Source organism: Globicephala melas, chromosome 1 (assembly GCF_963455315.2).
Source record: "Globicephala melas chromosome 1, mGloMel1.2, whole genome shotgun sequence".
NCBI classification, from domain to species: domain Eukaryota; kingdom Metazoa; phylum Chordata; class Mammalia; order Artiodactyla; family Delphinidae; genus Globicephala; species Globicephala melas.
This window is the reverse complement of record NC_083314.1, coordinates 109,840,501-109,962,396: the sequence shown is the minus strand read 5'-3', so window position 1 is coordinate 109,962,396 and position 121,896 is coordinate 109,840,501. Positions and strand designations below refer to the sequence as shown.

The following is a 121,896-nucleotide window of genomic DNA, read 5'->3' as shown; positions in this document are numbered from 1 at the left end:
CATGCTGTTTTAATTACTATAGCTGTGTAGTACTGTTTGAGATGAGGACATGTGAATGCCTTTGGTTTTGTTGTTCTTTCTCAGGTTTGCTTTGGCTATTCGAGGTCTTTTGTGGCTCCAAACAAATTTTTAGGATTTTTTTTTCCTGTGGAAAATGTCATTTGAATTTTGATAGGGATTGCATTGAATTTATAGATGGCTTTGGGTAATACAGATGTTGTGTATAGAAACACAACTGATTTCTATATGTTGATTTCACATCCTGCAACTTTACTGAACTTGTTCATTAGTTCTAATAGTTTTTTTGGTTCAGTCTTTAGGGTTTTCTTTAGATCGTATAATCTTCGAACAACAATTTTACTTCCTCCTTTCCAATTTGGATGCCTTTTTATTTCTTGCTTGACATTTTTCTCATTCCAATTTTGATTGCTTGCTGATTTTGCTGTAGCTTTATTTTCCTTTACATTGGAGACAGAAATACTGTCTTTATGTCAAAGGAATAAGTTTGTCCTCTAGCATCAAAACACATTGCTATTCTTAAATTGAGAATAGGTGTAAATGATGGGCTAACATCTAGGAACTATGTTGTAAGAGATGGAGTAGAATGAGAGACAAGACTGGTTACAAAATTTATTTTTCTTTCTTTCTTGTGTGTGTGTGCATGCCAAGTAGGTATTTGTATAAATTAAATACCTATTTAATCTGTAAAATACCCCTCCTCCCTTCAGATAATCAGCACTGTATATCTCCTAGGCATGAACACACATAAACAGAAAGCCAGAAATCCAAGATATCAAGATCACCATCTTGGCACTGGACTTTCTAGGGCAGTTTAACTGTTCCTATTTTCACTGACTTTTAGACCTTGCCTTTTTTTTCCCCCTTTCTACTCAGATCTACTTTATTCACTTGCTTGTCATCCTGTATTAATCAGTTCTCTGACTTGAAACCATTAAGTGCTTGTGACATTAGTATTACCATCTTTTTCCGTTTTTAGAAGTAAAATAGTGTATTTTAAAACTTTAGTCTCCCATATATGATCTCATTTAATCCCCAAGACTACCCTATGAAGTTGGTGGAGTGAAGTAAGTTGCCCCAGCTCACACAGCTGCTAAGTGGCAGAGCCAGAACTATGACCCTTTCCTTGCCCAGTACCTTTTCTGTTACACTACAAACTTTTTGTTTAAGTTGGTTTTAAATTAGACCAGTCAATAGTTAACTCCCCCTGAAAGTAAGATGAAGACAGAATAAAGTTAAAACTCCCCTCTCCCTTCCCCCAGGAATACTAACTACATCAGTGGTATTACATCTTACTGCATCACATCGGGAGATAGTAATCTCAAATTTTTCCACTAAGTTTGATCACTTGGTTGAGGTGGTGATCATCAGATCTCTCTTTCTGAAGATACCGTTTTACCCTTATAACTAATAGACAATCCGAGGTAATACTTGAGGATCATTTGATTTCCAAAAACCTTCCTCCCAATACTCATCTGAGTAAATTATTACACTAGAAGTTGCAAAATAATTTCCCAACTCTAGTATTTCATCTACATGCATTAGCTGCCATTCTTGTTTTTGTTTTTTTTAAGCTTTTCCTTTTTCCTCATAACCTCACTTTTTTTTTTTAAATTTGAGTATCACTATAGATGCAAGGACTTTTTAAAATCATTGTGTTATAATCCATTACTATTACTGCTTTCTTCTTGGATGCTTAAATTGTTCCCAGATTTGAGCCCATTTGTCTTTGAGTACCTCCTTGCTTTCTTGCACTATAAGATGTTCCAGGCCCACTTTTTGTGTTCCCTGCAAACCTGGAATTAGCCTTTTTTTTTTTTTTTTTTTTTTTTTTTTGCGGTACGCGGGCCTCTCACTGTTGTGGCCTCTCCCGTTGCGGAGCACAGGCTCCGGACGCGCAGGCTCAGCTGCCACGGCTCACGGGCCCAGCCACTCCACGCCATGTGGGATCTTCCCGGACCGGGGCACGAACCCGTGTCCCCTGCATCGGCAGGCGGACTCTCAACCACTGCGCCACCAGGAAAGCCCCCTTTTTTTTTTTCTTTTTGAGAAAGAATATTTAGGAACTAAAATCTGATTGCTATTGTGAAGTCATGATATCTAGACCCTTTCAGTTGATAGACGAAGAAAATAAACCTCTTTGAAAATCAGGAGTTCATGCTAATTTAAATGGAGCCTCACAGGATTCTTTTTCAATTTAACCTCATTTCATATTTTCATCTCTCTTCTGCCATTATAGACCCTCATTTTTAAGAGTCTATATGGTGATTCAATTTCATACTAGAAAGCATTATTTTTACTTGTTTTAGAAAAATTTGTTCAGTTTACCAAAGAGATCAGTATACTTTATTTGAAAATTAATAGGAGGGACTTCCCTGGCAGTCCAGTGGTTAAGACTCCGCACTTCCATTGCAGGGGGCACAGGTTCGATCCCTGTTCGGGGAACTAAGATCCCCCGCATGCTGTGCGGCTCGGCCAAAAATATATATATAATTAATATGAAAGTTTAAAAACCTCATGTCTCTACTTTCAACGCCTCAGTAGGAAATAGGCAAGCAGTGGTCCTAAAAAAAAATCGTTTTCAGGTGATTGTTGTTATAGTTCCTAATTTCTATTTTCTTTTTAGCTGTTTATACAAAGTCATCACAGTCACACATTTACTTCTCCAAGCGTACAGATTCACATTTTAGATTCTCAATGGAATCCAGTTCAGTATTTTTGACATTTACAGCAGTATGCTGAATTGTAGCATTTGCTTCTTCATGCTTTTATATTTCAGTGAGCTACTTTTGAGTTGTTGGTTTACTTCTTGAAATATGGACGTAATGCAATACAATAAAAATAATGAAAAATGCGTACTAACCGAAACTAAACAATATGCAAAAGACAAATACCTTATTGCCTTATCTGATAAACGCAGTCTGTGTAGTATGCATGAAATATTTAAGAGTGTAAGTATTAACAAAAGAGTTAGGTTTCTATGGAAATAGTAACTGCTTTTATCTTTTACAAATTTGAAATTGTGTGAAAAAACCTTAATCCCAGTAATTTTATCTCTGACCCCCAAACTGCATGTAAACCACTTAGTAGACGTCCAGGGATTTCTAGCATCTAAACACTGTAAAAAAGAGTTGTAGCTTTTTCTAATCCACCATCCTGGACTCATCAAAGTCCAGGATCTTTTGGATAAAGTAAATAAATTGCAATTCGATTTCTAAAGAACCCCTGATGCCTCCTTGGTACCTGCTTTATCTTTACACACTGATACTACTGCTTTACTCCTCCCTCAAGTTGTTTGTGTTATAGTCTAGTTAGAATAGGTAGAAAATAAATGCCAAAATGGCCTTTAAATGTTGTCATTTGAAGCTAACACTCCAAATTGGAGACCTTTGAAATGAGACCTTTGAAGAAAAGAGCAGTCTGAATTGAAGTGTGCATAACTGTTTTGAACTGGAAATTACCTCTAGTTTAGTGAATAAAACCTATATAAATTAAATAAAACAAGGCATATATATTTCTTTTTTCTGTATTATGTCTTATACTTATCCATATAGAGATGTCCAAGCATAGGATTCAGGAAGAGGACTGGGCTGGAGATATGGGGGTCGTTGGATGGTAACTGAAGTCACAGGGGTAGATGAGGTCACTTAGGGTTGAGTGTGGAGAGCAACAAGATAGAAGGGTCAACCAAGGACAAAATTCTAAGGGATGAGTAGAAGAGGAAGACTCAACAGAGACCTAAAAGCAGTAACCAGAGGTAGGAAGGAAATAAGGAGAGAATTAGTATTATGAAAGCCTAGGGAAAGAGAGTTTCAAAGAGGATTGAAAATGGACAACAATGTGAAGTGTTAATTGGTGAAGATGAGGTCTGAGATGTTCCACCTGCTTTAGCAACATGGATATTTTTGAGACCATGATGAGAGTAGTTTTACTGGTGTGCCCAGGGCTGAAACTAGCCTGCAATGCTTTACAGTGGGAATGAGGGGGAATCTTTCAAGAAGTTTGGCTATGAAGAGCAAGAAAGTGCCAGGGATCAAGGAGTTTAGGACACAGAAGACATTGGAATGTGTTTACATGTTGATGGGAGGGAGCAAGCCAGCCACACTGCTTGTAATCCCCACAGAACCATGCAGTATGAGGCCTCCTTGTTTAATTCATGGTGATCATCTTCACTCTTCCCAGAGATGGGGCTAAACCCAGTGAACTTAAGTGCCAATCATCTTCCAGATTCTGCTAAAGTAAAACAGTCTTTCTCTGACCATTCTCTCCCAACATAGAATTAATCAAATCCTCTTGTGTCCCCACCATAACCTGCAAAATACTCTCCATGCTTTATTGCATTTATTTGTTTACATGTCTCTTTTCTCCATAAGTTGTGTTTTATTCATCTTAGATGCCAAGTGCACAGCTCTGTCGCTGATACACTGTAGTGTTCAATAAATAGTAATAGCCTTTTATAAAGCAATAACCTTCATTTAAAAAAATCAGGTATTTTGTGTTACCGTATTGGATCTTCACAACAACTCTGTGAAAAAAGCACTGTAATATTCTCATTTTATAAATAAGAAACTTGAGACTTAAGAGAGCTAAGTAACTTGTGCAAAGTCACATAGTAAGTGGAAGAGACAGGACTCAAACCCAGTCTGTTAGCAAGATTCATGCTCTTAAGCTCACTATAGTCAATGCAAGATTGAATAAATGAATGAATGGATGGGTATCAAGGAATTCAGAAGGACAAAATTCCCACAAATGAACTACCACACCATTTGTTAAACATAACACATACTGAGAGTGTCCAGTTAGTTGCTCAATAAATGCTTTCTGTTGGGAAAAAAAAAATGGAACAGTTGCAAAACTGACATGTAAACTTCCAGACTGTTAACCACTGGAGCCTTCTTTCTTATTCTTCCTTTCTAGAAGACAAAAAGGATTAACATCCATGCTCTCTTTGTTCATCTGTGTACACCTTGCTCCAAGAGCTTAATGATACAGATGAAAGAACATGGCACTTTTGAGGAAATGAAACTTCACAGTAGCTGGAGTATATGTAAAAACTGCAATGGAGTAGGTGAGTAAAGACTAGGAAATGCAGGCATTGTGGGCTGTGTTCAGAAAGGTGGGTTTTTTTGCTCGTTTGTTTTTAATTTTTATTTTATATTGGCGTATAGTTGATTTACAATGTTGTATTTCAGGTGTAGAGCAAAGGGATTCAGTTATACATATACATATAGCTATTCTTTCTCAGATTCTTTTCCCACATAGGTTATTAGAGAATATTGAGTAGAGGCCCCTGTGCTATATAGTAGGTCCTGTTGGGTGTCTATTTTACAAATAGCAGCGTGTATATGTTAATCCCAAACTCCTAATTTAGCCCTCTCCCAACCTTTCCCCTTTGGTATCCATAAGTTTGTTTTCGAAGTCTGTGAGTCTGTTTCTGTTCTGTAAATGAGTTCCTTTGTACCATTATTTTTAGAATCCACATATAAGTGATATCATATGATATTCATCTTTCTCAGACTTTATTTAGCATGATAATTTCTAGGTCTATCCATGTTGCTGCAAATGGCATTATTTCATTCTTTTTTATGGCTGAGCAATATTCCATTGTATATATGTACCACATCTTCTTTATCCATTCATCTGTTGATGGACACTTAGGTTGCTTCCATGTCTTGGCTATATTGTAGATAGTGCTGCTATGAACATTGGGGTGCATGTGTCTTTTCAAATTATGGTTTTCTTCAGATATATGCCCAGGAGTGGGATTGCTGGATCATATGGTAGTTCTATTTTTAGTTTTTTAAGGACCCTCCATACTGTTCTCCATAGTAGCTGTACCAATTTACATTCCCACCAACAGTGTAGGAGGGTTCCCATTTCTCCACATCAGAAAGGGTTATTTGTCATAGGGGCAGATCTAAATTTTGCGGGGCCAAAAGTATATACAATTTGGGGGGCCATCTTTAAGAAATCCATGATTTTGTATTTATAGCTACAGAATTAAGTTCAGAGCCTTGGAAGGGGTCTGTGCAAGTGCACCTTAAGTTTCATTAGCTTTCTGATAAATCACCTATGCCTCAGAGCCACTGAAGCATCTTCAGCTGGGAGAAATGTGGTTAGATTTGCATGGGGAGAATGGATCAGAGGGTTCAAGTCTGAAGCCTGGAGCAGTAGCTTGGAGCCACCTCAGCAACTGTGGGAGATGATAAAGGCCTAAACTAGGGTAAGGCAGTCAGGAGAGAGAAAAGTGGGTGAATAAAGCCTCTTCAGGTGGTAGAAACAAAGGACTAGGACTGACTACAGGTAGCCCATAGGGGCCATATACCAACCACATCACAGAAATGTCTCCCCAAGCAATGTGATTTCCACTTATCCTTTAAGGGCCTTTTCCAGTTAAGAAGTACTTTTTTCCTCTTTGTGCCCTGCTCTTTCCACACAGGTACAATGAATGTCTCCTTCTCTCTGACTCCCTTGGGCTTTGTACACACCTCCATCTTATACTCGCTCATAGCGTCAGGACAGGGCATGCCTTATTCACCTCTTGTATCTTGTATCTCCAGAGTCTTCATAGTGGAGGATGAAGGAATGGCCTGCTTTGCTCTATACAAAGACATTTAGAATAATATAAAATATTAGGAAGTTTCTATGAGTGATTGAGATTCAACCTACGATTAGTTGTTGATATGAATTGTAGTTGGGCTCCAACATAATAAAAGTGTCCCTCTGACAACCACCACAAGAGTCATCCCTTATTTAAGTTTAGTTCTTCCTAATCTGTAGAGAAGTTCCACATATAAGCTGTCACTTAAAACTTATAGCGGGCTTCCCTGGTGGCGCAGTGGTTGAGAGTCCGCCTGCCGATGCAGGGGACACGGGTTCGTGCCCCGGTCCGGGAAGATCCCACATGCCGCGGAGCGGCTGGGCCTGTGAGCCATGGCCGCTGAGCCTGCGTGTCTGGAGCCTGTGCTCCGCAACAGGAGAGGCCACAACAGTGACCTCTCCTTTTTGTGGCCCATGTACCACAAAAAAAAAAAAAAAAAACTTATAGCCACTTGGAAAATCATCACATGGAGGTAGCAAAGAGACCTAGGACTAGCCCTTATTTTGCTACTATTAGTGTGACCTTGGACAAGTGATTTCACCTTACTAGTGATATGTGAACATTTCACCCTAATGTTCTCATCTGTAAAATGACGAAGTTATAGTAGGTCATTGATTTTTAACCTTCGTTTTCAAACAAAATCTTCAGCATTACTCCAGCACATAACAAAGTCAGAGCAGAAGCAGGCTGGGGGCCCAGTTTGTCACTCACTGGAACTAATTCTGAGGTCTTCCGTCAAAGCCCCTGGCCTACAGTTTGATGTCCATGCTACTAGAAGACCCTTAATTAAATGCCTTAGAGCTGTCATTGACCATCTCCAATATGATGGTCGACTCAAAGTCACTGAGCTGAACTGTGGTATAAGGGCCAAAATCCAAGCCCCTCTTTTGTACTGAAGAGCAAGACCTCTGCTCACAATGACAAATTAGGACAGTGAAAGAGGAGTTGTTCAAATACCAGATAATATTTGTTGGGCCACAGCAATGCAGGAGGATGTTGAAAGTTCTGAGTCCATCATTAAGTTTTCTGGTGTCTCATAGCTGTAGAGCTAGAAGGAACCACAGAGGCAGTAAGGTCTTTCCAGAGAAATCTCTTACAGATCAGCTAAGTCTCTGCTTAAATACCTTCAGTGAAGTCTTCAACCTGACCATATGGTCGTCTGGGAGCTCCATGCAACTTTTGCATCCTAGACCTGTCTTTCAGAACAGTATAGAACAAAGTAGCCTTTCCAACGTCTATAAGAGCAATAAACCCAATTCTTTTGTGGTTTTAACTTTCTCAACTATGTCAATTTAAAACAAAATATCTTTTGACAGAATCTTAAATTCAACATAATATCACTCTTTGCTTGTTTTTATTACTCTTGTTAAGTACTTTACATACCAATGATCTTCTTTCCCAGATGTCTCAAAACATTTATTTCAAATAATGGCTGTCTTTTTCCCATTGTATATTCTTGCCTCTTTTGTCAAAGATTAATTGACCGTAGGTGTGTGGGTTTATTTCTGGGCTCTCTATTCTGTTCCATTGATCCATGTGTCTGTTTTTGTGCCAATACCATGCTGTTTTGATTAATTACTGTAGCTTTGTGGTATTGTCTGAAGTCTGGGAGAGTTATGCCTCCTGCTTTGTTCTTTTCCTTCAGGGTTGCTTTGGCAATTCTGGATCTTTCATGGTTCCTATAAATTTTAGGATTATTTGTTCTAGTTCTGTGAAAATTTTCATGGGTAATTTGATAGGAATCACATTAAATTTGTAGATTGCTTTGGGTAGTATGGCCATTTTAACAATATTAATTCTTCCAAGCCAAGAGCATAGGATATCTTTCCATTTCTTTGAATCATCTTCTGTTTCCTTTATTAATGTTTTATAGTTCTCAGAGTATAAGTATTTCACCTCCTTGGTCAGGTTTATTCCCAAGTATGCAACTGATTTCTGCATGTTAACCTTGTATCCTGCTACCTTGCTGAATTTATCAGTTCTAGTAGTTTTTGTGTGAAGTCTTTAGGGTTTTCTATATATAGTATCATGTCATCTGCATATAATGGCAGTTTTACCTCTTCCCTTCCAAGTTGGATACCTTTTATTCCTTTTTCTTGTCTGATTGCTGTGGCTAGGACTTCCAAAACTATGTTGAATATAAGAAGTGAGTGGGCATCCTTGTCTTGTTCCAGATTTTAGCAGGAACGCTTCAGCTTTTCACCAGTGAGCAGTATATTGGCTGTGGGTTTGTCATAAATATCTTTTATTATGTTGAGATATGTTCCCTCTATACCCACTTTGGTAAGAGTTTTTATCATGAATGGGTGTCAAATTTTGTCAAATGCTTTTTCTGTGTCTATTGAGATGATCATGTGTTTTTTGTTTATGTGGTGTATCACATTGATTGATTTGTGTATATTGAATCATCCTTGTGAACTTGGGGTGAATCCCACTTTGTTGTGGCATATGATCTTTTTTATATGTTGCTGGATTTGGTTTGCTAATATTTTGTTGAGAATTTTTGCATCTGTATTCATCAAAGATATTGGCCTGTAATTTTTTGTGGTGGTGTCTTTGTCTGGCTTTGGTATCAGGGTGATGGTAGCTTCATAGAATGTCTTTGGGAGTATTCCCTCCTCTTCAATATCTGGAATAGTTTGAGAAGGATTGGTATAAGTTCTTTGTATGTTTGGTAGAATTTGCCTGTGAAGCCATCTGGTTTTGGACTTTTGTTTGGAGGGGACTTTTGCTTTGTAGGGAGTTTTTACAGATTCTATTTCACTTCTAGTGATCAGTCTGTTCAAATTATCTATTTCTTCTTGATTCAATTTTGGTTGGCTGTGTTTCTAGAAACTTGTGCATTTCTCCTAGGTTGTCCAATTTGTTGGCCTAATTGTTCATACTATTCCCTTATGGTTTTTTGTATTTCTGCAGTGTCGGTTGTTATGTCTTCAGCAACTGGTGTTGGGAAAGCTGGACAGCCACATGTAAATCAATGAAGTTAGAACACTCTCACCATACAAAAAAATAAACTCAAAATGGCTTAGGCTTAAACATAAGACATGACACCATAAAACTCCTAGAAGGGATCATAGGCAAAACATTCTTTGACATAAATTGTACCAATGTTTTCTTAGGCCAGTCTCCCAAGGCAATAGAATAAAAAACAAAAATAAACAAATGGGACCTAATCAAACTTACAAGCTTTTGCAGAGCAGCAAAGGAAACCATCAACAAAATGAAAAGACAACCTACAGAATGGGAGAAAATATTTGCAAATGATGCAAATGACAAGGGCTTTATTTCCAAAATATACAAACAGCTCATACAACTCAACAAGAAAACAAAAAACCCAGTCAAAAAGTGGGCAGAAGACCTAAACAGACATTTCTCCAAAGAAGACATATGGATGGTCAAAAAGCACATGAAAAGATGCTCAACATCACTAATTATTAGAGAAATGCAAATCAAAACTACAACGAGGTACCACCTCACACTGGTCAGAATGGCCATTGCTAAAAACTCTACAAATAACAAATTCTGGAGAGGATATGGAGAAAAGGGAACCCTCCTACACTGTTGGTGGGAATGTAAGTTGGTATAGTCACTATGGAAAAACAGTATGGAGGTTCCTCAGAAAACTAAGAATAGAACTACCATATGATCCAGCAATCCCATTCCTGGGCATATATCCAGACAAAACTAATTCAAAGAGATACATGCACCCCTGTGTTCATAGCAGCACTATTCACAATAGCCAAGACATGGAAGCAACCTAAATGTCCACTGACAGATGAATGGATATACAATGGAATACTATTCAGCCATAAAAAAGAATGAAATAATTTAATTCGCAGCAACATGGATGCCACTAGAGATTATTATACTCAGTGAAGTTAGAAAGAGAAATACCATATAATATCACTTATATGTGGAATCTAAAATATGGCACAAATGATCCTATCTACGAAACAGAAACAGACTCATGGACAGAGAGAGCAGACTTGTGCTTGCCAAGGAGGCGGGGGCTGGTGGAGAAATGGAGTGGGAGGTTGGGGTTAGCAGCTATTATATATAGAATGAATGGATAAACAACAAGGTCCTACTGTACACCAAAGATTCAGTATCCTATGATAAACCATAATGGAAAAGAATCTTAAAGTATATATAATGGAATCACTTTGCTGTACAGCAGAAATTAACGCATTGTAAATCAACTTCACTTAAAAAAAGAGGAATGATGACCTAAAAAAACCCCAAAACGGCTATAGCAGCCATAGGCTGTTGCAGATCAGAGAAAAACCATGAGGTTGTGATACTCTGCAGAAGTTTCATGGTCACCTTTTCCCTGCTCCTCTTTCACCAAGTATAAGCTTGAGCGTCCTAGAATGGCAGTTGAAAGTCCCGCCAGCCAGAGAAATGCCAGTAAGGATTATGAATGGAAGTTTGTGCTTTTGAGAGATGCTGGCATCCCTGCGGCCTAGAGATCAGCCAAATAGTGGTTCTGCATGACACCTTAGGACCTTGAGATCCTGATGTAAGAAGTATGTATGTGTAATACCTGGGAGGGAGAGAGTGAGGTGTTCAGGGGGCCAAAAATCTCTCAGTAGCTCCATAATTTGCAAATGAGATTAAAACTCCAGCAACAGGAAAAGTCAGGGCCACTGACAATTGGAAATATTGGCATGGGGCAGAGAGGCCTCTTGGCTGGATTAGGACCAGATGGGTAATAGGCTGACCCCTCCCAGCTGTTCATCTTGATAATCAAAGTAAATCTTGCACCTGTGATACAAAATTAGCTCAGAAACCAAAGACAACCCTGGGTAAAGTACATTTGTTGCTTTGAACAGAGGCTTACTATCAAGACATATTTAGTTTAAGAAGCATTTCATTCGGAGGAAGAGCTAAAAGAACAATTTCTAGCTATTAACTCCTTGTCTCCTGAGCGGATTTAAAAATAATTCAAAAACTCACTCTGAAGAGCTTTCCCCAAAGAGCCAGATACAAGTATTGCACTGAATAATTCTGTTCATTTATAAATTGAAAAGAAGTCTATTTGAAAGCTACAACTTAAGTCAGGCCTGAAGCAGCTTCCTGTGAAGTAAGCTTCAACAGCATGGTTCAGTGGAAAGGAGCAGTGGATTGAGTGATCAAGAGACCTGAGTGAGTCCCATCTCTGCTAAGTGAACTTGGACAAAGCTTTTGGTTTCTCTAGGCTTCTCTGAACTACAAAATGGGGAGATCAGACGGGAGCAAACTCAGATTCCATGAAACTTACCAAATCCTTGAGCTAGAGTAATAGAAATTGTTCATAAAAGTGGCTTCCAGCAAGTCTTTGTTTTAAATACCCGAATGGAAGGGGCCACAGTAACCAACTTTTCAACTCTTTGTTTAAAGATGCTAGCATGAACAGGATGGATCTACTTTATCTTCATAGAAATGGCCTTGCATAGCTCACTAATATTCCTAACCTGCTAAAAATGCAGGCCCCAAACAGAAACAGGCTTCACATTCTACGTATGATCAGCTCCCAGTGAGGTGGTTGCCCACCTATGTATGGGGAGTTTTTCCACACCTGGAGGTAAGGCTGTAAGCTCCACTCTCTAAAACAGCAAATACGCCCCTCTGCCCACAGATTACTCTTTAAAATCAGTTTTATTGATCCATGTTTTTAAAATGTATTCTAAAAATAGACCAAAATGTTGACATAGTTGAGTGGCAGGAGTAGGTCCCTCCCTTCCCTTTATGCTTAGCTGCATTTTTCTAGTTATCTAATACATTTTCGTAGCCAGGAAAATGAAAAAACTAAACAAATCACATTATTATACCTGAACTGCACCTATGTTTTAAAAATAAAGCACAGCAAACAGCTGGAAAGAAAAAAAATGCCAAAACGCTGGTGGCTATTTTTGGGTGGCTCATGGATGTTTTCATTATGCATTTCCCAAATGTTCTATAATGTGCATGCACTAACCTTCGATAACTGCAAAAATAACTATTTTAAGATTTACTTAACTGGTTGCAGCTTGCAAAGTCAGGCATTACTGAATGGGACTTTTGTGGTCAATCACTAGAAACTGGGGAGCATTAGAGGAGGGAGGCTACTGCTCTCAGTTCATACTTGGAAAGATGGAGATGTGTGGTGCTGGGGACCAAAACATTAACCTAGGATTTCTTTCCTTCTTCGGTCTCACTCCGGGTAAGATGGGTTCTACGTGCCTGGCGTATACATTTCATCACTATCCTTGCAATCCTGTATTTGGGTTATATTGTTCTTGTGTTGGTTTGTCTGGTGTTCTTCCACAGCTTTAAGTAGTAGTGTTTGAGTGTCCTACATTTTGTGTAAGGGAGAAATACCATTTGTCTTCGTGGTCCAATACCTATCCCCCTCCCATGGTCAACAGAAATGACAGTGGAAGTCTGATCTTACAGAGGGGAAAGTTCCTCTCTGGACCAGAGTTGCAATCTGCCCACCAAGGCCACAATAGGAGATTGTCCTTTTAATCTAGTGCTAACCTTTTTACAAATGTGTAAGAACCATGACACCTGTTTTATAGCAGTGGGTATGTTTGTTTAGCATGGATTCAAGTCCCCTGTACAAACTACCTAGCTGGCAAAAGGGCAAAATGTTGTTGGTCTTCGCTTACATTGCCTAGCAGTCAAGAGACCTTAAATCAGTGTTCCTCGGAGTGAGATGCAAAACATGTACACATCACAATCACCTAGGGGGAAGGTGCTGGTTAAACAAATTCCTGGACATCCTCAGGCCCAATAATCTCCATTTTAAATATTCTTTAGACTATGAGTATCCCAATTAGTAGAAATAACAAAGAACTGTAGATACACAGATTCTATACAGTGAAATGTAAACATTTGGAAATTGAAATCTGTCTCTGTTACTAATTATTTACTAGCATCATCTTCTGCTCAATAAGCTCACTGAGAAAAAAACACATAAACATTCTTATATCTCTAAAGCCAGTGCCTTTCAAGGCCCTGTTCCATCACTTCTTGCTTTTTAATATACATATATTAAGAAATCACACACACACCTCCTTTTACACTGCAAACTAAATATGTTCAACAGTGGTTCCTCAAAAGCCTGTTATTTCCATAACTTTATTAAAATAAGAAAATTAAATATATATGAAAAAATAATGGAAAACAAGGACCTCTATCAGCTTCATTAGCTACAATATGCATTATTTGTAATTATAAATTATATAAATTATAAATTACATGTAACATAACTGTAACAAAACCTTTAGTTTTGAAAAATGTTTTATTCAAGAATTATGTAATTTCAAATATCTTCCAAAATACAGTTTCCTAGATTGCTACAAAACGAAGCAAATTGAATAAGAAATGTCATTAAATATGTTTCACTAGTATATACATATGAATGCCAAGCAATTAATATTTAGCCCTGGAATGCGTACCATGTCTTTCATTTTTCCTTATTAAAGGCTCAATCCAGCACTTTGTATAGGCTATGTACAACAGGCAAAAGTTCAGTGTTCATAGGAGTTTCACATTAGCTGCCTCAATTTATAGCTGTGGTAGTTTGTCCACAGGGGTGTCAAATTTGAAGTCTGTAGGAAACAGATCTGGGGCCCGAGGATAGATTAGCCTGTAGGACTGTCTGATTGTAACATCAGCAACACCAGCAATATCTCCAATTTCTAAAAGACAAAAATCAAAATATTAAGTTTAACTTCCATCCTACCTCCCCTTCTACTACCTGCAATATTAAGTTTAACTTCCATCCTACCTCCCCTTCTACTACCTGCGTTTGTGAGACATGGTACTATAAAACGTCTTAAGTGAAAAAGAAAACAAAAATATTTTCAAAAACTAAAAAGTAGAAAGCAGGGCTACAGTAACAACAACAATAATGGTATTAGTACTTTTCGCAAAGCATTGTCGAATTAGTTTAAAAGGTTTACTATACGGAAAACATTTAAACAGTGTTCAAGGCATAGCACTATGTGTGATAGCTATTATATTGCTCATTGTATTTAGAACTGACTTCTTCACAATAAATTTTTTTGAGGATCACAGAATCTATGAATACATTCCTGTAAAGAAATTCACTTTATTAGTTCTGTGTTTAAAAGTTCCCCTGCAACGTCTCCCCTAGCTAAACCTCTATTAAGAGGTTCTTGTTAGGTTAAAACCAAAATGGGATCATGTTGGTATTTTTCTTTTTTAAAAAAATATTTATTTATTTGGCTGCTCTGGGTCTTAGTTGCAGCACGTGGGATCTTCGTTGCCACGTGCAGGATCTTTAGTTGCGACATGTATGATGATCTAGTTCCCTGACTAGGGATCGAACCCAGGCCCCCTACATTGGGAGCTTGGAGTCTTAACCACTGGACCACCAGGGATGTCCCTATAAGTATTTTTTTACAGCCTCTTTTTTCTACTTAACATATCTGAGGTCAAACAGCTGTATATTATAGCATGATATAGATGTTTTTCACTATTATAAACACATACTTGAGCATATATATTGAGCTCACATGAGTTATTTCTACAGTCTATTACAGAATCCAAGGATCCACTTTTACCATTCAAAGTCAGTGTCATATTTTCCTTCCATTTTTTAAACCAAGTCCCAAAGGACTGCCACTTGACAATTATTTGGTTAGTTATACTTAATCAAAATAGATTTTTTAAACACACCCTTTAATACAAACTCATTTTACCATCTTTTCAGAGCCAGTTCAAATCAGTGAGATTTTACAGCTTTTCAGTGTGGATGCTGCCATCAGTGCACAATTAGCTAATTTTAAATTTCCTTATCGTATGTTGCATTATATTTTTCTAGACATAAATACCAATCAATGTCAACTATGTGAATGTCAACTGGGTGCTGGGCAGCAAGTAATTTCACTACCTCACTTTTAAATTTAGAATTGACTGCTCCCTTTTCTTTATAAATCTTTTTGAGGATCATGGAACTAATTAAGGAATGCATGCTTGTAAAGAAATTCACTTAATACTTCTGCTTGAAAGTTCTACAACAGTAAATGCAAGAATAGCTGCAGAAGGTTTAACTGCTTATGTTAGCATTTTCACGAAGAAATTGTGAATAGCATACAAAAGAAGAAAGAGAACAGGTTTCACAGAAAGTTAAAACTTGATGGTCAACACATATTTATAGTGTGCCTCTCTGTAGGGTACCAGGCCAGCCAATGAGAAACAAAGCATGGCCACCTCCTCTCAAGATTTAAAAAGTTAAGTTTTGAGGGGAAAAACAGACTATTCAAAATAACCAGGAGAATTTAGGGCGAACAAATAAAAACTTCTAAAAATGAAAAATGTACAAACTAAAATTAATTACTTAATTCAAATGAAAAAAAAGTTAAGTCTGTACACAGGGTTATGCCTCCAAATATTTTTATTTATGAGACACTTAAAATGCTGTATTTTCTTAAGTTTTGATGCTAAGGAACTACCTCTTAAACAAGGGCTCTAGATATTTAGTGGCATCCCTCAGACATATTGCAGGTTCAGTTCCAGACCACTGAAATAAAGCCAATACTGCAGTAAAGCAAATCACAGGAATTTCTGGGATTCCCAATACATATAAAATTTATATTTACACTATACTGTAGTCTATTAAATGTGCAGAAGAATTATGTCTAAAAAGACAATGCATATACCTCAACTAAAAAATACTTTATTACTAAAAAAATGCTAACCATCATCTGACAATTCAGAATTGCCATAAACCTTCCATTTGTTAAAAAAAAAAAAAAAATGCAGTATCTGCAAAGTGCAACAGAACCAGGTAGGCCTGTACCTGCTTCGTACTTAAAATGGAAATACAATCACATACTACAGCCTTTATTAATTTCATCACTACCCTTCCTGATGAACAATCCTACCTTTTTGGGTCCTTTTCTCAGCTGATGCCTGTGAGGCCATGTAAATGGCGGCTGCTGCCACAGATATTGGGCTCCTTCCAGGAACCAAGTCCAACTCCACAGCTTTACGGGCTATATGTGTAGCTGCCATCTGTACTTGTTTAGGAAGACAAAGGTTGGAACAAAACCTGGACATGAAGTCCCCAGTTGTAATCAGATCCACACTGGTTTCTAAAGCTTTCAAAATAAGTTTAAAACATCGACCGATTTCTTTCTTAGAAATTCGTGATACGGCACATATTTCTAAAAAGAGAAAAAAAATAAATAAATAAATCCACATAGGCCATGTAGTTCACTGTAAAATCTATCATTTCTGATTATAAAAGTAATATATTCTAATTGCAAAATTCAATCATGCCTTAAAGATCAATCTCTAATCCTCTCAGTGATACTTCTCATAGAGCTAATTTAAAATTTCTGTTAATTTAAATGTTTATTACACTTAAAAGAAGTTTTTAAAAAGTTAAATGTAGGTTTTAATATTTCAAAATATTAACTTCTCTTAAGTTTCAATTCATGCAAGTTTCTTCAACCAATCAAAAACTTCTTTGATATTTATGTATTAATCTGTTGTAAGGAGTATGTCAAGAAGATGAAAGAAAATACTCAAACTAAAGAAGGCTTCTCAAGTTACACAATGTCATACGTACATGCAATCCCTGAGATTACAGGCTATAGAAAAATGAGATCAAATATTTGACCCTGTTATTCTAAAAATTCAACTACCACTTTCAGAATAAATTTAACAAAAGCCTTAGTTTTAGCTGTAATAACCCAAAAGATGGTAATGATAATGGTCACTGCCTCTTCACTCTGACACAAGAAAACGTAAAAAATATTCATGGATGAATGAAGGGTAATTATAGTCTTAAGCTAAAATGTGTAAGTATCACAGCAACACTGTGAATAAGCTGTAATGTTTTCATGGGTAAACTACAAATTAGATGAAAAACACTGGTTCTTGCAAAGCCTCCAACCGAAGTGTGAAAATATAAACTGTCTAACTCAAGAGAAAAAGTTTCATTCATGCTTTCTAAGGCTTGACTCCCTCACCTGTAGAGACCTGTGCTGGGAGCGGAAACTTTTCTGTGCATCCAGTGTACAGACTTACTACAAAGGCTTCTGATGCCAGGCCTCAAAACGCACAAGATATAGTCAGAAGATCCTACTAGCAAAGAACAGAGGGCATACATGGACTAACATGACTTTACATGGGCAATAGCCTGAAAAGAACATGATCAGTATGATCACAGAATTTTTGTCAAGGAATAAAATAAGGTGGTGTTTAGAAAGGTACTTAGGTGGATTACTGTATGTAACCAGGAAGACATGACTTATCTACCTACTGTCAAAGCTGCTTGACTTTGGTCTGTCACTTTAATATGAAATAGATAACACTTATATCTAAGCAACTAAAAACTTACCTTTAAATGTCCTAGGAACTCCTTCCTGTCTGCAGGCAATATAGAGACAAGCAGAAGCTATGGCATCATTAGCCCTTCCCTTCAGGCTCTTTTGTTCATACACTTGCTTGAACAGATTATTTGTTCGATCCTTCAAAGCAGAGAAACTAAGTTTAATTAATTCTAGGCCATTTAATTAGCCACAATAGCAAAATTTCATGTTTTCACTAAATTATGCTAAGTCAAAGCCAGCATGGCTTAAAGACAAGAACTTACAACTATATTTCGAGGGAGGTTGATTCTGTCTGCCATGGTAGTGATTTCTTTGAATGCATTCATCATTGCCCGATCAGAACTACTCATGGTTCTCCTATTCTGGTACTTAGAATTACCGAATTCATCAAAACTTGCAGCTCCTGTACCCTATAAAACAAAGTTTTATAACTTTACGCAAAAAACTTTGAAAACCTGAATGAACAATTTCTAAGAAAACTTAACTTATACAATCTGACTCCATATTACCCAAGAAATCTACCCTGAGCAACCTCTCTATTCCTAAAAAGAAAAGGTACCAGGTTAAGATGGTTTTAAAGAGGTTTTCTAGCAAATACTTTAAATGTAAACATATTATTAGAAAATCTAATAATATAAACCATCATATTAATAGACCTAGGAGAAAAGTCACATGATAATCTCCAAAGGTGCTTAAAAAAGTTAAGCAAACAAAACTCCCAAGTCCAAAGCCAGCACAATGATTAATGAAGAAACATTAGCAGCATTACCACTGAAGTCAGAAGACAAAAACACCTCCTACCGCTACCATTTTCTAACACTGTACTAGAAAAACTAACCAACATGATGTAATTTTAATTATATAATGTTATTATATAACAATTATATTAATTACATTAGTATAATTATATTAAAACTCAGCAAGAGAAAGATTAGAAGTACAAATTTGAGACAGAAGTGATAAACTATTTGCAGATACTACCTTTGTATTTACCTAGAATACTCAAGAAAATCACTCAAACTGCTATAAATAATAAGAGAATTCATTAGAGGGGCAAGTTCAAAATTAACAAATAGAAATCAATAGCCTACATATGTGTAATCAACCAGTTAGAAGATGAAAGAAAAAGCTGCAATTACAACAGCAACAAAAAAGATAAAATATCTAGGGATCAACTTAAGAAACATGCAAGACCTTGATGAAGAAAACTTTAAAACATCCACTGAAGGACACATATGACCTAAGGAAATGGAAATGCATACTATATTTCTGGATAACAAGATTTTTTTCCTTAAGAAGTCAATTTTCCCTAAGGCAATTTGCAAATCTAACAAAACTCAGTTGAAATAATACCCAAGTTTTGTTTTTTGTTTTTAAACTAAACAAAGTTATCCTAACTTTAAATGGAAAAGACAAGTGAAGAAAATGCTGGAAAAGGACAATAAAGCCAGATATCAGAACAGTGTGGGGTGGCACTGGACTAACTAGACCAGGTTAGAGAAAGCATGCAAAGTCCAGAAATATCCCCAAATACATTCAGAAATTTAACATATGACAGATGTACCATCTTAAAAAATTTCTTTGCCATATAGGCATAAACAACTTTCAAAAGAAACAGGAGAACCTAATAGTGGTTACCTGTTCTGACAGGGAAAGGGGGCTGCAACAGAAACAGAGTTTAGGGGTCAAGGGTGAGGAAAAACCACTGTGGTTTTTTTTACATTTTTGTTTTTGAATCATGTATTTCCTATTGAAAAAAATTAAACATTAAAAAAGTCACAGCATTAATTAGTTGCAATCTTAAACATTTAAAACTGTCCTTAGTATACTTTTTTCCAGCCTGTAAAGCTAAAGCAAACACAGAAACCTCCTACTTTAAAATATTTCTGAATATTATAAACTTTTTAAATTAGCCTACACCATTTTTCAAACTTAATATGTAATTTATAGACCATGAAAAAATAATGACCTACTTTTGAATACTTTCTTAAAAATAGACTATGCAGTAATACAGATTCAGTCCTAAAATAGCATACACTTCCTTGATGAGTCCTTTGGAATAATGCCACTACTACTTCCAATTCAGATAACAGAGCAAAAAACAGCCAGGCTGCCAGGAAGATTATGCTCCTGCTTTATATAATAGCAGCAGGTACCATCTATTGAACACATTCTACACACTACATGTGTTATAGATACTTTACATACATTCCCATGTAACCCTCAATATCTCTATAAAGTAGTAGTATTCTCACTTTACTGATGAGGAAAGTAAATTCACCAATATTAGAAAGTAGTCTATACTGAGATCCAATTTATCTTAGGTGGTATCGAGGGAAAAGAGAAAACATTCATATTCAAGGAACATGTCAATATGAACTCAACATACTACACTCAATTTTTTGTGCAAAACTGCTTCATGAAAACAAGGGCCTGTAACTTCAATCTATTGGTCTCCCATTTAAGATGGAAGAAATGCATAAGGCAACCATCATTCACAATAGTAGTACTGGCAAATCTTATTCTCAGATCAAGATTACTCACTGGGGCAGACTGATACTTTTGCGAAGTTCCCAAACAGGTCTTTAGTCAGTCTGCACCTGGTACTTCCTGCCAAATGGATTTATTACCTTGCCAATCATAGTAGACAAATCTCCATCACTCAGAAGAGGATTCTGAGAATCTCCAACTCGAGATGGATCTTTTGTTGCTTTATCATTGCTGAAAGTTCTCCACTCAGATCCTACATCGATAACCCGGTCACCTGAGAATATAAGTGCAAGTCTAAATTGTTTTGTCAAGATGGGATTTATTTAATGCTGCTTAATGCCCAACTCGGCCCTATTATTCCCAGAAAATCTCAACACAAACATCAGGTTTCAGCTTAAGTATCTTGTTTCAGGCATTTGTCCTATAGCATTCCTATTGTGCCAGTCCAATAATAACCCTCTTTAAACATTATGCTATGATTAATCATATTCTAACTCCTGGAACAAAGAATTAGTCAAAATAAGGACAAATAGCAAAATAAAGCTATTCATATGTGATGCAAAGATAAAGTAATATAACCATGAAGAACCAAAATGTGCAACAGGCATGGAAAAAAACAGAAAACACTATTCACAATCGTATTAATACACATAGTTTAACATTTAAAAAATTACAAAGTTTTCATGGGCAATGCTCTGCAAAGATCTAAGCCTAAGGGTATGTTTTAGTAACTATTTGATGAAAAAATATTTTGGGCCAAATAATTCATACAGAATAAACTTTAAGCCTAGAAATCAGTAAGCAAGAAGCCAGACATGGGTAGATCTGATGTAGATTACTGCTTTGGGGGGAATGCTCAATGGCTGGTAACACCTCCAACCACAGACAAGAGTTAACATGAACACATGCATATGCTAGTGATTGTGCCCTTTGTAAATGTTCTCTTTCAATACTGAAAGCCTTATAAAAGGTAGGTACCACTTTTATTGCTACACTAGAAATAAAACTAATTTGCCAAAGATCACACAGCTAAAACTGAAACGTGAATGGGATTCCAAAATCTGTTCTATACTGCATTCGTAAAACATGAGCTTTTCCACCAGCTGTGATAAAACTGAAAGCAGGAACCAGATCATTTTCATCTGTGCCTATACACAACAAACAAAGGAGAAAGGAATGGCAGAAGTAAGTTACCTCAGTAGTTAAAAGTCTGGTATTCGTAGAGAACAAAAGTAGGGATACCAAGGGAGGCGGGTGAATTCGGAGACTGGGATTGATTTATATACACTACTATGTATAAAACAGATAAATGATGAGAACCTACTATATAGCACAGGGAAATCTACTTGGAGCTCTGTGATGACCTAAATGGGAAGGAAATCCAAAAAAGAGGGCATATATGTATACACATGGCTGATTCACTTTGCTGTACAGCAGAAACTGACACAGCAGTGTAAAGCAACTATACTCCAATAAAAAAATAAATAAGGAAGGAATTAAAAAAAAATAAGTCTGGTATTGACAGTCAATTAATATAATGGTTAACAGTGTGGACTCTTGCTGCTTAGCTTTGGACAAATTTCCTCATTTCTGTGCCTTCACTTCCTCAGCTTTACATTTCCCCAATAACCTCATTTTAAAGATTTAAACATTAAATAAGCTCATACAGGTTCAGTACACATGAAGTGCTTAAAAACCAGTTCAAAGTAAGTTGTTTGATATTAGCTATTTATTGCTATAAAAATAATAAGATAATATTCTGACATTTTGACATTCATTCTAAGAAGAGCACCAGTTGTAAAATATTAATCTCCATATTAGACTTTTACAGGATCAATATCAGAGTGCTTTGCTGCAGTACTTGATCAGTAGGATCAGTAGGACAGCAAAGGAGGCAGGGAGAGAACAGAAGGAAGGAACTACATGTAGATTGTGCTAAATCTTCTAAACGTTTTTATATATGGTACGTTAACTAAAATGCTTATAAATAGAGTACAGTGATCTGATCTTAGTGTTATATTTAAGAAAACAGGTAAATACACAACAGAATCATTCATTCCTGATGGTTTGGGGAAAATCTGTTTTTCTCTGAACGCTCAGGTCACTTGGGAATAACCAGATCTCACTTGGACTATCGTGTGTCCCTGTCACTAGGGAACTGGGATAGAGCTAGGATCCCCATTTGTCATACCTTATGCAATAAGAATGACCAAGGAAAGCAGAAGCAGGGAGATCAGTTTAGGCAACTTCTGTGGATCAGAGATTGGGCAGGTGGCCCAAAATAAGGAGAAAAAGTTAAATTGATGGGATGGTCATGATGGATTTCACTGCTTCCTCCTCATAAAAGCAAACATCACTAAACTTGGGAAGCAATTCTAATTACATAAATTAATAATGATTTTTAAAACTTACCTGAAAGAAACATAAAATCTGTAACTGTGCACTGAACTTTACTATAATACTAATAAGCAAGGCCCATGTCTCCAAGAGACCACTCTAAAGAGACTTGACTGTTCTTCCTTTTTACAGAATAGCTGCTTACAAAAAATAGTTACATAAGCAAAACAAAATTACCTGTATTACCAACATCCAAAGACAGCCACTGTAAATATTCTGGCATATATTCTTTCTTTTAATTCATGTGTATATATATATTTTTTGTAAGATTAAAATTATATCATATTGTGCCTATTCCACTACAAGCTCTTTTCACTAAATTTCTATCAAAACACCAAAACAAGATTTTTATTTTTTATTTATTTATTTTTTTTTGCGGTACGCAGGCCTCTCACTGTTGCGGCCTCTCCCATTGCAGAGCACAGGCTCTGGATGCGCAGGCCCAGCGGCTATGGCTCACGGGCCCAGCCGCTCCGCGGCATGTGGGATCTTCCCGGACCGGGGCACGAACCCGTGTCCTCTGCATCGGCAGGCGGACTCTCAACCACTGCGCCACCAGGGAAGGCCCGATTTTTATTTTTTGAAAATATTTATTTTTATTATTTATTTATTTGGCTGTGTCGTGTCTTAGTTGTGGCATGCGGGATCTCAGTTTCGGCATGCGGGATCTAGTTCCCCAACCAGGGATCGAACCTGGGCCCCCTGCATTAGGAGTCCACAGTCTTAACCACTGGACCACCAGGGAAGTCCCCCAAAACAAGATTTTTAGACAAAGTTTAGTCTGTTTAATAGCATCCACTGATCAAAGTGATACCACAGTGTCTCCATGCTTCATGTTTTCAAAGGGAGAAAAGTGAATCCAACTTTCCTAGTCAGTGAAATGAAAACACAAATGTACACAAAACAAAAAACTACTGTGGCCTTCAAATCTACAGTTACTTGAAAAATTTAAGTTAAAAAAAATCAAATGTCATCATTAACTTTTAATATCTTAATTAACACAATGGCTGTATTAAGAGAATATTTTAGGGACTTCCCTGGTGGTGCAGTGGTTAACAATCCTGCTGCCAAAGCAGGGGACACAGGTTTGAGCCCTGCTCTGGGAAGATCTCACATGCCGCGGAGCAACTAAGCCTGTGCGCCACAACTACTGAGCCTGCGCTCTAGAGACCACTAAGCCACAACTACTGAAGCCCGCGCACCTAGAGCCCATGCTACGCAACAAAGAGAAGCAACCTCAATGAGAATCCCGTGCACCACAAGGAAGAGCAGCCCCCCACTCACTGCAACTAGAGAAAGCCCGCACGCAGCAACAAAAACCCAACGCAGCCAAGCAGAAACTTAACACACCATTGCAAAGAAATTATACGCCAATAAAGATGTTAAAAATTTTTTTTAATTAATTTTAAAAAAAGAGAATACTTCATCTTTACTAACTCACATCTTTTAAGTCCTTCTGGGACTCTAAATATGATAAAATATTAGTTAGCCAACATGCTTCACTTCACAGCATTTCCTTTTGGCCCAAAAGTAACTTACCATGAGTTTTTTTTAGTGCTTGCTTTGTACTGCCTCAAAAAAGACAAGCTGGATTAGGGAGAAAATAAATTTTAAAAAAAGCTGGCCTAGGACAGTATAAATAGAAAGACCAGAACTGGGTAGTGATGTAATTTTTCCACATACGTGGGAATGATCTACATGACTCATTCAACAATCTGTGGTTTGTGCTAAGAGCCATTCCCTCTTTTTATATGTTACTGCTCAAAACATAGCATTTGTAAAAAATAAAATTTCCAAAATAACTCAAAAAGCACATCATGAAACTACAACTAGACCACCAGATTAAGTGCATGAGTAACAAGAAATAGGGCAGATCATTCAGAAAAAAAGTCAGAATATATAAAGGATTTTCTTGGAAAACATCTAAATGGTCGCACTTTTAAAAGCTGCTCTGGAAGCAAACTGCATTACAGAATTTTTCAAGGAGTAAGTGTACAAGGCAGCCATACTGTTTGGGCATAATCAACCTTTGACAAGAAGCTGCCTGCCAATTAGCACATGTGCGCATAACACACAACCTCACAAAGCCTTCCACGTTCTAGAAACAGAGAAACACGCCAACTTTCACCAGTTCCTTTCTTAACCACACACTGATTTTTGTAAAATTAACACCAGATAGAAAGTCTATATATAAAGGTTTTTAATAGCCAAAATCATAGCAGGACTGTTATGTACATAATAGCACTACTCCTCCCTCCATCTATAGAGTATGATCTCTAACACTCTGATCAAGTTCCTCATCCAAAAAGGTAAACAGATTCAATATGTACATCTAGGTATTACACACATGCACAGTTCTCAATCCACGTATCAGTGGTGTCTAAAGAGTATTAACTAAGATATTATACTATATTCTACAACGAGTTTCATCTATTTTTTAAAGAAGAAATTGAGAATAATTGCCAAAATCATTCACACCAGTTTAAAACCGTTCAACTACTTTGGCACCTACCCACCTTACGATCTGGCAATTCCACTCCTAAGTATTTGCCTACAAAAATCTCACACAAGAATATGGGACTTCCCTGCTGGTCCAGGGGTTAAGAATCTGCCTTCCAATGCAGGGGACACAGGTTCAATCCCTGGTTGGGCAACTAAGCCCATGAACCTCAACTACTGAGCCTGAGCACCACAACTAGAGAGCCCACGCGCTCTGGAGCCCGAGCACCACAACGAGAGAGAAGCCCACGCGCCACAACGAAGAGCCCGCACGCAGCAACCAAGACCTGACACAGCCAAATAAAATAAATAACTAAATATTTTTTAGAAAGTCTCATACAGGGCTTCCCTGGTGGCGCAGTGGTTAAGAATCCACCTGCCAATGCAGGGGACACGAGTTTGATCCCTGGTCCAGGAAGATCCCACGTGCCGTGGAGCAACTAAGCCCGTGCACCACAACTACTGAGCCTGCACTCTACAGCCCGTGAGCCACAACTACTGAGCCTGCGCTCTAGAGCCCATGAGCCACAACTACTGAAGCCCATGCGCCTAGAGCCCGTGCTCCGCAACAAGAGAAGCCACCACAATGAGAAGCCCCCGCACACCGCAACGAAGACCCAACACAGCCAAAAACAATAAATAAAATGAAATAAAATAAATTTATTAAAATAAAGTCTCATACAAGAATGTGCACAGCAGCATTATTCATATTAGCTAAAAACTGGAAACCCAAATGTCCATCAATGGGAAAACGTAAACAATGGAAAACTCAGCAAGTAAACTACTAATAATGCAGTAACAAGTGCATTTCGAAAACACTATTTTGAGTAAAAAAAAAGTCAGTCACACATAAGAAAAACCAATCATATTATATGATTTTACTTGTAGGAAGTTCAAAAACAGGCAAAACAATTTCTGAGGATAGAAATCAGTACAGGGATTGCTGGGTTGGGTTGGGTTGGAGGTGGGGGGCGAGGTAGAGGTGACTGACTAGAAAAAGGCATAAGGGAACTGCTGAGATGAGGGAAATGGTCTAATCATGTTTTGTTTGTCTGTTTGGTTTTTTTTTTTTTGGCTGCATCGTGAGGCTTGCAGGATCTTAGTTCCCTGACCAGGGATAGAACCCATGCCCCCTGCAGTGGAAGCCCAGAGTCTTAATCACTGGACTGCCAGGAAGTCCCTAAATATCTTGATTAGTGTGTTGGTTACACCAGTATATGCAATGACAAAATTTAAGACCATACATTTGGGATCTTTGAATTTTATTGTCTGCAATTATACCTTAATAAACTAAAAATTAAAATTCACCCCCACCAAAATACTGTTGAATTTGAATTAAACTGTATCAAACCTATACACTTTGGGGGGAGTGACAGAACAATTTTTATCTATCTTCTTGGACAAGGGAGTATACTCTTTCTCAAGGTCTTCTTTCAGATTACATGTATGTCACATTTAGACCTTTTTGTTGTTAAGAATCTCATTTTCTAACTAGTAATTGCTATAGTATTTTATATGCTTATATTCAACCACTTTTAACCAGTGGTTTTAATTCAACCACTTTTATATGCTTATATTCAACCACTGTTATAGTCTATTAATTTTAAACAATTCCCTGGTGGCACAGTGGTTAAGAATCTACCTGCCAATGCAGGGGACACGCGTTCAAGCCCTGGTCCGCAGCAACTAAGCCCATGTGCCACAACTACTGAGCCTGCGCTCTAGAGCCCGCGAGCCACAATTACTGAGCCCAAGTGCCACAACTACTGAAGCCCAGGTGCCTAGAGCCCGTGCTCTGCAACAAGAGAAGCCACCGCAACGAGAAGCCCGTGCACTGCAACGAAAGCCCAACACAACCAAAAATAAATTTTTTTTTAAAAAAGAGAATACTTTATCTTTACTAACTCACATTTTTTAAGTCTCTCTAGAACTCTAAAGATAAAGTATTAGTTAGCCAACATGCTTCATTTCATAACATTTTCCTTTTGGCCCCAAAGTAACTTAGCATGAGTTTCTTTTAGTGTTTGCTTTGTACTGCCTCAAAAAAGACAAGTTGGATTAGGGAGGAAAAAAAAAAAAAAGCTGGCCGAGGATGGTATGAATAGAAAGCCCAGGACTGCTTTCTATGCAGTCCTTATTCAAGTTGATGGAATTCCTACCACTTGAGACATGCCAGTCACCATGCTAGGGAAATAGGTTTCTAATAGTAACATTTCTACTCACATACCATTGGCCAAAGCCAGTCAAGTGGTGATGTTTAACTTCAAACCGAGTGGGGAAATACAATTGCACCATGTGGCCCAAAAGAGAAGAACCAGAAATATCAGGGAATAGTCATCAGTACTGTTCCACATGACAATTAGCAAATAAAACTCAGCTTTGTATTTTTGTGGATTTATGTATAAATTTATTTTAAAAAGATTGTTCTATGACCTCCTTTCTGTGTCACAAGACAAACAGGAATCAGACTTAACTTCATTGTATTCCATCAATAAAATTTTAGGTCCCTTCAAAGTAATGTTTTTACTGGTTGGTTGCTTGCAAATTTTTATTAATAAAACTTTTTAAATGTTAAAAGGATACATTCCCCAGTGGTGCGTGGGAATCTTGATGTGCAACCCTAAGGGTCTTCTGTGAGGAATGTCAAGTTTTCTTCTATTGCACCTTTAATATTTTATCATATTCAGCTGGATCTTCAAGTAGTACCATAGTGGCTATCTTGTCTTTACCACTTTCCAAAATTCACTCTTTATATTCTCAGGTTTGTTTTCTGCTTTACTGATTCGATTTTCTAGAATGTTAAGTCAGCTCATTGCTATCGAAACAGTTTTACTGTGTTTGTCTCCTTGTACTATCTTCTTTATTTCTGACCACTTTTAATAGAAACATTAAGGAAGCTTTATTTCACTGATCACAAAAAGCAGTTATTTTCTATAACTTTTTTCTAGTAAACTGTATCAGAATCAGAATTTTCTGTTAAGTCCATAGGACCACTGTTCGTCTTTACTGTAGTTTGTATTCAAAAGCCTCAGGCTGATGTTTATGCTTATTCATCCTGAAATAAAGAATTATCAATCCAAGTCCAGTGGTGGCAGTGATGTTGGAAAACCTTCCAATCCACCACTGTTAAGTACTCCCAGCCTCTCTGGGTACTCACAAATCCCTGGCAGACAACAGAGAATCCAAACAAAAATAAACTCCCAATATGATTCCAAAAATGTATTAGGAAGGATACAGGTAGGTCTGTAATCAAAGCAAAAACAACAGCAACTTCAACGAGATAGAACTTTCTCAGGTTACCATAGTAAATTGTTTTGGATTAGTGTGACTCCCAGGCTCCTCCTATCTTTTTTGATAAGCCATCTTCATCATGACTTGCATTTTGTAGTGTATGATGGCTGCTGGTAGTTCCCTCCATCATGTCTGCATTCTAGCCAATGGGAAGGAGAAAAAGGGAGAGCACATCCCTTAGGGCAGGATCTAGAATTGCACAAATCTCTTCTACTTTACAGTGCACTCTTAGAACTTAATCAGGTGGCCATAACCAACTGGAAGGGAAGCTGGGAAATAAATACAGTCTAGCTGAGCAGCCACAGGCCCAGTGGATTCTTATTATTAAAGAAAGAGTTGGGTAATAGATACTGGGAAACAACCAACATCTTCTGCTACAAGGAATAATGCCGGAGCAGGGGAGAGAGATAAGAAAGGATGTCCTGTAGAAACAAGGTACTTTGCTTGATAGTATAAAGGAAACAGTACACAAAGACAAATTAAACAGACATTTAACCTTCTTACCAGGCAAGCTATAAATGGTAAATACAACCAAAGATATTCTGTAGTACAGTATTAAAATCATAATGGCTTAAGGTAGCAATTTTAACAAAGGGGAAAACTGCAACATATCAAAAGCAGCCAGTAAGCCAATACTGAAGATAATCTGACTTTCCAACCTGACCTAGACTCAGGATATTTTTGTTTTCTGTTTATTATTGTAAATTAATAAAGAAATTTTTTAAAAAATATTTATTTATTTATTTGGTTGCGTGGGGTCTTAGTTGCAGCAGGCAGGCTCCTTAGTTGTGGCATTTGAACTCTTAGTTGTGACATGCATGTGGGATCTAGTTCCCTGACCAGGGATTGAACCCAGGCCCCCTGCATTGGGAGCGTGGAGTCTTATCCACCATGCCACCAGGGAAGTCCCAATAAAGGAATTTTTAAAAAGGGAATATTAAGAGGAACTGCCCAGAATTTCAGTTCTTTCTGCCATCTTGTAAGCATTTTGGCATACCACCTTTGGTAGAGAATTCAGAAGTCTTAGAACAATATCCCCCAAGCTACTTGTTTTCATAGGCTAGATTTATCTAAAACCATTTAGTTTAAAACTGCAAAAGTTTTCAAAATGTGCTAAGTCAAAAACTTCAATAATCAAAATGTATTATTATTCAAGATGGATAAATCCAAAGCACTGAATTTTTTAATTAAAAAAAATCAAGGTGCTCTGGGAAACTGTTTAAGCCAACACACTGTATTTGTTAAATCTAATGCTAAAAATGAAATGCATCATTAGTTTCCATACCTTCCTCAGTCACCTAACCCTTCCTACCATTCCTTCTCACATTTCAAAGAATCCTGATTTTTAGTCTAGGGTTACTACACATTCTTATCAGAAATCTTGCATTAAAGATAATTTTGAAGGGAACTTTGATCAAGAGATATTTTATAAAGAAATACTATTAATAATATAGTCAGTCTCTAAATCAGTTTATGTTCCCACAATGTAAACTGGGTACCAACCCAAAATGAATTATCCACTAGAAACAAACCATATCATGGTTAATTTCCCAGACCAGCCCATAAAATCCTATTTTATCCATGTTTAGACCATTAAAAAACAATAAAAACAAAAAAAACCCTGTACAAGTCAACAGTGTAACTACCATTAGGAAAACAGTTTGTAAAGGAAAATACATTATAAGTTCCATCCTTGAATATGTGAACAGACCTTGCTTTTCCTGAAATACGGGCAGGTCTGCAGCAAGCAGCAGCAGCAGCAGCAGCAGCATCTAAGCTAAGGAGCCCTGGCTCTGGTAGAAGATGCATCTTAACTTAGTCACAATACATTTAGTCCTTCACATACTAATATTGATACTTTCAGGCCTCCATCTTATGGCACATGTTTCTTTTCCCCTCTACCTGGAATGACTTTCCCTCCATAAACCCTTACTCATTCTAATGATCATGTTTTCAATGTAAATTCAACAGTAATTTCCCTAGGAAGTCACCACTTCCTTCCTACGTGTTCTCACCAAACTTGGAAGATCTGTAATAGAACTTTTACCACTCTTTGTTGTTTTAATTTACCTTCCTCCTTTCCACACAGTAGACAAAGAATTGGTCCAGAGCTTGGTTATAGCATCTCATCTTTCTATCACTCTCCTTGACCAGCACAGTGTTTAATGGAAACATGCAGTACAAAGACCAAAGGCTTTTCAAGTCCAATAAATCTGGATTTAAGTGGCTGTGTCACTAGGTGTAGAATCTTGAGCTAATTACCCAAACACTACAAGCCTCAGTTTCCCTTTCTTTAAAATCAAAAAACTACCTCAGAGTGGTTGTGTTACCCAAGTAAAATTAGTGGTTCTCTGATGCTTAAGAGAAAGTAGCATCTAAATTAAAGATTTCTGAATTAGGTAAAAAAGGCTGTGTCTGAGGGCTTACAAGAGACGACAAAGCAAGAATTTGAAAGTGAATACAAATATTCCTTAATTTTAAAATATAACTTGGCTATAGTAAACTAAAGCTGAATATTTTCCTTTAGGAAACACTGCTAATGCAAATTTAAAGATGGTAATCCGATAATGTTTAAAATACTACAATTGCAGCATTAAATATGCCAGACCCATAACAATCACTAAAACACATTTTGCAATTGACTTGCTAGGAAGAATGGCATCTCAGATTTGGAATCACCCTTTTTTTCTACAAGGTTAAGAAAAAAGGAGTACTTATATCCCTAAAATACGTTTCACTGAAATCTCATACTAAAATTATACTAGGTATTTTATACATTATCTCATTTTATTCTTAACAATTCCTAACAAATCTGAGATGTATGGTACATGTCCTTTGGGGGGGGGTACTTATTTTACACATAAAGAAAGTTAAGCTTGGAGAAATTATGTAACTTAACCTTAGTTACATAACTTATTAAGTAGTAGAGTCAAGTCTAGACTCCAGAGCCATTGACTCCTAGTTACCCTAGGAACTATGGACACACATAGATATCTGTCTTATAGGAATTTGCAGTCTAGGTCTGGAGACATGGGAAATATGAAAGCAAAGATGAGAAGCCTAACTGTACAGAGATCACAAAGAATATGCCAAATTATAAAGTTTACAGGATAGATCTGTGTTTCTTAACATGTTACCAATGTATGACCTGAGCTAGGGTTTCTGGAAGTGGGGCCTGGAATCTTTTAAAACATTTCTCAGCTGATTCTTAATGTACATTCACGTTCATGTCTCAGATTCACTAGTATAAACAATATCCAGAATGAACTTAGGAGGGGAAGGTCAAATCGACTCATTTTTCTCTTTCAAATTCATCTAAACTATTTTCCGGTATTTTCCTTATATTACTTTTTTTTTTTCCTTGCGGTACGCGGGCCTCTCACTGTTGTGGCCTCTCCCGTTGCGGAGCACAGGCTCTGGACGCGCAGGCCCAGTGGCCATGGCTCACGGGCCCAGCTGCTCTGCGGGATGTAGGATCTTCCTGGACCGAGGCACGAACCCGTGTCCCCTGCATCGGCAGGCGGACTCTCAACCACTGCGCCACCAGGGAAGCCCTCCTTATATTACTTTTAAAATCAATGGAAGAATTCCATTTTAAATGCTACACAAAAAGTGGCTTTAAGTAGAAATGATACCACTAGTTCTAAACAACACCTCATTGTGAAATCCTAATTTATAAAAGTCTCGATAACCAATTTCATGTTTTAATAGCTGTTACGACAGCTTACTAACCTTACACTTTGCAGCCTATAAATCATGCCCAAACAATATACAAGGTCAAACTTATGAACAAAGTGATAATCTAAATATGATTATACTGCCACCTAGTGCTCAACTTTTAAAGTGTCATTATCACACAGGATTTGGGGGAAAAAACCCACACAGTGCTGTTACAGCCAACATGGTAGAAATGACAAAGCTTTGCTTTAAAAATTGGCCCTATTTTAGAGATCACTACCAATATCTTAAGGGTCACTGATGAGATATCCAATGACAAATCATAATACTTCATATGTCTAAAATAACAATCTTATAATTCAAATACAAGAGGAAAGTCAATTAAACTATTACATGTTATAAGTAGTACTACAAACAGCTACAAAAAATTGGAAACAACCTAAATTACCTGAGAGACTAAATACTACACAACCATTTAAATACTGGGGAAAAATTAAACAGGACATCAAACATGTAACAAATTGTATTTTCCAAAGATGGCAGCAATAATATTTCCCATCCACATGTTCTTCTGCAACATGACCTTGTCACCCTCACATTGAGGTGGGGCTATTTCTCCTCCCCTTCCAATCTAGGTGGGTCCTAGGGCTGCTTTGACTAATAGAATGCAGAAGTGACCCTGTTCCAAGGCATAGCCCTTAACTACTTGAGTCCAGCTTCCGTTCTCGCTGAAAACACTTGCTCCTGGGATATTTCTCGTAGAAACCAACCACCATGTATGAAATATGACTACTCTAACACAACTATGGAGAAGCTTTAGAGGATGACAAACCTCTGTGGGGAGGTCAAGGAACAGAAAGGCATCAAAATGCAGATGAAGATGCCGTTATGGAAGTGGATCCTCCAGGTCTAGCCAGTGCCAAAACAATGGCCCAGATGAATCCTTCCCAAATTAATGACCAATAAAATTATGAGCAAAATGAAATGGTTGTTATAAGCCACTGAATTTTGAGGTGATCTGTCATGTTACTGAATCAGAAATTGGTTCCTGAAAGTACAATGTTGCTTTCAGAAAGTCCTAAAACACATGGCACTGGTTTTAAGACTGAGTGGTGGGCCTCAAGGAGTCTACCAATGAAGGTTTGAAGGACAGTGAGAAAGGTGTTATTAGAGACTAGAAAAAAGGTATATTATATAAAACATTTTTTGTATTAATTTCATTTAAAAAGATAATAGTAATGGGCTCTCCTACTTGATAACTCAGTTGAGAGGGATAATATATGGCTCTGAAGGTAACAGTTGAGCAGTATCTAGTCTTGGGTTTAAAATTAAGGGGAGTTAGTGACAACAGGCTGCTTTAAGTTTCAAGAACATATTAAATATTAAGTAAGTACAGAGTGGTCCAAAAACAATTCTAAAAGAGTTTGTTTCTAAGGTTGTCTGGTGATTATTTAAATAGAAAGCTATTCAAAATGCTTATTCAATAAATATAATATAAAAACTTTCAGACAATGTAAAATTTCATGGCAAGTACAATCAAACTATGTACACCAAGATTATTTATTAGGAAACACATGATGATGTTGTCTAGATATAAATCTCCATGAACATCAATATCTCAAACATGAAAGAAGCCACAAATTTTATGCCCTCAATGGACTGCAGAATATTTGTCCAGCTTAATTTCTTCCCCATTTCCACAGTATTAGAGATAAAGGTTGAATTGAGCTGGCAACAAAGCATATGCCTTTAAACCAGCAAGATGATGCAAATCTAAATTTATTATTGATATATGACAATGATATACATTTGTGTGTGTATGTACGTATGTATATGTTATTTTTAAAATTCAGACCCATGGAATGTCATGATCAATTAAACTATTCTCAACATAATTTGACTGATGATATCCCTAGCAAAACAGAACTTTTTTAGCAGACTCTTGCCTGCCTCCCCTTGTCTAGTCATGGAATAGATTCTTCACTTGCAGGACATCATATTACACATTTAACCACAATATCTGTGAATAAGGCTACTGTATATTTTAAATCAAGTGTTTGTTATATTTTACATCAAAAGAAACAGTATCATAAACAGGTATTTCTATATATAGAGAAGTTTAATCAGATTATATTTTTAAGTTTTCAGGTCTTAAAATTTAGCCTAGTAGGTTTAGTTAGATTGAAAAATAGTAGTTTTGATGCTGTTCAAGACTAATAATAAAGCAAAACTAAAAGAAAATTAACTTCCCTTGGTTTGATAGAAAAATGCAACTAAAAATTAAGGATTCCAAGCACAAAAAAGCAGGTAAGCCTTGAGAATTATATCTTCCTTCTCCAGTTGCTTAATTTTATTTACCCAACTATCTTGCTAGTCAAAGTGGAAGTGAAGCTGATGGAAAGACTGGAAATATAATGCAATATTTTTGCACTACTTCTTTTTAAGTGACTACAGAAGTTAGGAGAGCCAAGAATGTGAAATTATCTTCAGTCTTCTGTCTCTGTCTCACTCTTACATATTATCAGTTCAATCTTAATACTTTGGAAGAGACAGAATGCTCTCATTTAACTTAGGGGTCAGCAAACCTTTTCTTTAAAGGGCCAAAGTGAATATTTTAGGCTTTCCAGGTCAAGAGGCCAAACTGACTTATTTTTATTCTTTTATTTTTGTGAAGAAATTCTGCTGTGATGAGATATTCCACTATATATTTTCTAAATTTTCTGACCATTGTTTTCCTGAGTTAGTAGTATTGTGATAAGTGCTTAGTCTGGTAATGTCAACGTCTGTTGTATTCTTCTGGCACATCTACAGTATCACTGCATAATGAACACAATGCTTTGCCACCTAATTCAGTAACAAATAACCTACGCTCCACTGTGCCTTAAAAGCATGACATTCAGAGTTCAGCTTTTTTTCTCATTTTGACATGATGGGTATGCAATGGTAACAAAATAAATAAATAAAATGTTTCAGTATGGAGATATGCCTGGCACTCAAAAATGCTGTGGGTTTATAACTGCTTCACTGGGATTTGTAGTGCCCTAAGCAGCAGTGTGATGTGATGAGAGCACCACATGTGGTTTCTGTTGCAACCACTAGATTCCGCTACTGTAACATGAAAGCAGCCATAGACAATATATAAACAAATGAGTGTGGCTATGTTCCAATAAAACTTTATTTATGTGTACTGAAGTTTGAATTTGATAATATTTTCATGTGTTCCCAAAATTATTCTCATTTTTTTCAAAATTAAAAAACATAAAAATCATTCTCAGCACACACACCATATAACAACAGGTGATAGGTCACAGTTTGCCAATCTCAGATTGAACTCATTTTATTACAAAAGACAACGGCAGGATAGAAATTTGGCTCCCATGCAGGCAGTGGAGCTAGACTGCCAGACTACTTAAACTCCCGTTTCTGCACCTCTAAAATGAAGACACCTCACAAGTGTCTCCAAGGATAAACTGAGTGAATATGTAAGTCACTTAGAACAGTGCCTAGCATATAAGTATATTAACTGTTAATACTGCTTACTGAGCAGAATATAATTGCAAATGGATTCCGATTCCTATTAACAACTCTGTATGACTTAAAACTCCCACTGGAGGTCTGAGGCAAGCAGTCTATTTGCATGAATATTACAGATGTCCTCCAAGCAAGACACTTCCACAGTATATCCCCACCCATGTTTCTGTTATACTTCCCACAATCCTACTAGCAGTTTCAACCTTGAGTATTTCAAACTTCAAGTAGGACTCCTTTTCTCAGGTGCTGGCGGCAACCCCACGATAAGAAAATTTTTGAACAGACTATCTCTATCCTAAAGTTATGCTACATATCTAGATTAGTGAGAAAGTAGAAATAAAAGTGATATTTTAAGAAGTATTATTTTGACACTAACAATTTCACACTAGAAATTCATAAACAAATCATTCTGTATGAGCAAATGAAAATTAAATCATTTTTGACGACTAAAAGGCCTTGGATGACACTCAGTACCTTTATAAAGATACACCTTTATTACTCCAAAATAAATCATGCTTATCTACCTTTATTACTCTAAAATAAACCATATTTAAATATACAAAAGTCGCAAAAGTTAGATTACATTTATTCATTATTTCATATGCACAAGAGTGCAAATGTTTAAGACTACGGATACAGGAGACAAAGGACTAAGGCCCTTTTCTTCTGGATCAGCTATCTCAATTTTAGATGTTCCCTCCTACCCCACATTATGAAATATATGCGTTTGTACAGACAATAAAATATGGTGTCTCTGATTTCACTCTTATTTCCTTTTTTCTAATTATTTTTGTTTTACAATAAATATGAATTACCTGTAGGGGGAAAAAGTCAGAATGTATTCATTAAAAGAGAGTTTGGAAAATACACAAAAACAAAATGCCCCAAATAGTGATTTCATTTAAAACCATAGTAACTGCTCACCTACAACCAGGCCACACTCAGGACAGATCATATCACCAGCTCTGTAGTCCTCCACTAAGATCGCATCTGGATGATTTGGACATGTGACTCTTGGAAGAGCATCCAAACTAAATGAAAAAAAATTTTTTTTAAATATCCTCCTAACCAACATGCAACAAAGTACTAATCTTTTGGGGGGAAAAAGAGGAGGATTTTGAACATTTTTCCAATAAATTTATAATACATTTACATTTATAATACATTTAAGCTAAATTCTCAAAGTAAAAATCCTAGGTTAGGTTACTTTAAATCCTAGCTAGTATTAACAGATACAATTGGAATTGTTTTTTGTAAGAACAGTTATTGGTTTGCAGAATGGAAGGCTTTAAAAACTTAAATGGAAAACAAGTGTTTTTTTTCTTTTAACATGTAGGCTACTAAAATGTTTATAAACCTTGATTAACATAGAAATGACTAGCTACCATAATAACGGTGCAACATTTACACATAACCATCTGGGTTTGTGACCCTTGCCACTTATTTCTATGGTCAGATAATGAATTTCAAGTCTTTGTTTTCTACGTGCTGCATACCTTAGTAATACACTTAGAATAGTACACTGAACCTAAAAGGTATACAAATGAGGGTGGTAGAGGTGGCTAGGACCTGATGATTTCATTTAGACCAGAACTAAGTTTGTGAGCCCTCAAGAAATTGTTTCAAGATCTACTTTTTAATCTATCTGTGATATTAACAATTTGTTTGATTAATTTATTTTGAAAATAAGGCAGTCTGGGGAAGACACATCAGCCTTAAATGACCTAACAGAATCAGTTCTAAAAAGCATCAAAGATATTTAACATAGATTTAGTAATTATTTCTGTGGGTGTGGCCTTACAATCACAAATGTCTGGTATCACTGAAAATAAGCCCTTTTTAAAAGTTCACCTGAAGTTAATACAGAACAAGGTTATGTTATGACCACCACAAATATACACATAAAAGACAACATCAAGCATTCTTAAAGTATGTAAATAGGTATCTGTGGTTTTGGATAAAGTTTCTCAAAGTAGCAAACAGTTCAGAATGTTAACTTTCAACATAGGTGATACCCACAGAAAAAATGATAAAGTAATCCATATTCCCAAAATTTATATATTCAGATTAACCAGAACACATCTTGGATCTTTTCACTATGGAAAGAGGGAATGGAGATTTGTTTTATATTCACATTTATTCCATAAATTTCTACTAGAAAAATATTTTAATAAATTATGACAAATAAAACATTAAGAAATTAGTATAAATTATTAAAGAAAACCATGTAAAAATAAAGGAAAATGTTAGTAAAGTAACAGTAATTACAAATGCATAAAATGGGCAGCCATGCGGCACACAGCATACCAAGGACTGATATATTTCATACTATTAATAAGTAGACATACCATTGTGTGCGTGTATATGTATATAAAAATGATATGGAAACATCTCAAAGATATCCTAAGTGAAAAGAGTAAGGTGGGGATTTTACAGAAAACTGAAAAAAAGTATGAACTACAGTTATATGCAGTAACATGAATAAATCTCAAAATGCTGATAAAAGAAACCAGACACAGAGAAATACATATACATTTATATATAAAGTTTAAATCAGGCAAAACAAACCTATGGTGTTAGAAGTCAGGATGTGGTTACGTTTGGGAAGGGGTAATGACTGAGGGCATAAAGGAGGCTTCCAGGGTGCTAGTGGTATTTGATTTCTAGACCTGGGTGGTAGCTATGTGTATGTGCTCACTTTGTAATTGAACTGTACACTTGTGTGTGCTAATTTCACAAAAAAGGTAAAAAGCAAGGTAGCACACAGTGTTTATATTAGACTACTTTTTCGAAGAAGAGAGGTTAGGACTATATGCATATGTTTGTGAAACCACAGAATCACTATGAAAACACCAAGAAACTGGTTATAATGACTGCTTTGGAGAATTAGATGGCTAGGAGCTAGGGAAAGAAGGAACTGCTTTTCACTTTTCTTCTTGCTTTTCTATGATTTGCCTGTGTTACCTATCCAAAATAAAATGAAACTGTGCTCAAGCAGTCAATTTTAATGAAATTACCCACAAGGGTAATACAAAAGAAGCAGCACAAGAGTGGGGTGGTGGGGAAGTAAGGGAGAGAAACAAGAGGGAAGGAATGGAGTAAACCACCACCACTGAGATTAAAATAACTCAGGCTGCCTAAGAAGCCACATAATGCCAAACTTCACTTTATAGCTATCATGTATTAGGTGCCTACTATGTGTCTAGTACTATATATATATTATTAATCTTCATTAGCAATTCTGAAAATTAAGCATTACCTCCATTTTAAAGATTATGCTCAGAAAACGATTTTCCTAAAATCACAGAACTAGTAAGTGGTGGAGTTTAGATTTTAAGTCACAACATTTGTGTTCTTCTCTGTGAAAACACCAAGCAGTTTCATAGCCTAGTCACTGTACATCTTCCTCAGGGGGAAAAAAGCTAAGGACAGAAATACTAACATTTACCTTTGTTCTCACTGGTAGAAAAACTCAACAGATGGACAGCAATGACATACATTTAAGAGCTGGACATGCCTAGAAAAAATTTACTTCAAAGAAATATTTCAAAGATTTTTTTAATGAAGAGAATAAAGGCACACAAAGGAAATGTATTCTTTTGGTAAAGAATCTATCAAGTGAATTTACTATATTTAACTATTACAACATTTCTTACAAATACCATTTCCTGTTCTATTATATACAAAAGCTTAGCCCAAATATGACCACGTTTACCTTTCAGATCTACTGCCATGAGAGAATACAAGTCATAGATAAGTGGTTTGGGAAGCTATTTCTCCATTTACCTACAAGGAAGCCTTACCTGGCAGAGCCACACCCAGTTAGAATGACTGAGCATTCAAACACTGAATTAGCAAACAAGTGTTTACTAATTCAGTAACAAGTGAACAAGTGTCCCTGGCTTTAAGAGCTGTGTCCAACTAGTTTTAGCTAAGGCTGCCTCCTCCCCCAACCTTTTAAAAATACAGTAACATAAAGCAGTAAGCCTTGGTAGTTTACCAGAAAGGGCCTGGATTTCTCCAGCTTACTATTTTGTGATAACGGCTTTCATCGCGAATTCAATTCCAGAGATGATAACAAGCTCAAAAAAATTATGCCAGAGCTACCTTGCCTTCCAGAAGCTACAGAAGTTAATTTGATACTTTTAATACATGAGTTAACTAGAGGCCAAGTGTGACAACAGGAAATAGATATGAGACTCTACACTCTGTTCTAACACTAACCTTGGATAAGTCAACATTGGCATGACTCAGTTTACACTTACGCAAAAATCCTAACATATACCTCATGGTGGTCATGAGAGATATAATTAGGGTCTGCAAACATTTTTCATGTCACAGGATTAAAGGCTGTCTCTAACGGCACTGTATGCACTTCCTGTAGATATGGGTACATCACATTTTTAAAATATAATATTAAAGAGTGACTACCCAGCATACATAATTTTCTGCAGGCAAGATCTTCTTCAAGAGTATGCAGACGACATCTGTAATGAAATCTCTTAGAAGAGAACTTATCAACTCTTCAGAAATGCCCTAGCTTCCACTTCAAAAGGCCTCGGGGATGGCAATCAGTTTCTCTCAGCCTTACCAATGCTGACGTCCCTAACTTTCTGGCTTGTCAGATCAATAGGGGCCTAAAATTAACCCTTTCCCTTTAGAGAGGAGGATTCACGGACCCTCGGGCTTGTTGAGCCACAGATGGAAAACCAAGCGTAGAAAAAATTAACAAGAAAAAAAGGACGGGTGAAATATCCGTAAAAGACGCGAGGCCAGGGGCTGGGGGTACATGAGCCTTCACACGGTGGTGCCTGGGTGAGAAAACGGCCTAGGACGCTGGCGGAGAAATGCCGGCGGTTCGGTACCCCCTGCGACACCCCTGTCAGCCCTGCCTCTGGGAGTGCCTTTGTCCGGGGCGGCCGGCCGGTCCTGCCGCCTCTCCCCGCATCTCCGCGGCATTTCGCCCGGCGCTGAAGTGCCGGCGGCCACCTTGCAAGCCCCCGCACTCGCCGCCCGCCCCTCAGCTGCCCAAGCTCGGCTGGACGTACTTACCGGCTGGTAGACGCCATCTTCACGGCCACTGCAATTCCAGCCACCAAGGACGACGGACGAACCGCAAACAGGAAGCGATTGTGACGGAGAAACGCTGCGAGACTGGCTTTTATAGGCGAGTCGCCCACGCAGTCGTAATAGGGCGCGGCTACGGGTCGGGAAAAAGGCCAAGAAAAGTGAGCTACGCCACGTTCTTTGCGTTTTCTTATTTTCCTATTCAGTTTCGGTCATTTACTGTGGTGCCTGAGCCAATCGAGGAAACTACCTAGGAAAATTCACAAGGGCACCCTGCAAACGAGCTACACCAGAGGTACCCTCAACTTGACTGAGTTAAAACACAAAGATAACCCGGGCATCGTGGAGAGGGCAAAGCCTGCATTCCCGATGGCTAACCACCCTTCCCCCCGCCCGGAGTCAGCTACTCGAGTTTGAGCGCAGTTCTTACTTGTCCAGAGGGGTGATTCCACCAAGGTACTTGGAATAAAGAGAAATTCACTTGGGTCAGCCCGAACAGGTGTCAATTCAGGCTCTGTCATCAGCTAGCAAGCTGTGTCTTCTTAGGCACGTCCCTTTGCGTTTTGGTGCAAGGGGTAATAGTATCTGCCTTGCAAACCCTTTTAGAATTGGCAGGAGATGAAACAAAACCATGTAAGAGCACTACACCGTGAGGCAGGGAGATGTGGGCCCTAACCTGACTGCTGTTTTCATGGTCTTTGCAAATTTGGCATAGCTGAAATATAGAGAACTTAGCAAAAATGGTTAGATACTGCAAAAGCTCCCGAGATTTATTAATTAGCCAAACTAATGTCAGAATAGTACTAAAAATAACAGCAACACTATCACTACTTGGCTGAAAACAAACCACCCTTGGCCCTGTGGGAATCGGAGGAAAAAGGGTTTCTTTGGGGATGAGAACTTAGGATATAGTGGCTGCTTTATTCTTTTGGGCATGGGACTTAAATGCCACTGAGCCCCCATTGTTTTCTTGAAAGGTGGGAAAGACTCGCTTCCTTAGAAAGAACAAGAGGCAGAAGTTTAGGAACTGAAATCCAGATGGGGATGGGAGAGCTTTTTTTTTTTTTTGGTCTTCCGTGCTGTAATTTAAAAACTTGACTGTACTTTTGTACTTTTATGGGGGGTTTTCTCCCTCAATATCTGGTAAAGTTTCAAAATGCCAATTTATTTCAGCTGTGCCAAATGCAACCACGAAAGAGCTTGGGGGTGCTGCACCCCAATCCAGCAGGAAGTTTTCATAGTAGAGCATCTTGGCTTGGAAGAAGAGGGAGAGGAGGAGGAAGGGAACTGGGCACCTCTTGAGAATCAAGATAAGGACCTACCACCTGATGGTTTATGGTAGGCATTCAATAATGTTTGTGGAAGGAAGAAACCATCAGACAAATTGAAACCCCAGAGGATGGAAGCTGGGCAACTGGTTAATTACTCCTGCCCGCCCCCGCCCCAGAATGTCTGTCATAACCTAGTTAAGATTTCTTTTATATTAAAATAGAAGCAGCTTAGGTAGGCCATTCCTCTTTTTGTTGTTAGTACAGCATTGGCAATTTATAAAGCATTTTCATCAACATAATCCCACTGAATCTTTGTATCTGATCCTGAGATTGAAACACACACACAGAGGTGGGGTTGTGTCACCTAGGAATCAATAACCCAGACTATCATTTACCAAAACTTCCGGCTTGTTAATATCATCATTTTTATTTAACTTAACTATATGAATTAAATAAAATTATTTATTTAAATCAATTATTTAAGCGAACTCATCTTTTTTAAACTTTTAAAATAAAATTTTAAGTTTATGTCACTGCTGTAAAATCACAACTTGATAGGTTATAATTCTTCCCAAGTATAAAATGCTTTACATACCTAGTAAATGATTTTTTAAAGTTTGTGACCCAACTAGATATATATTTTTTAAATTTATTGAGGTATAATTACATACCATAGAATTTACCTGTTTAGAAGTCAGTGATTTTTATTAATTTTACCTAGTTGTGCAACCATCCCCATAACCCAGTTTTAGCACATTTCCATCATCTCAATAAGATCACTCATGCCCATGTACAGTTAATGCCCATTCCACTTCCAGCCCCAAGAATCACTCATCTACTTTCTGTCTCTATAGATTTGCCTTTTCTGGACTTTTCATGTAAATAGAATCATATGATATGTTGTCTTTTACATCTGGCTTCTTCCTCTTGGCGTAATGTTATGGAGGTTCCTTAGATTTACCTGTGGCCTTGCTTGTGGAAACACTGATATATAAAAGTATGCTATAAAAGTGTCTGTATGGTGATATTGCAGAAGATGACAATTTCCTAACTTAAGCAAGGTTTGACAAATACTTGATTGGAAATTATAGAATATTTGAAATATGTCATATGACATATTCTGCTGGACTAGGAAGAATAGAGGATTCACTGAAATGTATGACCAGCTCTGACTGGGACTCTTGGAAATGAGATGAATTGTCTAGAATATTAGACAAACCTCATTTACTGGTGGCTGAGGGGCCATATGTATTACTTCTAGAAATGTGAGGGGTTTGTATTTTAATTTTTCAAATGTTTTTTTATGTATGAAGATTTTCAAACACTAAAAATTAGAGACAATAATATTATGATCCTCATATACCTATCATCCTGATTAAACAATTATCATGATTTTGCCAAATTTGTTTGTGTATACTTTTCTTTCCTTTTTTCTCCCTTTACTAAAGTATTTTAAAAATAAATCCCATATATCACTTTGACCCATACATACTTTAGTCTACATTTCTAAAAAACATGGACTTTTAAACCTTTTTTATAAAGCATTATAATACTTCCTAAATTACCAAAGATATTTTTACTCACTAAGTTTTCAGTTGGTGATTGTCCTGGGCCTGCTTCTTGCTGGTTTGGCTTCACTGGGCAGAAAGGTAAAACCCTGCTGAAGGTGGCAGAGAGCCAGAGAGGGAAAGGGAGGGCCCCGCATGGAGCTGCAAGAACTAGGTGAGTTCTTGAAAGTAGGCCTGAGGTCCTTTTGCATGAGGCCATTTGTCAGGCACCTCACATTCATTATCTTATCTAGTTCTTCGTTATCTTGTCAGGCAAGTATTATTATTCTCCTTTTAAAGTCTTAGAGAGGTTGAATAGATAAATTGCCCAGTGTTACACATAAGTTAGTGGTGGTGATAGAATTCAAAGCCAGGAATGACTGACTCTAAAACTGTCCCACTTCTATGCATGCCTACTATGTAACTGTTATTGCAAGACTATATTTTTAAGCCCAAATTTCTGTGCCCTGGGAAATACAGATTATATTTGTAGAAGCATTCATTATTCTTTTAGTCTTTAATAAAGGCATAAAGCTTTATTTGAATACAGGTAGAAGTAGTAATAAACAATAATCATGATATTAATAGTATCAGTAAACACTCATATAGTGCTTACTATGTGCCAGGTACTATTTTAAGGCTTTGCATATATTAACTCATTTAATCTTCCCAACAACTCTATGAGTTGGATACTATTATTGTCCCCACTTTATGGATGGAGAAATTGAGGCCCAGAATGGTTAAGTAACTAGCCTGAAATCACACAGCTAGTAAATGGTAGAACTGGGATTTAGACCCTGGCAATTTGGCTCCAGAGTCCAGGCAGTATGCCTCCTATTAGAAACTCAACATACAGAAACTCACCTTATAGACCTTAAGATCAGGAAATGGATTCAACAAGCAGTGCACCTGCAGCTATCATGTGGGCTGATTTTGTGGGGCAGCTGTACTCTAAAATATTCTGGCCAGCTGTCTGCCTAAGGACACTTGTGTTTGTCAGTTCATGTGCTACCTAAACTGAAATGTGCCTGGCTCATATCCCACTGCTAAATGTACTTGCATATGTGATCCTGAATTGAACTTTTCAACTTGTTTGTTGATTTATTTGAAATCTTTGATTCTCCAGTACTGGCAGCTTGTTGTCCATTTGAGAATAAATCTACTTGTTCACTGAGAAGAGAAAGTAGAATATAGGCTTAAAACATTAATAAGCTATAAATAGAAAACTAGAAATTAACTCACTTTTTAATTCAATGTTCAGTGGGCAATAGTTTTCTTTTAAACTTCTAAATTACTCTGCTAAAAACAAAACAAAACAAAATAACTCTAAAGGGTTCACGCTAGTAGCTTGTGACTTTTAAAATCAGTATTTTTTCCAAAAAGATATCGTTTGCCATTAAGTATGACTTCAAAAGTTATGCTATGCTATTTAGTGTTGTTTTATTAAATGTTTTGAAGCTAATATTTTTTCCCAAAATAACAACGTTCTCATTTTATAATAAAAAACATGGGGAGATTGAATGATATATGAGAGTATAATTTCCTAAAAATGTTTTTTAAGTATATTTATTTTAGTGTAAATGAAATTTGTCTTTAAAGTCCTATTAATGGTTTTCAAGTAATGAACTGTTGGGGGAAAATGAGAACATGAAACATTCATGTGACCCGTTACTTGACACTTTCTTAAAGAGAGAATTTTAACATTACTGTTTCCATGAAAATCACGTGCTAAAAATCTTATTGTGTAAAATAACTACCTATTTTCAAGAAATCTCATATTATTTGTGTATTAAATTAAAACTCCATATTAATTATAAAGTATGACCATGTGATGAGAATGTAAAATTGTTCTCATTACTGTCTCTCATGATGGCCACATATTGCTCACAGTATTATAAATTGATACAACCCTTTTAGAAAGCAATTCAGCAATACTCCAGAATGATTTAGATGTGAAAACCTCTTGAGCCAGTAATCCCACTTCTGAGAACTGGAGTAAGGAAATAACCTAAAATATGGGATACTATATTCATGAAGATGTCCATTGCAATGTTTTTTACAATAACATTGGAAGCAAGATAAATGCTAAAAATAGGAAAATTGTAATTTTGGTTATAACGTTATGAAACAGAGGCAACATTTACCTTTGAAATAGGAAAATGATATATACACAGTCCCTAAGGTCTTAGTGCAATTTAGGTGGTAAAAACCAATTCATGTACCAAGACCCTTTTCTAAGCAATGCTTTACCATGCTTGATTCTACTACTACAGGTGCTTGAAAATAAATGGTGGTGAGCTCACTGAGGGCTGAAGCATCCAAATTTTTCCTTTGGACCTCTGTGACTAATCTTTTGCATAGAGAAGACATCCAATAACTGTGGTTTGTGTGAGTTATTGATTGATTGAATGAAATAATGTATTTTAAAATATCATTATTCTGACTGTTCTTCAGAGTAATTAAACCAAATTAGTGAGGTTTATGAAGAGGGTTTTTCCATTAAGGCTAGCTTTTCCTTTCTTTTTACCCTAGTGTCTTCTCTCCTCTACAAAATTGTCCATTATACCTGCTCAATCTCACTATTTTCTGACCTTTCCTACCTAGGATTTTGCTCTTTCACATTAACGAGATGAAAGGACCCGCCCCACACTTGTGAAATAAAGCATTTGCCACCCACTGTTCTGCCACTGATCTTAGCCAAAATGGGTAATCTCTACTCAGTGTCTCATGTTCAGACATCACAAGAGTCCACGTTATCACCACTAGTATTATTTTCTGAGTATTAACAACATGCCCACTCTTGAGTGTTTTAAATGGCAGTAAGATAAGCAGTTCCCATATATAGCTTAATAGAGGTGGTATTCAGTACACCATCAGTTACTTAGAATACTTTTATTGGGATGGGTTTTTTCAAGTTAAAAAAGAAATGAAAGTTAACTTGAATGTAGTTTTTCTATTAAAACCACAAAACCCACAACGGTTTAGCAATCTTCCACTGTTGAATGACTTTATGGCATTTGCAACCAAATGCAGTATAAAAGCTGCATAGGAAGCCCGTGCCACTCTTTGCATTCATCTGTTCCCACCCAATGTTTGGACCTTTCAAGCTAATTTTGTAGCATTCTCATCAAAATGCACACTCCTAATATGTCTTTGGACTATCATCTTTACTTTTTCAGTTAGGTTAAACTCTGGCTGTAGTCTGACATGATTGTCTGTTTTGCAAATGAGGGATTGGTATATCTTTCTGCTTTCTTTTCTGGTATGTGGAAGTTAATGTTAAAAAAAAAATCCCCACAAACCTAAGGTCAGTAGTTTGATTTTACAATAGAGATCCTAAGAATTTCCCACTAAACTAAATGGTCGCAACTTTCTACATTTAAAATAACTAAACTTGCTTGAGTCTTTCAAATTTTCAAAAAATTGTTCCAGAGTAAAATGATATGAGCTACACTTTAAGTTAATGAGAATTTATTTATGGCTTGCTTTCAAACAACTACATACTCTGTGATAGATCATTCCTTTTATTTGAGTACTTTTATTTGGAACTCAAAAGTATTTGTATGTATTAATATGGAAATACACTTCCATTTAATTGATTATGAAATAAAGAGAAAGACTATGTGACTTCTTAAGATAATTTTTTGAGTGCTGTAGACAGCTACTCCCATTTCCTGAACAAAAGGCTATGCATGAGGGTGTCACACCACACTGGCAGTCATTCAGTTCCTCTGACTTTCCAAGCTCCTTCAACCTCAGCATTTTAGCCAAAAGATGGCACTGTTTACAGCTCAGGTGACACTGCCATATTGCAATTGTATAAGCAAGAGGCCTGCCAGTCTTGAAGTTATGTACTTTTTCAAACAAATTTTTTATTTGAGGAAATGAAAATTATTTAAAATTCTGAGCATAAGATTGTATTAATATTTTGATGTGGTCTAACACCTAATTTGCATAATTCAAATTCATGTAAGATACATCCATATCGTGCCCAGGGATAATCATCTATTAATGTATTTTTGTTTTGTTTGCACAAGCAGATCACGTTCAAGAGTCTATTCATTTTTTTTCAAGTAACAGAGATGAACTGCATTCTTTGACTAGATACCATAATTTATTGAACTATTACGCCAATAATGGAGGAATTGATTGTTTCCAGTTTTGTGATATTATAAACAACACTGTTATGAACATTCTTGTTCACATTTGTGGGTGAAGGTTTGCATGTTCAAAGTGTAAATACCTAACAACAGAATCGGGGCATCAAAAGACATGCTCATACAACATTTTGATAGATATTGTGAAATGGCCCTCCAGAGATGTTGCACCAATTCAAGTGTCCATTTCCCCAGGTTTGGAAGTCAGGGGCTGAGATAGCGTTATCAGCATCATTTCAGACTGAGAACCAGGCCCTCATTAGAAATATTTATTTGCCAGGCAAAAAGGAGATAGATGTAATTCCAAGCTTGTGTGTGTGTGTGTGTGTGTGTGTGTGTGTGTGTGTACATGTGTGTACGTATGCATGTGAACATATGCACTCCCTGGCTTAAAAATGCTTGCATACCACTACTCTATTAAATCTAATTGTCTTGGAGCCAGGAGCCAAGTGCAACTTTGAGTGCTGTATCCTGGGATTGGGTTTCCAGAGGTCAGATAGAGTCCCACATTATTGATTAGCTGAAGCTTTCAGCACAGGTGATTCAGAAGCCTGGCTAACCATATCTGCAGTTTTAGGAACAATATTTGGCACTTCAGGAAACTATTAATAAGTGAAAGACATGGGCCAAACAGAGACCCAAGGTTAAAAACAAAACATCAAAAAACCAGTGGTGTTCTGAGGGCCAAATTCCATTTGCAGAAATTCATTTATTCAGTGCTACCTTATGCCAGACTCTGCTTTAGGTGTTGTGGATACAGCCATGAACAAAACAATAAAAATCCTTGGTCTCATGGTACGTATGTTAGGAGGGGATAAAAATGATAAATAGAATGAGAGAAACATTTTAAGTTCAACGGTAGTAAGTGCTAAGGAGAAAAATAAGGCAGGGAAAGGGGATGAGGAGAGCCAGGATTTACAATTTTAAATGGGAGGTCAGATAAGTTCACCTGAGATGACATTTGAATAAAGATTGGAGGTAGCCAGGTGGACACTGGGTGGAAAGTATCTAGGCAGAGGGAACCTCAGGTACAGCGGACCTAATCTGTAACAGCCCTGGTGATCAGCAAGCAGTGCATGGAGGGAAGGGCGGAGTAGTAGATGAGGTTAGGGAAGAGCAGGGTCAGGTCATGCAGGGCTCCAAGGTCAGAGAGACAATTTTGGCTTTTACTCTGAGACTGAGTGGCATTGAAGGGCTTTCACCAGCGAAGTGTCATGCACAGATTTTCCTTCAAAAGTGGTCAGTTCCCAGGGTAGAGCAGGCAGACTAGTGTTTACCAGGGCATTCCAGAGAGAGAAAAATCTTTAGAAAACTGAATGGTTTTCATGAGTTTTGTACCCTTTTGTACATATATTGGTCAGCAGAATGCTTCAAGAATAATTATAGGGACTTCCCTGGAGGTCCAGTGGTAAAGAATCTGCCTTACAATGCTGGGGATGCGGCTTCGATCCCTGGTCAGGGAACTAAGATCCCACATGCTGTGGGGTAACTAAGCCTCCGTGCCCCAACTGCTGAGCTCGTGTACCTCAACTAGAGAGCCCGCGTGCCGCAAACTATAGAGCCCACGCATCCTGGAGCCCATGTGCCACAACTAGAGAAGAGAAAACCCGCATGCCACGACTAGAGAGAAGCCTGTGTGCTGCAACGAAAGGTCCCACGTGCCTCAAGGAAGGTCCCGCATGCCGCAACTAAGACCCGATGCAGCCAAAAAATAAATAAAATTTAAAAATAAATAAATAATTTAAAAATAAATAAAATAAATTTTAAAAAAATTAAAAATAATAATTATAAAAGTGGTGTTATAATAAGTCATCTGGGGGAATTCCCTGGCAGTCCAGTAGTTAGGACTTGGCACTTTCACTGCTGAGGGTGTGGGTTCAATCCCTGGTCAGGGAACTAAGATCCCGCAAGCCATGCAGTGTGGCAAAAAAAAAAAAAAAAAAAGTTGTCTCAGTAATTTACACAGAAAATGAGGTTATGGTATTAGAAGCTATAGCTCTAAGGTTTCAACTAAAATACGATGTTTATACTTTCAATGGATAATTAATGAGAGGGGTAAAGATTTTAAAGTAATAGTTCAGGATAACCACTCTCATTGACAAAAGGACAAAATTATTATTCATCTTTTTTACTATGAGATTTTGCTACAAATGACAAGTTTTACATAATATAAGAAAAAAGATGCCGTATTAAATGTCAAAGAAAGTAGCAGCTGTATAATATGATGAAGTTAATATTGATTAGAAAATCTAATTATTTCTACAATTTATTTTGATCTATCCCAATACAGCTGTTTGTCAGCAGGTGAAGTTACTATTTAATTGGTATGACTGAGTAATTAGATGTATTCTCAGAGCAGTAATAAAATGAAATTCTCATGTCTCATGAATGTGGTTGAGGTTTTTGTTTCATTTTATTTTATCCTTGGGTTTAACCACCTGAGACCAAGAAGACTTCTTGTTTTATCTGGAGACAATTTTTGATTTAAAATATTTGGTAACTGTGTAGTTATATAATCGTTTTTATCATAAAAATGATGGGAAAAATGTATGAGTTTGACAAATATTTGTGATGATTTACCTTTCTCTCATACTAAATCCTTCAGGACCTCACCATCTCCTTCCTGGGCTCCTGCAGGAGCCTTCTGATTGGTCTCTCTCACTACCTCCAGGCCCAGGTCAGTTTATCTTCTAGAAGAAAAATTTGATCTGCGTACCATATCTTCTGTATCAGGTAGTAATTCATTCATCTGTAAATAATAAAAAAACTCTATTCTGGTGGCTTAAAAAACAGGGGTTTATTTGTCTCACGCATTACAAATTCTGGGGTTACAGTAGCTCCAAATTGCTTCCAGGGTCTGTCTCTTCTTTCTGCTCTGCCATCCTTATTATGTAGGCTTTCACTCTGATGCCAGTTGCTGCCTGAATGCAAGATGGCTGCTGCACCTCCAACCCTTACTTCTATAATACATTCCAGGTAGGAATAAAGTAGAAGGATGAAGAGGACAAAAAGACGAAGAAGTCTCAGGATAACTTTGCCTCATCTTTTTCCATGAAGGGAAGCTCTTCTCAGGCACTTTTGACTAGTTGCAAGGGAAGCTGAGAAATTGGATATTTTGGCTTTTAGCCTCCATAGTAGAAGTAGTCAAAGGAGAAGGTGGATTATTATTGGCTTTTGGATAGGCAAACCTATGTTCCAAAAAAAAATCTTTAAAAATTCATTATTATGTGAAGTCCATATCTCATTATTATAATATAGTATAATGTCATAAAATGAGTTCTTACATAACTTTGGGAATTTGTAGACAGCTTATGGTCATTTTTGCTAATCTACTTGTATTAGAATTCTTCAGAGAAACAGAACCAATAAGGGGTGTGTGTGTGTGTGTATGTATATATATATATATAGAAAGAGATTCATTTTAAGAAACTGACTTACATGATTATGGAGGCTGGCAAGTCCAAAATCTGCAGGGTGGGCCTGCAGGCTGTAGACCCAGGAAGAGACCATACTGCAGTTCAAGTCTGAAGGCCCTCTGCTAGAAGGATTTCCTCTTGCCCCAGGGGCGGGGGGTGGTAAGGTTGGGGAGGGGAGGTGGGGGAGGTGTGTCAGTCTTTTGTTCTGTTAAGGCCTTCAACTGATTGGATGAGGCCCACCCACATTATGGAGAGCAATTTGCTTTACTCAAAGTCTACTGATTTAAATGTTAATCTCTCCCCAAAACACCCTTACAGAAACATCCAGAATAATGTTTGACCACATATCTGGGCACCATGGTGCAGCTAAGTTGACACATAAAATTAAGCATCACCAATATACCACCTACATTAACCATGCCTGAATGTCAGGAAATAACATCCGCTAAAAGGTAGAGAGCATAGGGCTCATTTAGAAATTGAAATGAGTTCAGTAAGACTAGAAATTTGAGTAGGAAAAGATGGGAAAGATGGACTGGAGGATTAAGAGGGAGACCATATCATACGGGGCACTGTAAGCCTGATGAGGAGAGTCTAAGTGACTGAGGAGAAATGACCTTCAGGGGTGATTCCCTTACCTGACTAAGTAATGAACTCATTCTTTCCTCAATCAAGAAGGGTTTGTGGCAGGGAGATCAGCTCGGTGCTTTGTGACCACCTAAAGGGGTGGGATAGGGAGGTTGGGAGGGAGGGAGACGCAAGAGGGAAGAGATATGGGGATATATATATAACTGATTCACTTTGTTATAAAGCAGAAACTAACACACCATTGTAAAGCAATTATACTCCAATAATGATGTTAAAAAAAAAAGGTTTGCGGGACTTCCCTGGTGGCGCAGTGGTTAAGAATCTGCCTGCCAATGCAGGGGACACGGGTTCAAGCCCTGGTCTGGGAAGATCCCACGTGACGCAGAGCAACTAAGCCCGTGCTCCACAACTTCTGAAGCCCACGTGCCTAGAGCCCGTGCTCCACAACAAGAGAAGCCACCACAATAAGAAGCCCTCGCACTACAACAAAGAGTAGACCCCGCTCGACACAACTAGAGAAAGCCTGCGCGCAGCAACAAAGACCCAATGCAGCCATCCATAAATAAATAAACAAACAAACAAATAAATAAATAAATGGTTTGCATCAGAGAATGATCGTCTAAAAACCCCAACACCAAAATAACCCAAAACAACAGCAACAAAACTCATTTATGTTAAGAGCAATGGAGAGTAAAAGATTTTAAGTCACTTAAGACATTTTCTCATCCATTTCCTCCCTTCGTCATTCTGTCCCTTCTTTCAACCAATGTAGTCCATGTGAAGTTGACCTTGGATTGGCCTAAGTTAGTTAGCATGTCCAATCCCCTTGGCCTCAGCGGTTAGCTCAGGAATGAGCCAATATGACACAATATATCATTTGCTGGAGCTTCGGAGAAAGTGTCCTCTTTTGCTGGATTTGCTGGATTTGTCACGATATGATGCTCAGAAACTGCTGTAGCCGTGTTTCTATCCAGGAGGTACAACGTGGAGATAAACCTGACACAGAGAAGACAGAACTACGAAATGGAGCTTGGTGATATATAACAATATGAGTCTTAGATCAAGCTGTAACTGAAACTAGACTACTCCTAAAATGTTGAGGCAGACAATTCCTTTTTATTTGATTTAAACCCATACAGGTTAGGCTTTCTGTCACTTGCAACAGGAATAATCTTAACTAATCTATGTAACATGATCACATTTGCATTTTATAAAGCTTGTTTGGGCCACAGGGATAAGTTACAAGGAGCAAGACAGGGAGAACTGTTAAGAGTTGACTAGTAATTTAGTTGAGAAATGACATTGGTTGGTGCCAGAGTGGGGGCAATTGGAGCAGAGAGAAGTGATGGATTGAAGAGAGGCAGGGTACTATACAGAGGATTTGGATGTGGGGAGAAAAGTTAAAAATGACTTGTAGGTTTTCTGACTTGAGCAACTGGATTGGTGGCACCATTCACTGAGATAAGGAACCCAGATTGAACAGGGTTTGCCTATAAAATGTCTATGTGAGATGACGAATGGGATACTGGATGTGAAATTCAACAGATAGAACTAGGCTGTTACAGATTTAGGAGTCACTAGCATATACAGAGTAAATGAAGTTATCTAGTGAGAAAGACAAAATACCAATATCTAAGAAACAGGCAAAGGAGATGAAGGAAGAAGGGCAGAGTACAAAAGGCAACTGATGAACATGCAGCACCACAGGATCTAAAAAAAAAAAAAAAAATTAGGGTTTAGGAAGGCCCAAGCGGCCTGCAGTGGTAAATACTGCAGGTATATTACTAGAGGTAAAGCCAGATGGAACTGAGACGTTTCCTTTAAACCTAAGAACATGGAGGTCATTAGAGAACTTAGAACAATAATGGGTATGGAATCCAGACTATAGCGGGTTGAGGGTAAGTGAGGAGTGTGTGTTTGTGTGCGAGAAAGTGAAATCATCAAATGAGGAAAACGTTTTCAAGTTATTCCATTTCGCAGTAAAATTTCTCAAAAATCTAGAGGGAGGTCATCAGTCCCCTTTAGTTGCTAATACTGACATATTTGGCGCTCGTACCCAGTCTCATGTCTTTTTGGTTGTTCCTAGTTTGGAGGAATTATAAACCATGCTGCAATAAACATTATTTTACATAACAAAAAAAAAAAAAAGGTACGGATAGGTTAGCACGAAACCATTATCCTTACTCCAGTCCTTGAGGTCCTATGTTACTTCTCTGGCCTAATACCTGCTACTCCATCCCTTGGTTATTCCATCCAGCCACAGCAGACCTTTGGTATTCATCAAATATAAGACACCCTCCAGTTATAGAGCCTTTGCACTGGCTATTCCTTGTGCCTGGGATGTTCCTCCCTAAGATCGTCACAAGGCTCTCTCCCTCTCTTCTTCTAAGTCTGCTTCTATGTCCCCTCCATGAGACCCACCTGACCACACTGTTTAAAATTCCAATTTGCTTCCCTGAAACTCTCATTCCAACCTCTACCCTGCCTTACTTCTTTTCTTCATACAATTGCCATGTATAAGTTTTACAATATATTTCATTATGTTTATGATTTAGTTATTGTCTCTCCCCTATCTAGGGGAGCCCTAGAAGGCAGGGATCTTTGGTTCATTTGTTCACTGATATATCCTAAGTGCCTGAATATCTTAGGACAGTGCCTGGCACATATTAGGAGTTCAATGAATATTTGTTAAAGGAAAAAATGAAGCATGGAGGGAGGTCAGGAGGGAGAGAGAAAAAAATGGAAGGAAGGAATTTTGCCCTGAAGAAGAAGAGATAATAGGGTTGTAGATAGAATCAGGGAAAGGATTTTCTAAGATGGGAGAGATTTGAAAGTATCTTACTGTTGAGAAAGGGATCCAGTAGAGGCTGAAGATATAAGAGAATAGGCTAAACCAAGTCCCTGAGAATGTGAGAAGACATGGGATCCAGAGTACAGGTGGTGGGATTAGCACTGGACAAGTCCAAGGCTGCAAAGAGTGGATTTAAACCCTGGTGAAAATTTTATCAAGTCCCCCACACGAGTGGACAGGCACAATTTTCACGTGGAATTTGTTTTGCTAGGCAATAGTTGGCTCTTGAGGTCCTGGCCTCCTTCTGGATCTGCTTAACCACCAATCCTCCCCACTGTCCCCAGGCCCTGGGGGCAATAAAGAAAGGATGGATGCTGATGTAGATGTCATAGACTCACTTATTGGTAGAATCCCAGCTGGGAGTGCTGGTCTGGTGGTTCCTACTTTTTCATTTTTTAAAATTTTGCTTTTCACAGAAGCAGGAGATTAGGTCATTTAATAGTACTGGCAGTGGTGGGCTTTGAGGTGTTAGGAGAATGGAGAAGGCTGGATATTTTTATTATGGAGAATGGAAGAATATTAGGAATTGCTGTCGTGGTAAAATGTAGAGAAAGCTCACTAGGGGAACACAGAAGAATTAAGTCAAGTTAAGGTCAGTGACGTGCATTCATGGGTGTTAGAACCTGCCCAATTATGCATTTTGCTACAGCAGCGCTCAGCAGCCCAGCTGCAAGCATGGAGCTTCAACCCCAGGGATGAGTTGTTGTTTATTTATTTAGTTATTTATTTATTTTGACCAGGTAGGTGAGATAGAACAATGAGTACGTTATTCAAGGCAGCCAAAGTATCTTGGCTGAAGTTACGGATGATGAAATCTAACCTGGATATGGAAGGGAGTGAAGATACAAAGAGACTGAGAGAAGGTTCTACAGACTACACCAATGATTTTCAAACTCTAGTGGGAATAAGAATCACCTGGAAAGGGCCAGATTCTGAAATTATTATTCAGTAAGTCTGGGGTGAAGACCAAAATCTATTTTCAACAAAGATCCTAGTTGATTCTGATGTAAGAGGGCCATGGACCAATTTTTGAGAAATAGTGGATAGAGAATAATTTGAAATGATAGTTTAAAGTAATATTTTGAGAGGAGCTGAGTGAGAGAGAGAGAGAGACAGAGAGAGAGAGAGATGGAGAGAGAGGGAAATATTGGCCAAGGGGAAACTTAGTGTAAGAATAGGTGGTTACAGTGTGAAATGACTAACTTATTATCTCAAAGATGGAACAGGCTGAAATGATGAAAGGTTTAGGGTATGCCCAAGGGAGTGGGTGGCTGAAGTGGAGAGTGGAGTGGAGGTGAGTATCACCAGAGGTGAGGAGGTCAAAGTACCAAAAGCCTAGGTAATCCATGGGGACCTTGGAGCCACCCCAGATGATGGCAGTACTTGCAACAGAGAGGCAAAACTATGAGCAAAGTTCAAAGCCGTTAGTAAGTGAAGGGGAGAGAACTACAGGTGGGTAGAGACAAAGCAAAGATACAGAGTTGAGGGGGATGTAACTGGTTAAGGGTTTTCACGCAATGGCAGAGAAGTGAAACTGGCCAAGAGTAGCTGAGTGCTTATTGTTTGCCAGGCTTTACATACATCAGACCATTTCATCCTCACAAACAACAACTCACAAACTTCATATAAAGTAGGTGCTATTTTTATTCCCCTTTTATGAGGAAACTGAAGCGCAGAGAGGTTAAGCATCAACCAGCATCTCACAGTTCTTACCACTGCACTATACTGACTCATAAAATTGTCTAAAAGGTGTTTTAATACATTTCAGCTGAAAAAAAAATCAGATCTCCTGAATATTGTCAGGAGTGGGATTAACAATGGAAATAGTCCTTTAAATTTCATTTGTACTGAAATTTTTTTTTCAACACCCAGCAAGTAGCAATACTAAATAATTCCATACTAGGTCATTTAATAGAAACAATGCAGTTTGCATGTATCAAAACTTCTGTCTACTCCATGCCTTGATGATTTCTTCAGCAGCATCCAGCGTACTGTCTTTCTGTAAATTAATGAAATAATCATCATTACATATCAAAATAAATTCAAGATGAAATAAAGATTTAAGTATAAAAAATATACCAAAATCCGTCCATCCATAACAGTCATGTAGTGATTTGGGAACCTAGTGCTTCTCAACCCCTGATAACTTGAGCTGGGCCCAGATGGGCTCCAGCCAGTCCTTGGCCTCTGCAGCTAAGACAGAGCCCAAGAGCATTCATGGGGTGGGGGTAGGGGCGGGGGACACCTTGAGTTGTGTCACTGGAAGCTCTGCCCCATATTAAGCCACTTAATCTCAGCAGGAACACAGAGCAGGAACACACAGCAACATCCCTTGCCTTGGTGGCCAAATACACAAGTCCCGAGCTCTTTAAGGAGCCCAGTAGCAAATCAAACAAACCAATTATTTATAATTCTATATCCCATTGCTGTCAGGCTAGAAAAGTGAATGAACCTCACAAGAATTCAATGTTAGGGGAGCTAGAGAAGCATCACAGCAATCACTACATCATGCTGTTTTGTGATGCTGGCTGCCAGTTCAGGGCACTTTATTACTACTTTCCTGACACCAAAGAAATCTACAAATTAACCAGTATAGGGCCAAAGAGCATCACCAAAAAAAAAAAAAAAGATTGACAAACTGTATATACAGCTCAGACTGAAAACAGTTTAACCTGATCCCAGCCAAAACCATGTCCGTCAGTGTGAACACCCTCACTTATAACCACTTGTGGCAGCCCAAGTGGCCTGCAGCACCAAAGACCCAGACTCCTAAATAACACCGATGCAGGAGGAGAGTCTGAAGGATGTGCTGATGGGATCCATATTCACTGTTTCGTCCATTTGGGTAGGAAGTATACAAAATCACAGACCTCTTTCAAAGAGGCTTCTAGACAACAGAAGAAAATCCCTCCCTTAGCTCCCAACACACAGAGGATGCCAGGCGGAGCAAGAATGGAGGAATAAATTAATACACAATTACAGAAAAAAGTCAAAGAGTACAGAAGAGTTTACATTGAAAAATAATCATCTGCTTCTTCCCTCCCCACCCCTTCCTACTACTCCCACCATCCCCCAACACAACAATTTATGGCAATTTCTGGTTTTAGTTCTAGTGGTTGTCAATAAAATCTAAATAATGTGTGTTTCTAATTTTTTATTTATCAACTTCAGACAATGTTCACCATTCTCTGCTCTGAATGAGGAAAAATTGGTTCATTCACACTATTCTGCCCCCTCCCATCTAAGTCTCACAGTTATAAGCCCCTAGCTCCCACACTGTTTGAGGGTCAACTGTATTGATAAAATTCATTTGTTTTTTGAATAGGTAATATCTACACATGGTAAAACATTAAATTGATGGATAAACTTCCTCTTCTGCTTTCTCTACTTCTCCTTTTCCTTTCTGTTCCATCTCTGCAGAGTGGTTTAGTCCAAAAGCCATTACGTGGGGCTGAGTGAAATAGGAGATCATGTATGGGGGCAGGGGGAGCCTTGGCAGCCTGGTGCAGGGTGCTGCAGCCACAGTGGAGTGAGTAGACTTTCCAATGTTGGTGGCATGATGTGGTGGTGATGGCAGTGGTGGCACTGACCAGGAACAGGGTGTCAGAGTCGAGGGGGGTAAGTAAGCAAGGCCTCTGTATGGCAGGGAGGTTCCAAGCAGCTTGGAGCCTGGAGGGGATGAGGCAGGTATCTGCCAACGCAGACAGGCATGGAGTGTCACAGCCCGTAAGGGAAGAGGAGGGCTTCTATGCAGTGGGTGACAGTGGTGGCCTTGGAGACTTAGAGGAGGGTATCTCTACAGGAGAGTGACAGCAGCAGGTCAGCACAGGGTGCTGAAGCTCAGGTGAGGTGAGGATGGTGGCCATACAGGGGACAGGGGCAGCAGCCTGGTAGAGGTGTCAAAGCCTGAGTAGGGTAAAAGCTGCCTGTCAGGGGTGCTGGGTGGAGGGGCAGTGGCACTGACAGGAGACTGGTCACATACAGAAGTACTGATTAAAGAAGCGGTTACATGATGAGCCAGGTGTTTTACTATCAAAGAAGGGAGGGACAAATATGGATAGGGAGAAAGCTAGAATAAACTCTGTGGTGGCTTCAATATATTTAGATAGACATTGAAATAAGTAGAATAGACACAGACATAGAATGTATGTATATACATTTACATATTCCCTACGTCTGTCCCCTGGGAGGGCCTGGGAATACTAATACCCCAACAGCAATGAGCACTCCTAATGCCCAGATCTTGGTTTCTTAATACCATTCTCCACTAAAAGGTGATTCCAAGTTGGGCTAGATAATGATAAAATGAACCTGGTGCATCCTGCTATGCCAGAAAGTAAGGAAATGCTCAAAAAATGATGGGGACATGTCAAAGGAAACAGAGGCCAGCTTAAAGGGGCTGCTAATGGCCAAATCTGGGGAAATTTGAGCATCAAAATAAGGAATAATAATGATAACTTATAACCCACTGAATGAAACAGGAATCCATGAGTCCTTACATATATGAATGAATAGATAAATAAATTGCTTGATGAGAGATGGAATATTTTCATAGTTTCAAAGTACCTCACCACAAAACATTCATTATTTATCAAGGGAAAAAGTGAAACTTTACAGTAGAGAAGGCTGGCAGACACCACCTCAATAAAGTAATTAAATTTAACATTACAAGCAGTAGGAAAAACTAAAATCATGTGCTGATAGGATGCAAGACAGTGAATAAAGCATCACTTCCACGGTTTCCCGCCAAAGGTGCATAATCTGAGTCTATTCACAAGTAAATGTCAAACAAATGTTGAGGGACCTTCTTCAAAATAATTGGTCAACAATTTTCAGAAGTATCAAGGTCATGAAAGTCAAGGAAAACTGAGGAATCATTCTAGCTTGAAGGAGACATGACAGCTAAATACAATGCACAATTCTGGCCTGGATTGACTGACTGATGTCTGTCTGACTGACATGATTATGGCCTGGATTTATTTATTTACTTGGTTGTTTGTTATAAAAAGGACATTATTGGGGCAATTAGTGAAACCTGAACTGGATCTGAGATTAGATAGAATGATATAGCAATGTTAAGTTCATGATTTTGATGGTTATACTGTAGAAGAATGTTGTATAATGGGGAATACATAATAAGGTATTTGGGAGTGATAGAGGCATCAATAATTAAGTTAGGAACTTACATAAAATTCTTTGGAAAAACAGTTCTTCAAACTTATTTATTAAGAATATTTCAAAATATATTTCTAAGTAACCCAGCCTCCCACCCATCTCCCTCAACCACTCAGTTCTCCCCAGAGGCAACGCTGGGATTTTATTACGTCTCCTCCCAGGGACAGTCTAGGCACTTAAAAGCTTCTATCTCCCTCCCTCCCTTTTTCTTTTTATATAGATGATAGTATTCCTCACAAACTGGTCTGCTCCTTGCTTTTAGCTTATGCTCTACCACTCCATGGAGCTGCTTCACACTTTTATGGATGTGAATGTAACATAATTTATTCAAACAGCCTTCATTGGTGAATATTTTGTTTATAATCCTTTGATATTATAAACAGTGTTTCACTGACAATCCTCGAACACAAGACATTCAATGTACTAGTAAATCCACAGGAAAAAATCCTATAAGCAGAACTGCTGGGTCAGAAGATATGTGCATTTATATTTGGATGATACATTTTCATACTAACCACTGCAGAGATTTTACACATTATACTCGTACTCTCAATCAATGCATGAGAGTATCTTATGAAACTTTTCAGTTGTTTTGGTTGTTTCCAAATTATCAGAAAAAATAAAATTTCACTGCAGTTTTATTTTCTTTTCTCTTATTATGAGTGAGGTATAGCATCCTTTCATATATTTGACAACCACTGAGGACTTTAGCCATAATCATTGTAAAGTGCTGCTGCTTTTGGTTTGTTTTGCTCTAAATTCAACATGCTTTCTTTCAATTTCCACTTTCTTGGCACGTTTTACCACCCTTTTATTTTTCGCTTTTCCAAGAGGTTGGATGAGGTGTGTCAGCTTTCCCTATAGGGACTTCTTGGTGTTGCCCCACTATCTTCCAATATTGAATGCTGATGCAAAGGAGGTGAGTCCACGCTGATCCTCCTCTCCTGTCTCCATGGAGGCCTTGATCATCTTGTCTAGATGCCAACGGATCATTTATAAAGTCCAATAGATTAAAACAAGGCATATCTCAGTGTTATTCTGTGACAATGTTCCCTGAGACAAGCCATTCCCTTCCCATTTTTAGATTTATTTGTTTGTTTTCAATGGAAAGCATTCTCAAACTAAAGCTATACAATTCTTTCCCAGTTCCATTGGTCTGGCTCCCCTCACCACTCCCTCCAGGAACTCTAGGTATTTCATTTGTCTTCCACGTCTGTAATTTTTCTAACATTTTAAAATTCTTTGTTCCTGGGAGTTCCCTGGTGGTCCAGTGGTTAAGACTCTGCGCTTTCACTGCCATGGCCCGGATTCAATCCCTGGTTGGGGAATTAAGATCCCACAAGCCACATGGTGCGGCCAAAAAAAAATTCTTTGTTCCTTTCTACTTCTTTTTGCTCACTCTTCTCAATCCTCAGTGTGCTTACAGAAGTATTTAGTGTTCTCTGTGCTGTTTCCAATGTCACTACAATTACCAATAGCTTTATTTTTTCCCTTCAATTTCTTACCTGAGCTCTGACAGCTGCCATTTCATCTTCTTACATTATCTTACTCTATCTTCCCTGAACTTTTAAAAATCTCTGCTGTAATTCGTTTTACATGTTTTGAATTTGAAATATCACACTTTTGGTTTGCTCTATGTAAACGTTTTTTCTTTTTTTGGTTGAATATTCTCTGCCTGATATTGTTTTTCACTGTACCTTTCTCCTTTTCCCCTTACAGTATCTTTTTAGATTCATAGCTGGTTCCTTTTAATTACTCATCTTTGATTGAATTCTCTTTGTAAGCTCCCACTGCCAGCACACCTACGTATGGCTCCTATTGTTCTGGGTAATGAGTAAGCTACCTGCTGGCTCTGTCTATGATCTGAAGACGTATTTGCAGGTTTGTATAAAGGAAGATCCAGGGAACCACTAGAAGGGAGTAGAAATTATCTCTGGCTCACAAGGTTAAATATGATTAATGTAGAGTTCAGAGAGAGGGAGTTCTTTTAGACTTTATTTCTTTCCAACTAATTTAATTGGCTCCCTCCAATTTAACGTATCCACACTGCCTCAACACAGCTTTAGCAAAACTGACAGAGGTGAAGAGCAAATCTATACAGCCCTTTCTTTCCACCTGGTTTGCACAGGTGCTAGAGGACATGACTGTATGTTTCTACTCTGCCTCTTCCATGGGGCCAAATGGGTCTGGAGAAGTTCCCACTACCAGTGCATTTACTGTTCCTGCTGTTCTGGATAATGAGTAGCTACCTGTTGGCTCTGTCTATAATCTGAAGATGTAGAAGCAGAAGCCTTTCTTCGTGTCTTCCCTCTACCATTACCTTCACTGATTTGGCAACTCTTTCTCACTTCCTGGGGGATTTGTGAATTTGTTTTCCACTCTCCTAGTTGTTTCCTTAATAATTTCCAAGAAGAGAATGGGGAAGGGCCGTGTTTACCATTCTAAAACTGGAAGTCTTATGCTACTTTTTTCTTCTGTTAGTTCTGTTTATAACTTCAAATAATATACCTCTGTTTCTAGATCCACTATAAGATGCGAGTGTTAATGGCCTTACCCTTCCTTCTACATTTCGGACAATTAAATGTTGACATTGTTATGCTGGTAAGATTTATATTCTATTCTGGATAAGTCTCCCATAGTTTGTCTATAGGATGGCTCTAAAAGTTGAAAACAGTGTTTACATCATTCTGTCTAGACTTATACATGAGTGTGCAGGTATAGAGAGTGCCTTAAGCTTCATAAGATTGTTTTCAGTAGTGATAACATCTTATCACTAAATTGTTAAAAACAGCAATAATACATTCAGATTATTTTTAGCACAGATCTGATGGTACTGAATTCTCTTAGCTTTCATTTACTAGGGATGTATACTGTTTTCAGTTTTAAAGGATATTTTCCTGGATACAGAATTCTAGGCTGACATATTTTTTATTTCAGCACTTTAAAGGTGTCATTTCATTGTAATCTGGTCTCCGCTGTTTCTGATAAGAAGTTAGTTAACATTTGTACCTTTGCTCCCATGCATGTGAGGTATAGTTTTTCTCCAGCTGCTTTCAAGATCTTATCATTATCTTTGGTTTTCAGCAGTTTGATTATGATGTGTCAAGATGTGATTTTTATTTGTATCCTGTGTGGCTCACTGAATTTTTAGATCTCTAAGTGGCTTTTCACTAAATATGGGGAAAATTTGGCCATTATTTCTTAAAATATTTTTTCTGCCACATTCTCTCTCTCTTTTTTTGATACTCCAGTTACATGTATATTATTACTTGACACTGACTCACAGATCTGAGACTCCCCTTATTTTTCAAAAATAATTTTTCCCTCTTTTTTCTGATTGGATGATTTCTGTGGATCTGTATTCAGGTGGACCCATTTTTTTCCCACAACCTCGATCCTCTGTGTTTAGCCCCATATATTTTTCATATCAGATATTACTTTTTTTTTAAGATGTTGGGGGTAGGAGTTTATTAATTAATTTATTTATTTTTGCTGTGTTGGGTCTTCGTTTCTGTGTGAGGGCTTTCCCCAGTTGCGGCAAGCGGGGGCCACTCTTCATCGCAGTGCGCAGGCCTCCCACTATCGTGGCCTCTCCCGCTGTGGAGCACAGGCTCCAGACGCTCAGTAGTTGTGGCTCACGGGCCCAGCTAATCCGCGGCACGTGGGATCCTCCCAGACCAGGGCTCGAACCCGTGTCCCCTGCATTAGCAGGCAGACTCTCAACCGCTGCGCCACCAGGGAAGCCCCAGATATTACTTTTTAAAATTCTTAAAGTTCCATTTGGTTCTTTTTTAAGAATTTAAAATTAATTAATCTAGCCACTCATTATGACCATATTTTCCTTTAATTTCTTGAACACATTTATAATATCTGCTTTAAAGTCCTTGCCTGATAATTCCTACATCTGGGTCACCTTAAGATCTATTTCTATTGACTGCATAGAAGTCACATTTCTTTTCATTAAGGGTCACATTTTCTTGTGTCTTCACATGTGTATTAATGTTTGGTTGCATGCTGGACATTGTAATGTTACAGGTAAGGAGTCTGATTACATTGTAATCCAGTAAGCTCAACTTCAAAAAGTGCTGAGTTTTGTTCTGGTAGATTAATTTTATGGCAGCAAGCCAAAAATTAAAAACTGCATATGAGTACATCATGTCTAGCAACAGAAAAAAAATGGTGATTTATAAATCAGAAGGAAGGACATTATAAATGTGTTTTTGAGTAGAATAGGGAACTTACTTTAATGAAGCAAAATCGCACAAATTTCTCAAACTGTAATTTGGTCTCTGCATTACAGAATGCTGAAACTGGGATGGCTGACAATTTCTGAAAAACAAATAGGAATATAAAATAGGAAAAACAGGAAAACTACTTACACTTTAAATATTAATTTTTGGAGCATAAACATTAAAAACAAATAGATATTTCTAAATATTCACAATAATTTCCAAAAGAAAAATGTTTTAAAAATCCTCCAAAATGTTTAAAAAATCCTCCTATATAAAATAGGAAAAACAGGAAAACTACTTACACTTTAAATATTAATTTTTGGAGCATAAACATTAAAAACAAATAGATATTTCTAAATATTCACAATAATTTCCAAAAGAAAAATGTTTTAAAAATCCTCCAGGGAATTCCCTAGTGGTCCAGTGGTTAGGACTCCACACTTTCACCGCCGAGCGCCCAGGTTCAATCCCTAGTTAGGTAACTAAGATCCCGTAAGCCATGCAGCGCAGCCAAAAATAAAATAAAATAAAATAAAATCTTCCAAATAGCTATGAATATCATGTAACAAAACTACAGTTAACAGTTTTCAAAGCATGTCAGCAGGTTTCCTTCATAAATTATAACATTTAGCACAATATTGCAAAGGCCAATAAACATTACCTTATTTTTAGTCATCCATTTTACAAATTTATAGTCATAAGGTTCATTGCTGTTCTTCATATCAGAAAGGTCTGTATCTAAAACAACAATAAAAATTGGATGGCCTATGTATTACATCTGAGGCAATGTGTATTTCATCTGTCTATCAAGATTCAAAATTTTCTCTCAAAATGTTCTCATGCTGGATTCATACTGCATGGTGTGGTGGGAAGTAAGGAATTCACAGAGAAGCTTTACTGATACTCTAAGGCAGTACTCACATATACATCTGATTGATCATGCTTGTGTATATAGCTTTTAGCATTGGAAGAGAGTAGGAAAAGGGAAGGACAAAGAAGAGTGTTGCCTTTCCGTTTAAAAATAATATAAGCTTCTATGATCATTATTAAGGAAATAACACCTAAATTTAGAGTACTCATCTGTAATAATTATGTCTCCAAATGGTAATTCATTATTAAATTGTAAGCTCCATGGGGGTATTGCAATCTATCACTATCCCCATCTCCTAGGTCAGAGTCTAGCATATAAGTAATGAAAAGCATATTTGTAGAATAAATAAGTTAATATTATTCATTATTTATGAAGGGAAAATGCCTATGTAGTTCTCCCAAGTGATATCTTTATTGTTTCCTCTTCCAAACATTATGCTTAAAAAAATTTTCTTTTAAATTTGATGAAAAACTTCAAATATGTATTCTTATACTTATCTCTTGTTCCAATCTTGCTTTAAGGTCTGGGCAAGATATTTCTCTGGCATTCAGATTCAGCAATCTGTATTTCATATTGTTTCGATTTTATTGACTTGTACTCAAGATCTTTTTGAATGCCCCAAAGCAACAAACATTGATGGCTACTGTAATCAATGAAATTTTACAATTTATTACTCAAAATAAATTGAGGCAGTTACCTTTACCTTTTTTCTTTTATTCACTAAATACTCCTGGGTCCCTTCAAATTAACAGTGTAAAAACCTTGACATTGAAGAAAGTTTCACCTGTATTTTTTTTAAATGACTTAATATGGTTTTCCTTAATGATTGTATTTCAGTTTTCTCCTGTGCTTTAAGAATGTAAAATTTCCATATAATAATGCTAATAATACTCTACCATTTATTACTATTTGTTAAGCATGTTACATGATTCTCTCATTTATTTGTCCTACAATTCTGATAGAAGCAACAATCCTCATTTTACAAATGAAGAAGTTAAATTACTATTTCAAGTCATAAGTATGTATGTGTGTCTAATTCAGATTTGGCTCTAACAAAATGACAACTTAAAATAGAGTCTAACTGTAAATTATGTGAAAACTCCAAGTGACAAGTACACAATAGTAGCATACTCAAAGGTAACCTGGAGAAAGGAGTGATTACAGCAGTAGAAGAAAGAACAGGAGGGTACTTACTAACTGTAATTGACACAGGCTGTACTACTCATTTATTCTTTTTTTAAAAAAATTTTTATTGGGGTATAGTTGATTTACAATGTTGTATTACTTTCTGCTGTATAGCAAAGTGAATCAGTTATATGTATACATATATCCACTCTTTTTTAGGTTCTTTTCCCATATAGGTCATTATGGAATATTGAGAAGAGTTCCCTGTGCTATACAACAGGTCCTTATTAGTTATCTATTTTATATATAGTAGTGTGTATATGTCAATCCCAATTCTTCCAACTTATCCCCCCCCACCTCCACGTCTGCTTTCCCCCTTGGTAACCGTACGTTTGTTTTCTACATCTGTGACTCTATTTCTCTTTGTAAATAAGTTCATTTGTACCATTCTTTAGAATCCACATATGAGCGATATCATATATTTGTCTTTCTCTGTCTGACTTACTTCACTCAGTATGACAACTACTCATTCTTGTAATGCTTAGAAAAGAGAAATTTATTGCCATGGTGCTCAAAGAAAAATAAGGGAATAAATACAATTCTAAAGACTATAGTTAGGAGAAAGTTGGAATCTACTTCTTTTGAATGCTTGAGTCAGAGATTCTCAAAAAAACTAAACAAAATATTTCTTTATTGAAGGTAGGAATTTGAACCATATTATAATAGCACTAGCTTATTTAAGTAACCTATGAGAATCAAAATAGGTTGTTGCATTCACACTATCTCCTCCCTAATTTTGGACCTTATCTCACTAGAACTACTGTAATAATCTTGTTATTTGTAATCTTGTCTTCTAATCAAATGTTTCCCTTTTTAGTTCTAGGATGATGCTCACCTATCAGGAAAGTTGCCTAGTATAGCAGAAAAAAGATAAGTTCACTGGTTAGGACATGCATCTCTGGATTCAGAGCCCAGCTCTGCTACTTATTAGTTGATTAACTTCAGTAAATTTCTTGATTTTCTATCTCGTCTTTCTCAACTATCAATGGGGATATAATAGCACCAATCTCATAGGGCTTTTGTGAGAATTGTGATATTTGTAAAGCTCTTAGCATAATACCTACTAGATCATAAATGCTCAAAAAATATTAACCAGTTAGCCATTGCTATAGTTTTAAAGAGAATTACTATGTCCATGAATTTTATGGCTCATTTTTATTTTTAAGCTACCATCAAGTGAAAGTGTTGTTTCTTGCTTCTGTCTTTAGCAAATCGTGGGACCAACCTCTAGTATATGGAAGAATTTCTACACTCAAATCAATCTGAGAAGATGAAAGAGTAAAATAAAATGAACTTCATCTTCATATGTAGAAGGGTCCTATAGATACTAACATTTTTCTCACACAGGTGAAGGAGGACCATAAATAACACACATCTTTTTTCCCCATCATCATTAAAGGTTTTCTAGCCCAAATCCTTTCTGCTCCTATTACAACCACACTAGTTCAAGATCTAGGACCTAAATCAGTATTACATGCAGGCTGGATCAACTAAGGATAGAATGAGAAACTGTTTAAGAGCTTAATGCAAGCAAAGGTTGCATTACTGTCCTTTTGATGTTTAATGTCAAAATGTGCTAAGTGCCTTTTAGTTTGGTTCTAGAAAAGACTTATTCTTATCTAAAAAGCTGTTAAGTTTACTTTTATCCAAGAATTATGTAACTAATTCCATTTTTCTATTTGCCTTTGCTGCCATGAAGTTTGGACTCAAGTTAATGCTAATTACAATACAGCTGACCCTTGAACAACACAGGTTTGAACTGCATAAATCCACTTATACACAGATTTTTTTTTCAATAGTAAATATCATGGTACTATACAATCCAGAGTTGGTTCTACACTTATGTAGAACCTTGGATAAGGAGGGACTGCATGTACAGAGGGCCCTCAGATACGGAAGACCAACTATAAGTTATACACGGATTTTCAACTGTACAGAGAGTTGGCACCACTAACCCTGCATTATTCTAGGGTCAACTACCATATGAACCTAGGTGACTAAACTATTTGCTTCTCCCACTCCATGTTACATTGATATATGAATATTTCTACTTACATATTATTGCATAGAAGACTTTAAATATGAATTAATTCAAATTCTTGTTGGAAGCAGATAAAATAATTTTCTCCTAAACAGACGAAAACTGCTATTTCTTTTTATCATTGCATGAAATAAGCTGCACGTTTAGGCCCAGTACAGGGAAGGTGATTTCCAAATCTTAGAATATAGAACATTATAAAGGGTTTTATATAAGAATGGAGCTTGGGAGCCTGACAAATATAGCTCTCCGGCAACAGCAGAACAAGAACCTCTGGTCACCATGGCCTCTGCTTCTCTCACGACAAATGAGGAAATAACAATCACTGTTTTGTTATAAAGTTGAAAGTTTCTAGCTTTATAAAATTTGGTATATTTAAAAGACTTTTCAAGTTTGGTGGCATATCACTTCATTATAATAAAACCTTAAAATATTTAAAACTGTTAAGAATGGCTGTAATTTATATAATTTCTGTCAAAATAAATTATGCTCTTAAATTTACTATGACTAACACTAGAATTTGGGGGAAGAAAGATGTTATACATAAAACATTATCATGCTTCTAACTTTAGATTTGTGTGGCATGTCAGAATTACATATAACAGCTTCAGGTAATATAAAGGCCATTGCTTTTTGGAGACAGAACTATTTGGAATCTAGCTGTCTGACTTCAGGCAAGTTATTTAATATTTTCTAAGTCTTCATGACCTTAAAAATGGAGCAAACAATGCTTTTTTCCAAAAGAGTGTCTGAAAGTGCTTGGCATGTAGTAGACCTTCAATAAATGTTACGTTCCTTCTTAACTTCATTTCAGTATACTCTAAAATGACAAGTATTCCTCAATAGCATCAATATTCCAGAAATCATATTTTTTTAAGTAAAAAGGAAACTAAAATTTTACTAAAAGGAACACAAGGAACATATATTATTTCATGTACCTGTGTTTTAAATTACATACCAGAACAAGATGACAGCAAATTCTATGCTTAATAGAATATCTAGAACAAACGACTCCAAACCATGTAACAACAGTCATATTTAAGGTTAAGAACCTAATCATCAAGATGACTGTAGATGACTGACACTGTGGAAATCCATTTTTCCATAAATGAAATGCTGATATGGCTTTGACACCAATCTTTTCTTCATAATTCTGATATAATTTCACTCTTAAGTTTCTGTATGTTTGAAATAATAAAAACCTTTACAAACCTAGCAAAGACACATCAGCAATGATGAAGTATCCCCCATCAGGAACTATGGGTTTTAGGCCAACACTTTCAAGTAAATGTACCATGCGATTTCTTTTCACTTCTAACTCTTTTGGCAAAGAATTAAAGTAGCATTCTGGGTCATCCATGCGCTTGATGTCAATCCAAAGAGCTTGAGCCAAAGCTTCCTGTATATTAAGATTGAAAAATGTGGAAAGGAAATATGGTAATGTTATTTACTGCAGAATTTATTGGTATAATAAATAAAGATTGTTGGCAAAAAGTCATTCAGGGAATTACAGTTGAATTCCTGTGAACCTATGTGAATTTCTACAGATTAATGGAGGAATCAGTTACATGGAAATGATTAAATCTAATGTGAAGAGCTGAGAATGAACCATGAATATCCAAACTGAAACAGAGGTACAGTTGTCCCTTCGTATTCACGGGGGATTGGTTCCAGGATTCCTGCAGATACCAAAATCCATGGATGCTCAAGTATCCATAATACACTCAGCTCTCTGTATCCCCGGGTTCTGCATCTGTGAATTTCAACCAACTGTGGATCCACAGTCTTTGGTTGAATCCATGGATATAGAACCCATGGATAGGGAGGGCTGACTGTAGTGTATAAAGATGGCTTACTTGGCAATGAAAAGACATCGTTGTTTTCTATTGAGGTTAGCTTTAGCGTTACTTGCTAGATCTAAGTCTGAAAGATGACCAGAGAAATGATGAACCAGCCAGCATTTCCCCATCACCTTGCAGGACGAGGTAGCGTAAATGAAAGTTGACCCACTGTGTCATTCCTCGTAAGTGTGCACATCCCTGCTCTAATCATTCACATCCCAGGAAGGAGGTCTAAGTCCCACAGGGGTTAGAAATGAGTTTCTGGGGCATGTGGAGTTACTTCTCTACCATTCTTCAGGAAAGTCAGAAGAGAAAGGCCAAACAAAAAAGCCTGTGTTGTTTAGATCAGGCAGGTGTCTTAGAAGGCAACAGGTCAGGAACAGATAAAGAAGTCCAAATCAGGGCATGCATAGAAAACAAGGATGTATACAAGAAGGAGGGCAGAAATTTGGTAGGTGAACTTAGAAATACTGGTTCTCAGAGCAAACAAGGAGATCCAAACAAATAATCAAGAACCCGGGACAGTTAAGAGACAGAGGGGCAGAACAAAATTGCCAAATTTTAAGGAAATTGATCAGAACCAAGAGACAGCAAGAACTAAAGGATAAATTCATTTACTCAGTCAATATATGTTGAGTATCTATGTTAAACTTGGCATTGTGATAAATACTGGGAATATAATGATAAACAAGATAAACATGGTCCTTGCCTTTATGGAGATTCCAATTAGTGTGTATTGGCAGGGACATGTGAGAGGAATGAGAAAGAAAACAAACAGATAAAAAGATCAGGATATTATTTGTTCTGCTGGAAGAACTGAGAAGTCTGGTGTGGTTGAAGGGTAGCAAGAGAGATAGCATGGCAAGAGAAGACACTGAGATGGAGAAGGGCAAAATCACAGAGAAGACTGCATGTCAACAACATTCAACCGGAAAAGAGCAATAATAATAACTCCCCAGAACTAAAAAAAAAATCTTAGATAAATAAGGATCAGTTGCTTCAGCCTCAGAATCTGTGGTTCACCATTGGAATCTATGTTTCCAGTTTCCAAACATGGTTGTCTGAGGGCATGGGAAAAAAACAAGCACTTAGCTGAAATGGAGAATAAGATAGTTCAGAAAAACATGTTCTAGGTTCTTAGATGAATCTTTCTTTTCCTCAGTAACTTATTATTCCCTATAGTAAGAGACATTGCCTAGAAAATTCAAAGCCCAGGAGACATAAACATCTGTCCTCACCGTAAAATTATACTGAACTCCTCTCGTCTCACACCCCACATGTGATCCACTGGCCAATACTGTCAGCTCCACCTTCAAAGTATATGCAGAACCCAACCACTACCTACCACTCCTACCATCCCCATATGGGTTCAGTCCATTGCTGTCTCTCTCCTGGATCATTTCAATAGTCTGCTAACTCAACAAAGCGGCTAGAGTCCCTTTGATAACACAAGTTAGATCATGTCACTCCTGTGCTCAAAACTCTCCAGTGGCTTCCTATCTCACCCAGGATTTACGGTGACAAACATATCCCTACTCTATCTGGCTCCCAGCTACCTCTCTGATTTATTCCCTCCTATTCTTCTCCCTTGATCATCCCGTCCCAGCCTTTGTGCTTTTCACTGGTAGAAACTGCCGGCCCTAGGGCCTTGTACTGGTTTTCTCAGTCTGTAAGGCTCTTCTCTAGTTAATCATGTGACTACTTAACCTCCTTCAGTTCTCAGCTCAGATGTCACCTTCTCAGTGAGGCTTTCAAAGACTACTCCTTTTAACATTGTGTATTTTCCCCATTAGCATTTTATATTCTTCTTCATCTGTATTTTATTTTTCTCCATTTCTTCTACCAACATCTGACATATTATGTTATTAGGACATTTACTTGTTTTTGATCTGCACTCCCCCACAAGGCTGTCAGCTCCAGAAGGGCAGGAATTTTTGACTGCTGTATCTCTAATGCTCAGTAAATATTTACTGAATAGGTGAATGGATCTATTTTGAGAGGATGAAATATGTTTAAAATATAATAAAACCAATGTCCGACTAGGCTTTATCATCATATATCACTTCAGAGAGTCACTGGAAAAAGAATTTTAAATTAGGATTTTTTTTCTCCTTTAGTAGGTATTTTTGACGGGAGGAATAAAGTTTATTGTAGCCAAGATATTTTACTGTTTTGACCTTTTAACTGCCTTCCAAAAAAATAAATTTTTTCTCAGTGTTCTGATTATTCACAAAGTAATAGTACACAGATCCCTGTTTTACAGATATTAAAAAAATAGAAAATATAAAAAGTCTTGCAACCCACCCCTGACCCTATCTACTAATTTCATCTATTCCCCCCTTACCCCTACAAATAGCCACGTTTACTAGTTTCTTACGGATTCTTCCAGAGATCCTTTAAGAAAATAGAAGCAAATCGTTTCCCCCCTTTCTTATACAGAATATAGCATAAATATATACTGCTCTGTATCTTGCTTTTTTTACTTTATAATATATCCTGGAAATCTTTCCATGTCAGTAATTATAGAGCTTCCTCATTCGTTTTTTTTTTCTTTCTTTCTTTCCCTTTCCTTTCTTTTCTTTTCACTTTTAAACAGCCATGGTGATACAGTAATGGTCCCCAAAGATGTCCATGTCTTAAAATCCAGAATCTGTAAATATGTCACCTTGCATGGTAAAATTAACTTTGCAAATGTGATTTAAGTTAAGATCTTGAGATGGAGAGGTTATCTTGGATTATCTGTGGGCCTAATGTAATCACAAGCACCCTTATAAGGGAAAGAAGGTGGCAAGAGAGTTAGTGTCACAGAGGGACTTGTATTGACAGAGGCAGAGGTTGCAGTGATGTAGCCACAAGCCAAGGAATGTGAGCAGCCCCAAGAAGCTGCAAAAGACAAGGAGCAGATTCTCCCTTAAAGCCTCTAGAGGGAATGCAGCAAGGCCAACACCTTGCTTTTAGCCCCATAAGACCCTTTTGGACTTCTGACCTCCAGAACTGTAAAATAAAAAATTTGTGTTGTTTTAAGCCACTAAGTTTGTGGTAATTCGGCACCAAGAAATAGGAAACTAATAACAGTCATATAACATTTAAACGTTTAGACAGACGATAGTTTATTTAAGCAATTGTCTATAGATGGACTATCCCCTATCTTCCTCAATGAATGGTCATATACATAGAGCTTAAGTGTGCAGATAATAGCTAAAAGGTAAATTCCCAGAGGATACATTGCTGCTTCACAGAGCACATATATCTCTAATTTTGCTTGGGGCTGTCACTGTCCTCCAGAGAGTTTGCAGTACTTTGTAATCCCACCAGCAATGTATGAGTGTTTAAAGTTAAAACATCATGTATTAAAAACAAAACTATTCTTGATAGCAATGAGTTTGTGTTTGCTCCTAAATTTCCAAAGTATACTAGAAGCCCTGCTCAAAAAGGACATGAAGGGAGGAATGAAGCCAATTCAAGTACACAACATAAAACTAACACCTCCACCCAAAGACCATGCATCAGCCCCAAATTACTATAAGGCCTACCTGTAAAGGAGTCGCACAAGTATAAACGGTATTTTGTTGAACTGTCTGTAAATGTTTTATCAAATGTTTAGGACCAATGGACCAGCCAAGCTGGAAAAGAAAATTAGGTTTGAAAAATGAATCTAATTGTAAGTACCAAATTTGATAGAATAGGTAAGCTTAATGTAATTATTAGATATATGCATTTCTAGAATGCTCATACTATGAAAGTAGTGTAGTCTTAGTAGTTAGAAACATTTCAACCCTGATCATTTTGTGGAATAGTTTCCAACTGGAGTCACTAAATTCTGCCTTCAGAAGGTAAACAGTGCCTGCAATCATTATTATCTTCCCCCCTCTTTGATTTGCTACTTCTAATATTCTGGAGGTCTAATAACCAGTAAAAAGCTTGTTTGACTTTGGGCTTCCCTGGTGGCGCAGTGGTTGAGGGTCCGCCTGCCGATGCAGGGGACGCGGGTTCGTGCCCCGGTCCGGGAAGATCCCACATGCCACAGAACGGCTGGGCCCGTGAGCCATGGCCACTGGGCCTGCGCGTCCGGAGCCTGTGCTCCGCAATGGGAGAGGCCACAACAGTGAGAGGCCCACATACCACAAAAAAAAAACAAAACTTGTTTGACTTCAATATAGGTAAAAGTAACTCTGAATGAGGGCCGTAAGGGAGTCTTCCATAATTTGGTTCTCCAGCCCTCATTTTTGATACTGTCTGCTTCTTAGCCAAGTTTAGAAAAGGTGAAGTTGGAAGATAACCAAGTTTCAATTGGATCAATTGTGATTGTACTACATAGTGCAGTGGTTAAATGTGTGGATTCTGAACCTAGACTTCCTGTCCTGGCTTGAATTCGAATTCATTAGCAAGGTAACCTTAGGCAAGTTACTTAGCTTCTCTGTACTTTAGTTTTATTGTCTGTAAATGGGAATAATAAATTATACCCACCTCATAATGTGGTTATGAGAATGAAAGGAATCAGTATGTGGAAAGCTCTTAGAACCTGACACATACTAAGTGCCAAAATGTTATCTATTACTTTTTCTCGTTTTATATTAATATACAGTAATCTGAACATTCTTTGCAAAGAAAAGAGTACCATTAGTTGGTTACTTATAAAATTTAAAAATTACCTAATTTTTCTTACTTTTAAAGGAATGATTCAGTCTCAAAAAGGATAAAGGCCAATATGAAAACTGAATGAGTAAATAAGCAGATCAGTAAGTATAAAACCCTGGGTAAACTGAATATCTATGCATTTAAAACACAAAAAACTCTACAAGAAGTAAAATACAGGCCTGTTTTCAAACAGTTAAATTCTTCTTCATCTTACCTTCCAGCCAGTGACACTGAAAGTCTTTCCAGCACTTCCTATCGTTATTGTTCTCTCCCACATACCTGGAAAAGTGGCTGAACAGAAAAAAGAAAAAAAAAAAAGGTTAGATAATTGCTTTATAGTCAGTCTACACTCAGTATAATCTAAAAACATAAATGCCTTATAGTCAGTATAGTTATTTCAATAGGTTTTTTTAGAGATAATTTAACTTTAACCCAAACACAGTTGAAAATGTTACCATGCTTGAAAACATTTAAGTGGCAAAATTATCTCCCAGGGCAGGAATGGCAGAGGTGCCAGCAGGCAGCACTCCAGGCCGGTTCAGTGCTGTGGTCACAGGAGCAACAGCACTCAGTGCTCAGCGTTAGTAGTAACTGGGTGCCCAGCATAATCATTCTGTGGCACAGTTTTGCTTGTGGTTCTGGCTAGTGTTTAGCTCACCTCTACTCTGCCCATTTTCTGAGTCTATTTCTACAGGATTCCTAGGGCAATGGTTCTTAAAATACAGTCCCCACACAGCAATAGCAGTATCACCGGGGAACTTGTAAGAAAAGCAAATTCTTGGATCCTCAGAAACTCTGGGGAAGGGCCAACAATCTGCATGCATGTGTGTGAGTGTGTGTATGTGTTTTATAAATAACTTACTGAGATATAAATCCCATGACATATAGTTCACTCATTTAAATGTACCATATCCACAAAGTTAAGCAACAATTACTACAATCAATTTTAGAACATTTTTTTTCACCCCAAAAGAAGCCCTATACCTATTAGGTATCAACCACTAATATTCCCATGGTCAGTAATTTTAGCACTTATGCCTGAATGGAGCTTGTCTAACACATGTATTTTCTCTGTAATGCACAACACAGCTTTCCTGCTCTTAGAAGCATTAGACAGCACTTCAGCACTATATTTGGGGGCCATTTAAAATAGCAAAATCACTGTGAAAAGAACACTTGCTTATAGAACAAGCTGTAATAAGAAGGCAGAGTGTTGCCTTGTTGACCTTAACTGGAAACATCCATGTCAGGCAACTCAAATTTTTCACCCCTCTGGACATGTCTGCAGATGAAGCACTCTAGTGATTTGGGGGTTACAAATGTATTTTAGTGAGTAGATGAATTCACAAATACAGATTCCATGAAAATGGCAAATGACTATATAAAAATTTTCAAGTTGATTGATACCTTTAGTAAAATCATTCATTCACTTATTCACACACTCATCAAACATTTATTAGCAATGATCAGGTGCCAGGTACTAAGCTAGGTCTAGAGGAAACAATGACAAGAAAGATGCAGTTCCTATCTTCAAGGAGCTTAATGTCTAGTGGGGGTTGGAGACAAGAAGAACAATTGTATTACAGTGTGATAAGTGCTATAATAGCAACAGGCATGGAATATTCTGCAAGGATAGGAGATGGTGTTAGGGGTAGTTCTCTGCAGTCAGTAATGCTTGAGGTGAGACTTGGATGACCACATAGGGCTCTGCTGGGTAGAGAAGGGGAAAAAAAGGTGTTTTGGACAAAGGGGATGCAGGTATCAAAGTCATGGAGGTATAAAATACAAGAGTTGGTGAATTCCGTTGGACATCAGTAAATTATTCCTCTGTTAATCTGAGAATGCTACCTACAAAACTGTTTTTTGGATTCCTCAAGTAATTTAGTTGTGAAATTCTTCACGTGCAATTCCACAAGTTTTTCACCTTTTTTTTTTAGAGGTACAATAGATGCTCTTACATTGTTCTAAGAGTGTTGGTATGCACAAAGGGAAAATAAATACCCATTTCTGGGAGGCTAAGTTACTGTCTTCTTGAAGTAATCTTCTCATAAGCAAGTTAAGTGCCTACTAAAATGTAAGATAGCTAAAGAAAGTTCCAAAATGGATACATATGCAATTTTAGCCTATCACGAAATACCTGTCAACATTTGTAAAGGCAGGAAAACAATATAAATCAGAGAAGTTACCACTGTATTCTCTGTGAAGTATAAGAAAACCCAAAAAGACAAATGAAGAAAATATTTAGAGGGTCCATTCGAAGAAGGAATATTCTAACATTTGATGTAAATAACCATATCCTTTCAAGTTTTGAGACATTTCTAGTCTTCTATTTAGTCTTCTAAAATATTCCAAAGGACACGACAGATGTCGCACTTTCCTACTTGATCACAGAAAAATCCAAACTATGTATAATGCAGATTATCACTTCTTTTAAAATAATAATATATATCCAAAATCAGGAAGGCCTATTAGTAAAAACAATATTTAGAAATAAATTCTTTGAAAATAAAAATTACCCAAACTAATATAATACTAATATGTTTTAACAATAAGTTATACATGAAGGAAATAAAAACTATGCACACATCAAATGTAGGTTTCATTCACAAAATATCAAATCTGACTATAGCATAAATTTAAAAGGAGAGCTAAGTAATTTCTTGATGGCTATTTTGACCATATAAAAGAGGATGTCTTTTTTCAAGGAGTAAGCTGATCAGCTAAATAATTTACAAGGAATTTTATACTAATTTTCCAAATATCAATAGATTAGTATATAAATATCAGTGTATTAGTATAATCTCTTCCAGAAGAGAGGTTTCATTTGTCGACTGTAATGTCATTTTACTGAAACCTGCAGAAATCATTTGAGTCAAGAATCTGATTCAGTAAGAACAAGTTCTACTATTTCAATAAAAAGGGCCCTAAGTAATTTAAAACATCTGAATGTCCATGTCCTCTCCATCTCAGAGATCTGGGGAGCTACAGAAGTTAATGTAAACACATAAGCAGAGCAGATGACCACAGCACTGCATGTGAATATAGTAACCTAAAGAAATAAAAAAAATCTTTGCAGGTCTGATGATTTTAAGAAAACGTATCCAGTTCCAGTATTGGTAAGTTTAGCTTGCAGTTATACCTGAAAGGCAGCTGGTCTTTGTACTTCTCATTTATGATCCTTAAATCAGCCACAGCAGCTATAACAGTTATTCACAGGTGACTTAGGCTTCATTAGAAGTCAGATAAAGATGAGAGATATGATGAAGAGTGAAAACTACACCAGGAAAACTGCCTCTGTGACAACATGAAGATGATGCTAATTTCATGATGTATGGCCAGCAAGCCTTACTGTATTATATTAAAGAGCTACTATTGCACTCTGTAAATTGATGGAAGAGCCATTTAGCATCTTTCATGTAACAAAGGCCACTGTATTTAATAGAATAAGTTTTCACACATTTGTACTCTCTAAATAATGAAATAGTGAATTCATTTTTTTCTTGTTTTAACTTTATGAGTTGTTAAAACAACTAAAAAATCTGAGTTGAAAATATATATCTTTAGGAAATAACATCATCATTTACACTTTTACCATGAAGGGCTTATAATATAAGGTTTAAACAATAAATTTCAAGATCATTTACAGTAATATTTTGGAAAGAATATTGCTAAACTGAGTTAACTAAATTTTTTAAAGCTTTGAGTCATTGCATAGGCATGAACATTTGTAAAACATGTAAAATGTTAAGTATAAAATTGTATTTATTCATTAGATAGATACCTCTTCCTCTCTCTGCTTAATCTAAAAAAATTACCCAAACATTAATTGTCCATGTTGGTCTGATTTTCAACTGGAAGAAGTTAGTGACCTGAGACAGAGATCATCAACAAGATGTGAGAAGGTGAGCTGTGATGCAATTTTGACAAATAACAAAAGTCTGCTGCGCTAAGGCACCATATCTTGCAAATCTCTGACCCTCTTCTCTGTTTATACATTCTTCCTTAGAAGATTCATTCTCTTCCATGGGTTCCACTATCAACAACATTTTGATGACTGCCAAAAATAAATCCCTTCACAATTTGATCCTGACGATCAGGCCTATAATTCTACTTGTTTCTAGACATCTCCTCCTCTATGTCTCAAAGACACTGAAACTTAGCAAGACTAGAGTATGAGAAGCAGGAATTTCCTTTGCTCAGCTCTTCCCCATAGATCTGTTCCTCCTCCCACATCTCCGTCCCTGGGTAAGGGCCTCATCACTGCCTAGTGGTCCAGGCTAGAGATCTCAGAATCACACTTGCTTGCTTTCCCACCTTCAAAGGCTATATTCTGTGCCCTATAGTTTTTACTTCTAAGCAGCCCTCATGTATCATCTCCACCGCCAGGGCATCTGACTTAAGATCCTCACCTGTAGCTGGTTCTTACCTTTATAAAACAAATCCAATATGGAACTAATTACCCTGCCTCGTCACTACCTGTTGCAGTAGTTCTCAAAGTATGCTCACTGGTACCCTGATGATCAAATTAATTATTGACTTTTTAAATAGAACTTAAAAAAATCAATATTAAGTTTTCCACAAAATTTTCTTAAGCCACAAAATTTTAAGCACTTAAGGTAAGTGCTACCACTTATCTGATAGTGAATGCTACCAACAGTGAAACAAATGAGCATTAGAAAATGAACATTAATGGCAAAAATCAGAAAAACTCAGATGTATTTGTTTCAATAGCACTTTGTTACAGGTAAATACACACAGACTTGTAGTTTTTACACTGACTTCTAATTACTGAATTTCTGTTAAGAAAATTGCCTCTAGTTTCATGATGAAATAAGTATGTATTGTCACTATTTCATGATGTGAACATCATGACTTTAAGATGCTCTATCACTAAAGTAAGTTTCAGAACCACTGACCCCCTCAATGAAGTTTAAACTCTTTATCCTCATATATAAAGTCCTTCAGAATCACCCTACTTTTCCACTCTCATCTGTGCCAGTTACTGCAACACACCCTTCTACCACTTAAGTATATCTTGATCTTTCATGCCTCCTTGCCTCAGTGCATAAAACTTTATCTGATAGGAATTTGCTTTCTATTTCTCTGCCTAACTAGTCCCGTCTTTTGCCCACTCCTTTGTTGATCACCTGAAGCAGATGCTTTCTCCTCTGTGTCTCTACAACAATTTGTAATTTGCCGCGGATAATTATGATATGTGCAAAAACTATTTATATATAAGTGCACTAATTTTAAAATTTACTGGTTCCTGCCAGTGATTTTAGTTATCCTTCCCTCACCCTTTTCATACTTCCTATTCATTTTATTCAACAATTACTTTCTGACTGTCTACCATGCACAAGACACTTTCCGGGAACTAAGGAGTCAGAAGAGACCAAAACATTTAAAAATTCCTACCTTCTTGCAGGTTCGAAGTAAAATATATAGATGCTGATATTTGTTATAGAGGAAAAAACAAAAACAGAATGGAAAAAGGACAAAGAAAATGCTGGAAGGAGAGGTGTAACTATCTTAAATGTTGTGGTCATCAAATTTGACATCTGGGGCTTCCCTGGTGGTGCAGTGGTTGAGAGTCCACCTGCCGATGCAGGGGACACAGGTTCGTGCCCCGGTCCAGGAAGATCCCACGTGCCGCAGAGCGGCTGGGCCCGTGAGCCATGGCCGCTGAGCCTGCGTGTTGGAGCCTGTACTCCGCAACAGGAGAGGCTACAACAGTGAGAGGCCCGCGTACCGCAAAAAAAAAAAAAAAAAAAAATTTGACATCTGAACAAAGACCCCAGAGAGGTGACAGACTGAGCCATGTGGATATCTGGCAAAAAGTGTTTCCAGGTATAGGTAGGGCAAGTGCAAAGACCCAAAGGTTGCAGCCCAGTTTATAACCCTATAGTTGATATAAGTTTGGATTACCTCAGAAGACACTGTGGCTTTTGTGAGATGGCCCAGTAGTAATGGTGAAATTCCAGGCAAGGGCCACGCAGCAATACCTTACTGTCATGACAATTTTTTCCTGTTGACCTGGCATTTTGGCAACCTGCTCAGCAGGGACAGACCAGTTCAGGAACAATTAAGTTCCCTATGTCTTATATGCCAAGTAATAGCTAGATTCTTGAAAAAAACTAAAAATAAAGGCAAAAGTACTACTTCTCTGGTTTCATAGTTTTATAGTGTGATCCAAAATCTCGTCTCCTAAGTTTGTACTGCTTGTCCTTCAATCTGCTCCTAAATTCACTCAAGCATCATTCATTCAAGGCCCATTTTTAAGCACTCACAGACATTTACCCATTACAAAGACTATTTTAAAGCTCTTCTGGGATCCTTTCCAATCAGATGTTCCACACGTGCCCAAACACATTTAGATTTGTGATTCTATGTAATAATTGGTACCTATTTTAAAATGCTTGTTTCCAGTATACACAAGCCATTCATAAACCTCATCACTGATGCAGAGTGTGTCATATTTGATGCAAAGGTCAGCAATTACTTGGAGTTCCTCTTTGGTATACACCTACACATATGAAAGGAAACAAAGGAGCAGAGCCAATTATTCAACATGTGAGAAAATGATGGACCAGAAGACAGTATAAAGATATCAAAGACTCACCTTGCCAAGGGGGTTATGCGGAGTATTTAGTATTATAGCTTTGGTTTTGGAATTAAATTTGCTTGCCAGTTCTTGAGGATCTAATGTCCAGTCAGAACTAGACCATTTTTTCCCATCAACAAGTTTCTAAGCATGAAGAATGAAGATGTGATTTAATTCAGTTAATTTATGTTTGCTGTCCTACAAAAATGTAACCTAACAAGGAAAAAAAGCAGAGAAAGGCATGGCAAAGGTAACTGAATAGATGACAAACAAAGAAAAGAAATAGAAATAACTAAGCTTTACTCTGCCTTAAGAGCCCAACACGATGTGAGTTCCATGCTCATACCTGTTAATTGGAAACATGAACTCTGTCAACATTAACGGCTGTGAAAGTGCCTATATTCCTTCAAAGGAGCCAGCTCTAACTATGGTTAACACATCTGATACTATAAGACTAATAGAAGATTCTGTAATTCACCTTGTATCACTTACTTTGATGAAAATTTTAAAAAGACAATGGATCTATACTGTATTCCTAAAGATAAAAGCAGAATTAAAAAAAATTACTTCATTCAGAATTCAATAAGCGTTTATTGAGCACCCAGCATATACCCTACACTGTTAGTCACTGGGGACCAGAGCTATAAAAGTGACTCAGAAATGGTTTCTGACCTGGTGGTGCTCAGTCAGTAGGGGAGACACATAACCACAAAAAATAGTATTACACACAATGTAGACGCTGATACAACAGACAGACGTGCAAACACAAGATAAAGTAATAAAAGATCCCCCTTTAAAGTTGTTACCTTCAGTCATAGTAGAGATATATAGTAAATCCCAAAATGTAATCAAAGTAGGAACTTTACTGGCAACAAAGTCATGGTATTTACAAAACTTCTTAAAACATGTGAATCATAGGGGCAAACTTACAGATCTCAGGGGAATAAAAACAGGTATTGCTCCAGCCATTCTCACCATGGGCTCATAGCAGTCATAGAAAGGCACTATCACTATGACCTGGAATAAAACCAAATAACACAACATATTAATCATTAATCCATTTAACAAATATTGTGTACATACTATGTGCAAGGCACTATACTACATGCTGAGATGCAGCAGTGTAGAAAGCAGGCTTTGTCTTCTCATATCTGAGTGAAAAAGACCTTGGGGATAAACTTGTCGGGATCCTTAATTGGAGCCCTTGATCTCTTAGGGAGATCTGTGGACAGGCTTGCAGTGGGACCCTTGGAATTGTATGTAAAATTTTTTACATGCATAGGTATATTTTTCTGGGGAAAGGGGTCATAGCTCTCATCACATTCTCAAAGGGATGTTCCAGCCAAAAACATTGAGTTTAAATTTCAAATTAGAAAATAAATGATCAGTGGCACAGCAAGACCATAAGGAAAGAGAGCACTGCAACTGATGCTCTCCGCTGTGGAGTACTAATTTATAAGTATTATCCTGAGAATAAAGACGTTTGTCGTTTCTCAAAAGCATCCCTAAACAAAAAGCGTATGCAGGTAGACAGGATGCTACTGCTAATGTCTGATAACCACAATTTCCCTCCAGATGACTTATATCTGGATCCTTTTTTCCTAGCCCCTTGAGATATACTTCCTGTTCCTTTTCTCCTACAGGCTCTCTCTCAATCACTCATGGCCTGGCTTTCAGGTCAGTGGGCCAGACTAACCTGTCCAGTTGGTATTCCTTCTGCAGTATGCCAGCCTGGACCTAGCATCCCTAACTTTTTGCTTTTCTATAAGGAGGGTTTGAACACATAATTTATATCCATTGTACACATTTGATTTTTCTATCTTTTTTAAACTTAGAAGTATTTCACAAAAATTTTAATATTATTTAGTTTTAGCACTTATTATTTTAAAGGCTATTTGAGAGTCTATTGAATTCTAGAACAATTTTGTTATAGTTTTCTTGTATAAATAACAGTGCAATGTTCACTTGTGACTATGCACAGTATCTTTTTAAAATCATTTGCTGAATAAATTCACATGATTGCTACTGCTAGACTAAAGGGTATAAACATGTTTTATGGTACTTTATACATATAGTCAAACTGCTTGTGAAAAATCTGGCAACAATTTTAATTTTACAAGTCTACACTAAACTGCCGCATTTAAGTTTGTGTTGGTTAAATTCATGGTACCTAATTATCACCCTAAATTTGCACTTTTTACTGCTTGTACTTCTTTTTCAAGGCCTTTCTCATTGGAGTCATAGGAGGCCCTTATATTCTAAAGCCCCTTTGTTTGTACTAGTCATCCAACTCACACTGAGTAGTTCCTATACAATGTGCTATGTGTTGGGTACTGTGGAGGACAAAGAAATGAGCCAGGAATGAATCTTTTCCTCAAGTTCTTAATTAGACTATGAAATTCTTGGGGACTAAGATGACCCATCTTTGTAGCCCTGGTGAGAAACAGTGCCTGGTACGAAGTGAGAGCTCAGTGAAGGAAAGTAAATTGGGAAGGCAGCGAGGTGGAGCTGAAGAATATACTTAAACATGCTTCCCTGAAATTTCCTTATTTTTACAATGGAAATAATTCCCCTCTCTTTTTGAAGAATATTTACTGAGCACTCACTATTTCAGGTGCTAGCTCTATAGCGATAAACTAGTTTTCCTGGAACTTACATTCTCCTGCAAGACATTTATAATAAATAAGAAAACAAGGAAGTAAATCAGCTAATTTCACATAGTAATAAATACTATAAGGAAAATAATAGGTCAGTATGATGGAAAGTGGTGTGTGTGGTTTCAAAATATTAGATAAGATGATCAGGGAAGAAAGAATAGAGGAAAGAAGGCCAAGGGCTGAGCCCTAGGACACACCAATAAAGTAGGAAGAAGCAACAAAGGAGTAACAACACCAAAGTCTCAGATAAAACTTTCAACTACTTTATAGGAATAAAGGAGATTACGTATATGAAAGTATGACTGTACTTCCTTACCATGTCTCCTTAAGTAGCTTACTGTTTGGCTGTAGTAGAGTGAATTGAGATGTAAAAGGATAATGTAACACAAAGTAACAGGTATCTTTCATAAAGAAGGTACAGATAAAGTGCGGGGAGAATTCAAAGAAAGGAATTAACAATACAGATCACGGCACATATTCATTCTTCACACCCAGCTTAACCAACACCTCTCTAGAGCTTTCCAGACCTATATTAGCAGAGTTGATCACTTCTTCCTCTTGTCACCATGGTAACTTATACATTCCCCACGACCGCCTATAGCATTGCATTCCTCCTCATCTGTTTACAAGTCTATCTCCTCTACTAAACAGGGAACCCCTTCCACGCAGAAACCGTCTTTTAAAAATCTCTCCCACAATGTCTAGCGTATCCTCAATAAATTCTGAATAAATGAAACAGGTGAGGAAATACTGAAGCAGGGGTATTGGAATGATAATGGGGAATTAGGGGCAGAGCTGACTGAGGTCAGTGCCAAAGTGGGTTTTATATCACGTCACTAAATAAAGAAATCACTCAGCCTTCTTGTTATACATCCCTCACACAGTGCTGCTAACAATACAGGGTACAAAAAGACAGGGACCAAATACTTGTTGATTGAGTTCAGATTAAAGGTTATTTTAGCAGTGAAAACTAAGATTCATTTTCCCACATCACTGCTAGCCCCTTTTACCTTCTCTTATCTAAATAGGCTGTAAATATAAGAATAAATGACATGCAACAAAATGGATGAATCTCACAGACAAAATGATCAATGAGAGAAGCCAGACTCAAGAGTACATACTGTATGATTCTATTATATCAAGTTAAAGAGCTGGCAAAATGAACCTATGGTGACAGAACACAGAAGAGCGGTTACCTCTGGAAGAATATAGACTACGGAGGGGCAAAAGGGAACCTTCTGGGTTGCTGGAAATGTACTATATCTTCATCTGGTTTGTGGTTACATGGAGACATACATACACATATACATGTAAACATTTACTAAGCTGTACTTAACATTTGTGAACTTGACTGCACATAAATTATACTTCAAAAATGATTCAAATAAAAAAGAGTATAAAATAAGTAAAAATAAAAGCAGGACAGATGATAGTGATTAATATAGGCAACATGATAATGTTAATGTACTTACTTCATCTCCCTCATCAATTAATCCTTGAATGGCATTAAAAAGAGATCCGTATGCTCCTACTGTCACAAGGATTTCTTTATTTGGATTTATTTGATTTTGATAAAACTTTTCATATAGGCAGGACAGAGCTTTCACAAGTGATGGATGACCCTGTTGAGTAAAAGGAAGAATAAAACCTTAAATTTAATTATGGGACCTACTTCTTTGAGATAGTTTGGCTCTAAAATGTAAGAATTTTTAACATCTGGGTTTTATAATTTTCCAATTTGTATTTTTAAATGGCAATAAATTAAAATATCTTTTTTCCTATTTTCAGAGGGTTCCTGCATGAATGGTCATGAAGACTTGTGGTAATTGTTTTTTAGTAGAATCTATGAAATCTCTGGATATCCTAGGCATTCCACCACAGAAAGATGGAGGTTGTGCTGAGGTAGAAAGAAAGAAAGTAACTAGTTGGAAATAGAGAATATTAAGTAAGAAGCCAGTGCTGAGGCTGCGTAAGTTTGAAAGGGAGAGAAAATATGTCTAAAGTGAATATTCTCCTTCCCTGCTTGTCGTAGGACCTCATCCTGGAACAACGGTAAACGAAGAGCCAAGACAGGACTGTGGAGAAGCTGGAAGTAGTGGACAGCTCATCCTAGGAGATAAGGGTAAGGGTGAGTGTTCCTCTGGTTATCAAGTTGGGACAGTTGGTTCCAGAAAGCCAATTACGGAGAAGTGGTAGAAGTACATTCACGCACAATACGATATAAAATACAAGCTCACACCCCACATAGTCCTCATATACTTACAAAGCCCCGTGTGTACTGATTCAGACTATCAATTGCTGCAATCCTTGATAATTCTTCCTTTACATATACAGGAGGGGATATATCTGGAAGGCCTTGGCCAAGATTCACAACAGAGGGGTCTGCAGCCAACTTGGTAAATTCAATCCTAAGGTAAAAAACACTAATATTAGTAAGTACTAAAATTACAAAGTTAGCTGTTTATACCTCATAGTCTTTAGAAACTGAAAAATAAGACTTAGTTTAGTCTTACAGATCAAACAAAATTAATGAGTTCACGACAAAAATTTTACCGTCTACAAAATGACTTTACCCGGAAAAATTATGGCTGAACTGATGAACTTAATGTTTCTTACAAATCTCAGTTCCACGATGCCCATATTTTAATCATATAAATATTTTTCTCAACCATCTGCTGCTAGGTTCTCTTATCAACCATTAGAAAGGAGGGCTAATAGGAAAAGTTGATGGATTAGAAGGTAAGTTCCACAAGGGCATCCACCCAATCTGTCATTTTCTCTGTCCATTTCCAGTGCCTAGCTCAGGACCTGGCACATTTGCTAAGTGAATAAATCAGTGTATGAATCATTATTTCCTTCCATTTCCACTGAATGGATGAATTAAAATAAGTGGTTTTATTTATAGACTATAGATAAAGCTAAAAATTCCCAAATAAGGATATAAACATGTGGAGGAAAAAAACTTCACCCAATGATTATTGTTTATTCTAATGTACTCACCACACATTGCTATCAAGGCCTTCAATTCGTTTTGCATTTTTGAATTTCAAAGACATTTTCTGAAAGATATAAATATTGAAAGGTTTTAAAATTTCTTTAATCAAAACAAAAATGCCAGAAAATCATGGGTAACTCTTGCTTTTCCCTATTGGCACCATGGAAAAAGCAGTACTGTAGAGATAAATTCTAGACGCCAATACAAAGTTCCGAAGAGGAATTCATCTCCCACCTACTGCTCTAAGGAGTGTTTTTCCTTATGAACCTTAGATGTTTATCTTCTCACCTAAGAACAAAAATATCACCCTAGCCTAAAAAATAAATCAATTTAAAGGCCTGAACTATACTGAAGAGAACAATAATGATACTAAAAAAAGTCAGTTTAAAGAAATATCTTGAGGGGACTTCCCTGGTGGTGCAGTGGATAAGACTCCGCACTCCCAATGCAGGGGGCCCAGGTTTGATCCCTGGTCAGGGAAGTAGATCCCACATGCATGCTGCAACTAAAAATCCCGCATACCGCAGCTAAGAGTTCACATGCCACAACTAAGGAGCCAGCGAGCTGCAACTAAGGAGGCTGTGAGCCACAACCAAGACCCGGTGCAACAAAACATATAAATAAATAAATAAATACTTGAGTCATGCTGTGAAGATCATTTTAGGCCAGGTGTACTAACAGTTTCACAATTAAGTTCCTTGTATGGCATACAGGAAGCACCAAAACAAATGGTTTTAAAACTACTTAATAAGGAGTTCTAAATAATAATAATAGTAGGTAACATTATTGGGTACTAAGTATGTACGAGGCACTGCTCTAAGTGTCTTAAATAATTAACTCATTTAATATTTACAACAACTCTATGTAGTGGTTCTATTATGAGCCATAATTTACACATGAGGAAAGTGAGGTACACAGAGGATAAGATCATGTAACTTTACATCTGCCCAATTCACGAAACCTAGTAGCATTTAAACCCAAACAGATTCAACTCAGGATGTGAACCCAGGTAGTGTGACTTCAGAACACATATTCAGTACTGTTTCCGCATACTGTCTTTTACTTAACAAGACCTTTGATTACTAGAATGCTGTCTCTTAAAAAAGTATATTAGAGGGCTTCCCTGGTGGCGAAGTGGTTGAGAGTCCGCCTGACGATGCAGGGGACACAGGTTCGTGCCCCGGTCTGGGAAGATCCCACATGCCGTGGAGCGGCTAGGCCCGTGAGCCATGGCCGCTGAGCCTGCGCGTCCGGAGCCTGCGCGTCCGGAGCCTGTGCTCCGCAACGGAAGAGGCCACAACAGTGAGAGGCCCGCGTACCGCAAAAAAAAAAATATATATATATACATATTAGACATTTAGGTCAGGTCTACTCACATCAAGCAAGTTAGGGCTGGGGTATAAAAATATTAAAAGCTAAAATTATGGAAGAGCATGCAATTTTTTAGTCCTTTAGAGTCTAAAATTAAGTTTATATTATCTCTCAAAAGCACTGAATTAGTTTTGAGTTCATTGTTGCCAAGCTGCTGGAAATTAAAAAAAAAAAAAAGATTGGCAGCATTTTTGCAAAGATTTTCCTAATAGAATATTAAAGTAATTTTAATTCCATCTGGGAGGGAGATAATGATAATGGTTATTAAACAGACCATTGTTCTCATCTATTCCCAATAATGGAACCAAGAAAAATATCTTTTTACTCTCATATTTTTAATCTTTGAAACTCCAGTGAAGTAAATCACACGCAAATTCTCCAGAGGTTAATGTGTCTTCCAGAACAGCCTAATGATTAAATGCCCACCTGAACATGATGCTGTTATAGAGACTACAATTATAAAACTAAAACTCTGAGAAAGATAGAAAAGGTATTCTAACAGTTGTTCTTTGTCATCTCTAAAACATGTTTAAAGTTAATGATTCATTTAATCTATGACTACAAACACAAAGTAGAAATTCATATATAAAAGTGAGCATAGTCTACAGTAGATAATTTAGACAAAGTCCAATTTCACCTAAAATATTTGGATAATTGCAGTCAAAATGCATTTTTCAGATTTAATTTTCTTTAACATTTGTATCTAGATGAGCCTCTTCTCCCACGACTCTCTGTGCCTCTGTTCCTTCCCACTGTATACCTCAACCATTCTGACCTGTTAAATATGCTATAGTCTTCTCTCACAAGCTCCGTATGTGATCCTTCCCTTACCCAAAAGGTCTTTCTACACCAATGTTTCTCAGCCTTTTCTTTTTGTCACCACCGTGCACCCCCCTCCCCCAACCATGGAGACTTTTTAGACATTTTTTCTAATCATGTCTCCCCCGCTCCCTCATTAAATATTAAGGAATAAGATTTTGTCGGATAGAATTGAGCTTTGGATGATCACAAAACATTGTAATAACCAAGATTTATTTCACCTGCCAAGCACCAGTTTCTCCCTCTTGGGGGCAATAATGCCCCTGTTAAGAATGCATGTTCTGCATTCGATCTAAGCCCTGCTCTCCACAACCTCGTCCCTTCACTTGGCTAACTCCTATTCCACCTGCCACCTTCAGTTCTCAAGTTAGACTTCATTTCCTCCAGAGAGCCTTCTCTGATTCCTCAAGTCATGGTTAGATGCTCCTGCTATGTGTTCCTATGACATGAAGCATTCCCAGCATTTACTACATAACATTGTCTTTTTTTCTGTTTATTTGTCTGTATTCTTCCTTAGACTATAAGCTCTATGAGGACTATTTCTAGGTTGTTCACTGTTCACTGACTGTGTATTAATCGGATTTCTCCAGAGAAACTGAACCAATAGGATGTGTGTGTATATATATATAGCGATTTATTTCTAGGAATTGGCTCATGAGATTTGTGGGAGCTAGCAAGTTCAAAATCTGCAGAGCTCCAGCAGGCTGGAGACCCAAGGAAGAGCTCATGTTGCAGCTTGAGTCTGAAGGCAGTGTGGAGGCAGAATTCCCTCTTCCTGGGGGAACCTCAGTCTTTTTTTTCTCTTACAGCCTTTAGCTGACTGAATCAAGGCCAAATTACATTATGGAGGGTAATTTGCTTTACTTAAAGTCTACTGATTGAAACGTTATCTTACCTGAAAAATATCTTCACAGAACAATCTAGACTGGTGTTTGACCAAATATCTGGGTAGTGTGGCCTAGGCAAGTTGACAGATAAAATTAACCATCAGAGTGTCCAACACACAGTGCTATGCCTAGCACATAGCAAGCTTTTAATAAATATCTGATGAATGAATGAAAAAAACCCACACATTAGGAGTGAACTTATGGTGTCAGCTACCTTAAGTTAATGCTTCAGTAACACATGACCCCAAAGTCTTGGTTGCTTAAAATCATAAGGGGTTATTTCCTTCTTGTGCTACATATTCACTGAAAGTTAGCTGTTGCTCTGTTCCATGTCACTCTAACTCTTGAGACACAGGCTGATGAAATAGCCTCTATCTGGAATATGGCTAGTTTCATGGCAGAAGGAAAAAATTCTTAACAAGTTTCTGCTTAGATGCAGACACATCACTTCTACTCACATTTTATTGGCCAAAGCAATTTCATGGCTAAGCCTGACACCAACATGGCAGAAATGAAGTCTGGAGTTATAATGAGATACGTAGTTATTATGGGTTGAATTGTGCTCCCCCCGCTGCCCATTCTTACATTGAAGTTTTAACATCCAGTACTTCAGAATGTGATGTTATTTGGTAATAGGTTCATTGCAGATGTAATTAGTTAAGTTGAGGTCATTAGGGTGGGCCCTAATCCAATGTGAATGGTGTTCATATAAAAAGGGGAAATTTGGAGATAGACTGGCATACAGGGAGAGTGCCATATGAAGATGAATGCCGAAATCAGGGTGATGCTTTTAGAAGTCAAGAAACACCAAAGTTTGTCAGCTAATCACCAGAAGCTGGGAGACAAACATGGGACAGATTCCTCCTCACAGCCATCAGAAGGAACCAATCCTGCCAACACCTTGATCCTGGACTTCCAGCCTCCTAAACTGTGTGGTAATACATTTTTGTTGTTGAAACCACTCAGTTTGTGCTACTTTGTTAAGGCAGCCCAAGGAAACGAAGATAGCAGTGAAATGTATAAGACATGCTACAATGCCCAAAGACATCAAGATTCAGCAGTAGGTGCAAATGCTCACTGTCTAAGAACTATTGTCCAGAGTAGATCCGGTATTAGGAAAAGAAAATAAACCTAAAATCCTATGGGGAATTAAACATGAGCCCCAAGTGTACAATGGAACATCTATAGGGCCTGTATAATTTCTGGGCAGCTAACTCCATGAGGTGGCTTCTGTTCCCAGGGAGATTAATACCTGGCATACATATACTGACCTGCTATGTTATAAATGCAAAACTGCTAGGGTACTAATAAGCAGCATCTTTTGTTGTTAATGTGAAGCTGAAAAAATGCAGTTCTACAGAATCACCATTAAGTTCCACTCTTGGCAGAGATAAGAAAAAGCTTATTGTTATTGTCTTTAAAATGTTTACTGTACCTGTCAGAATAGCTATCATCAGGAACCTTCGTGCACTATTGGTGGGATTGTAAATTGGTGCAGCCACTATGGAAAATAGTATGGAGGTTCTTTAAGAAAATTAAAAATAGAACCACCATATGATCCAGTAATTTCACCTCTGAGTATTTACCCGAAGAAAACAAAGACGCTAATTTGAAAAGATATATACACTCCAATGTTCACTGCCTCATTATTTACAAACAGCCAAGATAAGTGCCCATGGATAGACAAATGGATAAAGAAGATGTGGGGTGTGTGTGTGTGTGTGTGTGTGTGTGTATATATATATATATGTATATATTAAACATGGTGTGTGTGTATATATATATACACACACACACATACACATACACACACAGAATATACTCAGCCATAAAAAAATAAATAAAATCTTACCATTTTTAACAACATGGATGGATCTAGAGGGCCTTATGCTAAACGAAGTAAGTCAGACAGAGAAAGACAAATACTGTATGATCTCACTTATATGTGGACTCCAAAAAACAAAACAAACAGAAAAAACAAATGAAAACAGATTCACAGATACAGAGAACAAATGAGTGGTTGCCAGAAGGGAGGGGGCGTGAAATAGGTGAACGGGGATTAAGAGGAACAAACCTCCAGTTATGTAAAATATAAAACATAAGGATGTAATGTACAGCATAAGGAATATGGTCAATAATATTGTAATAACTTTGTATGGGGACAGATGGTTACTAGACTTATTGTTGTGATCATTTCATAATGTATACAACGTCAAAACATTATGTAATACACTTGAAACTAACATAATATTGTATGTCAAATACATTTCGACTTAAAAAAAAATGTTTACTGCAATGGTACTGGAACAGGAAAGTCTGGAAAGAAGAAAAAAATATTACCCATTATCCTAAGACTCAAACATACTCAAGTTTCAGTTGTATGTAATTTGAGGGCCCTACCTGTTTGACCTGATGCATTTAGATGGGATAGGACAAGTGTAGAAAAAACCCAAATGGTGAGCTGAAGCTGGGGAAATCAAGGCTGTCAATATCTGTGAATCACAGGGTATGAGTCAAGTATAAAAAAGATAAAGAATGCAAGAGGGCTTCCCTGGTGGCGCAGTGGTTGAGAGGCTGCTTGCCGATGCAGGGGACACGGGTTCGTGCCCCGGTCCGGGAAGATTCCACATGCCGCGGAGCGGCAGGGCCCATGAGCCACGGCCGCTGAGCCTGCGCATCCGGAGTCTGTGCTCCGCAACGGGAGAGGCCACAGCAGTGAGATGCCCATGTGCCGAAAAAAAATATTTAGAAAAAAAGAATGCAAGAAAAGGCCAGAAACAGAAATTACAAAGCTAATTTTTTGAGAGGTGAAGACAATAACCAGGCATGAGAAGCAGATGGACTGAAGTACTTCAAGACTAGGCTGGAGCAGAAAGGGAGAACCCGTATAATGGGCATGACTTTAATGTGGTGCCAGGCTGCTGGGGTAGCCTAGACATATATTATCTTCTAGAGCTATGAATTAGGCATTTATAGTTGTGATCACATGTGAGTTTTAAAGTTTTTTTTTTTGCCTTTTCTCTTGACGGAGTATCTTAAACATTTTATGAATTTTCTTAGTCATCATAAAATTTTCAATTTTAATTAGTAGGTAATATTTCAGGTTATGAATCACACCTTACTCCTTCATTCCCCTAGTTTGTGCATTTATTATTCAAGTGTTTGGCAATTTTAGGTAGTATGTTTCTTCTGCATAATATGTGGTCCCTGCTTTGTTTCCTTCAGTTTTAGTTTGATGTGGAAAGTGAATGTTTAAACAGATCTGTTTCAAAAAGAAACGTTGTGCCTCTTTCCCTTTGGAAAGATGATGTATTGACACATTACCAGTTTGAGAGTCTGCTAGAAATTTGATAGTTCCCCAAACTGACTAAAAAGAAACTTTGTTATACTCTTTCCTGGCTTGGAGAGTGAGAAACAGACCAGTGCATAGATGCCTTTGAAGCTCCAAAACTATATGAATCAGATCTCTTAGTTGCACAGGCAGAAACTCAATCTCAACAGCTTAGGGAAAGAAGGAATTTATTAGAAAGCTCATGTCACCATGAGAAGGTAAAAGGTGCAGCCAGCATCAAGGGTAACAGTGAAACCAGAAACGCAAACCTCATCAGGGCTCTGCTTCATCTACTTTTCTATGCAATCTCTGTCTGCTTTTCTCCACATGAGACAAAACACAGTTATACCTCCCGATTTCACCACCACAGAGGGCCTGAGAGCTGCCTTCTCTGGTGCCAATTTCAAAAATTCTAGGGAAGGGCTCTGAATGGCTCCTCCCCCCCTCCCCAATTTAAAAAGTACTATATTAATATGCCTGTTAAGACTATAATGAAAAGATATCAGAGCAGTGTGAAGCAAGATCATGAGAGAAATAGAGATGTAGCCAACCAAGGATGCCATTTTTTTGGATGCTTTTTTTTTTTTCAAATGTACTTACTACCCAATCAAAAAACGGTATAGACCTGACTCCCCATCTCCAGCCCCTCTGGATGTGCTCCCTAAGCTAGAACCTGTCACTGCCCCTGGTAGTATCTTTACAAATATACCAGCACCTAACAAAACATATGTTTGGAATGGGGAAAAGAGCATTTTCCAGAAAGATAGGAGGAACTGCTGTCCTTAGAGAATGGGAGGGGGTCCCAGGTCACAGCAGTCTATGAAAGTCCATCTAGAAGGGAAGGCTGATAGGGAGAGGGGTACAGACACCCTACTTCTATGGCAGAGCTGAAGGTATGCAGTGTAAATGTCTATGTCTGGAACAAAGAACCGGGGAAGAGGTGAATGGAGAACCAAATTCTAAGGCAGGGGTGAAATTAAGTTTCTTCCTGTATACCAATGCGTTGATTGCAATCTCATATCTCCCTTATATTCGAACTACATTGGCTTTCATTCACTCATGGAACAAATATTTCTTGAATACTTATTTTATACAAGGCACTTTTCTTCGTGGGATATATCAGTGAGCAAAACAGACTAAAATTCTCTATTCTCATTGAGCCTTTCTTCTTTCTATGCCTTAAACACTCCAGGTTTGTTCCCATCTGTCACGGATTATATTACTCTGTATAATTATTCACCCCTCCTTTTCGGAAGGAGTGACTTTGAGATTGGACCTGTGATTTGCTCTGGTCAATGGAATGTGAGTGAATGTGACATATACTAGGTCCAGGAGAAACATTAAAAGCTGTTGCATGGTTTGGCTCAGCCTCTGGTTCTTCTCTCCTCTACTGTGCGAAGACCATGACTCAGGTAGGGGTTACATTTTTACCTTAGATCCTGAAATTTAAAAAAACACATAGAGTGCAGCTGCAACCTGCAGCAAAGCTACAGCTGACTTATAGCCTACATAAAACCTGAGTGAGAATGGGACGGCTAATGTTACAAGAAGGTAAGATTTGGTGGCTTTTGTTACAGCAGCAGAGCTGACTGATATAAAAGCTTTTGCAATTGCTGCGTCCTCTGCCTAGAATGCCCTCTCTTAGGTCTTCATGTGGCTGGTTCCTTATGTCCTTCTATTCGATACGCTCTCTATTCAAATAGAACCTCCTCAGAGAGGGCTGCCGAAACTATATGCCCTAACGTTACTCACCCCCTCTCTCCCACTAGTACCACCAATGGTTCTAGCAGTTTTCTCTATTTCATCTTCTTATGACATTCGCAACTACCTAAAATTATTTTAACTTGTAAATGATCTGTCTCTCACTAAAATGAAAAATTCAGAAAAGAAGACTTGTGTTGCTCATTGCTGTATCTCCAGTATCTAAAATCGTGTATGAAAGGTAATGTGTTCAAAAGTATTTTTTGAACATATGAATGAAATCCTACCTCTTTAATTATCCTCACGTTGAATTATTTCAATGGCATTCTGCCTCTAATCCATCATTTGCAGTGCTCCAGAGCTAAACACTTAAAACACAGCCTGGGTGATGCTACTAGCTTGCTCTAAACTCTCCAAAGACTCTCCTCAGTCCATGAAACGTAACTCAAATTCGAACCTGGCACTCAAGGCTCTTAATCTCCTTTCAGCCTTCTCTCACTCTGTGCTGCTGCCTCATATACAGTGACTCAACAGCATAGGACCACTTGCCACTCTCTAATTACCTTCAGTGCGTTTTCTGTTTCCGATGCTTCTATTCAAGTTCTTCCCTCTGTTTGAGATCATCTTCTCCATAATCCCCACTGTGGTTGGCTCAGAAATGACCTCCCCAAAAACATCTGCATCTTATCCCTGAAACCTGTGAATGTTACCTTATAGGGCAATATATATCCTTATATCCTTGCAGATGTGATTAAATTAAGGATCTTGAGATGAGGAGATAATTTTGGAATATCCAGGTGGGCCCTAAATTTAATCACAGGTATCCATATAAGAGGGAGGCAGAGAGAGATTATACACACACAGAGAAGGCTATGTGAAGATGGAGCAGAGAGTGGCTTGAAGATGCTGGCAATGAAGATTAGAGTGATGTGGCCGTAAGCCAAAGAATACCAGCAGCCATCAGAAGCTGGAAGAGGCTGGACTGGATTCTCTCTAGAGCCTCTGGGGGGGACTCTGGGTGACAATGATGTATCGAGGTAGGTTCAATGTTTGTAATAGTTACACCACTCAGGTGAGGAATGTTGATAATGAGAGAGGCTATGCATGTGAGGGCCAGGGGATACATGGGAACTCTGTAGGTTCTGCTCAATTTTGCTCTGACGCTATAACGCTCTTTTAAAAAAAAGTTTATTAAAATTTTAAAAACTTAAAAAAAAAAAGAGCTGCCGGGGTATTGTGAAATCATGTTCTCTTTCTCCCTTTGGACAAAATGCTGTTCAAGCAAGCAGACACTGACAGAATTATCTCACAGGTAATAGATGTTAGTTCTAAGGTATGGCTCTCCATTCAAAAAAGCAGACAAATTACATTCTTTTGCCACTAGATGGCACGGGAAAATAACAGAATGTTCCTGTAATGAAAAAACTGAAAGTGGAAATGCAAAGTAGGGATGTAGACTTAAAAGACTCAACAAAATATAAAACACTCACATACATGTTACCCAGATTCAGTAATGATATCAAGATTTTGCCTCATTTGCTTCATCTCTTCTGCTTTTCCTTTTCTTTCTTTTTTTTTTTAATTGCTGAGTAATTTTAAAGCAAATCCTAGACCTTAAGTCATTTGCCACTATATACTTGGTATATATCTCTAAAAAACATTGATATTCTCTTATATAACTTCAATGTCATCATCACAGCTCACTAACAATGATTCCTTGATATCATCTAATACCCAATCTACAGTCATATTTCTCTAAGTGTCTTTAAAAATATCTCTTTACATTTCTGTTGATTGGGTCAAGTTCCTAAACAAGGTCCATATATCATACTGGTGGTTAAGCCTCTTTCCACCCCAGAGCAGTCCCTCTGAAATACTACCCACCACCACTTTTCTCCTGTGCTGACTTGTTGAAGAAACCAAGTCAGGAATCTATCCTGTGGTTATGACCCACATTCTGGATTTGTTTGCTTTTCTAATTCGTTACATAACTTAGTCCTCAATCTGCCATATCTCCTATAACTGGTCTGCACTTAGAGTCACTATATAATATCCTTTCTTGAGTAGACAGAGCCAGACTTAGAATACCAGAGCTAGATACAGGTGAGAATGGTATTTTAGTTATGCCACTTATAAGCTGTGTGACCTTGGGCAAGTTACTAAACCTATTTAAGCCTCCACTGTTTCATTTGTAAAACAGGATTATAACAAATCATAACTTGAAGAATTTTGTAAATATAAAGTGACATAATAAGGGGATTAGATCAATATGGCAGAGTAGGAGGACATGGAGATCACCTCCCCTAACAAACACATCAGAAATACATCTACAGGGGGCTTCCCTGGTGGCGCAGTGGTTAAGAATCCACCTGCCAATGCAGGGACACGGGTTCGAGCCTTGGTCCGGGAAGATCCCACATCCCATGGAGCAACTAAGCCTGCATGCCATGACTACTGAGCCTGAGCCCTAGAGCCCGTGAGCCACAACTACTGAGCCCACGTGCCACAACTACTGAATCCCGTGCGCCTAGAGCCCGTGCTCCACAACAAGAGAAGCCACCGCAATGAGAAGCCTGTGCACCACAACAAAGAGTAGCCCCCACTCACCGCAGCTAGAGAAAGCCTATGCGCAACAACAAAGACCCAACACAGCCAAAAAAACAGATAAATAAAAATAAATAAATTTGCAAAAAAAAAAAAAAAGAATGCACAGACTGAATATAGCATAGTAAGATGTTTAAAAAAAAAATACATCTACATGTGGAACGATTCGCATGGAAGACTAACTGGAAACTGACAGAACGCCTCTACAACCAAAGCTGCAAGAAAGATTTCCACTAACTGGGCAGAATGGAAAAAAGGCTTAGGGTAGGGAGCTCCACCACAGTGAGGGAGCTGAAAGGTCTGAGAGAATCCTCCCCCTGGGGAGCAAGCGGGTTGAGCCACAGACAGGGTGTCCTAGTCCCAGGGTCCTACATGGAGGAGACAAGCCCTCTGGCTGCTGGGAGAATTGCTGGAACAGAGAGAACTGGAGAAGCCTAGACTTTACCTGTGAAGAGTACATGGGGTCTGGCCTGCCAATAAACAGGGCAGAGAGAGCTCTGCATTGGTGGCTGCTGGCTCGCTACATTTCCCAATCCAAGCAGAAAGAATACCCCAGCCTCACCCACTCCACATCACAGCTTGGCACTAGATCTGGGGCAGACACGTCCTGGGAGAAGACTCGATCTAGGGACACAGAGATGGCCTAGTGGCCTGGGTTGTGGTCCAGCTGGAGTGGTGGCCATTGTTAGCACTTACTCCTGCAATGCCTGGGAACCACCGCGACCAACATGATGAGGTCCCTTTCACAGACACATGAGTGTACCAGCTCCACCCACTCCACGCCAGAACTTGGCACTGGATCTTGGGCAGACAGGTCCTAGGAGAAGACTGCCACAGAGGCAGCCCAGATCTCTGGCGGCAGCATAGTCGCCTCATTTCCTACAGCCACTATGTCCCGGCCCCAGCCCCAGCCTAGTGAGTGCTTGGCCTGCCTACTCCACACCACAGCCTTGCACTAGATCAGGGATAACCACAACAGGGTTAGGGATGTGACTTTAGGTTGTGTCTGAGTGGAGCCACAGACACCTACTCAGGTGGTGCATCAGACCTCTGTGAGTTCACAAGCCAAACACTCAAGGGGAATGAAGCCTGATCAATCCAGAGCCTCAGTGCTTCTGCTCCAAAAACTGGTGAGCAGACCCTACCACTGACAGGGTGGCGACAGCCACAGAGCAGACAGGAAGTCCTGCTTCATACCCTGCACAGGCTCTAGATCCTCCAACACCAACCACAACCCCTAACAAGGTGATAACAGTCAGCACACCCTAAGGGAAGAGCTGGCTGGCATCCATATCAAAACCAGCCTTTGCACCAAAGACACTGGTTTGTGTCTTTGAAGGATATGCACAGTCTGCACAGGGATGCTCCAACATGAAAGCACCCCTACAAGACCACAATAGATAACAATTTCTCCCTAGTTCACAGAGAAAGAGAAAGTTAAGTCAAATGAAAAGGCAGAGGAAATTCTCCCAATTAAAAGAGCAAGAGAAAGCCCCTGAAAAAACTAAATAATGAAACATATAATCAGTCTACCAGACACTGAGTTCAAAGAGTTATTAATAAAAATGCTGACTGGATTAAGAAAGAGAACTGATCTAAACACAGATTGTTTCAACAAGGAACTAGAAACTATAAAGACCCAGCTGAAAACAGGTAATTGAATTTCTGAGACAAAAAGCACTCTAGGAATAATGAATAGCCATCTTAATGACACAAGAAATAATCTGGAAGATAAAATAAATCACCCAATCAGAACAACAGACAGAAAAACAAATAAAAAAAAAAAAGAAAGCAACATATGAGATCAATGGGATAATATAAAGTGTGCCAATCTATGTATAATAGGGGTTCCAGAAGGTGAAGAGAGAGAGGGGATTGAAAATGTATTTAAAGAAATTATGGCTGAAATATCCCCAAACCTAAAGAAGGAAACAGGTATCTACGTATAGGAATCACAGAGAGTCCCCAACAAGAGGAACTCAAACAGACCTACAGTAAGACATAATTAAAATAGCAAAAGTAAAAGAGAGAATTCAAAAGGCAGCAAGGGAAAATCAAAGAATCATTTACAAGGGAACACCCATGAAACTATCAACTGATAGAGGACCCAGAAAAACAAAACACACAATGAAAGAGGGGAAATTGCACTACCACAGAGATTAAAAAAAAAAACAAAAACAAAAGAGAATACTGTGAACAATTATGTGCCAACAAACTGGACAACCTAGCAAAAATGGACAAATTTCTACACATACAGCTTGCCAAGAATAAGTCAAGAAGAAACAATTTAGGGGCTTCCCTGGTGGCACAGTGGTTGAGAGTCCGCCTGCCGATGCGGGGGACACGGGTTTGTGCCCCGGTCCAGGAAGATCCCACATGCCGCGGAGCGGCTGGGCCCGTGAGCCATGGACGCTGAGCCTGCGCGTCCGGAGCCTGAGCGTCGGGAGCCTGCGCGTCCGGAGCCTGTGCTCCACGATGGGAGAGGCCGCAGCAGTGAGAGTCCCACGTACCACAAAGAAAAAAAAAAAAAAGAAGAAACAATTTAAACAGACCAATCACTAGAAGCAAAACAGAATCTGTAATTTAAAAAATTCCTCGCAGGCTTCCCTGATGGCGCAGTGGTTGAGAGTCTGCCTGCCGATGCAGGGGACATGGGTTCGTGCCCCGGTCCGGGAAGATCCCACATGCCGCGGAGTGGCTGGGCCCGTGAGCCATGGCTGCTAAGCCTGCGCGTCCGGAGCCTGTGCTCCGCAACGGGAGAGGCCACAACAGTGAGGCCCGCGTACCGCAAAAAAAAAATAAAAAATAAAAATTCCTCGCAAACAAAAGATCAGGACTCAATGGCTTCAATGGGGAATTCTACCAAACAAACAAAAAAAGAACTTATTCTTCTCAAAGTATTCCAAAAAACTGAAGAAGAGGGAAAACTCCCAAATTCACTCTACAAGGCCACCATTACCCTGATACAAAACCAGACAAAGACACTACAAAAAAAGAAAATTATTATAGGCCAATATCTTTGATGAATATAGAGGCAAAAATCCTCAACAAAAGATTAGCAAACTGAATCCAACAATACTTAAAGAGGATCATATACCATGATCAAGTTGGATTTATTCCAGTGTCACATGCATGGTTCAACATACACAAATCAATCAATGTGATACACCATATCAACAAAAGGAAACACAAAAACTACATGTATTCTCAATAGATGCAGAAAAAGCATTTGACAGAATTCAACAACCATTCATGGTAAAAACTCTTGTCAAAGTGGGTATACAGGGAACATATTTCAACATAATAAAGACCATTTATGACAAACCCACAGGTAACATAATATTCAATGGTTAAAAGCTGAAAGCCTTCCCACTAAATTCAGGAACAAGACAAGGATGCCTTGTCTTTTGCTGCTTTTATTTAACATAGTATTGGAAGTCCTAGACACAGCAATAGGACAAGAAGAAGAAATAAAAGGTATCCAAATTGAAAGGGAAGAGGTCAAACTGTCACTATTTGCAGATGACATGATACTCTATGTAGAGAACCATAAAGTCTCACACAAAACCCATTAGAACCAATAAATGAATTCAGCAAAGTTGTAGAATACAAGATTAAGATACAGAAATCTATTGCTTTTCTATTCCCAAGTAATAAAATATCAGAAAGTGAATGTAAAAAAAAATCCTATTTAAAATCACATAAAAACAAAACAAAACAAAAAACTTAGGAAGAAACTTAATGAAGGAGGTGAAAGATTTATACACTGAAAACTATAAAACACTGATACAGGAAATTGAAGATGATTCAATGAAATGAAAAGATAACCTGTGCTCTTGAGTTGGAAGAATTAATATTGTTAAAATGGCCATACTACCCAAAGCAACCTACAAATTTAATGTGATCCCTATCAAATTGCCCATGAAATTTTTCACAGAACTAGAATAAATAATCCTAAAATTTATAGGGATAGGGAGGGTGGGAGGGAGACACAAGAGGGAGGGCATATGGGGATATATGTATACATATAGCTGATTCACTTTGTTATACAGCAGAAACTAACACACCATTGTAAAGCAATTATACTCCAATAAAGATGTTAAAAAAAAATTTATAGGAACCATAAGAGATCCAGAATTGCCAAAGCAATCCTGACGACAAAGAACAAAGCAGTAGGCACAACACTCCCAGACTTCAGACAATACTACAAAGCTACAGTAATCAAAATAGCATGGTTTTGGCACAAAAACAGACACCCACATTAATGGAACAGACTAGAGAGACCAGGAATAAACCCACCCAGCTACGGTCAACTAATCTATGACAAAGTAAGCAAGAATATACATGGAGAAAAGATAATCTCCTCAATAAGTGGTGCTGGGAGAACTGGACAGACACATGTAAAACAATAAGGTTAGAACATTCCCTCACACCATATACAAAAATAAACTCAAAATAGCTTGAAGACCTAAATGTAAGATATAACATCATAAAACACCTAGAAAAGAACATATGTGAAACAGTCTTTGACATAAATTGTAGCAATATTTTCTTAATTAGCCTCCAAAGGCAAAAGAAATAAAGGAAAAAATAAACAAATGGGACCTAATTAAACTTAAGTTTTTGCACAGCAAAGGAAACCATCAATGAAACAAAAAGACAACCTACAGAATGGGAGAAAATTCCATTTACAATGGAAGGAACCCAAGCATCAACAGATGACTGGCATAAGAAGATGCGGTATATATACAATGGAATATTACTCAGCCATAAAAAAGAATGAAATATTGCCATTTGCAGCAATGTGTGTTGGGAGCCAAGAAGTTTTCGCCATTAGAAGATGGCCGACACCCTGCTTCTCTTCCTGATTTATGAGATAGAAGTTCGCGCCTAAAATGAAAGCCCGCGCACGCAGCACCAATGATGATTAGCCAAGTACTTCCCTCATTCTGAATCCCGCCCCCCTTTCTCTGCAGTGTATAAATACAGCTACCGCAGCAATAAAAGTTTGAGGCTTGATCAGGATTCTGTCTTGCCTCCATTCTTTCGCGTCTCCTGCCTTTCCCCCTTTTTTCAACCCCCACAGGTTCCTCCTCAGACTCACAAGGATTTGTCCTGCTGGTCGGGACTCCCGGGGACGCCCGGGGCCGTACACAATTGGCGCCCAACGTAGGGCCTGAGGAACGGATCCTGACGGAGGCAGCACGCTTACGAACGCCTGGCCAGGCACCCACTGAGCCGCCGCGAGACTTACTCGAAAGTGCAGCTTGATTAGGTCCCCGGAGGACTGGCCGCCCTTCGGCAGTCGTGACCTGAGGATAAGGTAAGCGGAGCTATAAATATGGGACAGGAATTGAGTTCCCATGAACTCTTTCTTCAGGGGATCGAGGATTCCCTCAAGAGGCGGAAGATTAAGGCTAGAAAAAAAGATTTGCGTGAATTTTTTATGTTCTTGTCTGATGTTTGCCCATGGTTCCCACAGGAAGGGACAATAGATAAAAAAATGCTGGAATCGTGTAGGAAATTGTTTAAATGATTATTATCAAACCTTTGGGCCTTCTAAAGTGCCTGTGACTGCATTTTCGTATTGGAATTTAATTAGGGAGATTCTCATGGGTCATTTTTTTGACCCCGATGTCCAAAAGGTTGTAGAGACCGGGGAAACAATTCTTAAAGCAGCCTCTCGTCTCCATTCAGCTTGTCCATCCGTTACCATTGATATGGGTTCAAATGAAGAGTTCCCAAAAATTCCAGAAACCGGTCATCATTATCCCACAGATGATAAAGTTATCCCAAAGATTTATCCTTCCCTTACTGCTATTAAGGGTGATCCCAATGATGACCAGCCTTCCCCCCAAGATCAGGAAACTCTCGATGAGCAGGCTGCTCGTTATCATCGCAATGATGATCCCTGGGGATTCCCCCTTTTGAAGCCTCCACCATCTTATAATACTCCCCATCAGATGCCTGCCTTTAGCGCCCCTGCTCCCATTGCCCCCCTGATTGATCCCCTTCGACAGGCTAAGATGGCCTTAACCCAGGAAATTTCCTCTTTGAGAGATGTTTTACAACAAAAACGGGAACGCTTGGATCTCCTAAAGGAGCTTAAGGCCCTTGAGGTGGAGCTTTCTTCTTTTAATGTCTCGAACGGTCCCAATAAACCCCCGCTTCGACAAAAACCAGGATCCATTAAGTTAGCCTTCCCTGTTACTCGCAGTCAAAATTTACCCACTCAAGGTGAAATTCAAGCTGAAGATAGTGAGGAAGGGGAAGAGGAAGAGGGAGAAGAATCTCCTGAACCTGATGAGGGACCAGATATTCATAATTCTTCTGGGGGCGGCCCTTTTGAACATAAATATCGCCGCCTCAATTTAAAACATATAAAAGATTTAAAATCTGCTGTCAATAATTATGGGCCCACAGCCCCTTATACATTGGCAATCTTGGAGGGATTAAGCGATTGCTGGCTGACCCCAAATGATTGGCTTACCCTGGCTCGGGCCACCCTTTCTGGGGGAGATTTTGTTTTATGGCGCACTGAATTTGCAGAAAATTGTAGAGAAACTGCCCAAAGAAATGCTGAAAACAGAACTTCCCGATCATGGACCCGAGATAAATTACTTGGCCGTCCCCCCTATGAATCCAATGAGTCTCAGGCTGCTTTTCCCCCTGGTTTGTTGGCTCAAATACAAAATGCTGGCCTTAAGGCCTGGCGCCGTCTTCCGCCTAAGGGTTCGCCCACAACTTCCTTGGCAAAAATTCGCCAGGGACCAGAAGAGCCTTATTGTGAGTTTATTAGCCGCCTCACGGACGCCGCCGAGCGTGTAGTGGGTGATAGTGAAACTGATAATGCCTTTGTTAAACATTTAGCTTATGAAAATGCCAATCCGGCCTGCCAAGCTGCCCTTCGGGCTCATCGTGGTGGTAGCCTGGCTGATTACATTAAGTTGTGCTCCGGAATTGGTCCCTCCCATTCTGTTGGTCTTGCGATTGGAGCTGCTCTAAAAGATTTTATTAAAGATACATCCGTCCTAGATAAACAACAAAAAACTTGCTATAATTGCAAACAACCTGGACATTTTGCCCGGGATTGTTCATTACATAGACAAGGACAGTCATTAAAGGCTAACCCACAACAACCCCGATATCAATCCCGGGCTCCTCCCACCACCGTTTGCCCTCGTTGTAAAAGAGGCAAACATTGGTCTTCAGAATGTTTTTCAAAAACGGATATAAATGGCCAATTGCTCCCCAAAAAACAGGGAAACTTTTCACGGGGCCAGCCCCTGGCCCCTTCCTTGGAACCAAACCAAGGGGCAATTCGGTTTGTTCCTCAAAAATCTGGACAAGTTCCCTGCACCCAGATGTTGGCTCCCTCTGTCGAGCCACACCCGGAAGCGCAGGATTGGACCTCTGTGCCTCCACCGACTCAATATTAGTCCCAGAACAAGGAGTACAACCAATTCCCACAGAAGTTTATGGCCCCCTGCCCCCAAATACTTTTGGTTTAATTTTAGGAAGAGGTAGTTCCGCTTTGGCTGGCCTCCAAATTATACCTGGTGTTATTGATAATGATTATTCAGGTCAAATTACCCTTTTGGCATCTGCTTTACAAGGCCCTATATCAATCCCTAAAGGTCAAAGGATAGCACAGTTAGTATTGTTGCCCCTAAATTCTTTAAATAAGAGCCATACTAATTGTCCTAGAGCAGATGCTGCTTTTGGCTCCTCAGATGTTTATTGGGTCCAACAAATTACTCCTGAAAGGCCACTCCTAACCCTGTGGTTAGATGGAAAGAAATTTGAGGGTTTAGTCGATACAGGAGCCGATGCAACAGTTATTTCGGAAAAATATTGGCCCTCCTCTTGGCCTTGTACAGTGTCTATAACTCATTTACAAGGCATAGGACATTCTACCAATCCTAAACGGAGCTCTAAAGTTCTTACATGGATAGATACTGAAGGTAATACTGGACAGGTACAACCTTATATTTTGCCACATATCCCGTTGAATCTTTGGGGACGTGACATCCTGTCACAATTAAAGTTAATCATGGCCAGCCTCAATGAGGTGGTGACCCAACAAATGCTAAACCAAGGGTTTCTACCAGGCTTAGGCTTAGGAAAAAATAATCAGGGTATTACACGACCTATTTCCCTGGCATCTAACATAAATCGCCAGGGCCTAGGCAGTTCGCCTTTTTCTTAGCGGCCATTGACCTTCCTGTGCCCCATGCGGACAAAATACGATGGAAAACTAATGATCCCGTTTGGGTGGACCAATGGCCTCTAACAGAAGAAAAACTTACAGCTGCCACAAAGTTAGTGCAGGAACAATTGGCCGCTGGACATTTAGAAGCCACTACTTCGCCATGGAATACCCCTATATTTGTGTTAAAAAAGAGATCTGGCTCATGGCGACTTCTCCAAGATCTTAGGGAAATTAATAAAACAATGTTTACTATGGGAGCTTTACAGCCTGGCTTGCCTTCTCCTATTGCCATTCCAGCTGGCTATTTTAAAATCATTATTGATCTTAAAGATTGCTTTTTTACTATCCCTCTCCATCCTCAGGATAGAGAGCGTTTTGCATTTAGTCTCCCAGTAATTAATTTTAAAGGCCCAATGCCACGTTTTCAATGGAAGGTCCTCCCGCAGGGTATGGCCAATAGCCCCACCTTATGTCAAAAATTTGTTGCACAAGCTGTAGACCCTCTTAGGGCTCGTTGGCCTGGTATCTATATCATTCATTATATGGATGATATTCTTTTGGCTGGAAAATCAACTGATGAACTCCTTAAGTGTTATCAAGATTTAAAAGATAATCTTGCTTCCTCTGGCCTTCAAATTGCTTCAAATAAGGTACAATTAAAAGATCCATACTATTATCTTGGTTTCGAATTAAACAAAAAAATAATTACCACTCAAAAGATACACATACAAGTATCACATTTGCAAACCCTCAATGATTTTCAAAAATTTTTGGGAGATATTAATTGGCTACGACCGTATCTTAAACTTACTACGGGAGAGTTAAAACCCTTATTCGAAATTTTACAAGGGCCATCAGATCCCTTGTCACCCCGTAGGCTGACTAAGGAGGCTAAAAATTCTCTTCAATTAGTAGAAAAGGCCATTAGATGTCAACAGATTACCTTTTTAGATTATGGTCGTCCCTTTAGTTTGATTATTTGTGCCACTGCACATACACCCACTGGAGTCCTATGGCAAGATCATCCCCTCTTGTGGATACATTTGTCCGTATCTCCTAATAAAGTGCTTAAGACCTACCCTTCCTTAGTAGCACAGGTTCTTACTTTGGGCAGAGAAAAAAGCCGTCAATTTTTTGGCAGAGATCCTGATCATTTGATTCTCCCCTATACCAAAGAAGAGCTTAGTTGGTTATTACAAACTGATGATAAATGGCTTGTTTCCTTATCCTCCTTTCAGGGTAATATTGATAATCATTATCCACCTGATAAGCTCCTTCAGTTTGCTAGAAAACATCTGTTTATATTTCCCAAAATCACTTCTGCTGTTCCTCTGGGAGATGCTGCCCTAGTATTCACTGATGGATCATCATCCGGTGTTGCTGTATTTGTTATAAATAATCAGCCCTATAGGGTACAGTCCCCCTTTTTATCAGCACAACTTGTTGAGCTTTTTGCCATTCTTCAGGTTTTTGAGATGTTACAGAATATCCCCTTTAATTTATATACGGACAGCTCATATATAGCTTTGTCCGTCCCCCTTTTAGAAACTGTTCCATATATTAAACCCTCTTCCAATGCTGTTCCCCTTTTTCAACAACTTCAAAGTCTTATACTTCGAAGACAAGCGCCTTTTTTTATTGATCATCTTAGGGCTCATACAGATCTTCCTGGACCCCTCTCTCAGGGCAATGATTTAGCTGATAAAAATGCCCGCCTGATGTGCACCGTAACCTCTGATTCTGTTTCTCAAGCTACTCAATTTCATCAGCTACATCATGTTAATGCACATACTCTTCGCTTAATGTTTAAGCTTACTCGAGAACAATCAAGACAAATTGTAAAAAATTGTCCAGGGTGCGTTACATTTTTACCTCTTCCACATCTTGGGGTAAACCCAAGAGGTCTATTACCTAATGAAATCTGGCAGATGGATGTTACCCATCTTGCTGAATTTGGAAAATTAAAATTTATTCATGTGTCCATTGATACCTTTAGCGGCTTTATATATGCCTCCCTTCAGGGAGGAGAAGCCACAAAAAACATTATTTCACATGTGCTCCAATATTTTACAGTTTTAGGCAAGCCTCAAATAATTAAAACAGATAATGGGCCTGGGTATACCTCCCAGGCTTTCCAAGATTTTTGCACCCGGCTTCAAATAAAACATCTTACGGGAATTCCATATAACCCCCAGGGTCAAGGCATAGTAGAAAGAGCCCATCAAACCCTTAAAAATACCATTTCCAAGCTTAAAAATAATGATTTAACTGCTACAAAAAATTCCCCAAAAAATATTCTTAGTCATGCCCTGTTTGTAATTAATTTTTTACAATTAGATAATAATGGTAGATCTGCCGCCGATCGCCTTTGGCATCAAGAAACTAAAAATCAATATGCACAAGTTATGTGGAAAGACCCTTTGACCTTTAAATGGCATGGACCCGATCCACTCCTCATCTGGGGGAGGGGATCCGCATGTGTATATAATACCAAAGAAGGTGGAGCACGCTGGTTGCCTGAGCGCCTTATTAAACCTATAAGTTCTATAAAGTAATAAATTTTATCCAGGGCCCTTTTCCCTGAGATTGTATTTCTTTTTCTTTTTCAGAAAAAGATGGAGACCCTCCTAATATTGAAAGAGCGGCAGAGACGACATGAGTTATCCGTTGTGACCCTGATCCTGTCATCTTTGCTGGTTGTTGGACAGGCTGAAAGCACTCCCCACTTGCCTCAAAATTTAACCTGATACATTACCATCGCCTCGCCATTACAGAAGCAGAACCAAAGGATGATTCTGGCTGCCCCTCCACTGGAGCGGCATGAAACAGAGACATGCCTACCCCCCTCTTTGATGGAGGGTATGGGTACCGAGTTGAGTGTGGCAGCAAAGCATGCACAAGGGAAAACGTGTATATATGTATATACAAGGTAATCTCTGTTATTCCCTGTGAGTATACCTGAATTATGATAGAGGTTGGTATCTAAACATTGTTTTTGGCTTTTAGTAGCTAAGATTATCTTTGGCTCTGCCTCTCCTCCCCAAAAGATACCAAGAGCCGATGAGTGTGGACACACATACCTTGTCCACGGGAGGATTCAGGTCACTACTCCCTCACTCGGTTAATGCCCACCTCCTTAAAAGAAATAAAAAGGGAGGAAATGTTGGGAGCCAAGAAGTTTTCGCCATTAGAAGATGGCCGACACCCTGCTTCTCTTCCTGATTTATGAGATAGAAGTTCGCGCCTAAAATGAAAGCCCGCGCACGCAGCACCAATGATGATTAGCCAAGTACTTCCCTCATTCTGAATCCCGCCCCCCTTTCTCTGCAGTGTATAAATACAGCTACCGCAGCAATAAAAGTTTGAGGCTTGATCAGGATTCTGTCTTGCCTCCATTCTTTCGCGTCTCCTGCCCTTCCCCCTTTTTTCAACCCCCACAGGTTCCTCCTCAGACTCACAAGGATTTGTCCTGCTGGTCGGGACTCCCGGGGATGCCCGGGGCCGTACACAATGTGGATGGACCTAGAGAATATTATGCTTAGTAAAGTAAGTCATACAGAGAAAAGCAAATACTATATGACAGCACTTATATGTGGAATCTAAAAATACAAATGAATGTATATACAAAACAGAAACAGGCTTACAGACATAGAAAACAAACTTATGATTATCAAAGAGTGTGCAGGGGGAGGGAATTAGGAGTATGTGATTAACAGATACAAACTACTATACATAAAATAGATAAGCAACAAAGATTTACTGTGTAACACAAGGAATTATACCCAATATCTTATAATAACCTATGATGAAATATAATCTGCAAAAAAATGGATTCACTGAGCTGTACACCTGAAACTAACATAATAATATAAATTAACTATACTTCAATTAAAAAAATAAAATAAAGTGAGATATTGAATAAAATGTCCAGCAATATGCCTGATACATAGACAGGCAAGCAGCTGCCCAGTGAAGGTCAGGTCTAGCTGATGACAAGAGATAATTTCAGTTTATATAACAGAAATACCCATTCTAATAAAATAATTATAAAGTATCTAAAAAATTATGTTTTTTGGACATTGCAGAATATGTGCACTATTATTTCTGTAAGTGATTAAGCAATACTTACAGCAGAAGTAGAGAGTCCAAGGATTTTTGAAGCACAAATTGTCTTCAGGAATTTAGGTCTACTGCCAAGGGTACACAGTCTCCCCCGGGCCAAAAACATGCTACAGGACAAAAGAAAAAATTTTAAAGGGAGTAAATATATACTTATATCACTATTAAACATTTATAGCTAGGTGATAGACCATAAACTTGTATAAAATAAAAATAAAATTTATTGATAGCTGAGTTTTCTTTCTATGATATAATCTCTCATCACTAGAATCATTCTAATAGAATCCTCCTTATAAAAATTTATGCATGTGTTGTTTTAAAGTAGAGATCTGTAAGGATATGGTGAATTTAAAAAACAAAGTTGTAATTTAGTCAAGAGCATTAAACTACAGGAAGTAAAAGTTCCATTCCTAGTAGGCATAAAATCCAGAATATTTCAGTCTAAGAACTACTTAAATTTCAGAATCATCTGGAGAAGTCACTAGTAAAAATGCAATTTGTAACAGTAAATTAAAGTTGTTAGAAACAGGTTATTTAGAAAGTTGTTTGAAAAGGATTATAGTAGGTCCTTGATAAATATGAAGAATATACGAATGAATCTTCCCTTATTTTCTCAGGCGGTACTGCCTTCAACAATTCCAGAAGATAGCTAGGTAGCTGGAAATCTATTGAAATGGCTTGCTAAGAGGCATGAATCTAGATTACTTCTCTACTTGTAAGGAAATCATTATCAATCATGGGTCAAAGTAGGGAGATCAAAGCAAAATGGAATTCTTATTATACTGCCATTTAGAAGTGAAAGCATTCAGGAAAGCAGAGACTTCCCATAAGGTTTTACTCTGACAATGTTCTATCAGTGGATGGCATTTCCTTCATCTCTAATAATCAAACTTTTAGAAAAAAAGACACACTTTATTGATTCAAAGGGATCACTGAAACTATCAATAGCTATGAATCTCTTTAAGTTACCAAAATGTGAAGGCTACAGATGTGAAAAATAATATATTGGATGTTTCTTAAAAAGTGAAATAGAAATTCCTTACCTTGTCAATAAAATTCAGCTTAAATGACAGCCTCTTAGCCATTCTACATCACATCAGCTTAGGTTAATTCTCTGCAAAGCACTTTCTGTTTGTTTGGCTGACCACTCACTCATTCATTTGATAATTTAATGTAAGCGCCATGAACAGGTGGACCTGGTGCGTTTAGTTCACCACTGTCTTCTCTGGCACATAGGAGGCACGTGATAAATAAATGTGTCAAATGACTGAATGAATACATAAAATCACATTATAAATTAATGATTTAAGTGAACTATTTATGATGAGTCCTTTTATGAAATATTGATTCCTTTGTAAAGTAAATAATTACCTCTTATGTTTTACGTCTTTCAAGTCAAAGACCAGGTTTTCTTAAATCAAGAAATGCCTATTCTTTGGTCATTAATAGTTCTGTTCAGGAATAAAATATTAATTGGATTAGGCAGTAGGGCTAGTTCTGAGGAAAGGTATTACCAAACAACAGTGACTATGTTGAACAATCTTCATTCAGTATCATAGAGTTATTTGATTTAGGACAATATATTTTTCAGAAAAAAAATGCCCATTTATTTAAATTCAACCTAATTTATTTGTTAGTAAGGAAAGTATAAGTAAAATTCTTCCTTGCAAGTAGAAAAGTGAGAGAAACCTCTTCTACCTTCTTCAGACAAATGGGGTTGGGGAGCTGGGAGGGGAGCAAACAGGACTAGGAGTCAGGATACCTGGATTCTAACCCTTATTTTTGATATTAAAAAAAGGTTTCTATCCTGGGACAATTCCCTGACCTTTGGTGGGCCTTAGTTTCCCCATACTTCAAAACAGATGAATAAATGAATCCTTGGTTTCAAGGTAATCTCAGAAAGTACTGTACGTCAGTGGCTGGTTGTGTGTGACCTCAGGCTGCAGGTCTTGGGAGATTCCCCCCAGGTTGGGTGAGCCACACCCTCTGGCCACCACACCTCAATACCCATTCCCCTTTGGAAGTTGACACTAAATCTACCTGTTTTCATCTGGAAAACCCAAAGCCTGATTCCCACCTCTTCTTCCGTTTTCTGCAGCACATTACCACCATAATGCAAAGTATTGCCTGGAAACTGACCCAGCCCTTCATTTCTCTTCCACTTGCCAAACTTTCTACTGTGTCTTTCGGAACAGCTGCACCATTCTCAGCGAATCCCATTACATCTTTATGTTTTCAGAGTGTTCCTTGTACCTCCTAGCTTGAACTGAAACCTTATTGCTCCCTGAAGATACCACTCCTATATGCCTCAGTGTCAGCTTTTGCTTGTATATGCCTCACTTACCTCTTTCTTACCGTCTATTTTACCATTACCAGTCTACTACTTCCGTCATCTGCTTCAATGATATCGTCTTCTGGCCTGCTGATAACTCCTTGTCATTCATTAGAGATTTTGTCATTAGGCACACAGTTTTCTTCTCAACTCTAAGTACTGTGATCATCCCAGGTAATTCCCATGTCTTCAGAGATGGTCCATCCAACAACTGACATCCCTGTGCCCATCACTATTCTCTTCCATCCCACCCTAGGCACTCTCTCCTATAGTCACACCCTGCACCTTGCCATTACCTCAATCTGGTCTAATTCCAAAACAATTAATTGAAGTATTCTGATCTTTGACCATAAACTACCTATCCTTCCAATTTGCTTACTTATTCCAATGATTACTATTCTTAAATATCATCAAGATCTCTAGGAGGCTGCCTCTCCTTTTCTCAATCAGACCTCACCTTCCTTTATTTTCCAATTTAGACGCCAGTTCCACTGCTTCAATAATGTTCTTTACAATGCCCTAGCTCTCCGTCTGTCTTTTATAGATAGGTATCTATAAAACCCTGGCCCTGGATGAACTCAATTACAGTGTCTGTTTTTCCTGTGGCCCATGAAGCTGTGGACTGCTGGAGAAAATCACAAAGGATAGGATCGGTTTCACCACAAATTACGGTCATTAATCTCAAATTGACCCCCAACACTCTCCAGCATTTCTACTATATTTTATAGGTACAGGATGGCAAAATATACTCCCCAAAAAATTGCCACTTTGGCCTAAGGATTATTGTGAGCTAAAGGCACTGGAAAAACAGCCGAGGCAAGAAGAGTGATCTGATCTCCCCCTTTCTTCCTGAAAACAGGAGATAAAATTCCCATGTGAAAGATACCTGCCCTATACTGGGAAAAAAGAAACACTCTTAGACAGGGAGTTAAAGCTGAGAGAATTCTGTACAAACAGACCTTGTTAAAATAATTCTTATCTTCCTTTAGTCTCCCTATATTTTTTGGTTACTTTTCCACAATGGCCTCTCTTTGTTCAATCTAGCATAAAAGCACTTGGTTTTGCTACTTCTTTGGGTCTTCATTTCCTTGTGACAGTTCCTGTGTCACACAGAACTTTTATTAAATGTGTGCTTTTCTCCTGTTAATCTGTATTATGTCAGTTTAATTCTTGGGCCCTCCCAAAAGCCATAAGAGAATAGGCAATATTTCTCTCCCATAGTACAAAATGATTAAATTTTTCCCACACTCCTCTAACATAAAACCCTCCTTAGTCTAAGCAGATGACCTTGCTCTCTATCACAGAGAAAACAGAAGCCATCAGACGCGAATTCTTTCAACCTACCCACATGTAAAAAAACAAACCTAAAAATATTCCTTTTTTCTTCCTACTATAATAAAGGAAGTGACCCTGCTACAAAAGGACAGTCCCTCCTCCCATGACTTAGATGTCATTCCTCTCCCCTCCACAGAGACTTTGCTCCGTTGATTATTACCCCTCTCCTCGGCATATTCAGCTTTCCTTGCTAAAGTCTCCTCTAGTTATTGGGTTGGCCAAAAAGTTTAAGGTAAAAATAAAAGACACATTATTCATTTTCACCAAGAACTTCATTGAACAACGAATTCACTGTTTTGTTCCACGACCTTCTACCATTTTTCAGGCAACTTCATAATTCCATCTTCCCAAAACTTTTTATCTTTTTGAGCAAAGAATTGTTCCAGGTGCCTTTTACAGTCTTCGAGGGAATTAAAATTTTTTCCATTAAGAGAATTTTATAAAGACCGAAATAAATGGAAATCCAAAGGTACAATGTCTGGTAAATATGGCAGATGAATCAGAACTTCCCAGCCAAGCTGTTTTTGTCTGGTCATCAAAGAAACATGTGGTCTTGCATTATCCTGATGGAAGATCATGCGTTTTCTGTTGACTAATTCTGGACGCTTTTTGTCAACTGTTGCTTTCAGTTGGTCTAATTGGGAGCAGTACTTGTTGGAATTAATCGTTTGGTTTTCTGGAAGGACCTCATAATAGAGGACTCCCTTCCAATCCCACCATAAACACAAGATCACCTTCTTTAGGCGAAGACCGGCCTTTGATGTGGTTGCTGGTGGTTCATTTCCCTTGCCCCATGATCTCCTCCATTCCACATTATTGTACAGTATCCACTTTTCATCGCCTGTCCCAATTTGTTTTAAAAACGTAACGTTTTCATTACGTTTAAGTAGAGAATTGCATGCGGAAGTACGGTCAAGAAGGTTTTCTTCGCTTAACTTATGTGGAACCCAAACATCAAAGTGATTCACATAACCAAGCCGATGCAAATGATTTTCAATGCTTGATTTGGATATTTTGAGTATGTCAGCTATCTCCCAAGTGGTATAACGTTGATTGTTGTCAATCAATGTCTCGATTTGATCACTATCAACTTCAACTGGTCTACCCAACCATGGAGCGTCACCCAGCGAGAAATTTCCAGCACAAAACTTCACAAAACACTTTTGACACGTTCAGTCACTCACAGCACCTTCTCCATACACTGCAGAAATCTTTTTTTGCGCTTAGGTTGCGTTTTTACCTTTCTTGAAATAATAAAGCATAATATGCCGAAAATATTGCTTTTTTCTTCCATCGTCAATATTAAAATGGCTATACAAAAATTCACCAATTTTGATAAGTTTTTTAAAAATGCACGCTGATTTGAAAGCTGTCACAATACAATCTAATAAAATTGTTTCGAATGAAGTTAAAGACAACCAAGTGCTACTAGAGCCATCTTATTGAAAAAAACCGAACTTTTTGGCCAACCCAATGAAAACATATCATTTTATTAACTGTCCACTTTCCTCAATCTATACTCCCTAACCCAGTGCAATCTGATTTTTGTACCCATCATTCCATAAGGCAGCTCTTGCGCAAGTCAATTTTGACATTCATATTGTTAAATTCACTGGACATTTTGCAATTCTCACTTTCCTTGAGCTCTCTGCAGCTTTAGATCAGCTGGTCAAGCCCTGTCTCCTCCCAGAAACACCATTTTCCCTTGGCTTTTGACCTATGACAATCTCCCATTTTCCCAAACTTAAATGACAGAATTCCTCAATGCCCAGATCTTTTTTCTTCTCACTCATCACTCTCTCACTAGGTAATTTCATTGTAAAAGGAACTGTGAGGGCACCAGTGAATTATCGGCTCCAAAGAAATCTAAGCAGGCTGATAGATACAAATTCAGAACCCCTGAAGCTTTTTTCTTCTGTACTTTAAATAAACATTTTTTGAGCAGCACTTTTCTAAAGCAATTAACATTTCATATGCATATTCACCGAGAAGCTAAATGAATAGATTGGGATGTCATTGAAAAGTTGGACAAAATCAAAAGGTATATGGCTTTTCATTTTAAACAATATTTTCACTGTTTCATTTATACTTAAAAACAGAGTTCTGTGAAGAAAATCAGGAAATTGTGAATCAGGGTATCTAGTAAACCTGATTATGGCATACTATACATAAGATAAACTCCACAGTCATATACACATGATCAATAGAAAATTAAACTATTTATTATCATTGGTGTAGGCTGTTTAAAATGAAGATACAGAAGATATGTGTGGCACAGCTTGAGGGGACCTGAAGCTGAGAAGGCTGATGGATTGTTGGAGAATCCAGAGCTAAAAGATGAATAAAGCAGTCAAGATGAACTGTAAAAAGTTTGAAACTCTGGACTTAAACCCAGATAATCAATTCATAACCACTTTGCATATGTGGAGGAGAGGTAGGAAAAGATTTAGTGAATTTCACAAAGTACAGATGTTCAGGTTAACAGCAAGCTCAAGGAAGATTAATGTGAGGTGACTGCAAAAAGGCCTAGTGCTAATGAATGCACAACCCAGGTTAAGAGTCTGACCCAAGGAAAGTTTATTTCCACCTCACGCTGTACCTGTTGGTCCACTTCTAGAATGTTTATAAGGCTTACTGATACAACATAGGGCATATAGGAGGTGAACAAGGTACTGGCGCGGGAAATACAGTGGGAATAAGCCTCAAAGCCATGTCACTGAAGCAAGAATGGGAAAAATCAGCCATACGGAGCCGGCACAAGACTTAAGTTAGGAGACATGATCCTGAAATTGCTGAAAAGCTGTTTTGTGAAAATGGGATTCGTGTAATTAATTACAAATTTCTGCAGAGGGAAGGAATCTGGCTGTCCGGTTTAAGTTGTCACGAGTTTGGTTTCAGCCCCACGTGAGTTAACTTTGTAATGGTGGGTGTGCAGCCCAGTGTGGAAGGAGCCAGCTGCCCGGCTGCGCCCTCAGGTAGCAGCGGGGGAGCCGCGCGCCAGCAAGACGGAAGAATGTCCGTACTGGCTGGGGTCTCCAAAAGCAACAGATTGGGCCTCTTTTTTCTTTTATCTTAAAAACTATGGGTTCCACTAAGAGTCACTTACGTGGCAAGTGAGCAGCCTTGTTCCTTTTTTTAAATTGATTATACCGATTACGGATGAACTGGAAGAATACAGATTACGGATCAACTGGAGTCGGTGTCAGCTTCCCACACCGTTTACAAAATGCCCAAATTGCAAAAATGAAGCGCAAAAGGAGGAGACAAGGACCGGGGTCCAAGGGACCCCACCCTATAAGACCAGTCACCTCAGGGCCATTCCCTCTCTAGAGCAAGCAAACTCTGAAATTCCAGCGCTGACCCTCTGCTACCAGCCCCGTGGGCCGCCAGGGCCGGGGGTCAGCGGCCCAGGCCCGCGCTCCCGCCTCCGCTCCGAACGGCGAGTCCGAATGCTGAAGGAAATCCAGCCCCGGCTCTTCCTCCCAGCCCGCCAGGCGCGCGGCCGGGCGAGCGCACCCCAGCTAGGCCTCCCTCCCTCCCAACCTCCCTCCGCGCGTCTCCGCACCCGAGACCACTGCCCTCAGCCCCACCAAGTGACCACCTTGCGCCCCACTCACACCCGTCACGCGAACACCTTGCCTCCCTGAGTTCCAGTCCCGCGAAGCCTCAAGAGCCTGATGGGCCGGGACTCGGACGTGGGGGCGGAGCCTGGAAGGGATTGACTGTGGGGTCGGGATTCCAAACGCCGATTGGTTGAGGGACAGGCCGGGGTAGCGGACTGGACGCAACTGGGCGGGCGTGGAGAAGGGGGAGGTGAAAGGCGCCGGGCACTGGAGAGTAAGGGGGCGGGAGGGAGGTGCGTGGGGATGTGGCCGGGGATTGGCTGTGGTGTCTAGACTCGGGCGTGATGTGCTGTGAGGACAGCCGGGAACCGGGACTGGACTTGGCAGGTGGAGGTGCGGAGCCGGATCAGGGCCTTGCAATAGACGCGGGTCTAGGTGAGGGGTGGAATGGGGCGGAGGCTTGTATATAGCCGGGATTGGGTATGAAGTTGAGGTCTAATTGGATGTATGTGACCTATTGATTTGGGGCGGGTTATAGGACAAAGGATTGATTTGGAAGAAAAAGCAAGCTGTGGGGTCACAGGGCTTAGCTGAGGGGAAGCATGTAGTTTGAACGATGTTAGAAGGTGCCAGAGAGGGCAAGACTAAAGAGAGTGTGCGAAAAGTTTTGTAGATGTATTTATCACCTATGATGGTGGTGAGGGGGGAAAAAAAGGAACTTTACTTTCCTGAACAGTAAAACGAATTCGATCAGAGAACCGGGAATGGAATAGGGTATGAAACTGAGAAGGAAAATAAGTGACACTTTAAACGTGAAGAAGAAAAATTGGCTAAGAGAAAAAGGAACACCAGAAATTACTCCTTTATTGAGGGCAGTGTTAGCCAAAGGAGAGGTTCTGGTAAGAATTAGGTTTCATAAGTAGATTTTCCTTATCTCCTAATTTAAGACAATGAGAGGATAGAAGGAGTTGGGGAACAGTAGCTTGTTATTCAACTGCAGAAGAAAGAACAAAGATAATCTCTGGTTGAAGGAATCTACTCTGCACCTAGGTACTGCGAGATTCAGAAGATTATCAGGTGAATGGAGAGATGCTTGTGTACAATAGGGACAAGTATTTGAGCATGTATTGGGTGATTTGGAGGGGAGGGTTCAAGGAAATGGAGATTCATGCTGTTTTGGGTGCTGTCTGGAAGTGGGGGTGATTATTAGATTGGGCATCATAATACATCTTATGTAGAAGAAGGGAGGAAAATTGCAAGGCTAAGTCTGTAGTTGGTAAAGAAGCAATGGTTTTGCTAACCGGGAGAAGAGGAGGTTTGCTATTTTTGTAGTTTGCAGTGACCTTGTTTTTATTGGAGTTTAAGCAAGTTTATTGAGTGATCTTATCTGTTGTCTCATTTCATCATAACCAGAGAGTGACTGATGTTAGTGTTCTGTCCGATTTTTATATTTTACAGGGGAACACCAGGGCTAGTTCCTAACAATACCGAAGCCTTAAGGGGAAGTGTCAGTTCAGTTCCTGATAGCAAGTACTGCTTATCTTTTTCTCATATTTAACAAATACGTGAATTGGAAACATAGGTGTGGAGGCTTCTGGGGGAAATGAGGCAGAGAAAGTGAGTGTCTCAAACCTTAAAGAGGAAGAAACAGGCAATAGACAAGTAAGTATATACAATGACTTCAGATGGTGATAAGTGCTATGAAAGAAGCAATGAGGGGTGGAGACTGCAGAGAGTTTAAATACGATAGTCAGGATAGGCTTTTTTTGAGAAGGTAACATTTGAACCAGAATTGAATGATAAAGACACAACTTTGCAAAAAATTATTCTGGATAGGAAAATAGCAGTTGAAAAGGCTCTGATATAAGAATAAACTTGGCATGCAAGGAATAAGAAAGAGGCCAGTGTGTCTAATGCACTGTAATCCAGGGGAAAGTGCTTCCAGATTAGGGTGGAGAGAAAGGCAGGGACCAGATCACGCAGAGCCTTGAAGACCACAGAAAGTTTCAATTTTATATTGGTGTAGCCATTGGAAGATCTTAAGCAGAGGAATAATATAATCTTAATTACATTTTAAAAAGTCACTCTAGTTACTTTGGAGAAGAGACTTGCAGGTAGGCGAGAGTAGAAGCAGGAAGGAGGAGGTTAGGAGGTTGTTAGTGGGAGATATGATGTTGTCTGGGCTATGGTGGTGGCAGAGGAAGAAAAGAGGGCTAGGGTCACAACGTTCATTCTGCCGACATTCACTTATTCCTCTTTTTCAGCTCTACCACACCACAGTCACCTCTGCCTAGTTTGTCCTAATTCATGCACTCTCTGTTTACCCTCTTCAGAGTATAAACTTCCAATCTCTTGCTGAAGTGAAGGAGGAAATTTGGTGGGGATGTGCAAACTTGCAGTGGGGATCTGAGGATCTAGTTGTTTCTTAGAAAGGCCTTTAAATGACCCTCGTGTTTTTAGTCCTGAACCTTTGGAGAGTTCTGTGGGGGTGGATCTAGTTGCTTTTTTGGCTTTCTTTATGACTAGTCTGGGATTAACCGTTTTTGAATCTGCTGTCAATTTCTACCTGCCTGTTTGCTTTCTAAGGTCTATAAATTTGTTGTCACTGTCTTTCCCCTTGTTCATTTTCTCATAGGGTTATGGCTTAAAAGAACCTCCTCACTGTTATTTCAGTGTGGTTTAAGTAGAGAGAGAGAGTATAAATATGTTTGATTTGCCATCTCTTATTGTTGTTATTGGTTTACATGCACGTTCATTCAATGATTGGAAGACCAAATGCTGGGCATTCAAATACTTTGTTCATATGCCAAGGTTTGTGTTATTGTTTTTTTTTTTTTTTTTGCGGTACGCGGGCCTCTCACTGTTGTGGCCTCTCCAGTTGCAGAGCACAGGCTCCAGACGCGCAGGCGCAGCGGCCATGGCTCACAGGCCCAGCCGCTCCGCGGCATGTGGGATCTTCCCGGACCGGGACACGAACCTGTGTTCCCTGCATCAGCAGGCGGACTCTCAACCACTGCGCCACCATGGAAGCCCTGTGTTATTCTTTATACTCATGTTGGCTTTTAAAACAGAAATGTAAGTGACTCCTTGGAATTAATAACTAAAGGCTGTGCTTTTCTTATATCTTGTGCTCATTTGTTTTCTGAATAAAAAGATGGTATCTCCCTTTTAAAGTCTTTTCCACTTTCTCACACAGAGGGCTAAAAATATTCTGAAATACAGCAGACAGAAGGCAGTATAGCTTAGTTGGCAAGCCAACCTGTCTGGTTCAGGTCTCAACTCTGCAATTTTCTAGCGGTGTAAACTTGGGCAAGTTACTTCATTTCTCTGTATTTCAATTTCCTTATCGGTAAAATGTGTGTAATAGAACATTACTTATCGTGCTATTTTAAGGATTAAATGACTTCATAGACTGAAAAAAAAAAAACCCTTAGAATTGTGCTTGGTTCTTACTAAGTACTATACAATTTTTCCTTAAGAAAAAGGGAAAGAGAATCTTTAGGATAGGGCTGCTAGTTATGCCCCAATATTTAGTATTCTTTTCTTCTATAGTAATACAACCCCCAAATTTCAGCAGAGTATATGAGTGCTTGGTATAAAGACTGGATTTCCAGTCTTTGTTTTAGCTGGGTGGGACCCATATGACTAAATTCTAGCCAACGGGATATAAGTGGAAGCTATATGTGCTGCTTCCAGGAAATGTCTTGAAGGATCATATGCCCTTATTGCTCCCTCTGTTTGTGGTTTCCCTGACAGTTTGAGTACAGACATGTTGGCTACTACCCTCTTGCACAACCAGGTAGAATCTTCAAGTTGAAGATGGTAGAACAATAGTATGGAAGACAAGGAGCCTGAGACCTGATATCATGAAGCTACCACTCTAGCTCCAGACCTACTGTATTGACATAAGAGAGAAATCAACCTCAATTTTGTTTAAATCTTTTGTATAGGTTTCCTGATATGCAGTCATAGTACTGCTGTGATGGTTTACTGACTCCTCTCATTTGCTCACCAAAGACATCTCACTTTACATGGACCTTGCAGGCGACAATAGAATGGCAGAGAGGAGAACAAAGTGGAAGATACAAGCAATGCCTTATTATCTGGAGTAATAAGGCCACTTCTCAAGCAGCATCTGTCCCTTGTAGGTATTAAGGGTCAGGCAGGCAGAACTACATTCTTCCTTTACTCGTAATACTCAAGCAGTACTAGGAAGGACCTGCTCCAGGAAAAAATGACAATTAAGTCTGGGTTTGTAAGTTCCTAAAGTGTTTTCCATCTTACACTCTTGCTATAAAGAGTTATGTTCTTGAAAGTTGCTGAGAGTAAATCTTAAGTGTTTTCAACATACGCATGCACACACACACACCCACACAGAAAAGAGTTAACTATGTTAATTGTGTGAGGGGATGTATGTGTTAATTATCTTGATCTTTGTAATCATTCTACAATGTATATATATATATGGAATCACCATGTTGTCTACTTCAAATATATATGATTATATCGGTCAAAAGAGTTATGTTTAGAGGACAGACAGCAGAAACAAGAACTACAATTCTGCAGCCTGTGGAATGAAAATCGCATTCACAAAAAGATAGACAAAATGAAAAGGCAGAGGGCTATACATCAGATGAAGGAACAAGATAAAATCCCA

The 121,896-nt window shown here is 38.4% G+C and overlaps 2 protein-coding genes, 1 long non-coding RNA gene and 1 other non-coding gene across 13 annotated transcripts; 1 reads left to right on the top strand and 3 right to left on the bottom strand.

The window, feature by feature from the left end:
• Nucleotides 1-9,934: 9,934 nt before the first annotated feature.
• GTF2B (general transcription factor IIB) lies at nucleotides 9,935-41,030 on the bottom strand. The gene is made up of 7 exons (XM_030866141.3): nucleotides 40,888-41,030; nucleotides 36,760-36,866; nucleotides 20,580-20,713; nucleotides 18,213-18,359; nucleotides 17,958-18,087; nucleotides 16,495-16,776; nucleotides 9,935-14,283 (listed from the first exon to the last, which is right to left on the bottom strand). The coding sequence occupies exons 1-7, from the start codon at nucleotides 40,902-40,904 to the stop codon at nucleotides 14,150-14,152; spliced, it is 951 nt and encodes a 316-aa protein (XP_030722001.1). The 5' UTR covers nucleotides 40,905-41,030; the 3' UTR covers nucleotides 9,935-14,149.
• Nucleotides 23,509-23,581, bottom strand: TRNAR-CCU (transfer RNA arginine (anticodon CCU)). The gene has a single exon. It is a non-coding gene; the product is annotated as a tRNA-Arg (tRNA).
• Nucleotides 40,910-117,472, bottom strand: KYAT3 (kynurenine aminotransferase 3). 8 transcript variants are annotated; one of them, XR_011377147.1, is made up of 15 exons: nucleotides 110,020-111,041; nucleotides 86,971-87,029; nucleotides 86,234-86,378; nucleotides 85,443-85,592; nucleotides 82,244-82,330; nucleotides 81,332-81,457; nucleotides 81,115-81,235; nucleotides 74,927-75,003; nucleotides 73,608-73,697; nucleotides 69,446-69,632; nucleotides 64,801-64,877; nucleotides 64,150-64,236; nucleotides 51,932-56,731; nucleotides 50,458-50,626; nucleotides 40,910-41,035 (listed from the first exon to the last, which is right to left on the bottom strand). XR_011377147.1 is itself a non-coding variant. In XM_060303147.2 (15 exons), exons 3-15 carry the CDS (start codon nucleotides 110,116-110,118, stop codon nucleotides 56,669-56,671), a joined length of 1,368 nt encoding a protein of 455 aa, XP_060159130.1. In that variant the 5' UTR covers nucleotide 110,119; nucleotides 116,783-116,840; nucleotides 117,296-117,472; the 3' UTR covers nucleotides 50,647-56,668. The 8 variants fall into 8 exon arrangements, 6 of the variants coding, with proteins under 6 accessions (XP_060159130.1, XP_060159141.1, XP_060159123.1 ...); XM_060303147.2 differs by lacking the exons at nucleotides 40,910-41,035; nucleotides 50,458-50,626 and adding exons at nucleotides 116,783-116,840; nucleotides 117,296-117,472 and having other exon boundaries at nucleotides 50,647-56,731; nucleotides 110,020-110,119; XR_011377146.1 differs by lacking the exons at nucleotides 40,910-41,035; nucleotides 50,458-50,626 and adding an exon at nucleotides 50,647-50,975 and having other exon boundaries at nucleotides 51,316-56,731.
• Nucleotides 117,473-117,590: 118 nt separating this feature from the next.
• On the top strand, nucleotides 117,591-121,299 carry LOC132593785 (uncharacterized). Of its 3 annotated transcripts, none has more exons than XR_011377793.1 (4): nucleotides 117,591-117,674; nucleotides 118,698-118,901; nucleotides 120,118-120,314; nucleotides 121,190-121,299. It is a non-coding gene; the product is annotated as an uncharacterized lncRNA (long non-coding RNA). The 3 variants fall into 3 exon arrangements; XR_009559629.1 differs by lacking the exon at nucleotides 121,190-121,299 and adding an exon at nucleotides 118,187-118,316 and having other exon boundaries at nucleotides 117,616-117,674; nucleotides 120,118-120,399; XR_009559635.1 differs by lacking the exon at nucleotides 121,190-121,299 and having other exon boundaries at nucleotides 120,118-120,399.
• The last annotated feature ends 597 nt before the right edge of the window (nucleotides 121,300-121,896 follow it).

Coding starts and splice junctions, on each gene's coding strand:
- GTF2B (XM_030866141.3), bottom strand. Junction 18,360..20,579: donor TGTCTACTATGATTGGCAAG/GTAATAAATCCA, acceptor TTTGTTTTATAG/GGTACAGGAGCTGCAAGTTT. Junction 14,284..16,494: donor TGAGAAAAGGACCCAAAAAG/GTAGGATTGTTC, acceptor TTTGTCTTTTAG/AAATTGGAGATATTGCTGGT.
- KYAT3 (XM_030866148.3), bottom strand. CDS start 110,181: ATGTTTAATAGTGATATAAGTATATATTTACTCCCTTTAAAATTTTTT. Junction 85,593..86,233: donor ATCAGTACACACGGGGCTTT/GTAAGTATATGA, acceptor TTTACTCAACAG/GGTCATCCATCACTTGTGAA. Junction 56,732..64,149: donor TGCGATTTTGCTTCATTAAA/GTAAGTTCCCTA, acceptor ATTAATTTACAG/AAAGACAGTACGCTGGATGC.